Source organism: Pyrgilauda ruficollis, unplaced genomic scaffold, assembly GCF_017590135.1.
Source record: "Pyrgilauda ruficollis isolate IOZ18807 unplaced genomic scaffold, ASM1759013v1 scaffold45, whole genome shotgun sequence".
In the NCBI taxonomy this organism is placed as follows: Eukaryota; Metazoa; Chordata; class Aves; order Passeriformes; family Passeridae; genus Pyrgilauda; species Pyrgilauda ruficollis.
Genome location: NW_024526044.1, coordinates 3,958,653 through 4,090,529, shown reverse-complemented (window position 1 = coordinate 4,090,529; position 131,877 = coordinate 3,958,653). Strand labels below are relative to the sequence as shown.

General features: G+C 46.8%; 7 protein-coding genes and 1 long non-coding RNA gene across 12 annotated transcripts; 5 read left to right on the top strand and 3 right to left on the bottom strand.

Moving 5' to 3' along the window:
* Positions 1-29,869: 29,869 nt before the first annotated feature.
* FAM210B (family with sequence similarity 210 member B) lies at positions 29,870-35,166 on the top strand. Its single transcript, XM_041478599.1, has 3 exons — positions 29,870-30,106; positions 31,923-32,095; positions 33,073-35,166. The coding sequence occupies exons 1-3, from the start codon at positions 29,990-29,992 to the stop codon at positions 33,287-33,289; spliced, it is 507 nt and encodes a 168-aa protein (XP_041334533.1). The 5' UTR covers positions 29,870-29,989; the 3' UTR covers positions 33,290-35,166.
* AURKA (aurora kinase A) lies at positions 33,578-40,728 on the bottom strand. Of its 2 annotated transcripts, none has more exons than XM_041478597.1 (8): positions 40,387-40,728; positions 39,459-39,744; positions 38,874-38,949; positions 38,070-38,261; positions 37,702-37,840; positions 37,215-37,363; positions 36,550-36,724; positions 33,578-36,251 (listed from the first exon to the last, which is right to left on the bottom strand). In XM_041478597.1, exons 1-8 carry the CDS (start codon positions 40,438-40,440, stop codon positions 36,066-36,068), a joined length of 1,257 nt encoding a protein of 418 aa, XP_041334531.1. In that variant the 5' UTR covers positions 40,441-40,728; the 3' UTR covers positions 33,578-36,065. The 2 variants fall into 2 exon arrangements, with proteins under 2 accessions (XP_041334531.1, XP_041334532.1); XM_041478598.1 differs by having other exon boundaries at positions 39,465-39,744.
* Positions 40,729-40,961: 233 nt separating this feature from the next.
* CSTF1 (cleavage stimulation factor subunit 1) lies at positions 40,962-50,487 on the top strand. Its single transcript, XM_041478596.1, has 7 exons — positions 40,962-41,706; positions 42,483-42,644; positions 43,362-43,557; positions 44,960-45,237; positions 46,385-46,582; positions 47,077-47,467; positions 49,012-50,487. The coding sequence occupies exons 1-7, from the start codon at positions 41,587-41,589 to the stop codon at positions 49,269-49,271; spliced, it is 1,605 nt and encodes a 534-aa protein (XP_041334530.1). The 5' UTR covers positions 40,962-41,586; the 3' UTR covers positions 49,272-50,487.
* A 121-nt stretch (positions 50,488-50,608) lies between these two features.
* On the top strand, positions 50,609-71,635 carry CASS4 (Cas scaffold protein family member 4). 3 transcript variants are annotated; one of them, XM_041478592.1, is made up of 8 exons: positions 50,609-51,152; positions 51,826-51,986; positions 62,780-63,154; positions 66,260-66,361; positions 67,368-67,514; positions 68,021-69,352; positions 70,115-70,174; positions 70,802-71,635. In XM_041478592.1, the coding sequence occupies exons 2-8, from the start codon at positions 51,942-51,944 to the stop codon at positions 71,198-71,200; spliced, it is 2,460 nt and encodes an 819-aa protein (XP_041334526.1). In that variant the 5' UTR covers positions 50,609-51,152; positions 51,826-51,941; the 3' UTR covers positions 71,201-71,635. The 3 variants fall into 3 exon arrangements, with proteins under 3 accessions (XP_041334526.1, XP_041334529.1, XP_041334528.1); XM_041478594.1 differs by lacking the exons at positions 50,609-51,152; positions 51,826-51,986 and adding an exon at positions 54,949-55,059; XM_041478595.1 differs by lacking the exons at positions 50,609-51,152; positions 70,115-70,174 and having other exon boundaries at positions 51,454-51,986.
* Positions 71,636-73,802: 2,167 nt separating this feature from the next.
* On the top strand, positions 73,803-98,430 carry RTF2 (replication termination factor 2). 2 transcript variants are annotated; one of them, XM_041478385.1, is made up of 9 exons: positions 73,803-73,923; positions 74,354-74,448; positions 75,106-75,199; positions 75,929-76,068; positions 77,194-77,272; positions 92,050-92,163; positions 94,974-95,031; positions 95,122-95,214; positions 96,742-98,430. In XM_041478385.1, the coding sequence occupies exons 1-9, from the start codon at positions 73,855-73,857 to the stop codon at positions 96,921-96,923; spliced, it is 924 nt and encodes a 307-aa protein (XP_041334319.1). In that variant the 5' UTR covers positions 73,803-73,854; the 3' UTR covers positions 96,924-98,430. The 2 variants fall into 2 exon arrangements, with proteins under 2 accessions (XP_041334319.1, XP_041334321.1); XM_041478387.1 differs by lacking the exons at positions 92,050-92,163; positions 94,974-95,031; positions 95,122-95,214; positions 96,742-98,430 and adding an exon at positions 80,789-81,275.
* LOC121359442 (beta-1,3-galactosyl-O-glycosyl-glycoprotein beta-1,6-N-acetylglucosaminyltransferase 7-like) lies at positions 81,427-83,276 on the bottom strand. Its single transcript, XM_041478384.1, has 2 exons — positions 82,276-83,276; positions 81,427-81,873 (listed from the first exon to the last, which is right to left on the bottom strand). The coding sequence occupies exons 1-2, from the start codon at positions 83,246-83,248 to the stop codon at positions 81,719-81,721; spliced, it is 1,128 nt and encodes a 375-aa protein (XP_041334318.1). The 5' UTR covers positions 83,249-83,276; the 3' UTR covers positions 81,427-81,718.
* On the bottom strand, positions 84,010-88,738 carry LOC121359444. Its single transcript, XR_005956044.1, has 3 exons — positions 88,261-88,738; positions 84,596-84,899; positions 84,010-84,100 (listed from the first exon to the last, which is right to left on the bottom strand). It is a non-coding gene; the product is annotated as an uncharacterized LOC121359444 (long non-coding RNA).
* Positions 98,431-120,700: 22,270 nt separating the features above from the next.
* On the top strand, positions 120,701-128,863 carry TFAP2C (transcription factor AP-2 gamma). The gene is made up of 7 exons (XM_041478489.1): positions 120,701-120,748; positions 121,961-122,437; positions 122,627-122,678; positions 124,111-124,333; positions 125,270-125,388; positions 126,689-126,830; positions 128,578-128,863. The coding sequence occupies exons 1-7, from the start codon at positions 120,701-120,703 to the stop codon at positions 128,861-128,863; spliced, it is 1,347 nt and encodes a 448-aa protein (XP_041334423.1).
* Positions 128,864-131,877: the final 3,014 nt, after the last annotated feature.

Here is a 131,877-nt window from a genome sequence, read left to right as displayed (position 1 = left end):
TGCAGCCAGGAATGTTAACACACCAGGAGCTCCTTCTGGCAGTGCAATGCAGATTTTCCTCAGCCAGGGTGAACACCTCTAAGGAAAGATCAGGTAAAAAAGAGAGTCAGGAGAAGGCAGGGTGGGGACAGAGCATCAGCAGGTGTGCAAACAGCCCTGGGTGCCGTGGTGATGTTTGAGACGTGGGAGAGGGCCAGCCCTGAGGGGGAATATCTTTGGTGCCAGGCAGGAGACAAGAAGTGTGAAATCAAGAGTCTGCAGCTAATTGGGACAGAGATCATCCTTGTTCCTGCCTGATCTCACAAAGCCTGCACGTTACTCCTGTCTTCAGCCTTCAAGACCAAAGAGCCTCTTCACAAAGCCCTTGTCTCTCAAAGTGAGTCTGAGCTTATTCTTCACTTGGGCAAAACACCAGACCTTGCACTTGCAGCCTTTTATTGCCTCTACTTACAGTCAATTATGTGCTGCTTGTGAAGAAGTTTGCCTTTAGTAATCTTAAAATTGTACAGCATGTACTTGGAAAGGTCTAAATCTAAATCAAGGACTCGTAATTTCAGGGTTTGAAATGGTACAGGGAGAGTAAATAAATGTCATCTTTCATTTTCAAATTTCTCTGCATGAAAGGAACTGACTTGGCGAATCCAAAACTTTTGGCAAAACAAAACAGAAAGGAGGCAGGACCAAATACGAGGCATGCAGTAAATTTCTCTTTAAGAAAGTAATTAATGTGTTTGAACGTCCAGCTTGATGTACAAAACTTAAACCAAACACTTCAGTGCTGCCATCACAGGGGGAACTGCATTGTCTTTGATGTTTATGTAACAGAACATCTATTTCTCCTGAAGGACAGCTGTGTGTCTCACTGAAAGCAGGGGCTATTTAAAACCACAGATCAAGGCACAATACCAACTCCTGCATTGTGCTGTGACCTGAACATTCAGCTCCAGGGGAAGGCCACAGCAAAAATGGACACAATGCCCACCAGTGAACACCACAGCAGTGCTAAAACAGATCTTTTTTTTAAAGCAGAATCAGCTACAATTCTCTAAAAGCAGTTTTCCTCTCAGGTTTGTTTAAGCTGACAGGGACACCAACAAATCAGGGCTGGAAGAAGCTGCCTTGGGTCTGTGGCTGCCACTCTGTGCCCCCTGCCAGCCACACCCCAGGGCTCTGGGCAGTCTCTCAGCTCTCTCCCTCCTCTGCACTCCTCTGTTGTTCCTCAAATGAAACTCAACAGATAAATAATTCCCCCCATTCCCTCTGTAATATTTGACAGTGCTTCCCTGTTTAATGCTGGAAGAAGTCTAAAAAAAGCCCCCAATAATCCACATGTAACGTGGCACAAAGCTGCCATGCCATAATAAACCTACAACTGTGTGGCTCCAGTTGCTGGGATGTCATTCCTATCCCCCAAAAAAAGCAAATGTGTGCCCAGGAGCAGCTCTGAGCAACTTCCTCTTGGCAAATCCACTTTGGAGAGGCCAGAAGTAAACATTTCAAATCAACCCAGGTAAATTCAATCAGCCAGCATCACCCACAGGAGATTGTTCATGAAATCAAAGAATCCTTTGATTAAAAACAGAAGCAGCAGGAAAATCTGCACCGAGACACAATTTAACAGTTCCTGTTGGATCAGGAATTGTGTGTGTTTGTAGACAAAGGGACAGTTGCATATTTCAGTGGTAAAAAGCTTTTACTAATGAGACATTGTTCTCTTTGGCTACCTGCATTTAGACAAAAAAAAAAAACACAGGGGTTTTGCTTTTAACTAAGCAAGAGAAGTTGAAACTGAAATTATTTCCAATTGAGAACAAGTACAAGTGGACTTGTGGGTGTAATAACAGTGCAAGCATTGTTTCCATCACTGATTCATGGAATTTAGACTTATTGTGGATGATCTGATATGCAATTTGATAAGTGTATCCTTTTGTTATTGCCCAAAATCCATAGATTCTCTTGTTCTTAACACAAGTCTCTTTCAAATACGAACCAGACATTTCATAAATTCTGTTACAAAGATAATAACTACTAAATACTAAGTTTTAAATGCTGGAAAAATGGGAATGACACTGAAAACAAGCAAATTATCATAGAACAGTACGTTTTTATCAAGAGATAAAAGAGTGCAGTTCTTTCTTTTTCAGAATTTCTACGAGTGGGTAATAAACAAGTACAAAATCTATTGAAATTTAACCAGATATACATGGAATCAGACAGAGCACACATAAGTGACCAAATATTCTTCTTAAAAACCAATTCACCAAGCAGAAAAACCATGATATTCTCCAAGTTTCAATTCATTGCTTTCTTTTCTCATATCACATTATCTAACTTGGTTTGGGTTTGATTTCTACCTTCTCTGGCTGTTTATTTGGCAGCTTCACCAGGAGCTGACACACCACTGTGACTTCTTCTTGTAAAGGGTTTTTTCTCTTGTAGTAAAATATCTCCTTTGCTGGCTGACAGAAAAAGCTGCAGCAGCTGCACTTCCCATGCTCAGCTATTTCCAGAGGCAAACACAGAAATGAGGCAAGGAAACATTTGCCTCCACCCTGCTCCCTGAGCAAGAAGGTTTTATATTATTTTATCAACCTTTCAGTTGGTTTGATGGGAATTAGTCCCAAACACTGCTCATTCCCAAAAGGAAAACCTCCAAAAGATTCCAGAAAATTTTGCCCTGTGGCTTTGGCCTTTCTATTTCAGTATTGTTAATTTCCATTAGCTAAAAACATATTGTACTTGTAAGGGTTAAATGACAAATAAGCCAATAATCCTTTAAAACTTAAAATACGGACATTTAAAGCACCCAAGACCAAATAACAAATTTCAATAAGGAATAACAATTTTTTTTTTTGGTTCAAATAACAAAAAATATTCTAACAGGTATCTCAGTTCTGTGCGATAGCACAAGCACAGTGAAAATCAATACTCTCCTTCCAAATGGAACTCATTATTTCTCAGGCAGGGTGGATTTTAAATATCATCTTTTGACCTACGTGCAGCTCCTTACCAGAACCTAAGTGCTGTTAAATTACTGACAGGCTGAACAGAGGAGAAATATTCAAGCCCAGCTCAATTATTATGTGCAAAGCAATATGTGGAGAGGTGTTGGATTTCCCACTGGGCACCTCAGGTTTGCTTTTCTTTAGGAAAGCTGCAGAAAGGGCTTTGCTCTGCTCTGGTTGATGCCTTGCAGACCAAAATGGGACTTAAGTGGTACCGTGGACAGAAGCATCTCTTGCATCCCTCCCTGCTGGGGCTCCCGCCTGAAGGAACAGGATTTCTTATTTAGCCACCAAAACCTGCTGCTCAGGAGATCTCACCCTGGAAGGGGAGATATCAGAGAATATGTAGGGGACCCCACATCTTCATCAAAGTCAAATAATGAAACTAGAAAAGTTGGCAGCGAGGATGTTTAGCCCAGGGAGCAGCATTTTCAGGAGACAGCTCAGGGAGCAGAATTCCCTGGGAGAGCTGGAGCTATGTGACAGTTTTGTGCTTTGTTTTCTTAAATGCTGTCCCTTTGGAAGTTCTCCTTAATGAAAAATTATTCAGCTATCCCGAAGTAATGCTTTCCTTTCAATGTGATAATTACTACCAATTTGTTGCCTAACTGCTGAGAAGAAAAGGCAAATAACTTCTGAGACATATGCACAAATATTGCTATTTGGAAAATTAAATCACTGCTGGACTGCCCCCTTCCTTGCTCTGCTGGGGGCTGGAATGAGCAGGACATGCAACACAAGGTTTAATATTACTTTTTCTGAAGAGATAAGTACATCTGGACAGCTCTGTAAATGGTGAGCAAGAGCTCTCCACGATCAAAACCACCACATCAAAGAACTTGGAGCAATCTGAGACTCCAAATAAAGGCAAAGATGGAATTAACTAAGAATGCAGCTCCCACATTGAAGCAGCAGTGAATACAAGGTCATTAAGCCATCTGCATAATCAGTGAACATGTGTTAAAAGCAAAAAGTAATTTCTGTAAGGGAGAAAAGTCTGGAAAAAGGCCTTTTCTGATTGAAAAGTTGTAATTGTTGCCCAAAAAAAATTGCTTGGCACGGTCATGTTAATGCTGTAATGAATGGATTTCAAACATCATTTTGTTTTCTTTGTGAATCCAACAGCGCCTGGTCCAGTGTGCTGGAAGCTGGGTAATCACACCCACTTTGGCTGGACATTTATGGGGTCTAAGTAGCCAAGATGGGCATCTCACATCCTGCAGTTGGTAACTCACAGTAAAAAATAGCAGCTTGTTAAGAACCTTCCAGTCACCATGAGTTAGAGATGCATTTATGCATATTTATATATATATATATGCATTTATAGCTGTGCATGTACAAGCCATGTTTCACTTTCCTGATGAAGCCACACTTGGAATCAGTGGCTGACAATTCATAGAAAATGGAATTATCTGGGTTTTGCAGTCACATTTGTTCCTTGCACATATGAAAGTTGTTTTTGTTCATGTTGTTTTAATGAGAATTTAAGCACCCTGAGTTCTGCTGCCTTACACCCAGCTAGTTTCAATTAAAATGTGGAAAACAAACAAGATCCACATGTTTATAAGGGTCATTTGAAGACAAACTGGCACAAAGCCATTTATAATTTACTTATAAAGATGAACAAATGGTTCTCTTCTAGACATTCTATCAACTTAATCCAAGCTTATGATTTTTATCTTATTTTGTGGAACTACTAAACACAGATGGAGAAATTGGATGGAGAACTTAGAAAATGAAGGTGACTTTTTTAAAAAATTCTTTTTCTCCCCTTTTAATTTCTCTGTGTGGTTAAAGACATGCTGGGGCCAAATTTCAGGCTAAGAAAAGTGGGATAAGGCCAAAAGAATTGGGATTGTTCAGCCTGGGGAAGAAAAGCTTTGGGGTGAGCCCAGTGTGGCCTTCAGGGCCTGAAGGAGCTGCAGCAAAGATGGAGAGAGGGTTTACAGGGGATGGAGGGACAGCACACAGGGAATGGCTCCAAACTGACAGAGAGGAGGGTAAAATGGGATATTGGGCAGGAATTTTTCTCTGTGAGGGTGGGGAGGCCCTGGGTTGGAATTCCCAGAGCAGCTGTGGCTGCCCCTGGATCCCTGGCAGTGCCCAAGGCCAGGCTGGAGCTCCCTGGGACAGTGGAAGGTGTTCCTGCAAACGGAATGAGAGGAGTTTTAAATTCCTTCCAACCCAAAGAACTCTGTGATTTTATGAAATTTATTCAGAGAATGGGAGCATTGAGTTCTGGAAGAGAACAACATCTTGACCACAAGAACGACAAACTGTGAAGTGCTGAGCACTCCTCATGCAAATCCATCCAAAGTTTGACTCCAAATCTAACTCAGCAGGGCAGCACTCCTGAACGTTTCAAATCCATCCAAAGCTTGACTCCAAATCTATCTCAGCAAGGCAGCACTCCTGAACATTTCCCAACCATATCATGTTTTGGAATAACAAATGAGTGAGAAGCCCTCTGAGGAGCCCAGCACAGCTCCCCAGCAGAGCCCCAAACCCGCAGCTCAAATGAAATAAAGCAAATTTAGGCAGCCAGGGGATGCTGTGGCTTGGAGAGCTCGCCCACCTGCAGAGGGTTTGCACATCTTGGCCCAAATAACCACAATGAGGCTGTCTGCAGGTGGGCAAAGTGGGCAGGTGGGCACTGCTCTGCCACCCCGGGCCAGGTGCAGGAACAGAATGAGAACCAGGACCATGACCAGAACCAGGACCAGGAGCAAGACCAGAAGCAGAAACAGAAGCAGAAGCAGAAGCAGAAGCAGAAGCAGAATCAGGACCAGGACCACGACCAGGATCAGAACCAGAACCAGAACCAGAACCAAGACCAGAACCAGGACCACGACCATGACCAGGAGCAGAAGCAGAAGCAGAAGCAGAACCAGAACCAGGACCATGACCAGGATCAGAACCAGAACCAGGACCATGACCACGACCATGACCAGGACCAGAACCAGGAGCAGGAGGAGGAGCAGACACTCCACAAAAGCCCTGTCCTGCAGGAGGGCCTGGATTCAAGCAGCTCCCATCAGCAGTTCTGCCTTCTCCACCTGGCCACAAGTGTTTATGGACACAAGCAATGTGCCAGTGCTTCCCTGAGATTCATGCTGATCAGCTCTGGAAGGAAATCAGCATTAGGAAGCAGAACAACAAATAATTGCCACGGACCAGTACTGCAAAACAGCCAATTTGGCTGAGATTCAAATGAAAAATTACTATTACTCGGCCTTCATTTGCTATCTGCTGTATCAGAAGCTGTTATTAATCATATTCCCAGTTCAGACTCCAGAAATAATACAGTTTAATACCCAGCAGGAAGTGATACATCGACATAATCACCAGAGTGTACATATTTTGGCTGAATAATTGCTTTCTTTCGAGGGAGGAAGATTATGGCCCGTAACAATTCTTGCTTTGACAAAAAACTTCCTTTTAAACAGACACCACTATGGGAAGAGTCACTCAAGTGGAAAAATATAAGTACTGGATGGAACAGTGCACATTAAATGGCAATTAGTGCAGTTCCTTATTAAAAGCCAAACCCAAACCAAACCACAAACCCCAGACAAATTACAAATCAATTACCTCTTACTGTCAAGCACATGATAATTAAAGCTTTCTTGATGCCACACTGTGAGGGACTGGCAGGGGTTTTCTAGTCTGAAAAATGCTGCAAGCTCTGACTTGTTACACTGGCCCACTTCAGTCACAAAAATGCTTGAGAATGTCCAAAAACTGCTCCCAAAATCTGGCAGAGGGCTTCCCAGAGGGCTCAGGTGCTGCTGGAAGCCTCACTGGGAGAAGAACCCCTGAGCAGTGGGACAGGGAGCAGCTACAAGCCACAGCAGCAACACAAGTGGCCCTCTGGTCACTATGTGGTGTGGCTGCTGAAATGCAAATATTTACAACTCCAAATTCTCCATTTACATTCTCCAAATAAAACAAAACTGCCAGCAGCTGCTGGCCACAGACACTGAAGGAAGTGTCCACAGGGAATGAAGGGGAGGAAAGACATTTCCAGTGCTTCAGCACTCCTTATATCATCAGTGATTCTTTTCATGCTGCTTTTATTGTCTTGGATGGTGACAATAGGTGGCACCTTCCCTGTGCTCCCTCAGGAAGCAGATTTGTGCATTGCTTGTCTCCTGGCTGCTCTCGTTTGTGACACGCTGCCACAATTCCACATCCGTGCCTCTCATTCTCCTGGTCCTGTTAGAAAATGGGGGCTTTTGGACAATAGATGATTCTTCTCTCTCTGGGGGGTTCCTGCAAAGCCAAAAAAACCAGCTGTGAGGCTCACAGTGGTGTTTCTGAAGAGTGGGAAGAGATCATCCCGAAATCTCACTCTGATTTACCCTGGCTGTGCCAACCTGATCACATTTTCACTTCAGCCATGCTGCCACTTAAAAGTTTGCCATAATGCACTGGAAAGGGATTTTTTTTTTTTTTTACTCCTCCACATAATAAAAGGAAGGAAGACTGGAAAGACCCTGCTACATCTGTAATCAAAGGCAGACTTCATACAGCTTTTAACAAATTTCATTACATGTTTCGAAATGACCAACATGGGATTTTGTGATTACTGCTGCAAGCACTAGGTCTGAGAAGAATGTTAAATAGTTTAAAAAGGAGGAAGGCTTGTGCCACACATGGTAAATATTTCATGCTGAATTTATCTAAGAGACCTCTTTTCCTCAATACCTTGTTCCAGCTGCCAGTTTTCCACCCAGGTTTGAGGTAACTCACCTCAAGAGGGGCTGCAGGAGAATTCCTGTTGGCAGAGCAAGTGGAGAGGCCCAAAGCAGGAGGCGTCTCCAGCCCCTTCAAAAACTGAAGAATCAACCATTTTCCTGCTCCTTCCCAAGGCTTTTGATTGTTTTTGATGTTTAGAGGTGGACTTTGATTGTCTTTGGTGTTCAGAGGCAGTGTTGGGGTCACAAGGAGACTCGATGAGCTTAAAGCAGCCTCGCCATTATTGATCCAACCTCAGTAATTCCATGGCTCTACAAACTCCCCCCTGAGAGCTGTTCCAAAGGGTTTCATCCTCTTTGGAAAGCACAGCTGTTCCCCATCCACCCTGATGGTGCAGCTCATGTCAAAGCTGCTGTCATGCCATGGTGCTGCTCATGCCAAAGACCAGCAGCTCCATGTCAGGACTGGGAAGAGCTGTAATACAAATACTGATTTAATTTAGACACTTAATGCTTCCTTCTCCTCTCACTCAGTTCCCTTCTCCTCCAGGAGATGAATTCATGTTTTATGGAGGTATTTTTATGCTACAGGGATAAGGGTGTAACTACAGAGTAAAACAGCCAGGACACACCAAAAGTTCAAAGAACCAGGAACACTCAGTTCTTTTCTTTCCTAGGACCTATTGGCACAAAATGATGGTGTGGGTTTTTTTCCATCTTCTCACCTCTACTATCAACAGCAAAGATCTTCCTCACAGCAGTTTCAGCAGGAGGAGGTAACTGGAGGACATAACACAGCACTGTTTTCAAGGAAAATTGTTTTCAGGTACCTGCCAAGCACCATCAATACATTAATCATGGTTGTGCTGACACAGCCAGGCAGGCACAGCCCTCCAGCAGTGCTCTGCTCACTGGCAGGTGCTGGGGCTGCTTTTATCATCCTTGAATATATAAATTACTAACAAATATTTCTGGTTTTTCAGAGAAAAACTTCTCAGTGTCCACCTGGTGTTGGTTACACAGTCCAAGACCAGCGTGTAGGAAACAGAAGCAAAGATTAAACAGTTCCTGCAGATTGCTTTTCATGATGGTGAAAATGGGATTCTTGATGGAAGCTTCAAACCAAGCACTACTTGGATAATCACAGAAAAATTAAAGCTGAGGAAATCTTTGCAGCCATTCAGGTCTGCAGCCCAGCACGAGAAATTCACCTCCACAAGAAGAAAACCAGGGGGTCCTTGCCGTGCCAAGCATGGGTAAAATGTGTTCCAGCTGAGCAGCTGGGCAGCAGCTCGGCTTTGGGGGAGCTCTGGGATGTCCCCAGGCCTTTGTGCAGGCTGGGTGGTGGCAGCCTGTGAGTCACCATTCCAGGGAAAGCAGAGCTGGATCCCTGTCCCTGCCTGAAACTCCTCCAGCTCCTCTCACATCAGCACCAGCCTCAAGAGAGGAGCAGCCTGGTGGCCTTGCCACTGAGGAGGTCCCTCCTTGGAGAGGGAACAGAGTCCTTGTCCTTGTTTGCTTACAGGGACAGGCACCCCAGAATGTAGGGACAGTGTGCTGTGACAATGTGCAGGAACACTGTGCAGTGACAATGTGCAATGACAATGTGCAGTGACCATGTGCAGTGACAGTGTGCAGTGACAATGTGCTGTGACAATGAGCAGGGACAGTGTGCTGTGACAATGTGTAGGGACACTGTGCAGTGACAATGTGCAATGACAATGCGCAGGGACAGTGTGCTGTGACAGTGTGCTGTGACAATGTGCAGTGACAGTGTGCTGTGACAATGTGCAGTGACAATTTGCTGTGACAATGTGCAGTGACAATGTGCAGTGACAATGTGCAGTGACAATGTGCAGGGACAATGCACAGTGACAATGCACAGTGACAATGTGCAGGGACAATGCACAGTGACAATGTGCTGTGACAATGTGCAGTGACAATGTGCAGTGACAATGTGCAGGGACAGTGTGCAGGGACAGTGCACAGTGACAATGTGGACAATGCACAGTGACAATGTGCTGTGACAACGCACAGTGACAATGCACAGTGACAATGTGCAGTGACAAACAATGTGCAATGACAATGCGCAGGGACAGTGTGCTGTGACAGTGTGCTGTGACAATGTGCAGTGACAACGTGGACAATGTGCAGGGACAGTGTGCAGTGACAATGTGCTGTGACAATGAGCAGGGACAGTGTGCTGTGACAATTTGCTGTGACAATGTGCAGTGACAATGTGGACAATGTGCAGGGACAGTGTGCTGTGACAGTGTACAGTGACAATGTGCTGTGACAACGCACAGTGACAATGCACAGTGACAATGTGCAGTGACAATGTACAGTGACAATGTGCTGTGACAGTGTGCAGGGACAATGTGCAGTGACAATGTACAGTGACAATGTGCAGTGACAATGTGCTGTGACAATGTGCAGGGACAATGTGCAGTGACAGTGTGCTGTGACAATGTGCAGTGACAATGTGCAGTGACAGTGTGCTGTGACAATGTGGACAATGTGCAGGGACAGTGTACAGTGACAATGTGCAGTGACAATTTGCTGTGACAGTGAGCTGTGACAATGTGGACAATGTGCAGGGACAGTGTACAGTGACAATGTGCAGTGACAATTTGCTGTGACAGTGTGCTGTGACAATGTGGACAATGTGCAGTGACAATTGACAATGTGGACAATGCACAGTGACAATGTGCTGTGACAACGCACAGTGACAATGTGCAGTGACAGTGTGCAGGGACAGTGCACAGTGACAATGTGCAGTGACAGTGTGCTGTGACAATGTGCAGTGACAATGTGCTGTATCCCCTTGCTCTGTGGAGACACGGTGCTTCAATATGAGCCACCAAAACTGAGGAATTTCTGTTACCTTGCTCAGGCTTTTTACTGTCGAATATACAATCCTTAACTGCAAATTCACAGCTTCCAGAAACCTTCCAAAATCACAAATACATGCTAAGAAAACCTTTTTTGTTTTGTTTTGTGGTATCTAAAGATAAAAGAATTTTTCATGCAGAACTCGAGTGTTAATCCTTCCCCATGTCTTGTAGATGAACCTCATTCTCTTTTGCAGTATCTAAAGGGGCTTCAAGAGAGCTGGAGAGGGACTTTTACAGGGACAAGGAGTGACAGGGGCACGGCTTCAAGATGACAGAGGGAAGACTGGGATTAATTACAAGGAAACAATTCTTTATTTACCCAGAGGGTGGGCAGGCCCTGGCACAGGTGCCCAGAGCAGCTGGGGCTGCCCCTGGATCCCTGGCAGTGCCCAAGGCCAGGCTGGACAGGGCTGGGAGCACCTGGGACAGTGGGAGGTGTCCCTGCCATGGCAGGGGGTGGAGATTCCTTTAAGCTCCCTCTCCAAGCAAATCATTCTGTGAATGGAAATGTTCCAGACGAGAACATTTTCTGTTTCCTGTGCTGGTGACGTGGATGCTATGGCACACTGCACTCCAAGCACTTGCAGCAACCATTTAATGCTTTCATTTTTTTCATTATATGTAATTTGGGACTCCTGGACAAGGGAGTGAGGAGTGCATGGACAACCAAAACAGCTAAAAGCTTTCAATTAGCTCAGTACATCGTTCAGTGCAATTAACATCAAAATGAGTTTGGATTTGTAATTTTTTAAGCCGGCTTCTGAAACAGCTGCAGTGCTTAACTTTTAAAATCATTTCAGCATCACAACAATCTCAAAACTCTTGCTGCACTCCGGGAACTGAAATAGTTTCCTTTCTACTAAAATTAGTGCAATTATAGCTGCCTTAATGATGCCCCAAGCAGAGTGGAGAGCATGTGGACATTTTATTTTCTGTCCAAGAACAAGTTAGAGGCCATTTCTCCCTCTAAAAGCCTCAGGGAATCAGGAAGGTTTGTAAGAAAAGTAAAGCAACAGAATGGAGACTTGTTCAATCTCTCACCCACCCTCCTGTGCCACACACAGAGATAAAAGTCCTAAAAAGAAAAGAAGTTAATCCGTGCCAAGGTGGAAGATGTGTCCACATCTCTGGGCACTCCCTGCTGAGCTGTGCTTGAGGATGGCTGCACACTCAGGGTGCTGGACACTGCTGGCAGGGTAGCAGAGCTATTTGTCCAACCTGGGGGAAATTAGATCCTGAAAACAGAGCTGGAGATTCTCCTGCAGGAGCCCTGCAGCTCCTGAACTGCATGACATGACCAGACCAAGCTTTTCCTCTCACTGAGAGTGACCAGTCCTGCTTCGAGCAACACAAGTTATCAGCAAAGCCTCTAAAAGCACTGCTACATGCTGTTTAAATATTTTGCATTATTAATGAGGAAAAGGATCACAGTTTCATTAAATGTCACTGCCCAATTAGAAAGACCAAGCAACACAAAGGCACAACACTTGTACTGCTTTTTTATAATGAGCTGGGTCCTAATTCTGAGCATAATGTGAGATCCCTGGGCTTATCCAAAGTGCCTTTTTTCCAGCTGGATCTGTTATTCCTATTTCTGTTATATTCCTCTGCAATATAACTGATCATTTAGCTGCAGAGGATGCTCTGCTTTTTTGTGCTCCCATCTGGCTGCTGCAAACTCCTTTTCCCCCCAGAGCAACTTAATTAAGTTACTCTGCACTGTATCCAGCCTGCCAAGGGACACAGGGATAGTGCACAGCTTGCATTCGAGCTGAGAGAGGCAGAAACAGAGACAGGAATGGGAATAGGAATGGGAATAGAAACGGAAATGGGAATAGGAATGGGAATGAGAATAGGAATGGGAATAGAAATAGGAATGGGAATAGGAATGGGAATGAGAATAGGAATGGGAATAGAAATAGGAATAGGAATAGGAATGGGAATAGGAATAGGAACAGGAACGGGAATGGGAATAGGAATAGGAGTGGGAATAGGAGTGGGAATAGGAGCTGGTGTTCCTGTGGGAGGAGACAGCCTGCAACCACAGAATGCCTGGCTACAACTACTCAGGCAGCAGGACTGGGCTCCAGGTATCCCAAACCCAAAAAGTTCTTTGGTAATCTGAAGCATTTCTTTTTTTTTTTCATATAAAGAAGTGCAGTGTATAATCCATTTATTGGTTTAATTAGCAAGTTTTGGTGGCTGGTGGTTTGTCCTTATGGCTCACTGAGAATGGAGAAGTCGATGGCACAAATGCCAAGGTCAGACACAGGGTGTGGGGGCACAGCTGTGGTGGCTGTGTCACTTTTCTGTAGCTCAAGGCTGCTCTGGATGTCACAGCCAGGAAGAAGAGAACTCTGGCAAAGCTCAGCAATAGCTAAAGAATTTTATTGCTACAGAATCACGGAGTCACTGAGCATGGAAAAGATCTCCAAGAGTCCAAGCTGTGCCTGATCCCACAGGCTGTGCCTGATGACACCTGCAGGGGTGGGAAAGCAGAGTGGCACCGAGCCCAAACATGCAAAGCCACAACCCTCAAGTGACCAAATGAGCTCCAGTGCTCTGACACAATTCTGTCATTCCCAATTGGCTCCTTAACTGCTCTGCTTCCATTTTCCTTTATTTTTATATGGCACACATGCCAATGAGCCAAGGAACCAATAAGCCTTGTGAATGGATGAGGAAAGGCAAAGCTGTGTCAGCTCTTTGGTGTGTGTTGGATTGGAGACTCTCCTGGCACTCAGCATCATTCTTTGCTCCCTCCTGATTCCCTGGAGCTCCACTGACACGGCAGGGAGAGAATAGGAACAGGCAGGAGTGCCTTGTCAGCCTCACCACTGAGAGCTCTTGTTGATCACCAAAGGACTTGTACAATCTTTGCCATTATATAGGAAATGGCCCCGTGAATGTGTCAGGTGCCTCCTTCAGGAGAGACAGCGTTTTACAGACTGGCAGAGCTCGGGAAATGGCACAGCAATGGAAAACAAAGATCCTTGGGAAAGGATTTTTCACATGGAATGGAAAACAAAGATCCTTGGGAAAGGACTTTTCATATGAGATGGAAAACAAAGATTCTTGGGAAAGGATTTTTTCACATGAGATGGAAAACAAAGATCTTCGGAAAAGGATTTTTCCAGACCTGGTAAGGGCCTGCTGGAAAAAGGAGCTGATCAGGGTGACTGTTAGCACAAGCGAGTTCCAATCTGCTGCTTCAATCCATTTATTGGGCTGCTTGGATGCAAAGCTGAACTGACTTGCATTGATTTGTAATAACTTGCCCAAACTCACTCAGAAAATCCATATGATGACCTAATATACCCTTATGGATGGAGAATGTCCCATTCTCTTCCTCCTCCCAGTTTCCAAGAACTCTGTCCTGGGAAGAACAGAACTGTATTGCTTGAATTTCAATGGGAGGCTTTTCAGACTGCAGCATCTGTGCAGATTTCAAATGTTTCTGAATGAAAAGAATCAGGAGATAAATGAGAATGAACTAACTCATCAGCATAATCAAAATAATAATTTAGTCACATTACAACTCAGACAGAAACAACACCCCAAATGGGAAGCAGGATATAATTAGCCTCACTTTCAAGCAGTATTAATGAGCCTAACAATCTGGTTAATAGATCTGCTGAGTAATTGATGTATGCAAATTTAATGTTTCTATTGCCATTAATGGCAAGGAGAAGTTTGAGAGGAAATGACAGAATATGTTTGAATTAATGCTCTGCAAGGGGAAAGGCAGAGCACTGACTGCTGTTTTAGCAGCCTGAATCCCAGACACTGATTCATCCACTCCCACATCTCAGGAACAGCTGGAGGACCTGGCCTGACCTGGGGAGTGGAGGGGGTTTGGCTCTCATTTCCACGGGGTGGAGTCTGAACTACCTGGGAATGGTTAAAGGTTCTGCTGAATCCTCAGCAGGGTCAGGATTTCACATCCAACACCCATTGCTGATTTTTGGGAGAGATGGAATTAGATGTACAGAATCTGATGTTGACAAAGGATGCTCTGAAAAAGCAACAAAAGCAATCCTGTGTATTTTTAAAGAGCAGGGTTGAATAGGGGGGAAATAAATTCATCAGACCACAAATGAATTTGTCACACAGATAAAATAAACTTCACTATCTGATCATCACATAGGATTCATCACAATGGGGAAAAAAAAAAGCCAAACCCCAAGAATAATTAAGCCAATGTGCATAGCAGATTCTGAATCGAGCAAATTTGCTGCACTGAGCCTAGAATTTAAATGATCTTGTCTGTGGATGACTAAAGGTTACTGCTCTCACAGTTCAAATGGAAAAATGTGTTCATCAAAAACATATCTATTAGCCTCACAATAGTAAGCACTCTGTGAATACAAAGAAGTTTCTTAGGAATAGGTAATGCTGAAGGCTTACCCAGAAACGAGGGAGCTGCCAATTTTCAGAAACAATTACTCAATTTGCCAGCAAACATATTTTCCTTCCTAGCTCTGGAAGGAGAGGCCTGGTTGTACTCAGACACTAATGCCCATGTTTGCAGCTCTATATACTTCGGTATTTTTAATTTTCTGGTAACTTGTCTTGATATAATTTTAGAGATTCTATTAAATATTTTATAGAGCAGCCCATTGTAAATCAATCTCTGACATAATGTACCATTATTTCCCATAGATCTTTTTCTGCAGCTCAAAAGCATTTCAATAAAGCTCTAAAAGCCCTGGCAATGACAACATTGTGTGTTGTGCATCACCATGGCAATGCTTCAGAAAATAGCTTTGATTTGGGGTCGGAAAGATCAAACATTAGATTAGATTGAAAGTACAGAGTTCATCTCGATACAACCTGAAACTATCATGGCCTAACTGTCTGTTCTCAGCTGCTGAGATTGGAGGCAAGACTGAGGCAGGAGGAATCCTGCTGGAATGCTGAGGGGATTCAGACCTTCAACAGGACACAGTCAGAAAGTCTCAGAGCAGCGTTGAGGTCCAGTTTCCCAGAGCCAGGAATTCAAATTTTGAGCCAGCCTATGTCAAAAGGCAAGATTTCAAAAGAATTAATAAGAATTCAAAAGAAGAAATTGTTCTGGATGGTCTGTGGCTTTCTGTATCACTTAACCTTTCACTTAATCCTTCAGTTATGCAGCTGGACTGCTCTAAGGTGTGAAATGGTGCTTTTGCCTTGGGTGTGAAAGAGAAAATGGTATATTTGAAAGCTTTCCTGCTCAGTTGTCACCCCCCGGAGCCCTCTCTGGATAACCCCTGGCTGTGACAAGCAGCCCTGCTGTGGCCTGGGACAGCTGGATGTGGTTTGGGTCCCCTGAGTGCAGATTCCAGTCCCAGCTCTTCTGCAATTCATCCCTCCACACTCCCAAACCCACCCAGAGCTGCCCCAAGCTGGCAGCTCCATGGTTAATCTCGGCCCTAGAAAAGCCTAACAGCAGGAAAGGAACTTTTTTACTAGAGGGGGTTGGTTGAGATTTTTCATGTTGTTTTGTTGTTTGGGCTGTTTGGTTGGTTGGGTTTTGTTTTTTTTAACCACAGATACTTTTTCAAAGGACAAAAAAAACCCCCTGTTTGTGGGGTCAAGGTGGGTGGAAGAAACCCACAGATTATTTCTTCCTTCTTTCCTCCTCCTCCCCTCTTAGGGTAACTTCACAACTTGATTCAGAGAAACAGCCATTGTTTCAAGTCGAGTGAAATTCCTTCCTGTCCCCTAGCACGGAATATTCTCTCTCCATGGAAGAATCCCTCTTCAAAACCCCCTCTCACTCTGCCTGCAGAGCCAGGCCACTCAAGCTCAGAGTGTCCCAGCACTCAGAGGCTGCTGCTCTGTGCAGACAGAAAAGCAATCAAGGGCTCAGTGGCAGGAATTTCTCTTTAGTCACACAAAGGATTTTTAAGGACTCTTCCAGAACTGGTAACTTGCAGAGGTCAGTTCTGTCAGCCCAGGGCACAAAACCACAGGAGCACAGAAAATGGAAGAAGGGAACAAAGAATGGACGTGGAGGAGGCAGGGAGTTATCACTGGGCAGTTCAATCCCAGCTCTGTGTGTGATACATCTGCTTAAATTCAAAAATGGCAAAAATATGTGAAGGGAGAAAAATCTTGTGTTAGTTTGGAGGCTGGGGTAGCCACCCTGGAGAGCTCGTGCAAGGTTTCATCACTGCAAGATGAAAATCAAACACAAGAGACAAAGAAACAAATGACCTATGAGTGATACAGGGGAGAATTCATCAGCAATACTTAACTGCAGACTGAGGGTGACTCAGAGCCAGGATATATGAAAGAGAGATGTCAAGGCATGGAAAAAACAAAACAAAATTTAAAATATTCACTGGTTCTTCCAAAAGCTTGTGTCATCCATGTACTCTTTTATAAGTACAAAAGTAACTAAAATTGAAAGTATTCCATTGGAAGTAAAGCTGTGTTTAAGAGCATTTTCCAGGCTCCGTTCTCATCCAGGGACATAAAATAAGACATGGAACTGCTCAGGCAGTAATGTCAGCTTTGTAAAACCAAGAGATTACTTATTTACTGGTTAATACTCTGCCAGACTATGACTTCTTCATGGCAAAGCCAGGATTTAATATGAGCTTTGCTGTCAGCAGAGTTGCAGGATGGGGCACTCAGCCTGTTCTCTCCCTGGGGACATTTCAGATGCACACAATATCCATGTGTGAGCCTCTTCTCTGCCTTACTCAGAACCCCAGAATCCCAGAAAGCCCATCTAAAGCCACGGGAAATCAGATTTCCTTCAGCTTTGCTTCCACTGAGCAGTCCAAAGCAGGCAGAGCTTTTCAGTTTTGGAAGTGTTCTGTTAACTTCAAATTCTTTGCTCATTTCTATGGGCAGCTCTCTGTTAAAGGATGAGGTTTTTATCTTCAGCTCCGTGAATTTAAATCACTTCAGCCAAATTGAGATTACCTGATAATGGATGAATCACCTCTAGGTCATTAGAACTGCACCTTCTGAAGCTGGCACTGAACTCCGAGGGGAATTTAAAGGAATTGGATGTTCTTCTGCTTCACCTTCTGGGCCAAGAGAGCTGAGCCAGGAGCTCAGGAGATAAACCCAGTGTGACAGTGGCAGCCTGAAGGGGCAGCCAGGCTGCTGAGGCTCTGCCAGATCATTAATTAGTCCTTCATTAAGGTTCAGGATCTGCATATTGGATTAATGCTGGGAAGCAGCTGGCCAGCAAGGAGCTGTCCCACACCCCCACGTGCAGCCAGCAGGAGACACAAGTCAGTGCCACAACAGCCCACAGAGCTCGTTAAAAAGCACATTACAAAAGGATTTATTCTTCAATAAAATAAAATTTCATGTGAATGAGGAAGCAGCTACATTCAAACTTTTCTGCAACAGAGGACAAGAGCTGTTTGGGCTTTTTATGGAGTCCCAAATACAGCTTTAAAGTACTTGCTCAGCACCAGAATTCTTTTTATCTTATGTGCTTCAAGAAATGTTCAAAAAGTCACTAAATTCTTCTGAGGTACAGTTAAACCTGAGCCTGAGAGCTCACAGTAGTCTTACACTGTGGTCTAAGAAAGAAAGTGAAGAAGAAATCGGAATTGTTTGCAAATCAGAGACAAATCTGTTAATCAGATTTTTTTCCTGTGCTCATACACCCCCAGAAACCCCAAAAAACCCAAGGTAGAACCAGCATTCATTACAGGCTGTTCATCTGGGTTTGTTTGCTAGCTGCCAACCTCTGAGCATTCAAATGTGCAACCTTCATGTCCTTTCATATTAACAAAGATATGAGAACGGGAATGTCACAAACTCTGTGACCTTTATGAAATGCACAACTGCATGTTTAGAAGAAAATTGTATATTTAGAAGAGAAAAACAGTTGGTAATGTTCCGTGATCTTCAAAAAATGTCCAGAAAGTTGAATATTGGACATTCTTGACCTTTCTAATACACAGATGCTCCAGCTACAGAGGAAAATGTAAAGTTGGCCCCTGGTATTCTACAGCAGGAAATAAAAAGCTGGATGAGGTGAGGTTTTTAAGTTAACATTAGGAATTTTTTTTCCTAAAAATAATGGTCCCTCCATTCATTTGGAGCATTTGTGACAACGAAAATAAAAGCATGTAATAGACCCTAATTTGTGAGCACCTATGGCTGCTGCCTTAGAAAGTCAATTCAGATGTTGACACCAACCAGTTAAATATAATGTAGGTCCCCATGGAAATTATTCCAAATTTTATCTTCAGTCCACTCTATTTAAAGTTTGCAAGAAATTATTGTTAAGCATTTTTTGAAAGCTCCAGTGGCTTATGCAAGAACCCCTATTGTTAACCTAGATGGAAAACACTTTTCTAGCTGGCATTTTACATCATTTAAAAAAATAGAAATCTACTGCTGAGCATGAATATACAGCTTAAAATTTCAATTGGATTGGCATTGTCCACTGAAGTATTTCCTGTGAACTAATTATCTCCTCATTTCTTCAACTAAAAATCTGAACAGTCCCAAGGTTTTTTCAGCATTTCTTGCTTACACCATGCTTTGCTACAAGGCCAGGCTGTGTTTGGCAATGTGGGCAGAGGCAAATGTTGCCATGTGCTTCCAGGGTCACATTTTCTATCCCTAAAAGGGAAACTTTCTGAAAGGAGGGAAATTCCAGTTCCTGGTGCTGCTCAGTGCAGAACAGCTCAGAGGAGCAGGCAGGAATGGCACAGGGGAGCCAGGGCTGCCCCTCTGCATCTGGGGAGAACATCTGGTTCTGGAGAAACAGCTGTGCAGACACCTGGGGAGAAATCCTGCTCCAAGAGAAACTGTGGGAGACGCTGGGGGACAACATCTGGTACAAGGAGAAACACCTGGGGAGAAATCCTGTTCCAAGATAAACAGCTGTGGGAAACACCTGGGGACATCTGGTTCCAGGAGAAACAGCTGTGCAGACTCCTGGGCAGAAATCCTGCTCCAAGAGAAACTGTGGGAGACTGGAGAAAGGAGCTGCCAGAGGAGCCACTGTGGGCCCTCTCAACCTCCCCACTCTGTGATCCCAGAGCAGCACAAGCTCAAGACTATTTCTTCCCAATATCACCTGTGTGCACTTGCTGGAGGTGACTCAGGAGCTGCTTTATGTAAGTTATTGATCTGGGGTCTATCAGCTGCTAAAAATTCCTGTCTGCCACCGGTGGGTGAGAAAATCTACTCAGCTATCACAGCTGGATGACACTGTCATAAGAGTAGAGGACAGCTGACCTGGCTCTTAATTAACATGCCCATTTTCTATTAATTTCATCATCTCCAGCCCTGGTGGTGATGTCACAGTGGAGCAGCAGTGACCCAGCTCACAACGACACTGCCCAGGCAGATCCAGTCCTGTTGCATTAATAATGGACATTTTCTGTAGTCACCATCCCCTGGCAGCTGCTTCTCAAATCACCTCTGTCCCCACTCCCACCCTCTGCTGCTTCTCAAATCACTTCTGCCCCCATTCCCAGCCTGGTCTTTCCCTTCCCTGACCCTGCAGTTACCAGGAGAGGCAGAGGTGCTCAGCAGAGGATTTTTCCAGGCGGGTTTTCTCCTTTTTTCACTGCCCGTTTTCATGGCAGGTTATTATCCCAGGGTCTCTGTGGGTGCTGAATGCTCTGTTTGTCACCTCAGTGCTATCTCCTCAACTTCAAAATGGACCAAAGAGTTCATCATTTCCTCCTAAAGTCTTGATTTTGTTCTGAAAACTAAAAAGAAAGAATCTGAACTAAGCCCGAGCCCTTTCTGCTCACTGAGAATTAAATACTGATGTTAAATACTGGCTTACAAAAGACTGCCATGTTCATCAGAAGAGTAAAGTGAAGATAAAACAGAATTATAAATGCTCATGTAACTTCTGTCTGCACAGGATTTCCTGTCACAAGTGTTTAGAAACACTTCATCCCTTACAAAACCAGAATTCAACAGCTCTGGGCCTCACTGCATCAGAGTGAACTGCTTCACTCTGGCTTTTAGAATCAATTTTTTTGGTGTAAAAATCCATAAAATAGGTGTACATTTTTCTTCCATTCTTTAAATAGCATTTAATGTTATTTCCATGGAAACCACTTAGAAACACATGCCTGATGTTTGTGGGTTCAAGCATCATCCAGGAACTCCAAACCCCAAAGGCTGCATCAATAAGCTGAATTCCTAAGGTCCATTCCCAGCAATTGATACACACTGATGTTTATTTGCTTCACAAACCAGCAGAAAACAGAGCTGCTTAACCCAGAGAAGTTTAAAGCAGACAATGTGTATTTTAGGCCTTTTTCTCCAGTACAATTACTTTTCCTGCAGTACTGTCAGAGGCAGCTGAAGTAACAGTTTTAATAACAGGCAAAACTGGGTTTTGTAACACCAAAAATGAGGAGTTCTTTCTTTTCAGGCCAGAAAAATTCGTTGCCACATTGGCAGCAGCAGAACTTCTCCCAACTCTCCTAACTTCTTGGTTAGCTGTGGTGAATGTCACATCCATTAAAACCTGATTATTCCAAAAACAACTCAGAACAAAGCAGGCAGCACCAGAGGAAGCTGAGGGTTTCTGGTTATTAGCAAACTCTTCAGCTTCTCAAGGGTTTAATACATCTGACACCCAATTAGAAGCAAAATATTCTCCCAATTTATTATTTTTCTTAATTATCTTGAAAGCATTTCTAGAAGGCAAGTGACCAATTAGTCTGTGGGGTGAGACACCACAGAAACCACTTGGGGTTTCCACAGAACTGGGTCTGCTGTTCTGTCAGACTGGTAATTAAGGCACAGATCGCTCTGATTTATATCCATTTTATAATTGCAACACTACTCATGTCACTGAGCTGCACCCAGCTAAACCAAGACTGTTTTCAGGTTGTTTCTTTAGGATCTTTTGGAATTGGGTTATTTTTTAGGGCTTATTCAGGCTTCTGGAAAAAGAAGATCTGTTCACGGATGGCTTTTCTTCTTCTTAACCTTCCCTTCCACTTCTTCTGTTCTTCTTTGCTTTGAATGCTTAAGAACCTTTGTACAACATTCCAGGTTCTTATAGCTTTCCATTTTTCAGTTCTCCTTTCTGACTCCCCTTTTAAATTCACATTACTCTATCTCCTTGCTCTTCTTTCCCATTTTACCAGCTCTGGGATCACAACAGTGTAATTAAGAATTTGCCTCAGCAAGCTCAAGCAAGCAGTCTGTGACAAACCAATAAATTTGCTAAATCCATGAATAATAAGAGAATTCTCATGCACTATCCCACAGGATAACAAATAATGAAGAATATGTTACTCATTATTAATAAGAAATAATGAATAATGGGATATTGGGAAGAAATTCCTCCCTGTGAGGGAGGTGAGGCCCTGGCACAGGTGCCCAGAGCAGCTGTGGCTGCCCCATCCCTGGCAGTGCCCAAGGCCAGGCTGGGCAGGGTTGGAGCAGCCTGGGACACTGGGAGGTGTCCCTGCCATGGCTGGGGTGACACTGGGTGATCTTTAACATCCCCTCCAACTCAAACTATTCCATGATTCTCTGATGGGATTGCATGATATTCCCAGCAGATCTGCTCATACTTGGCAGTGGCTCTGGGCTGAGCCCAAGCAGGCTGAGCTCCCAAAATGTGCTTGAAGCCTTCTCAGCATGAAGAGCCCCCTTTTGTCTGTGCACAGCCAGCTGAGGCACAGCAAGCCTGGCTCCCCACAAGAACTGGGGGGTGAGGGCTGCCTGGGGCCACTTTCACCCCTGGCAGAGCCCCAAGGCCTGTGCCCATCCCTGCTCCAGGAGCTGCCTGCACCGGGCTGCTGAAGGAGCCCCTTCCCAGCAGCTGGTTTCAAAGTGAGCAGTGAGTCATAAATGCACTTCAGAATTCAGCCCAGCTGTGAAAAGCCAGCAGTGCCATCCATTGACTGAAGGATGTAAGGCATGTGCCTGGCAGGGCAGAAATGCCATCAGCAGGATGGCAACACCCCTCCACTCATCAGAGTTTGGCAAAGTCTTCCTGACTGGAGCCTGGTCTCCAGCAAGTTCCTGCAGCGCCTGGTCAGATATGTGAAAGGATATGTCAGCTGTCAGGTATGTTAAAGGATATGTCAGCTGTCAGGTATGTTAAAGGACTTCACTGATACACACAGAGCATCTCTGCTCACACCCAGTGTGAGGGATGGGCGCCTGTGCCAGTGTCACAGAGAACACAGCGAGTCACAGGGTGGGCACACTCCCAGAGGCACAGGACAGGCTCTCTCCTCCTCCTGAGGTCACACAATCAACACCACCATAAAGCAAGATCAGAACCAGGCACTCCTGGCACTACAGCGCAGCTGGGAACGGGGCACCACATGCCCAGAGCCCCAGAAAAGGTTCCTTACTTTGTAAAATCTCAAAGCCGACAACCTCAGATACAATGATTCTATTTATAGTGGTGCTACTTCACCAATTCACACTTGAAAACATGGCATAAATCTTTTACAAATGATAGGTTAGATGCTTTAACAGAATGTTCCCCATTGTTAAATGTTAGGAAGATCAGCAGATTAAAAAGATGCTTGTATCTGTGGCTGTAATTGACATTGTTCCCTAGCCATGGGCTCATTATAAGCTACTCACATCTGTGAAGTGCCTGTTTATATGCAACATTATCACTATTTAAAGTTTGGTCACTCAAGTAGTTTCAGTTTTTGGTGTATCTCAAATTCTGGCTGAAAAGGAGAGCAGAAGACACCAAAAGAAGGCACCTCTCCTGCTGGTGTCAGGACACTTAGAATCAGAGAAACATGGAGTGGTTTGGGTTGGAATTTGCCATGGCAGGGACACCTCCCACTGTCCCAGGCTGTTCCAAGCCCTGCCCAGCCTGGCCTTGGGCACTGCCAGGGATGCAGGGGCAGCCCCAGCTGCTCTGGGCACCTGTGCCAGGGCCTCACCTCCCTCACAGGGAGGAATTTTTTTCTAATATCCCATCTAACCCTCTGCCAGATGCAAGAACAGAGATAAGGTGTAAGCATGGGGACCTCCCCTCGTGCAGAACTTGCTGTTTGCTCTTCTGCTGAGCCGGCAGGATTTGAGGACCCCTTGGTCCCTTTCTCCTGCTCTGGGGCTGTTCACAGGTGGGTTTTTCCTTCTGGCCAGCCCCAGCAGGACCTGCAGTGCAAAGCAAAGCTGTCTGTTCCAGACTCCAGGCGCTGTCCCTTCAGCACAGAGTGCGTCACTCCTCCCCAAGGCCGTGTCCCAGCACAGCCGCACAGCACCTGCAAGATGTGGTGACAATTTCCAGTAACCTCGGACAAACAGGGGCTAATCACCGTGCCCAGCAATTCACAGCAGCTTTTTCTGAGTACAGATTGAATATTGCATTGCACTGAACAGTCTGAGCAGAATCTCATTATGGCATTATGCAGTGAGAGGTGGAAAAGAGGGAATGTGGCCTTGGCTGTTACTTGTTCCATCTAAATGGACTGACAATTGGCTTCACAGCAATATTGGTGAGGAGCAAAGGGCAGCAAAATCTGCCCTTGGGAATGCGAGTTATGAGCTGCTACAAGAGGATGTTATCAACTATTTACACAGCTTTCAACCTGAAGGGGAAGAGGACAACAGGCTCTTGTACTGGGAAAACAATTTGAAATTGCTGAACATTTAGAAAAACAAATACAAACCACATAGAATGGTTTGGGTTGGAGGGGAGTTTCAAGATTATCCAGTCCTACCACGGGCAGGGACACCTCCCACTGTCCCAGGCTGCCCCAAGCCCCGTCCAACCTGGCCTTGGACAATCTCTTCCCTAATTGCCTGGCACATCTCTTGCTTGTTTTTTCTTAAGTTCTCATGAAGCTAAATTGTCATCAGTAGTGAGAGGAATCAAAAATTAAATCTAAATAAGAAGCTTTTAAATTTAAAGAAGAATCTCAGTGCGAATTTGAAAGTCCGTGGGAATCAGATGAGGCGTGACACACCTCGAGGAGGCAAAGCAGTTTAAACACTCAGCTTCCAAATTTGGCCCCATCATTTTTCACTTCACAAAATACCACTTTGCCCGTGTTAGTGGCAGCAGATGTTAGACAGAACTCAGCACACTGCACCATTTGCAGCCTCTCTGTGTTTAGTAATCAGCACAACACACAGCACTTTTGCTGGGCTACTCCAAGTTTGAAAGCTCTTTTCTAGAGGTGCAGGTCTGGAGCAGACACCTCACCTCAGAGTGGGCTGCACTGAATGACAAATAAATAACCACCAAAAATCTTCTCCAAATGCCAAACCCCAGGTACAGGAGTGACTGTTTGCACTTCAGTGCAACATAAATATCAGTCTAAGGGTAGAAGATGATAAATTCTTCACAGACATGAGTTATGCAAACTTTCCTGGGTACCAAAAAAGATGAGTTTGTGTTAAAGCCTGTGTTCCCGTGGGGAATGGCTCCATGACAAACACATCTCAAGGAACCAGCAATGGGTGCAGCAGTTATTGCTCCTCACACGTAGCCCAGGTTTCAGCAAGGTGAGAGCTGCAGTGCTTCTGTGAAGGGAGTTTTGTGTGGCCCAGAGCTCCCAGAGCCAGGGCAGAGGAGCTGTTTGGGCATGGAGCTGAGCCACCCCGTTAGGGTGACATGGTGGGTGCCAAGGAAGAGGCTTCTGCTGTCACTCCTGGAGTTCAGCTGCTCCGTGAGGAAACAACCTCCCTGCTCTGCCGGGCTATCAATCCCACACCCCCAGGATGCGATTCGCACTCACTCACATCCAAAAGGCTGCACATCACACCAGCCAAATGGAAAAACACCTCATCAGAGGATCACTGGAGAGGATCTTGTGGAGAGGAGAATTAATGCTGCTGCCTTGTGTCAACCAAGGTGTTGGAAAATATACCAAGTTTAATTTTTTTTTTTTTTTTTATGACTTTAGCCAGTTTTCACAGAATCACAGAATGAACTAGGTTGGAAAAGACTTTTGATATCATCAAATCCAAACTCTGTTCTCTTTTGCCCCGGGGGAAGGAAATTAGAGTTTCTTTCCATGGGTATTGTCTCAACAGACTGAGAGTAGCACAGAAGATACTCAAAGGATAACATCCATCAATGGCTATTAATGAACCATCAACTCCAAACAACAGCCCTGGGGTGCTCTGAGACACCTGGTCTGGGGAAAAAGAAATAAGAATGAGGACCAAATTAGCATCAGAAGCGATCTGTAACCAATAGGAAACCAAATACTAAGAACTACATGACTTGCAACCAATGAACATTGAACCAGTGAATCTCTGTGGGTTTTGACTGCACAAAATTAGTGGAAAATCCAGTAAAATTCGTGTGTCATGGAATGATTTTCTCTGCATACCCGGGCTGTGTGTGGATGAAATTATTTCTGCAATACATCCTGGCCAGAAATAAAGTAATGCCTTGATTCTTTAACACTAAAAATATCATTGGAGGGTTTTTATATTTCCCGCAGGTGACAAAGGGACAAAGATGCTGAAAGAATTCTTCCTCCCCAGAAAAGGAGCGAGCCTCATTGCTCAGCAGCACCAGTCTGCTCACCCCCACACGAATCAGCAGCAAAACCCACTGACATGAGCAATGTGGATATTCTCACTTCTGTTTTCCTCTGATTTGACTTTACACCTCTTTTTGCCCAGCCAGACTAAGGGGTTAAAGAGCAAGACCTGCTGGGTAGGGGAAATTCCCCCTTGTGCAGAGGATCCACATAAATTGCCCGATTAAGGAGGATTTGAGTTGAGCCCACAGTTCCCCTTGCTTGGACAATCACAGATTCCCACACATCTCCAGGACAGGTCCACACAGCCCCATTCTTCAAGGATTTCTGGGTAAAATAAACAAGTAATTCCTTCTTTGCTGTCCTGTTGAAAAATTTTTCTTACCTTGAAGTCCTCTCAAAGATGAAAATGCCTGGGCTGGATTTCACTGGATTTAGAAATCCTAGTACTGCAGTCTTCTCCCATTTGAATAGATTTAATGACTTTCTACTGGTTTTGCTTGAGCAGAAAGATGTCCCTGAAAGCTGATTGTATTTACTTGAGGATCCGTGACCCAGAACTTCACTAATAAATATGTTTATCAACTGCATATGGATATTCCTTTCCTGGTATCATTTTTATTCTTATTTAACTTATCAACTAGCCCCATTATCTCACCTTCATGATTCAAACACTCTCGGAACATGATGTGAAAAAGCCAATGTACTAAAGAACAGGGCTACTTAAAACTAGTTCACATGCCATGCCCTTAATTTACTATAATATGAAAAAATTTACCTTAGCTTCTGTTTTAAATGAGGTTCATGATCAGTTCACAGCTCATCTCATTACATTTATATGCATGGCATTACTACATCTGTAATAATGCTAAATGACACAGCTTCCAGCACGAAGAAGAAATTGCCTCCCACTCTCACACAGGAACCACTTCCTACGTGTCCATTAGAAGGCATTAAATTCTGGTGCCAGCTCATTCACAATCCCTGAATTATTTGTAGATTAAATAATTCTAAAAACATATAATGAATCTGCTCTCATGCAATTTAGAAAACTTAGCAGACTTCTAAGATTTCTTCACCATCAAAACATCCTTGTAGTCTGGCTAAGGCACTCTCTCAAGCTGTTACTGAATTCCTGATCACATTTATCCCTGCAAATGGATTTCACTCCTAAAGCAGCTCACTGCAGAGTCCCACAGGCAGCAGTGTTTGTATTTAGCTTGGACTCTCAGCAAAGCACAGACTGAACAACTCTGCATCCTGGATTTCTGGTTACAGAAACTGCACATTAGAGCACACTTCAGTTCTGTCACTGTTCCTACAGCACTGTCAAACCAAGAGAGATTTTGACTTCAGAAAGTCAAATTATGGAAGGGAAATTGTTATCTAAGAGGTTTATAATAGATACCTTGATAAAGAGTACCCCCAATGTTACTACATTATACACATTCTGATAAAAGCATGACAAACCTTTCTGACAAATTATAGAGAATGGTCATTATGGAAAAGTCCTTGCCTCACAGGAATTCAAATGCATCTCCTGGTGACATTATACCTACTGCCTCTTCAATAGCTCTCAGCTCAACTCCCAGCTTTCCTTTTACTGATGATAAACAGTGACTGCAATAACACAAATAACACAAAACCAGAGCAGCACTCTCTGGCTGTAGGAAAATTGCAAATGGAAAATAAGAGTTTATCTACATAGAGACAGCTGAGAGATGGAACAGGGGTTCAGACAGAACATGAATATGGTAGAGAAAGTGTGTCAGTAATTTAGGTTTGGTTTTAAATAACACATCCCTGAGCCAGCTGGAATTGGGGCTCACATCTGCACACCCCACACTCGTGTTTCAGGACTGCAGAACACACTGTTGAGATCTGTGCATTTTTTAGTATTTTGCAGCATGCCTCTTTTCAGTTTATCTTATATTTAGTGTAGACACCAAAACATTTTGAGATGTGTTTTTGTAAATATGTGTGTCTGTGCAGAAGCCTTTCCTTGAGCTGTTTCTGAAAGCTGTACCTTCTCCCCTTTGTTTTAGTTACAATGAGCAGGACAGAGCTAATGTCTTTTTCTTATAAACCATCTTCACATTAAGGTGTCTCCAGCCTGGCTGCTGGCTCCTTTTTCACTGAGCATATATCACTGGGTGTTTATCATATTGCTCCTTCCTGCTTCCCAACAAAACCTCCCACTGAGCTTTGGAGGCAGCAGACAGCCAGGCTGTGCATATACAACTGCCAGCCCTAATGCTTTCATGCCTCATTAAGTGACCTCCTGCTCTTTTCTGCACTTGCCCAGGATTTTTGGATGTCCAGCAGCAGCCACACATCTGTCACAGGAGAGCAGCTCCGTGGTCTCTGTCCCACAGCGGCTCTGATGGATCTCCCAGACAGACACAGTGTCCCTGTGCAGAGCCCAGAGCTGCCACTGACATCTCCTGTGCTGAAACCAGAATTAACTCCTGGGATTTTTTTATTATTCAGAAAGAAAATGGACAAAGTTGTAGTCAGAGCACTGCCATGCCAATATCACCTGTCTGCTCCAGTGGTGTTGGTGTGTAAAAGTCACAGAAAACACAGAGCAAACTGCTTTGGAGCAGTAATAGACATTGAAATTGTGTTCTGAGAAACTATTCTTCTCCAAAGCATTCAGAGAGGGGCTGGATTTATGAAGCAAGAGTTACAGGCAGTGTAAAGCCCTGGAACTGGCAGTGCTGTTGAGACAGAACAGATCGTTTCAATACAAGCAAAGCTCTCAGCCTCTCTTCTCCTGAGATCCTCCCTGGAACCCATCTGTTCTGTGGAGCCCTGCACTCGGCAGCACTGCACCACGCCGTGCTGTCCTGTGCAGCTCCACTCCAGGCTCCTGAAAGGAAAATTCTTCTTATTTATCGACACAGCTCTCCCATTGTCCTCAGGCCTGTGTGCTCACATGGAAACACGGCGTGCCTGAAGAGGAAAGGCTTTGCAGCCGGGAGAGAGCAGGATTTTATTGCTGGGGCTTGACCTGGAGCTGCAGTTTCAGGGATATTCACCCTTCACCCTGCCATGAGCAGCTTGGTGGCACAGAAAAATGCTTTTTTTTTTCTGCATTTCAGAAAAATGCAGGGATGAAACCCTTGTGGCCACAGTTATGAGGGCACCCTCTGCAAGGTGCTGGCAGCTCCCAGCTGTGTCGGTGGTCATGCACTGGAGGAACGGGATGGCATCCAGAGGGACCTGGACAAGCTTCAGAGGTGGGACTGCACAAACCTGGTGAAGTTCATTCAGCAGGGCCATGTGCAAGGCGCTGCTCTTGTGGCAGGAGCCAGGGAACAGCTGGAGCTGTGCCACGAAGGGTTAGGTTGGATATTGGGAAAGGTTCTTCCCCCAGAGGTGCTGGGCACTGCCCAGGCTCCCCACGGAATGGGCACGGCCCCGAGGCTGCGCATTCGGACACCGGGATGCCAGGGTGGGATCGTTGGGGTGCGAATTTCCCCCCTCTACATTTGAAGCCATTCCCCCGTGCCCTGTCACTCCAGTTCCTGAGGGAGAATCCCTCTCATTTGTTGGGATTGTTGGGATGTCCTGTGCAGAGCTCAGAGCTGGACTGGATCATCCGTGTGGGTCCAGCCCAACTCGGGATATTCTCTAGCTCGGTGACCACTTATAAACACCTGGAGCGACATGAAAAGGGAAAATAACTTCAAAATGAAAGAGGGAAGGATTAGACTGACTATTAGGGTGAAATTCTTGTGAGGATGTGAGGAGCCCTGGCACAGCTCTGCCGAGAGGAGCCGTGGCTGCCACACCCCTGAGGCGTCCAAGGCCAGGCTGGACACGGCTGGGACGAACCCGCTGCGCCACAAGATATCCGCGCCTCACGAACGCGAACGCTGCGGCTTTAAGGAGGCGGTCGGGGCGTGTGCCCGGCCCGTCATGCCGCTCGGGGGGCCGGGCCGCTGCCGTGTGCCGGCGGTGCCGCCATGTACCGCCTGTGCCGGCTGTCCCCGCGGCTGTCGCCGCTCCGCCTGCCCCGCTGCCCCTGCCCCGCCTGGGCCGCGCTCCCGCCGGGGCCGGGCCCGCGCCGCGCCAGCGCCAAGGTACGTGAGGGCTGAGGGGCCCAGCTGCACTAATGCCCCGATCTCACAGCGCTCCTCAGCTTTTTGGGGGTGTCTTTCAGGTTTTTTTTCACCTCCGTCCCTTCTCTCAGCCCCCATGGGGTCAATAAATCGTGTTTGTCGCGGGTTTCTGGGGGAGCTGGTTCGCACCTGCCGGTGGGCACGTTGGCAGTGTGAGCTTTCTGCGGTTTAATGTCTACGGCGTAATTTGCACTGTGGTTTCTGCTGCCTCGTTGCGAAGCATCACGGGGTGTTTTAGATGTGTTTTCATGCTTTAAATCGCCTGAATGATGCGAATGAAATCGGCTTTTTAGCTGAAATATTGTCGCAGAGTGACATGGAAATAGGCAGCAGCTTTACTTGCTAAGCTGGATATTATTCCCCATGTGACTGCCTTGGGTACTCCAAATAATATCAGTTGAAATATATTGTTTTGTTTCAATACCATTCCTGGTGTGTGAGCTTGTGAATACAGGGGAATTGGAATGGACTTGAAAGATCAGAACAAGCAATTTTTCAGTCCTTATAATCCATCCTTAAGACCCAGAGCTCATAAGCCACAAAAGAAAAATCTAAAGTTTTAAAACTACAAGGATCAGGATAAGCTGAGCCACACAATTTCCTGTTTCTATATTTGTATGACTTCCTGTAACAGCAACGTAACAGAAATAATTACAAAAGAGAAAAACAAACAAATGTGGGGTTAGGGTTTGGGCGGGTGGTGTGCTTACCTTGGTGGTTGTAAGACTGTCTTGTCTGCTAATTTACAATCTTAGCAAGTCCAATAATTAATCAAGAATATTTTTCTTCGAATTTGTATGCCTTGAAACCACAGTGAGACAGTGGTGGCAGGCACTTGGTGGCTCTACCTGTCCTGTGGTGGCTGTCACATTGTCACAACTGCTGCTGAGCTCAGCTGGAAGGAGAGGACTCCTCTAATGTTTCCTGACAATTGCTGACTAATTAGAGACAAATCCTGAGGCTTTTGTGGAAATGTTTTCTTCCTGTCAGTATTTCTTCTCTGGCGAGCATGGGGAGTTTCCAAGAGCTGCCAGCACAGCTGCTCTCCTTCGATTTTTTTTCAGATTGCTTTGGGGTATGGTTTAGTATGAACTTATGCACTTGAAATGTACCCAAATAAAAATCTATCAATGACTTCTGCTGTGACAAAGATTTTCAGTGCAGTTGGGCTTTTGACACCAGCCCTGGCGTGTCCCTGCAGTTGTTGTCTGCACTGTAGCAACAGACTTGCTTGTTGCTGTCAACACTTGCAATTCTTGCTTTGATCAGCTCAGCATAAAGGGTGATTTATAGGAACTTAAACTTTGGTTCTCTTTCCATCAGGGAGCTGTTCTTAAATGGTACCAGGTGGGCTTCCAGTGCTTCTGGCTGCTTAGCCCTGGAGCAAAAAGCTGTGTTCCAGCAGTCACTGGGTAAAGATGAGCAGTGGCTGGAAGCAAATAGCTCTCACACCTCAGCCTCACGGCTCCAGCAGCTGTGTGGGTGTGCCTTGGCACACACTGCCATCAAATAATCTGGTTTTAATTATGAAACCTGAATTGTGTAAGAATTTACACCAAGATCAGTGCATTCCTTTGACAGGAATAGGTGGGAGAAGGGAGCTTGTGGGAAGAAATGCTCTGCCACAGCATCTGCTGTGCTGATGTGGAAGAGCAGAAGTGAGTTTCTGTCTTCCCAAATCACTCTGTGTGCAAGACACTTCTGTCATCATTTCAGCTAACTGTAATATGATCTTGTGCTTAATGCTAACAAATACTTCTAATTGTTTCCTTTTCAGGATGCAGCTGAACCCCTCAAAAACACAGCCACTGGTCCCAGTGCTGAAAACAAGAAACTCAACAAATCCCAGCAGCTGAAACAAGTTTTTAAAGAATATGGTGCTGTAGGGGTTTCCTTCCATGTTGGAATTTCCTTAGTATCTCTGGGAATCTTCTACCTGGCTGTGTCAAGGTGAGGTTTGTACAGCTGTCTGTCACCTCCAGGTAGTGGTAAAAGTAAAATACATTTACCATTGTGCTTATCTCTGACAGGAGACAGGCACTTTGTGCCTATTGAACCTATAGTTACCTCATGAGTTTTGAGTATGGATGGGTCCATAAATGGACATTTATGGTCCATCATGGACACATGGTCATTTTGCAGGTTCATCAGCAGGGAAAACAGCAGGCACAGCACCACCATAACTGACCAGGCAGAAAATGTATTTGTTCTGCAGATATCTTTTGTTCTTGCTTGGTCTGGAGAGATAGAGCCATGCAAAAGTGCTCTGGGGCTTAGAGATAAAGGTATTTTTCTGGGTGTTGAACACAGTTTGTGCAGTTGAACTGCAGAAAATAACAGCCACTAGAAGAGGATTAGAGTGAAAATACAGGAGTCAGGTGGGGAGTTATGTGTGTGGCTTTGTTGGAACACGTTACACAAGGTATTCCAGCTGAGGAGACAAGGGAACGTGTTATTACCCCAAACATTCCCTGCTGCTTATTCCTGACTCCAGTGGGAATATGTGAATGCCTGATTTCTCCTGGTTACTACATTGTGGCACAGGGTGACAACATTTTTTTCCTGATGAAATCTGCTATGTCTATATTAATGAATTTGGTGGATAATGCCCATTTAAGCTCCTCAACACTTCCTTCACTTGCTAGCTTTTAGATAATTTGCCATTTTGTAACACCAAACCTAACAGCAGGTACCTCATTTGGTTTGTGCTTAGGTGATAAATTTCCCCAAGACACAGAATAAAGCTTAATATAAATTTGGGAAGCCGAAACTCCGACACAAATTCACGGTAACTTTAAGAATCCCTTTGCAGACAAACTTCATCTCTAAAGGCTGAGTAGAACCGTGACACGTGAAACTTTGCGAACAGAACCGCAGCAGTCGGTATTTCTAACCCTAACCTAAAGCGGCGTCTCCTCTCTGCGCAGCGGCGTGGACATGAGCGCGGTGCTGCTCAAGCTGGGTTTCAGCGAGGCCTCTCTGCAGTCCCGGATGGCAGCAGGCACCGGCACCTTCGTGCTGGCCTACGCCGTGCACAAGCTCTTCGCCCCCGTGCGCATCAGCATCACCGTGGTGTCCGTGCCCTTCCTGGTGCGCTACTGCCGCAAGGCCGGCTTCTTCAAACCGCCTGCCTCCAGCGCCTGAGCCTGCCTGCCTCTGCTCTCCAGTGCAGCTCTTCAGGTGAAAGGTTTCTTTCAAAGACTTGTCTGGGTTCAGGTCCATCTCATCTTGTGTTTCTTAATTGTTCTTTCAGGTGAATGTCACTGTGAAAAGTGCTGTCCTTGTCTCCTTTCACTTTTGCCGCTTATTCTTAGGACAAACCTGTTCAAATGGGATCTGGTTTGCGTTTCAATTGGGAATATAAATGCTTGACAATGACCACAGTTCTGGGTCTTTATAAGCCAGCTTTTGAGCCTTTTTTTTCTTCTTTTCAAAACAGAGTCATAGCTTTCATTTATTGCTGCATAGCTGAGAAACTGTGAGATTCTCCTTCCAGCAGAATAAACATCTCACTACATGGGTAGTTCTCTTGACAAGGGTATGTATTGGAATCTAAAGTGGCAGGTGGGTGTTTCTTTTGTTAGAAGAGGCTTTTATTATAGCCCTTCTTGCAGCACAACACAGGCATTGAACTCACTTCAGTAGGAGTACCCATATGATTAATTATTGCAGTCATAATTGGTTTAGTCACAATAGGTGAAGCACTGTTCTGAAACTATGTGTATTGCTTCCATAGTCCAAGATTGCATTGTTTGAACATGTACTGGCTAGGAGCCAGCCTTACTAAAGTCCCTTTGTTTTTAAATGTTTGTAGACTCAGAAAAAACCCTGAGCCTACTGAAATCAGTGTAACCACAATTACCTGTGTGAACATACTCCAAACAGCATCAAGGCAGAGAGGAGCTGGGGGGTTTTCAATAGTTTGAGATCTGGCTTTGTACTGGAAACACTTCTTTTAAAATCTTAAAAGTAACCCCAGCTGCTTTCTGCTCCTGTGTGTGAAACTCAAATCATCTGCACCAGAAGTGCAAACATTCCAATTCCCAGCTTCCCAGGAAGAATTCCTGTGCTTTGGGCTGAGACTGGTGAATGTAGCAATGAAGGAGCTTTGCCTTCCTTATGGGGACACTGGTGTTAGAATGCAGTTACAGGTGTGGATATCCACATTCCACTCAACCTGCAGACTGATCCTAAAATAGATAAATTACTGTCACACTGGGGTAAGCCTGGCTTTTGGGCTCAGCCTGTGCTGCTGTGAGAGCCTGAGCAAGAGCTGGGGCTGTTTGGGACCTGCTGCCCGCTCTTTTTTCTTTGTGCTTGCACTTACCCCAGGGTGGCTCTGACAGATCTGTTCAGACAGAGCTCTCATTTGAGTAAAATAGCAGGAAGATACCCTAGAATAGCTTTCTAGTTTTGCTAAAATTTAGTGAATAGAGAGGAAGAAAGGGTGGAGTTATGAGAAGAGCTGGCTGAGGGAAGAAAGGAGGAGCAAATAACTTCTTGTTATGAGCAGCCTCTTGCCTCCCCCTCAGCCAGAACATTAAATTGCACCTTAACTCCTTCCCCCCCAACAGAAAGGCCCAGGTTTCATGTGGACCAAGGATAAGACTTCAAAATAACTTTGAGGCAGCTTTGTTTACTTAAGTTAGAATAATTTCTGAGGAGGAGGTTTTGTCTTAACTGTAATAAAGAAGGAATATTCAAAATTTTTTTTCAAAATCATATGAAACCATTTAAAATCATTTAGAAGTCAGTAGGAGGCACCAGCACTAAACTAGAGTTTTCTTGCTGTAAAGAAACAGCTTCATATAAATTGTGGCCAGAATTCTAATTACTTATGTGGTTGTATAAACTACTGGCAGTTTGTTTAGATGAAGATTTTTGCAAAGTATATTTTAAATTAATTTGAGAATATATTTTGAATTCTGGAGTCCTTGCTTGTAGAAGGATCATTTTTTAAAACTGTTTGTAAAATAGCAAAAGGTCTTATTCTGAAAAGACAATAAAATTGCTTTCTCTTAGTTTGCTTTAAGTGTTTTCCTGGAAAAGAGTTGGCCTTGATTTTGGTGGCAAGGGGCCTGACCCTTGGTCCATTTTAAGGAATGTCTTATAAACATCTGGTGTTGTTACTTGCTGAACATAATCTGAAAGTACTTCTGAGAGAAAGGGCTAGAAAATGTTTGAATAAATTCATTGGAAAAAGGACAGAGCAGGCCAAGCTCTCAATAAACCCAGCAGTTTAAGTAGCAACACATTTGGTACTTACCTTGCAATCCTAAATTGGGATTGTGGGATGGTGAATGACTGGGTGGTACCAGCACTTTGAGCTTCCTTTTTGACAGAGGTGGGAATTATACTTTAGGAATTCACCTCTGAAAGCAGGAGTTCTGCTGAGCCAAGCAGCCACAAGGAACCTCACCGTGCTGGGTGCAGTATAACAAGTCTTTATTTTACAAATTGAGTGCTCACATTTAAAACTAGAGACAAAATCAATTGCCACATCATTTTTAGAACACTTGAAAAAGGCATTCACCTCGCTCAGTTTCAGGTTACACCACAGGTAAGACACCCTGAGCAGCCCAGGGAGGGAGGAGCAGGCATCTCCAGGATATTGCACTGTTCCATAAGCCAGAACAACTTCCTTGTGGTGGAACAACAAACCATTTTCAGCCCAAGAGCTTCACACTTACACCAGCAAACCTGGCCCACATGGAGCTGATTCAAGTACATTAAATATTCCACAAGCTCCAGCTAGAAGTCAAATAAATTTATGCTGCAATTCGAGTTTAAGACACCAGCCAACCCAAGGACTTGCATCCCAATTGCCACTAGATTCCAAGACCTGCTTTCCCTATTGTAAGCATTACAGTAGTCACAGTACAAGGCTCCTGCGTGCATCCCATGAGTCACCCTCCTGCAGCTATGTTTTGGATGGGGCAGCACCATCACTCTTCCTGCTGGTGGGAACCTTGGTAGAGTTTGCTGTGATCCAGGGATGGAGAAGTACATCCTTCAGGGGCAGGCGGTGGAAGGGGTTGTGCTTCAGGAGCTTGGAAATTAAATCCCTCGCACCTTCTGTTACAAATGGAGGAAACTTGAATTCCACCTAAGGGAAAAAGGACATTAAGAATCATGCAAAAGTTCTTTAGCAATAACCAAATCATTGAACCAAAGGGCTCTACTCAAGTTACCCCTTGGAAGCTGTGCTAGCCTTGCAGGCTTGTGCAACTTCTTCCTACTGAGATGAGACCAAATCACTACATTACAACCCTGAACAAGCTTCTCACTGCTCGTGAAAGTATTTGTATATTCTTGTGATTGTTTTCATTATGCTTCAAACTTGCTGAAACCTTTCTAGAACTAAAAGCATGACCCAGCTAATCCAGATAAGCACTGGCACTTACCCTGGAAATAGCTCTGTAGGTTTCTTGATAGGTTTTTGTTTCAAAAGGTGGTTTCCCTACAAGGAACTCGTAGCACAGAACTCCCAGGCTCCAAATATCCACCTTTTCATCATGTGTCCTTCCCTCAATCATTTCAGGAGGCAGGTAGTCAAGTGTCCCACAGAGAGTTGTTCTCCTGAAGAAAAGTCCAAGTTAATCAATGATTAAGATAATTAGAGGATCTATTTCAAGAGCCAGATAAGATGCTGGCAATCATCTGTACCTCAGCACCACCAGAACAGCTGGGAAAGCCAGCAGGACATTTCTACTTCTCCTGAAGGTCTCAGTCCCTCCAATGTCAGTCTTAGGAACAAACCTGTTCCTCCCTCCGCAGGTGCAATTTCCCACCCTCTCAGAAATCACCAAATTGCCAGAACGTTTGAGTCCAAGTGCAGGTTTGTCATCTCAGGGACCCTACACCAACCGTCCTTTGAGGGTCAGCGAGGTTTGAAGTAAAATCCAGGACAACAGCCCTCCTCTGTCACACCAGTGTCCTGTTAGGCCCTTGGTTACAGCAGCACTTTCCCCAGCATTTCAAGAAGCTCCCACGTACCTCCCTTCCACAACTGTGTGACAAAAACTGACACTGCAGAAGGATTTCAGTGCACAAGAGACTGAAGTCTCACCTAGAGGATGGAGCATGCACAGACCACCCAAAGTCAGCAATTTTTAACTCTCCATTTGATCCCAGCAGCAAGTTCTCTGGCTTGATGTCTCTGTGGATCACACGCTTGGAGTGACAGTACGAGAGGGCATCTGCAAGTTCTGTGATGTACTGGGTGCAGAAAGAACAACCTTTAAGCCACAATCTTTAAGATACTGTCACCTGAGTTTATCTGGCTGCAGCACAGCCTTTCTGAGCCATAATTATAATTGTAAGTTAAAGCAATTATCCCTTAACCCTTGAAGCCTGGCAATACAGGCTGTGCCTTGCAATATTAAGCAATTCTGAACGTAAATTCCTCCACAGCACTAAATCTTCCCAATGATTCCCTGCCCAGATGCCAACTAGCAGCTCAGGAATCTGTTTCCCCCAGCAGAATACAGAAGTTGATCTGAAGGGCTGGCTCTATCCTGCAGATTTCCCAGAGACAGAGGAATGGAACCACCTACAGTAGCAGTTCTTTGCTCATCAAACTTGGTGAGCCTCTGAAGCTCCCTGTAGACCTCCCCACGAGGTGCATGCTCCAGGATCAGGTAGACTCTTGTCACATCATGGAAGTAGCCATATAATCTGAGAATGTTGGGGTGCCTGCAAAGAGATTTCAATGTTCTTCTGAACCAGGTGTTTCTCCACAACCTTTGACTTCCCCATCCTGCTCCCCCCACCTTTCAAGGCAAGCACGAGAATTTCAGCTCATCCACGTTCCTTCAGCTCACAATAAAGAGATCTTATCGTAAAGAAGAAGCCTCATCATAATCCAGGTAACTTGGTTTATTTGCATGCAAACAAAGCAGAGTAAATAGTCACTAAACTTTACCTAAGATGAGATTGTATTTCCACTTCTCTTCGTAGTTGATGTTCTACACCAGCCTCCTCAAGCTGTGTTTTAAAGAGCACTTTCAGTGCAAGAATAAATTTGCTCTGTTTTTCACGTGCCAGGTACACATTCCCAAATTTTCCTTTCCCCAGAGGACGACCAATTTCAAAATCATCAAGAGACCATTGCCTTCTGCAAGAGGAAAGTTAAAAGCTGGAGGTTTGTGTTGGCTTTGACTCAAATTTACAGTTTACAGCATTACTGTTCAAGAGATGTTTAGTGCTCTAAACTAGATTTTAGTCTTTAAGAAAAGACCAAGAGAATAAAGGCATTGAGATTTTTCAAAAGGAAGTTCTGAAAGCTATTTTTTCCCCTCATTAAGCTTCTGCAGACACTACACCAACCACACTACTACAAAATGAAGACTGTTTACCAAGCTGGTCTCCTGTAGATACTCCTAACCCAGACACATCCAGGGCATGGCAAAACAACTTAAAGCTGCCATAAACAATTCCAACTTCATCCCAAACTAGACTCCAGCCTCCTGCCCAGATGAAGGAGGCTTTGTTTTCAGGAGTACATCTCGTGACTGGGGCAGCAGCTATCAGTGCTCTCCCATGGGAAGAGCTACTCTGCATTTAGCTCAATTTTCTTTAGATTACAGCAAGTCCTTGCCACTGACAATTACCAGGTCAAAGGCTGCTTTCCTGGTGTTGTGTCTGCACAGTGTGGGAGTCACCAGGCTCCACAGCCAAAGGAGCTCCAGCAGGGCTCAGATGTCTAGAATTCAGGCATAAAACTTACTTTTTAGTCTCTTCACTTTTCTTCTTGGTCTCTTCAGCTTTTTGTTTCGAGGTGCTTTCTGCTTCAGGGTTTTGTGCTGTGTACAGAGAAGGAAATCAATTTATGAACCAGACTCATGGGAACACACACACAGGAACAAATCTAACCCCTCTGCATCATCTGAAACAGCTTTTAGAATCCATTCAGTGACATTTTAAGCAACATAGCATAGCTGACTGCTGGGAAAGAAACAGCACTGGCAAAATGCAATTTTAAAAGCTTTCTGAGCATAAAAACTCATGAGTTCTTTCCCCCTCCCCAAAGAAAAGTATCCTTGTGCATGAATCTTGGAAAATGTGAGGTCTGAATGCCATTTACATTAACTCCCAGCTGGCTGCTGAGCACCTGGAAGTTTTTAACACCATACTGGCTCTAATTGGTTCATTTAGAGATAAATTCACAAGGATGGTGCAGCAACACCCGAGGTGAACCATGTGCTGCTCTTCTGGTTGGGGACACAACCAAGAACTTCCCTCCAGGACTGTCCCTGGACCAGCAGCAGCTTTGGGAGTGTCACAGCTGTGACCACACAGAAGCCATCCTCACAATTACCAGGTGCTGCAGCCTGGGGAGGCTTTTCAGTGCTCTTGCTCGCAGCCTGAGGTCTCACAGCAGCCTGCTGGGGCAGCTTGGGTCGGAGCTGCTGCGCTGTTTGGCTGTTGGGCAGTTTTTGGGTTGACAGCGCAGGTTTTTGGGGCTGCACGGGGACTCGCTGGGCGAAGTTTGCAGGACACAGAACTCGGGCTGGAGCTCCGCTGGTGAGGGAGCGGCTCTGGGCTGAGTGCTGCGACACAGGGACACGCTTGGGGGCATCCCCGATGGGATTGGTGCCCTGCAAAGAGAGAGGAGAACGCGTTAATTGTGCGACAGCACAGCAGAACCTTCACAGCCCCACTCAGGGTGGCAAAACCTCTTTAACAGAAACACTAAAAATCATGTATTTAGTTGATTAAAAGGAAATGTTGCTTGTGCTGGTCCAAAAACTTACCAGACCTATTTGGTTTTATATAAAATAGTGAGAAAGTGCCTGTATTTCTAAATGGAGAAAATACAATAAGGAGGACTTTGAGCACTGCTGCACATATGTATCAATAGTAACAATCAATTTGCACAGTGCTTACTTCTAAAAACTGTATCTAAAATCATTTGATTATACACACTTGCTTTGTCTTTAAGGGCTCTTAAATACTTTTAAAGAAGATTTCCCCACTTAATAGGATATGCTAGTATTAACGATAATTTAAAAAGTCAGCTCTGGGCTGTTTTCTCTAGGAGAAAGCTACTTAAAGATAAATTACTAGTTTGAAACCTGTAGTTAATATGCGGTGGGGAGAAAAAAAACCCAAAAGTAAAAACTGCAACTCCCTAAACCGACCAGAATTTTAATGGCAAACCCCCAAGCATCGAGACCAACGATGCAGCAGAGATAACTGCTCAGGAAGAGGAGCACAAACTGCCTATTTCACACCTTTACCTTGGCAGCGCGGCCTGGGAACACGGCGTGGTTCTCCTTCATGTTCCTGTCCATAGCGCCAGAGCGGCCCGTACGGCTCTGGCTGAGGGCGAGAGAGAGCCAGCGGGGCCCAGTGAGCGGAGCACAGGAACTCTGAGCTCCCTTATCAATTATTGCTCTCTATCGATAGCGGGCCCGTACCGATACCCCCACACGCTCCCAGGCCCGGCGCGCACCCCGAACCCGCCGCCTCAGGGCCGCCGGAGCTGTTTGAATTCAAACCGCCGCGCCTTAAATACCCCTTTAAACCCCCGCCGCCCGCCATTGGCCGCCCTCCCGCGGCCCGCGGACGCTGATTGGCTTCTTCCGCGGGCGGCCCTCCCGCCCATTGGCTGCCGGGTGCACTCCGCCGCGCCGCGAGGGGCGCACGCGCCGCGCCCGCCCCTCCGCCGGCGTTGTCGCCGCGCGGCGCGTTACGCACTTTGCGTAGCGCCGCGCCCCCCGGCGCGCGCCGCCCGCGCACTTCCCGCCGGCCGAGCCGCCGCTTCCGCTACGCAAATCGCGTAACGCGCCGCGCTCCCACCTGTGGCCGCCGCCGCCTCCGCTCCGGTCCGCGCCCGGGAGCGCCGCCAGGTCAGTCCCGCTCCCGCCAGACTCCCCCCGAGACACCCCCATCCACCCCCGGGCGAGGCCGGGGAGCGGCGCTGCTGCCACCGCGCGCGGGGCCGAGCGCGAGCGGGGCCATTGTGTGGGTGCCCCCCCGGACGGGCCGAGCAGGGCCGGAGCCTCCCGGTGCGTCCCGGCCGAGCGGCCCCGGGCAGCGCCACGTGCCGCCAGCGCTTCAGAGCGAGCGCCAAGTGCGAAGGCACCGCCCGGCCCGGCCTGAGCCACGCGCGGACCCCTCGCAGCCCCCGGCAGCGCCCAGACCCGCGCGGCTCCCGAGGAGACGCCGGGACAGCGGGAGCGCGGCCGCTCAGCGAACGCGGCCCGCGAGTAGCGCAGCGAGCGCGGCGTGAGGCGCTGCTGCCCCGCAGCCGCGGAGCCCGCGGGTCCCTGCGAGGCGCCGCGGAGCGAGGAAACTCCAGTCGGCGCTTGGGGCTTGTGAAGAACTGCGATCCAAGGCAACTTTTCACTGTCTCCGCGGTGCTGAAAACAAGAGCGAAGGAGAGCCTGGTTGTGTGTGTTGGTGTTTACAAGCGGTTCAGGATAGGTAAAAAGAAGATGTCGGGTCGCCGTGTCGCTGCAGCGTGTGACAGACGACAGCTGCCCCGGGGCATGGGGAGCATGGCAGCGCCGCTGCTCGACCCGCGCCCGCTCCGGCTGCCCTTTCTCGAGGCTGACGTGAGTAGCACTCGGGGACGGGACGGTTTGCGCTGGGGACGGGGCCGGGCCCGCCCGCAGCGCCGGGCAGCAGCGCCAGCCGCTTCATTCCCAGCCCGTTCACGTCGCCGTGTTTGGGATCCGGGGTCTGGCGGAAGCGGCGCTCCGGAGCTTTGCGGCTGCGACACAAAAGAACCCCCGGGCTCCCCCCGCGCCCGCCGGGGGCCGGGCCAGCGCCGCTCCCCCGCCCGCGATCCCGCCCCGAGCGCGGCTCTGCGGCCTCCGCCAAGGCCCCGCTGCCCCCGGAAGGGGAGCGGGGATGGACCCTCGGGATCCCCGGAAGGGGAGGAATGGGGAGAGCGACCCCCGGGATCCCTGGAAGGGAGAATGGGGAGCGGGACCCCCGGAAGGGGCGGAATGGAGAGAAGGACCCCCGGGATCCCTGGACAGGAAAATGGGGAGCGGGACCCCCGGAATGGAGAGAAGGACCCCCGGGATCCCCAGAATTGAGAGAAGGGACTCCCGGAAGGGGAGGAATGGCGAGAGGGACCCCCGGAAGGGGGAACGGGGAGAAGGACCCCGGGATCCCCGGCGTGGGGGGTGAGGGATAGGGATCGGGACCCCCAGAGCGGGGTCGGGGATCGGGACCCCCGCGATCTCCCCCCACCGTGGGGGGGGGGGGGGGGGCCCCCCCCCCCCCCCCGGGGGGGGGGGGGGGGCTCCCGCCTCCCCGCCGCGTGACGCGGGGGGCGTGGCGCCCGCGTGACGCCGCCCCGTTGTGTCGCCCCCCCCCCAAGAGCCGCCTCCCATCGATGTGCGGGCGCTCGATGCAGCAGCCTTCGCGGAGGAGCGTCCTGCGGGCCCGGCCGCCCCCGCCGCTGCCGCCGCCGCCGCTCGATGCGCTCCGCGCTCCCGCCGCCATCTTAGGGGCAGAGCGCGGGCGGCAGAAGGAAGGCTCGGTACGTACCGGCACCGCCGGGGCCGCCCGCCCGCGGGGCTCCGGCACCGCCCCGAGCGGCGCTCCGCCACAGCCGCGGCCGGCGGGAGGGCGGGGAGGGCGCGGGGCGGGCGGCGGGGCCGGCGCGGTGCTGTCCTGCGCGCCCCGTGCATCCATCCATCCATGCAGCGCAGCCCGGGCCGCCGGCAGCACCGGCGGCTCCTTTGGCACATGCCGCCGGCCCTGCTGCCGCTCGGCGCGGGCCGCCTGGGTCTGTGGGCCACATTTTCATTTACACAGAAAACAAGCGCAACAGGTTTTTCCTCTCCTTTTCCTTCCCTTTCCGCCCCCCTTTTCCTCCCTCTTGCCTCTCCCTTTTCCTCTCATTTTTCTCCTCTCTCCTCTTCTTCCTTTTTCCCCTTTCTTCCCCGTTCTCCCGTCTTCCTACCCTTTTTCCCTTCTTTTCCTGTCCTTTTCCTCCTCTTTATCCTGCCTCTTCGTCCCCCTCCTCCCTTTTCCTTCCCTTTCTCCCGTCTTTCCTTCTCTTTCTCCCACCTTTTCTTCACTCTTTCCTCTTCTTTCTCTCCCTTTTTCCTCCTCTTCCCCCCTCCCACCTTCCTCCCCCCACCTCTGCTTTCCACCAAAACCACAGCAATATTTGGTGCCTGCCCTGAGATTTGTTCCAAGGTTCTGGTGGTTTCGTGCAACTCTTGTATGTGATTTTTGTTCTTCATTCCAGGCCCCCCCAAGGCAGTCCCTGCTCACAATGTATAGGACAAAAGTCAGTTTGAAAGACCGTCAGCAACTTTACAAACTGATAATTAGCCAGCTGCTCTATGATGGATACATCAACATTGCCAATGGCTTGATAAATGAGATCAAACCACAGTCTGTCTGTGCACCCTCTGAACAACTGCTGCACCTAATTAAGTTAGGTAAGCTGGAATCCAAAGCTGACATAAAAGTCTAGTTTCTAATTCCCCAGTGAATTAAGAGGTTGGTGTCACTGCAAAGACACCTTTGATGCAAAGGTGGTGTCTGGTAATGGCACAGCACTTGTACATCTGGCTACAGCCTTGGCCTCTGTGGGGTTTGGAAGGGCATTCCTGTTTCATCACCAACAAACCAGATCCCTGAGTGTTGCCCAAATCTGTTTGAACTCCCCTAAGGACACTCAGGGTGTCTTCTCAAAACATCCCAGTGAACAGGATCACTGAGCCCCCAGATCTGAGGGAAAATCTCACCCTCACAGTTCTGCTGACTTCAGAAAGAAATCGTTCCAATCCGGTTGTTCTGACAGTGTTGGAGAGGGAGCGAGTCCTTCCATTGGCAGTCTTTGCTGGCTTGTGTAGATCAGTCCCCAGCAAACAGCTGCACCCTCTGGGCTCTCAGCAGGGCTGTCACCTGTTCTGTCCCTGTGCTTCCCTCTGGGAATGCCACAGTGTGGGGAGAACAGGGAAACCCCTGAGCTGCTGTTGGAACGAGCTGACCGAGTCCTGGAAGAGCTCTGCTCGTGGCACCATGTGGAACTCAACTGGTTCTGCTGCCTGAACTAGCTGAGTTCTGAGGGTATAAATCTGTGAAGCTTTGTGTCTGCTTGAAATGCAAATTCTGGACTTGAAATGAGCAGATGAAAGCAGCAGAAAGATCAGCACTGGGCTGAAAACTCTTGTGTCTGCCCTGCTGCCACTTGCAGTGCTGAACTCTGGTCTGTAGCTGCATCTTGGAAATAAAAGTCTGTGAAGTGGGCTTGAAGCCCAGCAAGTTTTTTCCCTTGCAGTGCAGGGATAATTTAGCTTCAGTGCCATAAAATAGGAAAAGAATCAGTAAATGCTTTGGGTTTTATACTTTAAAACTCATGTAATAGTGTTGGGGTTTGTTGCTCCTCTGTGAAAAGCTGACCAGAGGCCTGTGGATGGTCAGTGGCTGATTGTCAGTGAATTTATCAGCATTCCCAGTCCTCACTGGGGTACTCCCAGAGCATTGATCAGCATTCCCAGTCCTCACTGGGGCATTCCCAGAGCATTGATCAGCATTCCCAGTCCTCACTGGGGCATTCCCAGAGCATTGATCAGCATTCCCAGTCCTCACTGGGGTACTCCCTGAGCATTGATCAGCATTCCCAGTCCTCACTGGGGTGCTCCCAGAGCTCCTGAGGATCTGTGCCTGCTCCAGCACAGCCCAGCTCTCCCTCACTCCTCCCCAGCGCTGTGGGACCGAACCTGCCGTGCCAGCTCAGCTGTGCCCCCAGGCTGCCTTTGCCCAGCCTTCCCTGGAGCCGTGGCATGCCCTGGGGAGGGGGCTGCCAGCGCTGAGTGTCCCCCTGCGTGTCCCCAGGCATGGAGAACGACGACAGCGCCGTGCAGTACGCCATCGGCCGCTCGGACACCGTGGCGCCGGGCACCGGCATCGACCTGGAGTTCGACGCCGACGTGCAGACCATGTCCCCCGAGGCGTCCGAGTACGAGACCTGCTACGTGACATCCCACAAGGGGCCCTGCCGCGTGGCCACCTACAGCAGGGACGGGCAGCTGATAGCCACGGGCTCGGCCGACGCCTCCATCAAAATCCTGGACACCGAGAGGATGCTGGCCAAGAGTGCCATGCCCATCGAGGTGAGGGATTGGGAATTGTGTCTGTGCCATGCCCATCGAGGTAAGGGATTGGGAATTGTGTCTGTGCCATGCCCATCGAGGTGAGGGATTGGGAATTGTGTCTGTGCCATGCCCATCGAGATAAGGGATTGGGAATTGTGTCTGTGCCATGCCCATCGAGGTGAGGGATTGGGAATTGTGTCTGTGCCATCCCATCGAGGTGAGGGATTGTAATCAATTGGAGTCCTGTCCATGCCATGCCTATTGAGATAAGGGATTGTAACCACTCTGGGAATTGTGTCCATGCCATGTCCATTAAAATAATGAATTGTAATCAATTGGAATCCTGTCCATGCCACGCCCATTGGGATAATGAATTGTAATCACTTTTGGGATCCTGTCCATGCCATGCCCATTGGGATAATGGATTGTAACCCCTCTGGAGTTCTCTCCTTGTCATATCTGTACCTTGTGGCCACCTCAGTGGGTTGGACTAAATACCTGTCTCAACATAGTGCTTACCCCAGCAGCTGCTCATAAAATCCCTTTGAAGGAAGAAGAGCCAGGGCAAGGACACAGGTGTCACCCCTGGCAGCAGGGAGAGAACTGAGCCAGGAGTGGCTCCTGCTGGCTGCTGATTGTGGCTGTAATGTCTGAGCACAGTTCATGTTAAACCCACTTGTGGCCGTGCAGCCCCCATGGCCATCTCTGTTTTCACTGGGTATTTCAGAACTGTTTCACACATTGATTTGCTTTATCTTTCTCCAAGACCGTTATCAGGTGGCAATGAAAAGTGGGATTTTTTTGCCCAGAGCACCCACCACATTCTCAGCAGAGAGCTGCAGTTTCAGTGCAGCTTCTCTCGATTCTTCCCAGCAGTCAGTGTTTTGCTTTGGGCTGTTTATGAAGGTGATGTTTTCTTGCACCAGCTCTCTGCTACTGAAGTAGTTTGTCCTTGAGCCAAGTTGTTTTGACCTTCATAAAGACACAGGGATCTTACTTGTTGACCTATAAAGGGCCTTCAAATAACCAAGGGAACAGATTGTGTTCCTGGTCGTGTCAGAGAGGAGCTGCTGTTCAGCCACTCTGGCAAGCCAAAAACCTACTTTTCTTGTCAAAAACTTGCTTTATTTTCCAAGAGAGGCAACATGTTGAATGTTCTTTGTAGGTCATGATGAATGAGACAGCACAGCAGAACATGGAGAACCACCCTGTGATCCGGACTCTGTACGATCACGTGGATGAAGTGACGTGTTTGGCTTTCCACCCAACAGAACAGATCCTGGCTTCTGGCTCAAGGGACTACACACTTAAATTGTTTGATTATTCAAAACCTTCTGCCAAAAGAGCCTTCAAATACATCCAGGTGAGATACTGCTCAGAGCAGGCAAAGCTCAGATGTCTGAGTGCTGAGGTGGTGTGAGCTGGGCTGTGCCTCAGGTGATCAGAGGGTGCAGGAGCACACAGGTGCAGCATTTGCTGACCTTACAGAGATTGTGTCTTAATTCTGTGCATCATGGACACTTGTATTTAAGTCTAGAAGCTGTCAGCTTTTTATTCATTAGACCAACTCTAATCTGAATTAACTTGGAAGTCAGTTCTGTTATCTTTGAACATTTGGGAGTAGGTGGTGGTGGGCTTGAGGGATGATATCCTAAAATAAGGGGGCACTGCAGGCTGCTCTAGGACAAAAACTACAATGCAGCCAGGGGCAGCCTGTCGTTTCAGTCCCACAGGAAACATTTTCCACTTTGTGCTGATAATTCCAGTAGGTTTTTATCACTTTACCACCACCAGCACCGACCCTTCCAGTTGAGCTTTTTTCCTTCCTCACCCCGCCGTGTGTTTTTAATCCAACAGGAAGCAGAGATGTTACGCTCCATTTCTTTCCACCCTTCTGGGGATTTCATCCTGGTGGGGACCCAGCACCCAACCCTTCGTCTGTACGACATCAACACCTTCCAGTGCTTCGTGTCCTGCAACCCCCAGGACCAGCACACCGACGCCATCTGCTCCGTCAACTACAACGCCAGCGCCAACATGTACGTGACAGGCAGCAAGGATGGCTGCATCAAACTCTGGGATGGGGTCTCCAACCGCTGCATCACCACCTTCGAGAAGGCACACGATGGAGCTGAAGTCTGTTCTGCTATTTTTTCCAAAAATTCCAAGTATATTTTGTCCAGTGGGAAAGACTCTGTGGCTAAACTCTGGGAGATATCCACTGGCCGGACGCTGGTGAAATACACAGGTATGTGGCAGGTGACCTTCCAGACTCCTTCTTTTTCAGGTGCTGAGACATGGCAGGGCTGGAAATACTGTCAGAAAATAAGAATTCCTAAAGGCAGTGGAGAAACTGCTGCTTTGTTGATAAATTGCCCAAGATTTTTGAAAACATTTCCATTAGAGCAATTCCAGAAGAGAAGCTGTGGTACAGTGTGTCCATGTTAACATATTTTAGTCTGAGTAGATTTTGGAGAATTTTCTGACATCATTACTCACTCTATTGTTTTGGAGGGAAGTGATCACTGAATTGGGGAAAAGTAAGAAGAAACACTTCAGGGCAGTTGATTTAACCATTAACTCTGTGGCTCTGTAGCCATGGCAATACTCTGAAATGTACCTGCAGCTGGTTTGTTCCCTGTTTTGTGTATTTTTTCCCAAGGATGCAGTTGAGTGCAAGGTACTCATCCTTGGAGCAAGGTGACAGTGCCATGCTTGGATCTCAGCAGGATTTAGGGAATAACAAAGGCTGTGGAAGCTTTGCATGTGACAACAGCTGTGTGTGAGGCTTTGGGGTCAAGCACTGATGTGCTTAAGCAGTAGGAGCACAAAAGATGCTGGAAATGGTGTGTGGCAGCTTTTGGGGTTTGTAGGTCCCTGTTTGCAGTCCAGCTCTGCTGCTCGCGGCCAGCAGGGAGCAGCACCTTCCCGGGAAACCGTGCAGATCCCAGGGAGGATCTGTGCCCTGCCCTGCCTCTGGGAGACACGTTTTACCTGAGGGTATGGCCAAGGGAGCTCATACAGCATGAGCAAGGCCTCAAGGATCATCATATCTGTGGGTTCTTTCTCCTTGGTCACAGCTGAAAGCCTCATGCAAAAATACCAGGCAGAAATACTCTTAGGTGAAGGATTGGACATGGCATTCCTTCTGTCTCCTAAGGAATTTTAGCATACATACATGGACAGCAGGAGGAATTTCCTCGTGGAAAAGGTGGTCAGGCCTTGGCAGGGGCTGCCCAGGGAGGTGTTCAAGGAGCACCTGGACATGGCACTCAGTGCTCTGGGCTGGTGACAAGGTGGGGAGGGGGCACAGGCTGGACTCAAACCTTTCTGGTCCTGTTATCCAAGTTCAAAAGAATATTTGTTACTGCACCACCTGTTGCTTGTGGAAGTGGTTGAATGTCACTAGAGGACACGAAACAACACGATGTGGACTCTGCTGCTCTTTCCAAGGTAAAAAGGGCAGTTTATTTTCTGACTCCTACATTTATAGATTTCTAAGAGTGACAGTGGTTTGGAGGGTGACAGTGCCACCTGTCCAATGACACTGGACAATCCAAAAGTCCATCAAATTTCTCCCCCATAAAAGAATGCAAAACAGTAAGTTATTTACAGAAAGTGTGCGAGAAAGTTCGTTACAAGAATGTAAATATCAGAAGGCTTAGAAAATCTTAAAAAATCAGGGTGACAGTTGAACAGCAGAGAAAATTGATAGAAAATTATAGACAATTGATTCATTAGAGGAAATGATTCATAGGTATGAAGACTTCTAATTGTGCTGGCTGTGTTTAGGTGCTGGTTTGAGCGGGCGCCAGGTGCACAGGACTCAGGCTGTGTTCAACCACACAGAGGATTACGTGCTGCTGCCGGACGAGAGGACCATCAGCCTGTGCTGCTGGGACTCCAGGACTGCAGAGCGCAGGAACCTCCTGTCCCTGGGCCACAACAGCATCGTGCGCTGCATCGTGCACTCCCCCACCAACCCCGGCTTCATGACCTGCAGCGACGACTACAGGGCCAGGTTCTGGTACAGGAGATCCACCACAGACTGAGGAGAGCTCCCCAAGCAGGGATTTCCCAGCTCCTGCCCCCCTGGGGGATGGTGCTGCCAGCAGCCGCCTCTGGGGAAGCCGTGCTGGGCTGGTTTGGATTCTGTCAGATGTGACAGGAAAATAGCAAATATTGAGACTCTTTACCCCACGCTAATTTTTTTATTAGTGTGCGTGGTTTAATTTTTGTAAGTCATCTCTAATTGTACTGAAGGGAGAGGGTGGAGAATAAAATGATCCTGGCAGGAAGGGCTAAGCTTGTTCCCCTGCCTGTGAATCACACACGAGATAAAGGGACTGTGTCCTGCTCAGAAGGAGCCAGTTCTGCTCTGTGTTGTGCCTGTGCAATCCCACTGAACTCTGGCAGAGAGTAGATCACACAAAGAGCAGCAAAACTTGGTGTAGAAACTTTAACGAAGCCTTAAGCTGCCTTCAGCCACAATTCATTATTTGTAAAGCTCTGGTTTGTATCTTTCAGTCTGGGGTTTTGATGAATTCTTTCTGGTGTTTTTTGTTTATTGGCCAGGTAGGCCGTCAGTTCTGAGTTGTGCCACAAGAATTCAAACAGGATTTTAAATTGTTTAGATGAATTCAAGAAATGGTCTTCTAGTTCTTGTGTTAAAGTCAGACTTCATCTCATCCTCTTTTGAATTTATCTTAATAAGTGGGACCTCAAAACGTTTCCTAATAGTTTTAAGGAATATCCACATTGCAGTTAAAATGTGGCAGTTCTGCTGCAGGTGAAAATGAGAATAATTTTGCCTTAGAGACCTTTAATATCCTCTCAAAAAAAGAAACTTGTGCATCTGAATTTTGGTATGTGTACCTCAGAAATGTCACTGTTTCATTTGAGAAATCTTCATCTATGTCTTACACAGCACTTCAATTGCATTATCTTTTAATTAGTCACAAACCCGGTGCCCATCGTTGAGAAACTGTGCTTAAAATTTCTCTAAGTTGGAAAATTCACTACTTATTCTCACAGAGATCTGCCTGAGCAGAGTCTTAAACTTGTTTTTTGAGGCCTCCTCGTGCAGAGCTCTTGGGCATCACAGCTGGGAGGCTCCTTTGGTCAGAGCTCAGCACTTGCCTTTGTGAGGGTTTTTAAATGTGAGGTGGTTCTTGCTGCTGGATTAACTTCCATTACACTGAGGAATTGTCAAGGGCTGGTGAGGGTACAGGTTTTGTCTGTATTTAAATAAAGATTGCCTTTTAAAAAGCTCTTTGATACATAAAGAAGGAATTGTATTTGTTTTCTGTAACAAAGGAGAAATTGTCAGATATGGGAGGCTTGGGGCTTGGGGACTTGGGAATGATGAATTTGTTGTGTTCCACCTGAATCAGGTACAACTACAGACTCAAAATGTAGAACGTGGGATATTTTTATTTAAATAATGAAATTTCATTTTCTGTTGAAAAGCTTCTGAGGCTGAATCCTCTTTGCTGCTCCTCTGCCTCTGCGTTGGTGACCCTCAGCAGCAGTGGTGCTGGTGGCCTTTTTGGTGGAGAAACAAGGAGCAGCAGAGCTGGGGGCAGGGAAAAGGGAAGTCCTGACACAGTCACTGGGGCATGATTGGGATGGGTGACAGCAGTGACTTTTTTGTTTTTGGAGTGCCACCTTTTTTTAAATTCTGCTAAAGCACCTGTCTGTAATTCATCTTGTTACCGGTGTTTGGAATCTGCTTTTAAACGCTCTTTTTGTGGTTTCTGTGTTAAAGCACCGCTGTGGATGTGAACAGTGGGAGCTCTCACCTCAAGCTTCCGTGGTTCTGGGGGCTTGAACTCACAGTGCAAGAGCAAAAAGTTACTTTTTGAACACAAAACCATCCTGTCCTTGGCACCCTGCTGCCTTTCATATCCTGGACATCCTCCTGAGGCCACAAGGTTGGTGGATTTCTGTTGGAGAAAGAAGGGCTGGGAAAAACTGAACTCGTCCTATTGAGGGAGAAAATGCAACCTGGGGTGAAATTCAGTGTGCAGGGCCAGGCTGGATGGGCTTGGAAGAACCTGCTCTGCTGGAAGTGTCCCTGCCCGTGGAATGAGGTGGTCCCTAAGCCCCTTCCAACCCAAACCATTCCCTGACTCTGGGAACACCTTTCCCTCTGGGAGTCTGCAGGTGCCTTAAATTCCTGACGGGCTCCTGCTTCCTGCTGCTGTGAGAGCGGCTGGGAACACCTTTCCCTTTGGGAGTCTGCAGGTGCCTTAAATTCCTGACAGTCCTGCTGCTGTGAGAGCCGAGACTGCCTGGAAAGAGGGAGAAGCTGGCAGTGAAACCCTGCTGGGACTGTGGCAGGGCTGTCTTATCAAGGCTGTGCAGCTCCTCGTTGTGCCACAGCCCCGCTCTCACTGCTGCAAAAGAGGAAACGGGAGCACAGGCAGAGGGCTCAGACTTCCCACTGCTTAACTGCGACAAGCTGGTGCAGGAAGACCAAGGAAAATCCCACTTGACGCGGCATTTTCTCACTTCCAGTGGCCAAAAGGGCTTTTTTTTTTGGGTTTTAATCTGCCCTCCTTTCATCTTCTGTTGTCTGAGTTATTATCTTACCTTGTCTCCGAGTTGCAAGGGCTGCTCGGGGCAGAGCTGTCAGATGGACTCGGCTGAGGGGAGTTCCCCGCCCGGGCACGGCTGAAGGGTCCCCAGCCCTGCTGGCTCTGCACTGCTCCGGGTGCACAATGACAACGATGGACGCCAGCCCCAGGAGCAGCACAGCTGCAAAGGTGGGTCTGGATTTTGGGCAGGGAAGGGTTTGGTGTTTGAATTCACTGGGATTCTTGGTGATGTTGGAAGTAGCAGCAATGAGACCGCTGTGGTTGTGGCCTTCATGGCCAGAGGGACACTGAGGGGCTGGAGCGTGGCCAGGGAAGGGAATGGAGCTGAAAAGGGCTGGAGAATTCCTGAGAGAGGCACTCAGGGCTCTGGGCTGGGGACAAGGTGGGATCAGGCACAGCTGGGACTCGAGGTCTCAGAGGTCTGTGCCAGCCTCAGGTCTGTGGTTCTGTGAAGTGTTTGGGTTCCTCATCTCGGGGCACAGAAAGCTCCTGTACCTGATGTCCCCCTGTGCTTTTCATGGTGACAAAACCACTGACGGGGAGAAATGGCTTCTTGGTGAGGATCCTGGATAAAGCAGAATTGAAAACCAACAAGTACCTGGAAATAAACACATTTGTGAAATTATAAAGATATAATGTCAAGGTCCCACATTACTGCTGTGCTGCAGTGACATTAGACACAGATCCTTGCTTTGCCAGCCCTGCTGCCCTCTTGCATGACATAATTTCTTTATGTTACATGTAAACCAGAAAACATTTTGAAACACTCTGTGTTCCTATTTTGAAAGACTGGTCGCAGTGTACAAGGTTTGTTACACTTATTTCTGTTTCCATATTCCATCTAGATTAATTTTCTATAGATCAGAGGCTCTGCTGCTGTAAGGGCTGGAGAATGCTGAAATCTCAATTCAAAGTCAATGCCTTGCTGTCCTGCTGTCTGCAAGTTTAAGTGTACTGGAATTGGGATTTTCATTGTGGATTATGATCTCAGTGTTTACTGTAAATAAACTGCCTCCTGGAAATTTAATACAAAATGTTATTGGGGGGGAAAAGCTTAGTAGGAGCTCAATGAGTCATTTTTTTACACTCCAAATTTTCCATCAAGGCTTGTAAAGAACAGGGGGCTACTTTTCACATTGAGTCATCAGGAACTGAGGCAGGGTATTTTTCATCTCTAGAAGAATTTTCTATTTCTACACATATTTCCAGTTCTCTTGAGTGGATTGTCAATAAATCAATGTAATTGAATTTTACCAGAATTACCAGAACAGGTAATCAGGTAGCAAACTGATTACCTGTTCTGCTGTGAGCATTTTAGACATGGCCAGAGCCCACCCAGTCAACTTCAGCTGAGTAATAAAACACCAAAATCCTTTCTGCAACATCATTTATGAGCTCTTTATAAATCCCCTACCAACCTGGCAGTACTGTTTATTGCAATACTTAAATTATATTAAAACACAAAGGTTTGGTTTTGTTTTTTTTTAATTTCTCTCTGCACTCCTTGAAGCACCAACCCTGAGCAGCATTGCTGTGACAGGAAACGCTCTGCAATGATCCCTGTGCCCCAACTATTGCACCTGCAGGGGAAAACCCCTGTGAGAGGAGCTCAGGGTGAGTTCAGCCAGGGCTGGGGTTTGGGTGAGCTCAGCCAGGGCTGGGGTTTGGTTGTTGTGGTTGTTTTTGGTGGTGTTGTCGTTGCCAGGGGCAGCACAGGAAGCCTTGCAGCCCTTGCTGCAACTTCAAACCCCCGTGGGCTCCAGGGACTCCTGCAGTGGCACAGCTTTGGCTGAGGGAGAATGGGAGAGTGTTTGGATGTGCTTGAAGTGGGTCTGGAGTTTCTCTCTCCTGAAATGCCCCATTCACATCTCCCCACCTCGCCCACAAATGCAGGTGTGGGGCTGACAGAGAGCTCACCTGCAGGGCTGCCCCAGCCCTGGGTCTGCCCAAGGCCAGGCTGGACAGGGCTGGAGGTCCCTGGCACAGTGGGAGATGTCCCTGCCATGGAAATCCCTCTGGGGTTCATTCATGGCAACATTTAAATTTATTTGAAAGTAGTCCTGTGGCCACAACTGTGGGTTTGTAACTGATACTTCTCCATCATTTCAAATGCTGGAGCACCTGAAAAACTCCAGGGTAGCAAGTGGATGGCTCATGATCACAGCATGAAGTGTCTGAAGGGGTCAAACTTCTGCTCCTGATGTTTGAAAAATAAAAAAGAAAGAAGAGAAAAACCAAAAAGGCGCTGAAATGGGCTGGTTTGTGCCAGCAATTCTTTCTCCTCTGGACAGCAGCTGGTTTGCTCCCAGCCCAGAGGTGTAGATTTGGTTGATGAAGCTTTTCAATTCAGCATTTTCTGTTCAAGATGTTAAAGTCTTTTCTAGATACAGGATTGTGGCTTTGGGAGCCAGTGTCTAATTTAATCTTGAAGCTACTGTGGAAAGAGGAAGGAAGAGGCTTTTACCAGAGAAAAGCCAGCATGTACAAAGGCAAAACCAGTAAAAATTTGCTAACTCCCAAGATATCCTGAGTCCAAAGTGGTAAAACGTGTGCACCAGCATGACCAGGACTCAGCTGTGGCCAAGCAAATAGCAACCATTAATAATTTTAAATAACATTCTACCTTAATATTTAAGTCCAAGAAACAAAACCCTTCAGCTGCAATCATGTTTAGCTTTCCTCCTTGGGTTTTCTGCCTCTGCAGGGTGAGGTGGTTTTGCAGGGGATTTATAACCACAAAGGGAATCTGTTCAGTTTTCTAAAGACAGATTAAAAGTGTATCAAAACTCACACCACTTTGAAGTAAAACAAAACAAAACAAAAAAAAAAAAAAAAAAACTAAAAAAACAAACAAAAACCCCAAACATAACAAACCAGGAGTAAAAAATGCTGCAGCAAAAAAGCTTCCAAATCCAGCCCTTTTGCTGGTGCAGCCCTGCTGCCCTGGGTTTTGTGCTCAGAGCAGGGCAGGCACTCCCTGCAGGGGAGTCTGTGTGTCCTGCACATCACCAGCTGCAGCCAGGGGCTCCCTGGAGAGAATTCTGCCACGTAATGAGCTCCCCCCACTGCCAGAGCTGCTTTCCTGGGGCTCCCAGCGAGCAGGAGGGGGCAGAGGCTGAGCTTTCCCTCTGCAGGCTTCCAGCCAGAGCCTGCAGAGCTGCCTGAGCCGCTCACAGGGCTGGGGACATCCTCCTCCTCCTCCTCAGGTGATGGACTAACAGGGAAACGCAGCAAAATGAAGGTCAGTGGAAGCTCTGGGTTCTTTTCTTTCTGCTGCAGTTGATTTTGTGACTTTCTGATTTTATTTGTAGTGGACAGAGGGTAAAATCTGCATCTGGCAGGGTCTCTTTGCAATGTGTGCGTTCAGCTGATTTGCACATCATTAACGGAGCACGTGGTCTTAGTTTTTAAAATATAATCCAAATTAACTGTTTCTCAAGAGCATCAGCGTGGCAGAGGAGGGTGAGAGTTTGTTCTGTGTACGTTGAGTAATGACAAGTTTATTAAAAATGATCATGAGTGACTCAGACTGGTCACTTCCACATTCTCTTGGAAAAAACGAGGTTAAGAGTTGAGCAGTGTATTACCTCAAAAGAGATTATGTTTTTGCATTGACCCCTAGAAAATGGGTAATGGAAATGTCTCAAGAATTGAGGTCACTGTGTGATGAGGAAAATGCCAAGTAATTTCAGTCTGTGAGCCTGGGAAAGCCTTTGCACTCGAGGCTAAGGACTGGCCACATCCTGCAGAGCTGTCTGCAAGGGGACCTGGGGCTCACAAGAGGAAAGCAGTGCTCATTTTTAGCAAATACTCTTTTCTCCTGGTGCGGGGGGGGATGAGTGATGGACCAAACCCATTTTGCAGCGGTTTGTTGCAGTTTTCCCCAGCCCAGGCTGGGCTTTGTGCTGAGCAGGGCTCGGGCTGTGACAAGGAGTGGCTCAGCTGGGCAGGGCAGGGCTGTGCTGTCACCATGTGTCCCCTGCTAATGACAGCCAAGAGTCCAGCTGCTGCCTGGACCTGGGGACTCACAGCAGGGATCAGCCCAGCTGGAATCCCCGCTCTGCCCGGAGAAATGTGACAATGCCAGTGCCAGTCAGCCAGAAACCATCCACGCCTCGATTTATTCAGTGCACCTCATTCGTCTGCTCAGAAACACGAGCCTTGCAGGGCTGCGCAGAGGGCAGGGCGAGCACAAGGTTTTGGGGGTGGGCACAAGATTTGGGGGGTGAGGACAGATTTTGGGGGCTGAGCACAAGATTTGGGGGGTGAGGACAAGATTTTGGGGGCTGAGCACAAGATTTGGGTGGTGAGCACAAGATTTGTGGGATGAGGACAAGATTTGGGGTGTGAACACAAGCTTTGTGGGGTGAGGACAAGATTTGGGGGTGGGCACAAGATTTTGGAGGGATAAGCACAAGATTTTGGGGGGTGAGGATAAGATTTTGGGTGGTGAGGACAAGATTTTGGGGAGTGAGGACAAGATTTTAGGGGGTGAGGACAAGATTTGGAGGAGCGAGGACAAGACTTTAGGTGGTGAGGACAAGATTTGGGGGGTGAGGACAAGATTTGGGAGGTGGGGACAAGATTTTGGGGAGTGAGAACAAGATTTTGGGGGTGATCAGTGCAGCCAGAGAGCCCCAGGAAGCTGCAGCTGTGGGATTTGTGCTGCTGCTGGCTCTGGGGGAATCAGAGCCCCCCACCCTGCCCTCGGCCTCTCCACTGCTGCCACACCAGGGACAAAGGGCACAGCACGCAGGGACAGCACCCTGGCACCTCCAGCAGCAGCAATTCCTGAAAATTTCCAGTTTTTCAATGAAAAATGTTTTGCCTGATTCACAGGAGGGTGAGGACCCTGCTCTGAGGAGGACACTTGTATCCAGCAGAACTTTCTCTGTAAAGCCACATTTAGGAATAAGTGTAGTCAGGTGTCATCAAGATACTAAAAGGTTTAAAAAAGTCAAAAAACCCTAAAGTGATTGGGTGCATATGGGAAAAAGAAAGGTCTGAGGACCCAAAGGCCAGGAATGCTCCCACAGGGAGTGCAGGGAGCAGCAGGAAGTTTTTGTTTTCCCTTGAACTTGGGCATGAGAGCACTCCTGTAAAAATGCTCTGAAATCCTGGCTGCACTTGCCCCTTCTGGTGATTTTAACACAGCCAGGATTTGATTGACTTTATTTGTGGAGAAAAGAGAGTTTGGGGGAAATTAGCAGAACTCCAGCTTGTAATTCCCCCCCCCTGCAGCAGTGCCCTGTGTGAAGCTGCAGGATCTGTAAGCTTGATTTTTTTTAAGTGTATTTTTTTCTGTATTTGATCAAATTTAGAATTCAAAACCTGCTGATCAGCACCTGCTTCCACCCCCACAAAATCAGTTAAAGCAATAAAAGCAAGTCCTGATGTTCATTCCTCCTTGAAGCCCACACAAAACTTCTGTATGAGCTGAACATTTATTTTCCAAAACACAAACACACAAAAGAAATGCAGAAGGACCTTCTGCAGGTCACAGGAAATGCTGCACACGCAGGTGGAGAATGATGTGAGCTTTTAAGGTAAATTCTCCTTTTTTCCTGTGGATGTTGATGTGAACCCTCTACAATTAACTGAGCAAAATTTAAGTGACTCAACGTGGTCTGGGGTTTAAAAGGGAATTCTCAGGGAAGGCTGTTCCCAGCTAAGGGATGATGGAGAATGTTTATTTCTGCAGCTTTGCTGGGAGGTGAAGAGATTAACTGGAAGCTGCTCTGTAAACATGTCAGAGGTGTCTCTGATGCATGAGCAGAACTGTTTAGCAAACACAACCCTCTATCTCTTCCTCCTCAAATATTTTAGTCCCACTTTCCTGCAGTAAAAGAGCTCACTCATACATTGATGTGCTACATAAGAAATATTTCTCTTGATCCACAAAAACTCACAGGATTAAACTGTCCACAAAAACTCCCAGGATTAAACTCTTTATTTGCATGATCTCAATAGGGGTTTTTAGGAAGCAAATTGAAGATAATAAATGAATTTTTTTTTAATCTGAAATGCTGTGAAATAGTGCAGTACCCGTTCACATGAAATAATACAGGGTAGCAAACTGAGATTTCCAAATACAAACTGAGTGGGATGGGGGCAGAGAGAAATTATTTTGTGAGGCTTGTGGGCAAGATGCTGAAATTATCACGTGCTGTACATCACTGTGTTCACTTGGATTTTTCCAGCAATGTTTGTATCTATTTAATAATGATATTTCTTTCTGTTGCATGAAGATCAGGCTTGGGATAGGAGAGGCATCAGGAGATTTTGGTAACAGTGGGATGTTTCATCCTTAGCATAAATATCTATTGTGTACACAGAGCACAGATGTCACTGCGAGGGTATAAAATTTTACATTATAGAACTGGGCACTGATCAGCTTTACTGCCCTTAATTACAACTTCTCCATTAATAAACATGAGGCAGCAGCTTTCATCCCTATGACTCCCAAGGGCTGCCAAGGCTTTGTAGAGGGACCAGGGCTGGAAAAGGATCTGCCAGCAACAAAGATGTGAGAAGTGCAGTTTGGGAGGGGAATTACTCTCTCCAATAAAGGAGATGCTCTTGCAGCTAGATGAGAACTTTTGGAGTGAAGCTGTTCCACAGACCCTGCACTGTCAGTCCCTCCAGTGTGGGGCCCTGCTTTGCCCTGGGCTGCCTGTGGGCTCTGGGGGTCCCAGTGCCTCGGGAGGGGCTGCAGGGAACACTTTTTTCTTCTTTTCCAGGTCTGTGCTTTGTCAGCAGCTTGTTTAAACCCAGTCAGTGAGAGCCGAGCCCCAGCACTGCCTCTCAAGGTGCTCTTTGTGGGGCTTTTAGGATGTTCTTTGTCTTAGGAGAGGTTTTACAGGGCTGCTGATGGGGATGAGGCAGCAAGGAAAGAAGGGAAACCACCTGGACCTCACCTGAGTTGCTTTAGTGCTTTTTTTAAGGACACAACACACAAAGCACCAGAGAACACTGCCCAGCCAGAGCTCTGCTGGCTAACAGGGGAAAATGCAGATCCCAGTGCCCCCCAGCACAGCCCCTCCTCTCTGAGCATCCCGGAGGGCTCGGGATCCCGGGAATGCCGCGTTTGTTTAGTCAGGGCAGGGCAGGGATGCCTGTGCTCCCAGGAGAGGAGGGGGTGCCACAGTGATGCCTCACACACCTCCGGGGGGCTGGGGGAGCAGGCAGGGCTGGGCTCTGGCACAGCCTGCCCTGCAGATAACCCAGCCATGGCCCTGCAGACAGAGAGAGCGAGCACCCACCTCCTGCAGCTCCTGCTGCGGTGCTGAGACACTCTGCACCTCCCTGAAGTACTCTGCACCCTCCTGGAATACTCTGCACCTCCCTGAAATACTCTGCACCCTCCTGAAATGCTCTGCATCCTCCTGAAACACTCTGCACCTCCCTGAAATACTCTGCACCCTCCTGAAATACTCTGCACCTTCCTGAAATGCTCTGCACCTTGCTGAAATTCTCTGCACCTCCCTGAAATACTCTGCACCCTCCTGAAATGCTCTGCATCCTCCTGAAACACTCTGCACCTTCCTGAAATACTCTGCATCCTCCTGGAATACTCTGCACCTTGCTGAAATTCTCTGCACCTTGCTGAAATTCTCTGCACCTCCCTGAAATACTGTGTACCTCCCTGAAACAATCTGTACCTTCCTGAAATGCTCTGCACCTTCCTGAAATACTCTGCACCACCCTGGAATACTCTGCACCACCCTGAAATGCTCTGTACCACCCTGAAATGCTCTGCACCTCCCTGAAACACTCTGCACCTTCCTGAAACACTCTGCATTTTGCTGAAATACTCTGCACATTGCTGAAATATTGAAACACCGACAGGGGATGGCAAAGATGTGCTCTCCAACTCCACAGTATTGAGGGTTTGTCCTGAAACTTGGAATTTAATTAAGCCCTGCCTTAGCTGGAAAACCTTTAGGGTTTGTTGTTTGGTTTTTTTCCTTCTCTTTTAATGTCTTTTTTTTTTTTTTACAGCTCCACTGACCCTGCTTGTGTGAGGTCTGACAATCTCTCAGTTCAGTCATGTTCTGCAGACTGGAGTTTAGGGCTTCTCTCCATCACTTCTCTGGTCAAAGTCTTCATTTTTCCATCCCAGTTCTCTGGATGGGAGATGATCCATGAACAGATCTGTTTTCCAGCTAGGTCAGGTTCCCCATAGTGCCCTATGATTTAATTGATTCATTAATTAATCTCCTTCTTGGCTTGATTTGGGATGATTCTGGAGGTTCCTGGGTTTGTGTTGATGACAGATGTGAGCCCACATGCCCCAGTGTGAGCTCCAGAAATGCAAAATCTGAGCCACCGTGTTCTGCTCAGCCTGGCCTCGGGCTGGGGGCTGCTGGCCTGGGATATTTGCACTTCTTCATTGGCCAAAGCAAGGGAATGTGTGCTGAGCCTCGAGCAGGGACCCCTCTGATGGAAAGGTTTGTGTCTCTCGTTATAAAATTAGGCTCAGCAGCATCTTGAGTGTGCTGTTTCCACAGGAAAAGGGAAATGTCAATATTTAGATGCCTTTTAAAACCACAGTGTGAACCAAAGGTTCCTCTCAGCTGTGTGGGTGCAAATAGGAAGGGCAGCCTTGCTGTGTGTGCCAGGCTCAGATCCTGAGCCCAGCCTTCCTGCCCTTCACCCATTTCCTGCGTGTGCCTGGATAAGGCTCTTCCCGTTGGAAAAGGGGCAGAGTTTTCCTCTGCCCACCCTCCTCGGGGCTGAAGAAGAGGATTTGTCCTCCAGAAGTGCAGCATCCAGCCCAAGGAGCCAGCAGTGTTGATGAATAACAGGAAAAGCTGGCTGTTCTCCTTTTTTTGTAGTGTAGAGCCCAGGCCCAGCCCAGGGGGGATTCCTGGGGGCCTGACTCCAACATTTGGCTTTGTCCCAATCCAAAGTGGACTCCCATACTCAAGGCAAAAGCCAGGCTGGACCATGAGGCCAAGGGGGCTGCTGTCCAGCCCTGGCAGCTGCCCTGGTGCCACAAAAAGCCATTGTTCATGAAATGCCTGCAGCCAACAGCGGGCCCTGGTTGCCAGCTGAGCTGACAAATTTGAGTTCTTGAGCTGCAGCTTCAGGCCAGCTGCTGCCTCACAGCAAATGCTCTGCACAAAAATACAAGGCATCACGTTTCCTATTTGGGTGCTATCTCTCTGGACATTACTTGCACTTTCTGATAAGAAATTCATGCTGAGGCACAGCCAGTGTCCCACTGACTGGGGAGCAGACAGTCCATTTTAAAGCTAAAAGCAAAATCTATCTTGTACTGAAAAAAAACTAAAAAATTACATCCACCGATTTCTCTTTGCAAAAATGCCTCAGGTGACTAAAGCTACCTGCTGGCTCTGGCTGCTCCATCCCTGGAAGTGTCCAAGGCCAGGCTAGACAGGGCTTGGAGCAATCTGGGGCAGTGGAAGGTGTCCCTGCCCATGGCAGGGGGTGGGATGAGATGAGATTTAAGGTCCTTTCCCACCCAAAGCATTCCATGATTCTGTGATCTTGTAATGAGTAAGTATGAGATGAAGAATTCACAGAATGACAATGAGAAAAACCCTATCTTTTATATAGGGATCACAGACTAGATCCCTATTTTTCATATTTCAGAATCATTAGGGTTGAAAAGGACCTCTGGAGATCACTGAATCCAACTCCCAGCCAAGGCAGGGTCACCTGGAGCAGGTGGCAGGAATGCATCCAGGTGGGTCTGGGGTGACTCCCCAGAGGGAGATCCAAACCTCCCTGGGCAGCTGTTCCAGGGCTCTCATGGAAAGAGGTTCTTCCTCATTTTGAGGTGGAATTTCTTGTGTTTTACTTACAAGTCCAATATATGTAAGTCTAATATAATAAATCTAAATAATGAAGATTAGCGGTGCTCTTCAAAAGCCTCAGGCAGGAAAAGGTGATGATGAAATATATCACAGTAATCTTACTATTATCTATTTCTTTATTGCACTGACCACAGCACACACAAGGTATGGGAATAAATCACATGGACTCAGTTTTCTTCATGGTGGAACAAGCCCATTCTTTATTCACATAACTGGTTTTTATACAGTTTTACAGACCTTGTGGGTTAGTAGCTTTCTTGCCAATCACTTTATTGGTCAGTAACAAGTTGTTATCCTGTATTGATTGGTCACTCAAACCCTGAAGTGGATGTGCAGGGAAAGTTGTTTGTGAGAGATAGTTTTCATTTTTCTAACAGTGTAAAACCAGTTTACACAGGTGCTAGTTGTTTTTCACCCAGGAGCAGATTGTTATGTTAACAACTGCTCACACCAGGATTGCTTCACATGGGAATTGCAAAGTGCCAGCTTGCCTTAGAAGAAATGACAGGCTAGCCAGAGCAGGCTGATTTTATGAAGCCTTTCTTGATGATTTTCCTACTTCACTGCAACCATAAAGTGCCACATTTAACTCTGGCACCAGTGCTCCAGAGAGGCTGCTCAGTGTGAAAAGGGGTGGGTGAATCAAAGTGAGATCCAGGTGGGAAGGGGATCCCAGCAGGATGGGAACCAGGTGGGAAGGGGATCCCAGCAGGGTGAGATCCAGGTGGAAGGGGATCCCAGCAGGGTGAGATCGAGGTGGGAAGTGGATCCTAGGAGGGTGAGATCCAGGTGGGAAGGGGATCCCCGCAGGGTGGAAACCAGATGGGAAGGGGATCCCAGCATGGTGAGATCCAAGTGGGAAGGGATACCAGCAGGGTGAGATCCAGGTGGAAAGTGGATCCTAGGAGGGTGAGATCCAGGTGGGAAGGGGATCCCCGCAGGGTGGAAACCAGATGGGAAGGGGATCCCAGCAGGGTGGGAACCAGGTGGAAAGCAGATTCCATCAGGTTGGGAACCAGGTGGAAGGGTTCCCAGCAGGGTGGGAACACCGAGCTGGAAGCGAGGAGCCTGGCGGTGGGTGTGACACTGTGACAATGTGGGTGTGCTCCCTGTCCCCAGCACAGCCTGGCCAAGGCTCTCTACGACAACAAGGCGGAGTGCTCGGACGAGCTGGCGTTCCGCAGAGGGGACATCGTGACGGTGCTGGAGCAGCACGTGGCGGGCAGCGAGGGCTGGTGGCGGTGCTCCCTGCACGGCCACCACGGGCTGGCCCCCGCCAACCGCCTGCAGCTCCTGCCGCCCTCCACAGCCCACGGCCCCGCCGAGCCGCCAGCCACGCTCAGCATCTACCAGGTGCCCTCCGTGCCCAAGGCCACGGTGGCTTCGGCCACCTACGAGAAGATGGAGGGCTGGGTGCAGCCCCAGGCCGTGTACCAGGTGCCGGCCCTGGCGGCGCAGCTGCTCAGCGAGAGGACCAAGCGCTCCACGCAGCAGGTGAGCTCTGAAAAACCAGATGTTGTTGTTAAAACGATGGCTGGGAGGGGGGAAAAAAGGAAGCCTGAGATTTTCGGTGGTGTTTGCAGCAGAAGAATGATGGTGTTTAGGAAACTCCCATCAATTTATAGAATAGTGTGAGAAATGCTGCTCTGGGCGACAGATGAGAGTCTCTGCATTCCGTGCTCCCTCACCTTTCTGACAGTTTAAAACAGCTGTAAAACAGGGCAGGAAGTAAAGAATATACCATTTGTCTGGGAGAATCTATATATGATTTACAAAGTTAAAATAACAAGAGACAGAACTTTCTCCAGCAGCCATCCAGAGCCCTCTGGGCACATGTGGAGTCTCTGCATCCATCTGCACAGGAACATGATTCATCATTTTTTAAAAATCACCCTTTGGTGTGTGATTGCTGGGTTTGGTCTGGTTTTTACTGTCTGCAGCAGCTCAGCAAGTTCAGAATGCTGCTGCCTCTCTCTTGTGCTGTCACTGGGCTTGCACCAAGCTGCAGCCCCTGCCAGATGCAGAAAAACACAAAGTTTTGTTGTGTGCCCTCAACCAGTTTCTCTCCCAGCCTATTTCTGCTGCTGAGATGTTGACCAAGGTGTACAGGAGGGGAGCTGCCACCAGTTCCTTCAGTTACTGAGGAGAACAAACTGGTTTTCTAAGGTTTCATTGCAGCTCCCTGGCCTGGCTCTTCTTTCTCCCAGCTCCTCAAATGTACATGGAACATGCAACTTGATTACATCTCACTGGTTTTTAACATCAAAACCTTGTGCTTTCTTCAGGAAAAAATGAGTGGGGAGTGTTTCATAATGAAAGGGAAATGGAGCAGGTGGGGACAGAGTTCAAGTGCGAGGTTTTGTTCAGTTCTGTGAGCTCTCCAGCCCTGGGTGGCTCTTTATTCTGTGTATGGAAATCACATTTGAAATTCTAATTGAAAAAGAAAAGGAAGAAAATTCAGCTATATAGTGTTTTAGGCTGATTTAATGATCGTTTGATTTATGGGGCTCATTCAGCCACCTTGCCTCCTGCTGTGTGGAAGGCCAGTCATGGAAATCATGCTGCTTCCTGCTGGGTGGCAGGTGGGTGCTGGAAAACAACAAACTCAGGGCATCCCTGCTGACCAAAACCTCATTTTCAGCTCTGCAGCTGCACTGCACAACCATAACTCAAAGTCAAACCGAGTACAGCTACAAGAGACTCTTCTGCACTTGCTGTCATTGATTTCTCCACAATTCCTGACCCTAAAGGAGCCATTTGCAAACTGAATCAGAAATTGGCATCAATTTTCCATGTTGTGCCAGCAAATCAGGTGGAAAATGTCATCTATTCATTATGTGGATGAATGGCCTGGCAGAGCAAGGCTTGGCTCTCCCTGCCTCATCTCATGAATTTATCCACCTAAGCTGTGCCTAGTCTAAGAATGAAAAAGAGTGAAGGAGGAAAAAGAAATGTCCCAGCCTCTGATGATTATCCAGAAGCTGAGAGTGGGGCTGCCTGTGGCACAGTGTCCCAGCTGTCCCCACACCAGCTGCACCCTGGTGGTCACAAGCTGTCCCCAAGGCAGGGGAGCTCAGGGAGCACAGAACAATCCAGGCCATCCCACAGAGATCCTGTGGCACAGCTGGCAAAGCTCCTGCCATACTCAGCTGTCCTCTGAGCAGCTGGGAAAAGCCACTGTGAGTCTTTGAGGGAGCTGGTTGAAAGCAGTGAAACAAGAATAAATCCCTCAGAGCCTGGGTGTTTTCACCCCACAGAGAAACCTCCTTGCTTCTGCCTCACACCCAGGGCACCTTCTGGTTCTGCTGCCACTGACAGGACTTGCAAAAGTACCAAGATGTGATATCCAGTGAGTTTCCTTTCTGCTGGATTCTCAGATTTGTCCACCTGGAAGCAGACCTGCCTAAGGAGGGCTTTTATCTTTTACCCTTTCCCTCGGGGAAGCTGTGCCTCTTTTGCAAGGAAGATGCTCATACTCAGGCACAGGTTGCCCAGGATTCCCCATCCCTGGAGCAGTTCCAGGCCACATTGGAGGGGGTTTGGAGCAGCCTGGGATAGTGGAAGGTGTTCCTGCCCTCTGCAGGGGGTGGAAGAGATGCTCTTGTAGATCCCTCCCAACCCAGAGCATTTTGTGACTCTGTGATTCTCCATCACAGCACTAAGAGGATTTGTGTTCACTCCTCATTCCCTGTTTCCAGGTGAGAGCTGAACCAGGCAGAGTGAAGCTGCACTCTCTTCCTCCATCATATTTCCCCTACATTTAGCTGCTGAAGGACTTGCACAATGGCAATCACTCCCTCCAGTTAAAAACCAGTTTAAAGTTTAAAATTTCCTGTAATATCTCACCCCAGCAGTGTTTCTGGAGGTTTGCAAGGGCCCATTTATAAATTAGCTGAGGGTAGCCAGGCTAAAGGCAGGCTGCATGAACAAAATTCCATCTTTTCGTGGTTGATTCTAAAAAAGAAAAATCCTAACCCAGCATTCATATTTTGTGACATTAATTGTCCCACAGATCTGGTCATGGCTGCTCAAATTATGATTTAATCAAAAAGGAGAATCTGACTGCAAAGATATAATTCCCTGTTTCTGGAGCTGGACAGGACATCAAGGTTTAATCCTTCCAAATGAGTCATTAGTACATAACTACAGAATAATGCTCAGCCTCACTTTTCTGCTGCTCTGACATTAAATTGGCTTGACCCAATGACTGTGGGCTTGGAGAAGTCGAAATTTCCCCACTTCCTTTTTTAAGTGGTTCTGCTTTTGGGCAGTTTAAAGGTTTAAGTGATAACTGCAGCAGAAAAGATTTGGATTTTCTCCAAATCTTTTCTGCCCTGTGGTTTGTAAGGCAGATTGTCTTTGTGCCAGTTCAGATCTTATCTAAAATGTACCAAACATGCTGGTAAACGAGAATTATTTGAGAATAAACATGCTATTGCTCCTAAGGTCAGTTCCTGTCTCTCACCTTCAGTGAAGAGCTGAAGTTTTTTATCACTTAAGAGTGATTACTCCAGCAGTGGCTTTTTCAGCTAAATGACTTTTCAAAGCTTCCTGCTGATGCAGTTTTATTATTATTATTTATTTTTTCTCCCCTCCAAGCACCTGTTTACCCTCCCCAGAGCCTGCAGGGCCTCAGCCCCAAACATCAGGGGTGAGGTGTACGATGTCCCCTCCTCGCAGCACCGCTCCCTGCTCCCACAGGTGAGTCCTGCCCCCTCCCTCCCTGCAGCTGCCACCTCAGAGCAGATCTGCAGTCAATTCCACTGTCACCCTGCTTGCTTTTTGCCAATTTGGGAAGAAAGTAATCTATTTTTAGCTCAAAACCTCAGTTCTCCTGAGTTTCTTAGACATTTAGAGCAATGTGTCTTAAATCTGGTGTGTTTCTAATAAACACTTCCATTTTTTCTGTCAGTAATACTGATAGAAAAACACTGATAGATATCAGTGACACTGATACAGAAAATTCAAAAAGACATCTATAGTGTCACCCTCTCTGCCTTGGAATCCATGGGAAAATGCCTTACTGACAGAAAAAATGGAAGTGTTTATTAGAAATGCACCAGATTTAAAACACATTGCTCTGAATTTCTAAGAAAGTCTGGAGAACTGAGACTTTTGAGCTAAAAATGGATGATCTTCTTCCCAATTTTACAAAAAGCAAACGGGGTGACAGTAGAATTGACCTGTCACCCTCTCTGCCTCGGAATCCCTGAGGAAAGCTGGGGGTGTCATTTGGTGGGGGTGCCTTGGGGATGTTTAGAGAAGAGTCACAAGCGCATGCCCAGCAAGAAATTAAATGTCACCTCCCCACCCTCCTCCTAGAAATAACACACCCTGGCTTTGGTCACATCCCCATGATGTGTCCTGTTACACAATCCTGTCCCTGGTGCTGTCCCACTCCCCTGGGCTCAGTGAATGTCACATTTCCTCCACCTCTGAGGAGGGGACAGGCACCAGTCCCCAGCCTGTCCTGTCACCTCCCACACCAAGGAGTGAGTGGCACTGCAGCACATCCAGGGCTCCCCAGCCCCTGCTGCCCCTGGCAGTGCAGGCTGGAGCCCAGTCCATCATTATCCACAGATGTCCTGGGTGACCCCTGCTCAGACCCAGACCAACTCATGCGTGGCCCAAAGCCTTTGATCCCACTCAAGGCCCCAGTGGGCTCTAAAGAGGATCAAAATAAACCAATTTTCTTCCCTTTGAGCAGAGTGGTGCCACTCCCCCCAGCACACGGAAGGGCTCCATGCTGGGCAGATCCCCTGAGAGCTTCCAGGCAGAGCAGAAGCAGCTGTACAACATCCCATCCAAGCCAGAAAAAGGAGGAGCTGGCAGCCAGGACTCACCAGCAGGCAATGTAAGTAAGGCTTGGTGGGCACAGAAGAATCTGTCACTCCTAGCATGCCTGCCTTGGAGCAGGGACAGGTTTCCCATCTCCTCCCCACTGTTTCTTACACAACAAATGGTCCTGAATGCCCCTTTTCCAGCTTAGACTCCAGCTGTACGCACAAATATCTGTATCAAGCAAAATTTAAAGTCATTGAAGATGTTTGAGCAGAGTCAGTGGTGTCTGTTGGTGAGTTATTGCTTGAAAGGGTGTGCATGTGAGTGGGGAACAAGTGTCTACAGATTTCACTGGCTGGGGACTCTGCTGTAGGATCTAATCACCTGTACTCCAGATATTTTACCTTTGATACATGCAGCTTGTGCATGTTGGAAAATAAAAAATACAGGCAGCCTTTCTGTGGTGCTGTTCCATTGACATCAGTGGAGTTGCACACATTTGTGTGCTCTGAGAATTCAGTTCTGCTTCTCATTCTTGTTCAAAAAGATGGTTTATGAACCCTCTGTGCTCTGTTGCAGTTATATGATGTCCCTCCCAAAAGAGAGCTCGATGACTCAGAAAATAAATCTCAGAAGAAGTGCTGGGGCCATTACAACACCTTGCCAAACCCTCGGAAATCCGAATGGATTTACGATATTCCAGTATCCCCCGAAAATTCCATGTTCAAAGCCAACCCTCCTGGGCAGCCTGTGGAGAAGCAGGTGCTGTATGACATTCCCCCAGCCAGGTACAAGGCTGCAGCCACAGCCACTGAAGGCAGGGCTGGGAATCCACAGCTGTACGACTTTCCACCGGCCCAGCGGAAATTAACGCTTCCAGCAATCCCCCTGTACGACGTTCCACCCTCACGGGACGTGCTCCTCCTGCCACAGAACAGCAGCTCTGAGCTGCCCCCGAGGCTCCTGGCTGCCAAGGCTGAGAATCAGATCTCTGAGGAGAACGTTTATGATATTCCCAAAGGTTTGCCCAGTGCTGGACACTCCAAAGAGATGGAAAACAGTGATGGCTCCAGAGACCAAGCACACGGTGCTTCTCCACAGCTCTCCTTGGATGCCAAGTCAGAAAATGACAGTTTGTGTGTCTCTAGTGTGGACAGCAGAAGCAGCACTCTCTCCTCATCCTCCAGCTCTGCTGCTGAGTCATTTTCTACACTGTCGCCATCCCCAGAGCCTGTCCAAGAAATCAAACTGGAGCTGGAAGCAGCCATCGAGACCCTGACTCGGCTGCAGCACGGCGTGTCCAGCTCCATCGCCAGTTTAATGATCTTTGTGAGCAGCAAGTGGAGATTGCAGGAGCACCTGGAGAAAAGCCTGGAGGAGATCCACAGAGCAGTGGATCACATAAAGGTGTCACTGGGCGAGTTCCTGGCCTTTGCTCAAGCCCTGAAGGGAAACGCCTCCAACCTCACGGATAACAACCTGCAGGCCAGAATTAAAAAGCAGCTGGAAATCCTCATGAATTCCTACAAAATATTGACAGAAACGAGGGAAGCTCTCAACAGCTGTAGCTGGTCCCTGGAGGCTTTGGTGCTCAGGAAGCCCCAGAACAACCCTGATGACCTGGATCGCTTCGTTATGGTGGCCAGGACAATTCCAGACGATATCAAGAGGTTTGTGTCCATCATCATCGCCAACGGGAAGCTGCTCTTCAGGAAGAACGAGAAGGAGCAAGAAAAGAAGCAACCAGAAGTGAACCTGGAATGCAAAATGGCAAAACAAATCCCAGTGCCAAGAAGAGTAGAAATTGAGTCACTCCAGAGAAATGCTCCTCAGAAATCCAGCCAAAGCCAGGTCCCTGTGGAGAAACCAGAAGAAAATTGCAGCGAGGATTGTGATTATGTCCAGTTACAGGTCAGTGACACTGGGGTTTATTCTCTGTACTCCTCACCCTTTGCAGGTGTTGGGCTGTTAATATCAGCACTATTCCACCTTTGCAGTGCCACATTCAGTTTGCTCTATGTCCCACTTTCCAGGCTTTACAAAGATCCAGGACTTTGTGACAGTGCTGGATGGCACGTGCACAATGAGCAGTAGAGAGAATGAGAGAAAATCAAACATTTTTATCATTCTTGCCAGCTTAAATTCATTTGGGAAGTAGGTTTCATTGGAAGTTAGCAATACCTTACTTCTCTTTTCTCTCACAGTTCTCTTCCTGCCACTACATTGTGTTTAGCACGACAAGAGATGTTCCTTCCTAACTTGATGTGTCATGGAAATCCTGTTTGCATAGAAATTAAACTCTGTGAATTATCACATTTATTTGTTGGAATCATTCTGGATGATTGTAAGAATCTCCTTAGAATCACTAAAGTATCTACTAAGAATATCTCCCTTAGTTTCCCAAAGAAATGCTGATTGTCCTTAAAATTTAGGGAACGTTACATTGAAATGTTTTGTTGATGTTGGTTTCAGTCTCAGATTTTGCAGGATCAGGCACTGCACTTTTAGGAGGGAAAAACCTACAGCTCCTTCTAATAAATCCCCCACTTCTATTTGCAACATGAAGGCTGCAGAACAAATAATTGTTTCCCCGTGAAATAAGAGAAAACCACATTTATATTTAAATACTTTATGTAGTTGTTTCAACTTTGCTTTCATTTCAATTTGTAACAGGCACAGAAAGTCATTTCAGGTAAAGAAGTAGCAAAGAAGAGTACAGAGTCAAACCCAAAGGTATTTCTGACTTTGAAAATATTATTTATGAGGGCTTTTAGTCCCTGATTTCTGTGCTTGCTAAACTCAGAATAATCTGCATTCAGACACACATCTCTACACATAGAGACCTATTTGCTTCTCAGAGATCATTTTCCCAGAATTACTGCTGAAAACCTGTGAAGAACACTTACTTACCTCAATCAAACAACTCCAGTTTGATGTCATACCATTTCTTTTATTGCCTTTCAGCATCATTTGAGATAAGGCTGTGAGGATCAGTATTTCAAAGTATCTTGTCATGCACTAGCACAAAATTGCCTTGTTTTGTGCATTTTAATCATTCATAACCGTGATTAGATCCATTACAGATCAATGTTTTGTATTATTTGAAAGCTTCAAGGCCAGGCTGTGTAAAGGATTGATGTTCAGCTGCAGCACTTTGCGTGCTATCCAATATTAAAATTGTATTTAGGGGAAAAAAAGCAATCAGGAGAATTTCCAACACTTTATGGAAAGAGAAATTACTGTAAAGGCTCCGGGGTGTGGCGATTTGGAGACCACAAAAAATTCAGGGTAGAGCAACCACAGAAACAACCAGCGTGTGACGCCAGGCTGAATCTATTTCTATTTTAACCCTTTCTCCAGGTTTTGCCATGTGCAAAAAAGACTGAAAACGCCAGCAGGAAAATCCCCCTCCCCGAGCACTGCAGGCTGTGCTTCGCTGCCCTGCACAAGGCCATCGGCGTGTTCACCGCCAGCCTCAGCAGCCAGCAGCCCCCCGAAATCTTCATCTCCCACAGCAAACTCATCATCATGGTGGGCCAGAGGCTGGTGGATTCCCTGTGCCAGGAGACCCAGGAGAGGGAGGCCCGGAGCGACGTCCTGCACGGCAGCAGCCGCTTCTGCAGCCTCCTGAAGAAGCTGGCCCTGGCCACCAAGAGCGCGGCCCTCACGTACCCCAACGCCGAGGCCAGCCGGGAGCTGCAGGAGCACACCGAGGAGCTGGCCCAGTACGCGCAGCAGTTCCGAGCCATGCTGGACTGAGGGACCGCTGCTCCGCGGGGCACCGCTCGCACACAGCTCCTGAGGGACCCGCTGCCGGCAGGTGAAGATCCCCACGCTCAGAATTCCCTCCAGGAATTCCCTGGCTGCAGGTGAAGATGCCCACGCTCAGAATTCCCTCCAGGAATTCCCTGGTAGCAGGTGAAGATCCCCACGCTTAGAATTCCCTCCAGGGACTCACTGGGTGCCAGTGCAGGTGAAGATCCCCACACTCAGAATTCCCTCCAGGGACTCACTGGCTGCAGGTGAATATTCCCACTCAGAACTCCCACCAGGAATTCCCTGGGTGCCAGTGCAAGTGAAGATCCCCACACTCAGAATTCCCCCCAGGAACTCCCTGGATGTCAGTGCAGGTGAAGATCCCCATGCTCAGAATTCCCTCCAGGAATTCCCTGGTAACAGAGAAGATCCCCACACTCAGAATTCCCTCCCTGCAGGTGAAGATCCCCATGCTCATATTCCCACTCAGAACTCCCACCAGGAATTCCCTGGGTGCCAGTGCAAGTGAAGATCCCCACACTCAGAATTCCCACTAGGTGTTTCCTGGGTGCCACTACAGGTGAAGATCCCTACACTCAAAATTCTCACCAGGAATTCCCTGGGTGTACTGTTGGCAGGTGAAGATCCCCATTCAGAGTTCCCACCAGGAATTCCCTGGGTGCTGGTTCTGGTGAAGATCCCCACACTCAGAATTCCCACCAGGAATTCCCTGGGTGCTCTGGTAGCAGGGGAAGATCCCCACAGCAGCTGATGCAGAAGAATTAAATCTGCACTTTCCTCTCCACTCTTCACATCCTGCCTGGAAATGTCATTGTCACAGCAGCTGGGTGGGAATGTTTGCTGTGTATTGGAGCAAAAGTTGTTGATTATGGGACTGATTTCTTATTTTTTATTCTCTATGTATGTCTGATAAATGTATTTTCCTTTTTGTTTTTTTTTTTTTCTATTCCTGTAAAGTCTGTCTTTAAATGTAGCTGCACAATGTTCTGTAACTTATGATATTCCAATATCAATTGTTTCCTGAGGAGTTTACTCAAAATTTGTAATCTCAGGCTTGGTTTGGGTTTTTTTCAACAGCTGCAAAGCTAATTTTTGGTTTTAACAAATGCAACACAGTGCAAAATCTGGTGAGTAGGAAATGCACCAGGCTGGTACTTGAGCACAGAAAAAAACTTTGGGAGAAGTCCTGACTCCTGATAAATCCCCAGGGAGCACATCATCCTCTGTCACAGCCCGGAGCTCCCAGAGCACTTCTCCAGCTGGGGAAAAAAACATTTATTTCAGTCACTAGAGGTGCAGAGCTTTGGGCAGCCGGACAGGTGATGTTATTCCCTGCTGGAATTCCATTTATTTTGGTCACTAGAGGTGCAGAGCTTTGGGCAGCTGGACAGGTGATGTTATTCCCTGCTGGAATCCCATTTATTTCAGTCCCTAGAGATGCAGAGCTTTGGGCAGCTGGACAGGTGATGTTATTCCCTGCTGGAATCCCATTTATTTCAGTCCCTAAAGGTGCAGCGCTTTGGGCAGCCGGACAGGTGATGTTATTCCCTGCTGGAATCCCATTTATTTCAGTCCCTAAAGGGGCTGTGGGCAGCCGGACAGGTGATGTTATTCCCTGCTGGAATTCCATTTATTTCAGTCCCTAAAGGTACAGAGCTTTGGGCAGCTGGACAGGTGATGTTATTCCCTGCTGGAATTCCATTTATTTTGGTCACTAGAGGTGCAGAGCTTTGGGCAGCTGGACAGGTGATGTTATTCCCTGCTGGAATCCCATTTATTTCGGTCCCTAAAGGTGCACAGCTTTGGGCAGCCGGACAGGTGATGTTATTCCCTGCTGGAATTCCTGCTCTGGGCTCCAGCCCAGCCCTCAGAGCCTTGGCCTGTGCAGGTTTTTAACTTTATCCCCCAATTTTCTGGACATAAAAATTTCTGGGTGTGACAAAGACACTGCGGCCTCGCGCGGCTACACCCGCGCTAATTGTAATTAGTTCTGCGAATTAATTTATTTTACGGCTGCAAGGCCCGGCCTTTGCTGGGTGTCCGCCCTCACAAGGGACAATCACGGCGTGAGCAGCCCGGGGACCCGCTGCCCCCTCAGCATCGTTCTCCTTGTCACCCCCGTGTTTTCGGGGTGATTTATCGCCGATATGGGTCACTATCACCGCCACATCACACTCGGGGCAGCGCTCGCATCCCACCGGGAATTCTGTGGAGCAAACTCGCTCCTGTGCTGTCCGTGACAGAGCTGAGGGCGGGACGCGCCTCCTCAGCGCCCCCACCAGCCCGCACCGCCTCGGGAGAGCCTCGTTTGGCCGGAAATCCTCCCAAAATGGATATCCCGGGGGATTTCCTCATAAAAACCAGGGATAGACCTGCGGGAAAGGGGCGGGAAGGCCGCTGGGAACGCCCTCCTCCCCCCCCGCTGAGTTGGTACGTTCCTTGCGCCCCCGGTCCCGGCGCGATGGGCTCGCCCGCCGCGCCCCGCCCGAGAGCCATGACCACGCCCCCAGCCAACCGTTGCTAAGCAACAGTAATCGCTGCTAAGTGATCGTTGCTAGGCAATAGCGTCATTGTAGTGCGCCGGAAGTGGCTCGGCGTACCCGGAAGTGCGCAGAGAAGGAGAACCCGGAAGCGCCATGGGATGCGATGGCGGCACCATCCCCAAGCGGCACGAGCTGGTCAAGGGGCCCCGCAAAGTCGAGAAGGTCCGGGGGGGGAGGATCTGTGATGGATATAGGGCTGCGGGGAGGGGGAGCCCCGGCCCGGGGGCCCTGTGTTAGGGTGGCGCTGGTGGCGGCTCAGGGCGGGGCCTGTGTCCTGTGCGGGGGCTTGGACGGGAAGTTCAGCGAGGCCAAGGGCCGGGGCCTGCCCTGGGCTCACTGCAGCCCCGAGAGCGCTGCGGGCTGGGAGAGAGGGGCTGGGAACGGGGCCGGGCTGGGAACAATTGGAACTGCCCAGGGAGGGTTGGAGAATGCATCAGGAATTTTACCAAAGTCTTTGGCTGGAGCTGTTTTGTGAATTATCCGAGTGCACGAAGCAGGTTTGGTAAGAAACCCCAGTGCTTCAAGTGTGAGCTGATTTTTTGCTTAAATAATTTACAGATTTTGTAACTAATGAGGGTTTTTTCCCCTCCAGGTTGACAAAGTGGCTGAGCTGGTGGCCAGGTGGTTCTACTGTGCCCTGAGCCAGGAGAAGCTGCGTCCACCCATCGTGGCCTGTGAGCTGGGCAGGTGGGAGTGCTGCCATGGCCACCTCAGGAGCTAAAACAGAAATAGAAATATAAATTCTAAATACAAAATTTAATAGGATAAAATTATTTGTTATCTATATATAAAATATATTCTATTAATCCCATATCAAAATATGAAATCAATTTAAATTATACATTAAAATTCTAAATATAAAATTAAATAATACAAAATTAATTTGAATATATTGAAATAATTCAATATGAAAATATTAAATAAATTGAAATTATAGATCTAGAATTATATATACAACATTAAATATTAAAAATTTAAAATATATTAATAAAATTTAATGAGATGTATTAGCTATCAATAATATGATGTAATATATTATAACATTATATTAGTATATTAAAATTAATTAGATAAATATATGCTCAATTAAACGTATAAAATTATAAATACAGAATTAAATAATATAAATACAAAATATATTTAAATTCAATTTAATATATTAATTATATCAATAATTTAATAATTAATAAAGTTAATATATTAATTCTATTGCAATACATTAATATATTAAATTTATTAAATATAAGCTATAAAAGCAAATTATTATTAAAATGATAAATATAAAATTACAAATACAAAACGCTATGGCAAGCCAATATAACCACTGGTGTTTTTCTGTTCCAGGCTGTACAACAAAGATGCCATCATTGAATATTTGTTGGACAAATCCCCTGATAAAACCCCCATGGAATCTGCATCCCACATCAAGAGCATTAAGGTAAACAGGTTGTGTTTGATGTGAGAGGTTAAAATCAGATGTTCAATCCCTGAGTCATGCTGTAAAATCTCTATTTGCTCATGCTCCCACTATGGATTGAAGTGTTTAAACAACAAAACACAGTGGCAGCAATGTTAAGGATTGTTTTCATGGCTCAAAAATCTCGGGGAAAAAGCTTAAGGTTTCACAGAATCACAGAATCCCTGGCTTGGGAGAGACCTTCCAGATCTCTGAGTCCAGCTCAGCCAGAGCCTGGCCCCCAGTGCCACATCCAGGCTTTGTTAATCACCCCCAGGGATGGTGACTGCACCACCTCCCCGGGCAGCCATTCCAGAACTTTATCACCCTTTCCCTAAAAACCTTTTCCTGCTATCCAGCCTGTATTCCCTTGGTGCAGCTGGAGGCTGTGTGCTCTGGTTGTGTCAGTGCCTGGAGACAGAGCCCAGCCCAGCTGAGCACAGGCACCTCTCAGGAGCTGTGCAGAGTGATGAGGGCACCCCTGAGTCTCCTTTTCTCCAGGTGAGCACCCCCAGCTCCCTCAGTGCTTCCTCACAGGGTTTGTGTTCTGGACACTTTCCAGCCTTTCCATGTCCTTCCTAAATTGGGGGACCCAGAGCTGGACACAGCACTCGAGGTGTGCCCTCAGCAGTGCCCAGCAAGGGGAGCACTGACCTCCCTGTCCTGCTGGCCACTCTGTTCCTGATGCAGGTTTGTGTTTTTCCTTTGTAGAACGTGACAGAGCTGCAGCTGGTGGACAACCCAGCCTGGTGTGGGGACAAGGAGAGCATCAAGGGGGACAAGTACGATGACCTGCAGGCTGCACGCTTCATCTGCCCCGTGGTGGGGCTGGAGATGAACGGCAGGCACAGGTCAGGGCTGGGGCTGCAAACTGCACACAGGGCAGGGAAACTGCCTGGGAAGTGGAAATGATGTGCTGACCCAGGGCTTGGGGGGAATATCTGTCTGGCTGTCAGCTTTCAGGCTTGAACTTTCATAGTTCAAGAGGCTTCTGGGTGTTCTTTCGTGGTATATTTAAGAGGAAAGATAAGAGTTAGCCTGTTCTTGAATAAATTAAGATGTGTAATGAAGGAGTAGGGGGAAATGTTGGCAGAGAAAAAGTATCTAAAGGTTGTTTGGGGGGTGGAGCACAGGAGATGAGATGTGACCTCCCTTGGATTCACATCAAGCAGTTGGAATCATGGATTGATTTGGGTTGGGAGGGACCTTAAAGCTCCTCCAGTGCCACCCCTGCCATGGGCAAGGACACCTTCCACTGTCCCAGGGGGCTCCAAGCTTCATCCCACCTGGCCTTGGGCACTGCCAGGGATCCAGGGGCAGCCACAGCTGCTCTGGGCAAGAATATTCCTCCCCAATATCCCATCCATGCCTGCCCTCTGGCAGTTTGGAGCCATTCCCTGTGTGCTGTCCCTCCATCCCTTGGAAATCCTCTCTCCATCTTTCCTGCAGCTCCTTCAGGCCCTGCAAGGCCACACTGAGCTCACCCCAGAGCTTCTCCAGCCCAGGTGAACAATCCCAGCTCTGCCAGCCTTTCCTCACGTTCTGTCTCTCCCTGTGTTAGGATCAGACTGGAGATGGATTCTCTGTCCCAACCCTGCAGTAAATCTGTATTTTACTGCTCTGGGGCAGGGGATTTCCTCACAGCCTGGTTTGGGCAGAGCAGCAGCTCCTTTGTCACCTGAGAGATGAGGAGTTCACAGCTTAATGGTTGCAAAGAATTTCTTCCTCCAGAGAGGGATTAGCCAGGAGATACTCAACATAAAAAACCAAAATACCTGTTGTGGTTTAATGTAGCCAATACTTTTCATTCATTTTTTGCATTGTGCAAATTAATAATAAATGAATTACACACTTAACTATGCTGATAGTTTGATTAGATGCAAGAACTTGTAAAGCAGGTGGGCTGTGACCTGCCAGCAGTGCACAGATCTCTCCTAGATTTCTTAAAATTATTGTGTGTTGTCTTTTCTTGGAAGGTTTTGCTTCCTGAGAAACTGTGGCTGTGTGTTCTCTGAGCGTGCTCTCAAGGAAATTAAAGCAGAAGTTTGTCACAAGGTGAGTTTTGCCAGCTGTGGAAGCAGCTGGGCCACGTGCATGTTTATATAATTGCATTCACTGCTATAAAAAGGGAGTTTTTATCTCAGCATGCAAATTGAAACTGAACTTGTGAAAGTTCTGTTCCATGATGGCCTCAAGTGTTTCTTCATGGTTTTTTAATTAAAAAAAATTATTCTAAATAACTATAAAAATGAGTAGTTTTGTTCTCAGAGTGTGATTTGGCAGTAACTGCTTTTTTCCCAATATTTGGTACTAATTTCAGTTTTTTAAAGGGTGATTGGTTTGGGTTGGGGGTTTTGTTTGATTGGTAATTTTTTCTTCCTGAATGCACATGGCTTGTGTTTTATCAGTACCTGTTCTATGGTTAAACTGGTTGTAAGTTCAGGTTATGGTTTGTATTTTTGAAGGACATTGGGTGTTGCTTTTTTCTTTATTTTTGGTTGGGGCCAACTTTGTAGAATTCTCAGCAGTTCTATAAATTATTGTAGAAAATACTGACAATTTCACATAGCTGATCTCATTGTAAAGGTTTTTCTGTAGCTAAGAACAATGATAAAATGAGCAAATACCCTTTTTTCCTATCACTACTTTCATTATCAGCAAGATTTGTGGTGAGAGTTGCCCCACTAGGGCAGTTATTTAATTTCTCTGAACACCCTGATATTGGATAAAACATGGAGTATATTTATATTAAACAAGACCTGGGAAGAAACACTTTTGTCTTGGTAAATTGTTGAATATTGTAAGGTTTAATCTCATATTGCTGCTTTCAGTGCTCATTTTGTTCTGTCCTAATGGCTTTGTTTCCTCTTGGCAGATAATCATTTATTTTTAATGAGGTTTTTTTATTTGCATCTAAATTTTTGTTGATGGATGGATGTAACCAGAGCAGAAAGTGCAGGAATGAGATGTTTTGTCCATGGTTTGGCCAGTGTGATAATTTGATAAAAACAAAATGAATCTCACATATTTTTCCCTGGCTTTTTTTCAGTAATGAGTATTTAACATGCAGCTGGAAATTCTTCACAATATTCAGAAAGATTCTTCTAGAAATAATTAAATGGATATAATATTTAGTCTCTCATGGCTGGGTTTTGATGCACAAAGACAATGGTGACCAGCTGAGAAAACACACAGAGTAAGGTCAGAGAGTGATTTGGCAGATTTTGGGTCTGTTCTGGTGCTGTTCTCCTTCAGAACCAAAAAGGGGAGTAAAACTCTTCTGAACAGGAGCAGAGAGAAGAGGTTGCTTTGTGGTATCTCACAGTTTATGTCCAAAGCACTAATTAGCAGCATTAAAATCATGCTTTAATTTGGAAGCTGTCTCTCTGAGAAGTTCCTGTGGATGTAAAATATGCTGGGAGTGGTGTGGGGACAGGACAGAGGTTATGGGATTGGTGCTGGAAGTCCTTCTGGGGGTCACTTTGAAAGTTAAGGACAAGATTACATTTAAAATGTACTTTCTTGGATCACTTCAGAGTTTATTTTGGACCTGTTTTCAGAGTCAAGTAAACACAGACTTGAACTAGTGCCCAAACTCTGAAGCTCTGTGCCATATCAAACACTTAACCCCAGGTTTAATTTAGATATGAAGCTTTCTGAAACAGATTTTATGCCTGTGGCTGTCAGATCCAGAGCTGGGTGTGCAGCAGTGGTTCCAGGGTCACTTTGGCACTTTCTGCTCTTAGGGCACCAAATTAACAAATATTTGCTGAGGTCTGAAAGTTGTGATTGATCAACTCTTTAACATAATAACACAGAATTCATAAAGGCTTTTCATGTGTGTTTCAAGGTGATGTGGTCATGGTAATCACAGTAATGAGTTGAATACTATTTATTACTTGAGAATGGTTTAATGATGATTTTCCTAAAATTTTGTTTCAAATCCAAAATCCTTTAAGCAAAGAAGGTCATGCTGCAAAGAAATTCTTAAGCTGACATGGCTTAAGTCATATAAGAATTGTATTTTCAGAGGCTTTTTTGTGCAGGTTTTTTGCCTGGTTCAATTTCTGCAAAAGGAGCCCATGATATACAGTGCCTGGCTATTGAACTTTTCATTTTAATTCAATTTGGAAATGATGTACAACAATTGTTCTGTGTGGTGGTGCCAGGGCTGAAAGCTGGAGACTGGATTTGCTGCAATGATGGCAATAAGGAACCTTCCATTCCCCTTTTAAAAGACATCATGGAGTGGATAAATGCTGGCAGTGCCCCACAGTGGACTGGAGAGAAATTAATTATGAATATTGCTGTGATTAGTACCTGCCAGACACCCATTAGCTTCAGTAATGGTTTGGAGAGAGGCTCTCAACAAGCTCAGCATGAACATGTGCCTGGCTTTTATTTTCCTTTCTTTTTTAGCTTTATTTCCCTCCATAAAAAAAGCATCTCCAGCAATATTTAGCCACAGGATAAGTCCTGGATTATCCATGAAACCAAGCACAGGCCTTTGGGTTGAGTTTGTAAATAAATAGGGACCAGATGGCCTTTCTTTAGGTTAAAGTTCATGTGCAAGAAATGATGTTTCCAATAAACATTTGTGGGAAAATGAGGAGGAAAGTTCCAGCAACCAGGGAATAAGTTTGGAATAAGAAACTTTCATGTCCTGTTGTTGGGTGATTTGATTTCTTTGGGAATAGGCTCAATCTGTAGCCAGTTTTCTTGCAAAAACTCAGGGATGTTTTGGGTGCATATTGAAGATTGCATTGAAATTGCTCCTTTTTAAATTTATATTTTATTTATATTTATTTTTTTTAATTTATATATATTTTTTATATTTATTTATTTAATTTCTATTTATAATTTGCAGTTTTTAATCAAGTGAGTTCTCCAGGTGTTACTGCACTTGCTGCAGGCTCTTTGCTTCTCTCAGTCAGGGATGGAAAAACGTTTGAAAAATGGCTTTTTGCTCAGTTTTCCTGCAATCCCTGGCCTCAAATCTTCCCTGTCTCCTTGCCCTAAACTCCTGCAGAGACTCAGAACAGAGACTTGGAGATAAACATGTGTTCCAGGATCCTTCTGTTATTAGGAGCAAAGCCTGGGAAGGGCTGCAGTGATGTTGCCATGCTACAAAATGAAATTAGGGATGTGGCTGGCCATGGGAAACAAAAACAACCAGTGGCATGGGCTGTGTCATAAACTGGTTGTCACTTATGTACAAGCTCTGAAATTTTACTATCAACTTCATTATTCAAAACATTTCACGGGACATTCAGTGGCCATGACTTTAATTTGTTGTTTCTCCATATTTTATCTTTGTTCAGTCACTGCTTCCATTTTATTATTTTCATGCTTTGGCTGTGGACATGAGGAATATTGACTTTCCAGCTAATAAGTCACTTAATGGATGATGAACTTTCCCCCTTGAATTCAGACATTCTTTGGGAATGACCCCATTGCCACCAGAATAAATCAAACCCGTTTATTTAGGGGGTGCGGGACTGTGCTTTACCCTCGGCGCCCAGAGCGAAGCTGTGCCTGTAAATACCCACATTTTCTGCTGTTTCCTGCCAGGACGCTGCACATCTGCAGGGCAGAGGGCTGAGCTCACACGTCCAGCTGCATGTTGAAGTGGCTGTGCTCCTGCAGGCGCCAGTGCTGCTCCACGGGCACCTGAGCCTGGCGCAGCACCTTGAGCCGCAGCCGCCGCTCCAGGCACTCCAGCGCCAGCGGGTTCCTGGCAGCCTCAAACTTGTTGGCAAACAGATGAGGGGATTCAATGATCCACTGCAGATCCCCCAGGCCATAAATGCAGATGTCTCTGACGTAATGACCTGCAGAGATAAATTGGAGAGGCGTGGCAGCAGCGGGAAGATGAACGGAAGCGTTTTTTAAAAAGAGTTTTGCACCTTTGGATTTCTGCATAGAAATCAAGCTGGAGGATAATGGCACAATATTATAAAGACATTTAAAATGTTTTACATAAATAGATGTTTGTTACTTCCAGCTGCTTCCCTGCCATGTTGCTCTGCTTAATAAAATCTTGTAGTTGGGCATCAGATGTTCTGAGCTCCTACTGGGATTCCTTGCTCAATCACACCCGGGCTCAGCCTGCACACTTAGGGATTTTAATTATTTCTGTATGCTTGCCATGTGGTCAGCACTATTCTTTCTTATTGTTGTTCAAATTGAAGGGATTTAAGCCAATGTTGATGAAAGTTCCTGACAAACATCCTTGTCAGGTAAAGCCCCTCCACCGAGAAGTGATCAAATTAGTGCATTGGTAATTAGGGACTGAAAGAAGGGTTGTCAGTGTGTGGATACTCTGCTCATCTCAAAATACATCAAATATGTAACTAATAAATTAATATAACACATATCTCAAAATCTCTTCAATTGGATATAGTGCAGTAATTTATAGGGTGCCTTGTTTTATTTAATGCTTCCAAAATATTATATATGACCACCGAAGCTCATTTAATAGCTGGTTTAAATAATACATAATCACCAATTAATGCTTACCAGTGAATCAAATTTAAGTTCATGATCAAAATTCACGTTACCTTTGCAGCCTTTGTGTGAAAGCCCTTCTTGATCTTTCCATTTAATGGCTCTTAGGTCTCCTTGCCAGCCTGCATTGGGTGTAGCCCCTGGAGCATCTTTAAAAACAAAAGGCTCTGATAAGATTCTGTACTACTTATTACAGGGAAAATTTTCACTGCTGGACACTTCTTAACTGCAGTCACATTAAGTATTTATTTGCAGATATTTATGTCATAAGAACAGATATCATTCTCAGTATTACCACTTTTTAAAATTTCTTCAGAGCAAAAGCTTTCATGCAGCAAAAACTTCTTTTTAACTAGAATTTTTCCAATTCCTGCTCTGCACTGAAGTAGTAATTTCCTGCTATCAAGCTTTGTTTCTCAGCCACCAGATGTGGCTTCAGCAAAGCTGAAGAAATTACTTTTATTTCTGCAATTCAGAGCCATTCATCTCCGAGCTCGCAGCCTCTCCCTGCCCTGCTGGGGTTATTTGTGGCAGAAATGCCAAACACTTACCAGGTAAACGATTGAGGGTGACCCAGTAGTGCTCATCAGGGCTGTAGGTGTCCCTGGACCACTCCAGCAGAGCTTTAGCCCGGGCATCACTCAGTGTGAACTCCACAAAGCCCTTGGTGAGGATGTAATAGGCACTGCCAAAATAGATGGTCAGGTTGTGTGGGGGCTGAGCTTTCCTGACCTTTGCTGGGTACACGTATGGCACTCCAGAATGCACGTACTCCCTGTAGCTGACCTCTGTCCTGTGCTTCACATGCAGGGGCTGCACTATCCCAGGAGTGATATTTTTACCATTCCATTTACTTTTTATGTATTCTATGATTTCTTTGTTTGTTTTCAAGGGGTAATCTTGACCACACAGATTAATAACATAATTCCACTGAACTCTGGAGTTAACGAGGTCTCTCATGCAATTAATATCAGCTTGTAATCTTGAAAACCCTCCATAAACAACGTGCTCTCTTTTGGAGGAAATAAAAATATTTTCAAAGCAGTTAACGATGTTCTGTACAGCAGTTTTATAATCTCTGGATGACTTTTCATCAATGTGGATGCAGTAAATATTCTGAGGCATATAAATAGCTCTTAGCAGCCTCACAAACATTTCCAGTTCCTTGTGAATTGTAATAATGTATGCCAAGGAGAAATTTCCTTCTTCCTCTGACAGTGGTCTGGTGATAAAATGCAAAGTCTTCAGGACTGTGGAGCAGCTGCAGGAAGTCTGAATGCAGCTGAGGGCTTTGGGCTGGAAGGACTTCTGACAAAAGTTTCCAATTCTAAATGCTGCAGGTTTCCCCACAAAAAGAGCAGAGCAAAGTTCATCTGGGTAAAAACCACACTCTGCTCTTTTGACACGGAATTTTTGCTCATCTGACTCATAAAGTGGAACCTTTAGGTAAATGAAGGTGTAGATGAACATACAGACAGCAACACACACTAAAAATCTTGATTTCTTTGCATGAAGTGGGTTCATCTTTTACTTCCAGATCCTGTCTTCTTATCATAGTCCAGTTAAACATTCAGATCATCTGAAAGGAAAAGTGAAACAGAGGGAAAGAACCTTTCTGTTTATTTTTTTTAAGTGATGTCCTGTTAGTGCTGCATTTATAAATGTTGGGATTACTACCAGGAGGAACTGTGTGTGCCCACACTGAGTGCACTCAGCCCTGGGAATGCAGAGCTGCAAGGCAGGAATTTTGTCTTTCCAGCACAAAATGATCTCAGAATGATACAAAAGGACCCAAAATGGCTTTGAATTCTTTACTGCTTGACCAAGGGGTCTCAGCCCCTCAGGTGGGAGATTCCTGTGCTCAGAGGTGAGCCCAGGGAAGAAGTGAGTGCTCAGGAGCAGCTGCTGCTGAGATTTCCTCAAGGCCTGGAAAACTTGAAGTTCTGCCAGAGGATCAGAATTCAGTAAATTAAATCAACAGAAAATTTATTAAATAAACAGAAGGAAGAGGCTAAAACGTAATCCACGAAATACACTGGGTTTTATCCTTATAAAGTCAGCTAATGTTTCTGACTCTGATTTTTTTTTTCTTCCATTTTCTCCCGACATCTTTGTATTTGAGCTTTGGAAAACCGAACAAGGGGACAAAACTCATTTCTTATTTTTGGTATTTGTGCATACCCTGAGATAAGCACACAACTGCCAGTACTGGCATTCTGAGATAACCAATTTACAGCAGTATTAGCACAGGAGTTTTTCCATTGTGGTCTTTTCCTTACCTTTGCCTTGTTGAACAGTCAGAAGATTGAGGCAGCAGTGTGAATCCCACAGCAATTACATGAAGTCTTTATCCTTGAAGCACTTGGTATTAAAATTCTAGAGAAAAATATCAAGGAGAAGGTGCATCAACTGCCATTAAGCTTAATAGTTAATTTTTAAAATATTTTAATTTAAAGGTAGTTAAATTTCTCTTCTTTCATTCAATGATTTTTTTAAACAGAGTTTGCAATTCACTTTGAAATATTTTACATTTAGCAGCTGTCAAAATCATGAAGTATTTAGCTTTACACAGGAACAGAGAAAAATAGACTTTTATAAAGACAGTTTCATTAGAGGAATGCTGCTGTGGTTAGAAAGCTCGAGTTTTTCATTACAAAGTGGAAAATACTTCTTTTTAATAAAAAAAAATCAGTATCTCCCTTAAAAGCTTGAAAATAAAGAGAGCATTGTAGTTAAAGCACCAACGAGACATAAAATTCAAAAAGCATTAAGAAAACAAATTGAACCGAGGGAAGGGATCCTCCATATTCCCACATTTTTAAGATCTTATTAGTCTGTTGGGAAAGAATGTATTTATCTTCTGGTCCTTACTGGTATGCACTGGATTTCATGCTGGAATGGTGCCTCCTTCCCACTGAGCATTCCAGAAAGCAGAGCTGGCTGTTAGGTGCAGGGCTCCTCCATTTTCCTGGGATGTTCTTCAGGCAGCTCAAAGAAAAACAGGAGGGAATCAGCTCCCAGGAGAATCTTTTTGCCTTGGAGCTCCTCAGGGATCCATTTAGTGGGTAAACAACCTTGATGGGAGCCTTCCATCCATCTGAGCAAAAAACTGCAGCAAATCAAGTCCGTGTCAACCTTTGGATGCTGTGCAGAAAGCAGGAGAGCAGGGGTGCCACTGCAAGGTGAAAAGCAGGATTTTTGCATTAAAAATGAAATTCAATCCCTCCTGTGCCAGAGCCCAGAGGGGTTTCTGTGAGGACCATGATGTACATACCCAAGGGCTGGAATTGGGGAAACACTGATTTCTGTGGAGCCCTAATTACACAATACTACTTAAACTTGTGAAGAAGAAGGTGAAGGACTAGCTTCTGCTCTAAAACTTCTATTTTGCTTTATATATATATTACTATATTCTAAAACTTTACATTTTAAGTTTTCTACTATGTGAGATTACACACTTCTATTCCAACTACACACTTAGAATCTATTATTTAATTTTGGAAGCTTTCCTTATGGCTTCAGGTTAAATGTAGTGTTCTCTCGGGGGTTAGTGTCTGATAGTACAGAAAGTTTAAAATTCTTAGCAACTAGGGTTCTAACAGAGCTGGACTTGGACAAACTCTTTATTCTGAGGGAATTAGTGGCAAGAGGAACATTGAGATTCCTCTGAATTATTGAACATCACAAGATCTCTGCTGTGTCACGGGGAAGTTTCATTCTGAATATAAGAATTACACTAAAAACAGCAGGCAGCTGTAAAAATATTTAGGATTTTATACCTGATTAAATATAAAACATCTTAACACCAAGATTGTGGGTTCAGTCCCTGTACAGATCACTTACCTGGGGGCTGAACTCAGTGATCCTTGTGGGTCCATTCCAACTTGGAATATTCTCTGAACCTGTCCAGAATGAGGGTGCTTGGCAGGTTTTTTTCTTTAAATACATTTTGGACAGGTTGCAAAGTGTAATTCTAGGGAGTCAAGCTGTAAGCTGCATGTTTCATACACCTGAATTTTTATTACCCTTCAAGTAATAGCTTCTGGGGCTGTTTCAGGCTGTTAAGTGCTTACCATGGATTTTTTCCTACTGGACTGTGTGACATCTAGAAATTGTATTTTTATGGCAGCATAAAAGTACACAAACACCCCATAATCAGGTAAGAGGCAGCAATTCCTCTCCAGTGTTAACATGTTTATGGGCAACTGCAAGAACAGAATTTGACATCTTTCAGCCTCGTGAGGACATTATGGAATGAAAGCTTTTTGGTACCAGATTTAGAGCTGGAATTGCAGCTGTCAGTGCCACTGGATATGAAATTTGTTGTTTAACAGGATCCTCTCAGCCCTATCTGTTGGAAAGATTATTATCCCAAATTTCCTGCTGCCCTTGAGGAGCAAGAGATCCCGTTGGGAATGTCCACTGTCCATAATGATCCTGCTGGGACTGTCTTGCCCTTGAGTCTTATTATGTAAGAGTGCTATGACAAGTACTTTCTATTAGCACAATGTCTCTGAAACTCAGCATTTCTTACGTTATGCACAGGTTTTCTAAATCTGGAGGATGAAGCTGTATGAATTTTTAAATCTCCTGCGAGTAGCGTGTGGCATTCTTGGAAAAAAAAGAAAAAAAAGCAGGGATTTTCAAGCACCTCTGTGGATGCTTTTAAGGACATTGCTTAACAGAAAATTGTTGTAAGCCTAAGATGCTCCATCTCAATTAACAAAGTAAACTCTAGAGGAAAGGGGAATTATGATGATGCCTGGAAAAAGCCTGTGAAAGTCAGCTCAGCTCATGGAGACCCCATTAGCACACACTGTTTTGCAGTAACAACTCCTTTTGCTTTTTGCTGTTTCTCCTGCCATTGCATTTAGGACTGCACCTTGAAACATTCTGGTTTCTCTGTGCTCTTTGCTTTTGCTTAATATTAAAGTTTAGATCAAGTTTGCTTTGAATGACCTCGTAATTTAGTGAGACAAATGACTTGGGATTGCTTCATCTTCTAATGAAATGCTGAAAAAGCATTAAATACTTATTTCAACTTTTTTATAGCTAATTTTTTTCTGTTTGAAAGGTATTTATGCAGGCATTCATGTAGACATTTTATAAACAAGGGAAGACTTAATTCAATCATTAAAAAATGTTAAAATCAGTTATTTTAAATGCTTTTTCCATTGCTTTGTTTTTTGTTTAAAAGGGGGTCAGGACATGGAGTCTGCTTCTGGACTTTGAGATGCATTGAGTAAAAACATTTCACCATCAAACCCAGTTATTTAAATAATTATTTAAAAACACTGCATAATTTGCATATACAGCAAATTTATTAAGTTTTAACGTTCGTCTTTGCTCATAGTAACTTAAAACAAAAACAATGAAAGCTATTTAAAATAAAAACATTGAAAGCTATTTAAACCCTTAGTTCTAGAGCTGTAAAAAAATAAGTTGTGGTTTTTACAATACAATTAGTACTAATGACCTCCATCCTTCTGTGCATCCATCACAACGTAGGTGATGTAGGTGATGCAGCCTTACCTGGTCCAGGCTCAGCCCCGGGATGGCAACTGTGATTTTTATAAGATAATTAGTATTAATGACCTCCATCCTCCCTCTGTGCATCCATCAAAACGTCAAGAAGGAGGAAAAAAAATTAACCTGACTGCAGATTTGCGTGTTTCCTCAGTAAAATGACCAGTTGGCATAAGGAAAAAGGAGGAACCTGCGTGCTCCGATGAAAGTGCTGCAGCCTTACCTGGTGCAGGCTCAGCCAGGGGATGGCAACTGTGATTTCTGTAAGACAATTAGTACTAATGACCTCCATCCAGAGAAGGGGGGAAAAAAATTAACCTGACTGCAGATTTGCGTGTTTCCTCAGTAAAATGACCAGTTGGCATAAGGAAAAAGGAGGAACCTGCGTGCTGCGATGTAGGCAATGCAGCCTTACCTGGTCCAGGCTCAGCCAGGGCACGGCAGCTGTGATTTTTATCACACAATTACTACTAATGACCTCCATCCTCCTTCTGTGCATCCATCACAACGTAAAGAAGGGGAAAAAATTAATCTGACTGTAGATTTGCATGTTTCCTCAATAAAATGACCAGTTGGTATAAGGAAAAAGCAAGACTTGCGTGCTGCAATGTAGGTGATGCAGCCTTACCTGGTGCAGGCTCAGCCAGGGGATGGCAACTGTGATTTTTGTAAGACAATTAGTACTAATGACCTCCATCCAGAGAAGGGGGGGAAAAAAATTAACCTGACTGCAGATTTGCGTGTTTCCTCAGTAAAATGACCAGTTGGCATAAGGAAAAAGGAGGAACCTGCGTGCTGCGATGTAGGCAATGCAGCCTTACCTGGTGCAGGCTCAGCCAGGGGATGGCAACTGTGATTTCTGTAAGACAATTAGTACTAATGACCTCCATCCAGAGGAGGGGGGAAAAAAAATTAACCTGACTGCAGATTTGCGTGTTTCCTCAGTAAAATGACCAGTTGGCATAAGGAAAAAGCACGGACGTGCTGCGCTGTAGGCGACGCAGCCTTACCTGGAGCAGAGGCAGCCGGGGCTCGGCGGCGCAGCCGAGGCGAGCGGAGCTGGACGCGGGGCTCATTGTCCTTCACGGGGCCGGTGGCGCCGCCGTTAACCATTAACGGGAGCCCCGCATCCCGCCCGCATTGCTGTCCCGGGAATGCCGCTCCTGCCTTCCCTGCCAAGGCTTCGGCTGCCGGGGATGTCAGGGAATATTGCCGAGGAGAGGGAGCAACGCTGTGCCCCCCTCACACCTCAGCTGAGCCCCTGAGCTGCGATGGAGAAGTGGGAGCACTGGGACCTGCCTCCTCCTCTTCCTCCTCCTCCTCCTCCTCCCCCTGCCCTTAACTGTTCGCCTGCCGAAACTTTCCAGTTCCAGCAGGGAATTGCTGCTGCCGGGCATTTCCAGTGGCTAGGAGCTGAAAAGAAAATAAATGAGAGATCTGCTTGAGGCACAGACCTCACTTGGGAGAAGCAGCTTAGCGGAAGTTAGGAAGAATTAAGGCGTAAGTTAACAAAGTAATTAAATGTGAGTGCCTCTTATAAATGTATCCACCTCTGCAAAATGGGGATCAAGCTCCGAGCAGGCCGAGGAGATAAGAAAAAAGGGTTTGAATGGAACTGCTGGCACTTCTGCAAAACAGGGTCTGGCCCTGGTGGGTGAGGAGATAAGGAAGAGGTTTAAGTGTGGCTGCTGTGTCTGAAGGCTTCTGTAAGCAAAGGAGGAAAATAAGAAGAGCTGATACAAAAAAGCTAGAAAAACATGTTGGTAATGGATAGGAAACAGAAGGACATAATAATAATAAATTACAGCTGTAAACAGAATGTAGGTCTTGTAGCAGTAAAGTGATGAATGCGTGTGGTAGAACCGTGTGCCGTGGTTGGAGCCCTGAGATAAAGAAACCACAAGTTCTGTAAGACCCCAGCCCTTCAAACTCTAACTTTTAGATAAGCAAACATACAAGGGCAGACGCCAGAATTTAAAATTATAAAAGTCTGTGTGAAATGAACCCCCGGCAGAAATGCACACGGAGGTGTTAACCCTATGTGTTCTCTGGTGCCAGAAAAGCGCTGTACTGTACAGTACCTGCTGTGGAGCAGATTGCTTTGAACCATCCTTCACACACACAGTCTTTGCTGTTACAGCCTGTTAAAGGTTCTTTAATAAATGGAAAGTTCAGCTTAAATGTGCTGGGATTGGGAGGAAACATCCTGATAAAAATACCATGTTGGTGAGAAATAAACAGAGAGAAAACCTCAAAGTTAAGGCACAGCTGCAGGTATGACAGGTACAAAATTATCTCTGATTTTTAAGAGAAACTCTGTAAATTGAGGCTTTTTCTTGGTTTGGAAGTAGATGCTGTAGCTCCTGAGTGGAAGTTCACATTCTGTGAATCACTAGGTGGGGAATTTCCACTGCTCCCAAGTTGTCCTTTACTCCCTGACCCATTGCATGTCTGGGTTGGCTGACAATGTGAAAAAACATGTTCAGCAAATCTTACACTCCTGAACTTTTAATGGCTAAACCTCTGGAAAATTCTCTCTTAAAACAAGTTTTACTTAACTGTGGCAAGCAAGAATAATCTTTAATACATGAGCTTGTGTGGCTGGGAGGTGAACAGTGAGATGGTCCATGGGTGTTTAATCCTCCTCCTAAATGTTTGAAGAGGGACACTCTTGGCCATCCATGTCCCATATCCTGGTGGCAATTGTGCATTTCCTGGTAATGGTCATGTTCAGGAGGACTGCAGGAATTCACTGTTAAAATGAGAGAAAGAGCCTTTAGGTTTCTCTGAAGACGTCAGACTGTAACACTGGTGTAAATATTTAGATATGAAAACATATTTGCCTGTTGTTTATTTGTATTGCATTAAGACTGGAGTCTTAATGTAATACAAATAAACTGGACAGGACTACATTTTAGATGCCATAAAAAGAAATAAATGTGTCCTTGTAGTTTACAGCAAGAAATAATGTACAACTCTTGTCTTAGGCAGCTGAAACTGTAAACTCTAGAATTCAGGAAGTCAAATTAAGAGTTCATTACTAGTTTTAAAATCCTGTATTTTATACTTTAAGAAGGACAAAAAATATGTCATTTAGGAATGTCCTCTACTCAAGGTGCTAAGAACTACAGGAGGTACCTTCATCTGTATTTAAAGGCCCAAGATAAACAAGGTACAGCAGAGGAGATTCTGTGATATAATAAAACAAACATTTTCCCCAAGACCTTAATTAATCTGAAGGAAGAAACATCTGAATTTGCAGAACTGAAACTTCTTTCTGCTTTTTATCTCATTAAGATGTTTGGAAGGGTATAGTCTCTGACATAATCCAATGTTGTCATGGCAAAAATTTTTTTTTCAGGGAATGGAAAGAGCACTGTCTTCATTTCCTTGGTTCTTGTAAATACTTCTCAGTTTTGAACAATTCTGTCTGTGTTTTCCAGATGGGAGCCTTGGATTTGCTTGCTCTTTTAAAATGCAACATTTAATGAAATTAGAGTCTGCTGACAAAGTATGTTTGAAAAAATGCTGTGTTAGGAACCACCCTAGAAATTGTGGGGCTTCTGTAAAGGAATTTGTGGGGCTGCTTTAGAACCAAGTCAGCTGCCAGCTCCTGCCTCAGCATGGAGACTGAAATTCTTGATTTTGGAGCCTTCTCACTCCCAAGTGTGAGGTCACACCAGGCTGGGATTTCTGATTGAGTAGAAATGGAAAAATATGGGCTACTCCCCCATTTTTTGGGTGTGATTTATGCTCCTCCTGCCTGCTGTGCCTCTCTCCAGCCCCTGTTTCTCCTCTCAATCTCAGGTTCATTTCTGAAGCTGTGCTCAGTACTCGGGCAAAGTCCTGCCCATATGTCCTTTCATTTATTTAATTTCCACTGCAAATACATGAGTAACCTTTCTAAACCTTTGTTTAAAAAAAAGAAGAGTAATGGCAGAGGCAGGATTATAAATTAATCTTGCAGATTAATAGAAAGCTGCTGCATTTAACAAAATAACACAAAAAAAAAAAAAAAAACAAAACAAAAACAAGCAAACAAAAAAACCCAAAAAATAACAACAACAACAAAACGCCAAAACAAATAAAGCAAAAAAAAGCAAGTTGAGATCTTAGACAAGAAAACATCATGGTCAATGGGCTGGTACATCAAATGATTGCAAATGTGCACAGGAAAACATCTGTGCCTTCAACCATGAAACAAATGTGGAGGTACACAGAGCACATTACAGCCATTATCCAGATTAATTTATGAAAGTAGTTGGAAACTTGGGAGTGTTTGATAAATCAGATAAGGGTATGGTCTCTGTGATACAATCCAGTGAGGCAGCAAGGCAAGGGTAATGAATTATTCTGCTTTTATGACTCCTTTTTATTCCCACAGTAAAATCAAAACAAACAAACAAACCCAAACAAAAAAGCCCCTTCATGTTTTCCTGTCTACCAGTTGAAGAGAAAAATTTGCTGTCTGTTCCACATGTGGAGGAATAACACCTTTGCTCCCATCAGTTGTTGTTTCTTATCTCACTGAGGTGAAAGACAAATTCAAGAGCAGAATGGCATCCAGGTCTTAATCAAATGCATTCATGACTAAAAATCAGAAATACTTCTGGGTTTTAGCCGTGGGGTTCAGTAAATTGAGTAGATTCTAATTAGGAATACTTTCAGGTACATTTGTGCCAGTAGAACAAGGAAACCATGAACAGAAAATACACAAGTAAAAGAATTAGTTCAGAGTGTTGTTTATAGGAGACAGAAAAAGAAATATGCAATTTTGTCCTTTCTTTTCTTTCATGAAGTGTGGAGTTCCCTTTCAAGAGGAAGATGTGATTGTCCTTAATGGTAATAAAGAGGATGTGGAAATTCTGAAGAAAAGGATGGAGGAAAGAAGACTTAAAAGTAAATTAGAAAAGGTAAGATTTTTATACATTATTTATTATAAAATTGGAAGAATTCTTGTCTGCAAGGAATCTGCTCTTAGATTTGCTGATCTTTATAAAGATGGAGGAATTTACTCCATGAGCTGTGCTGTATTTAAACACTACTTTGAAAAGCAATGGAGTTTTTTGTGTGTATTTGACCAATAACGTCTTGAAGTTGTAGATCCTGAACTTTCTCCTGACCTTGTGCACTCAAAATGGGTAAAATCGACTCTTGCAGCAATATTTCAGGGTTTTCTTGAAATTAATTCATTCTAGTAATGAGCTACATCATCCCTCTATTTCTTGTGGCAGTTCCTGATGGTGGCATCAGTTTTTTGATCTTATAAAATAAAATGTCTTTTATTGGCCTCTGTCAGAAACAGGATGTTGGGTTCTGTGCATTCCTGGGCTGTGAGAGTGTGGAAATTGATCATGTTTTGTGGTTCTCCCCGTCCTCAGCAATCACTGCTCCCCTAATTCCCACCATGCTGTTGAGGCTTTTGCATTTTTCTGTGTGCCCAGGTAAAATGCAGTGGAAATGAAATCCTTGCAGCTCTGCCCTGTGAGCTGGGAGCTGTTCTGTGCTGCTGAGCTGTCAAATGACACTTCTGCATTTGGGGATTTTGTCAGCACTGCTGTTTTGCCCTGAGCTCCCTGGAGGATGCCAAAGCAAGCAAATCTTTAGTGCTGACTCAGTTCAGGGTGCTCAGGCTTAGCTGGATCTCAGGAGCATAAATCATAAATCATAAATCTGATGCTTTCAGCCTCTGAGACTTGAGATGGAGGTTTCATCCCTTGATTTTGCCATGCAAATATCTCCCTGGTTTGTTTTCAAACTAATGCTTGTTTACTTGCTGGGGAGCATATGATTCCTTCTCATCACAGGGGCTTTATTCTTCTGTGCCAGTGCAGCATCACTGGGCCTGGGCAATACATCAAAAGGATGCTTTTCCATAAAAATCCTGCTGCTCTGTTTCCTGTTTTTCATAGTCTCTGCATCTCATGTCTGATGGCTTCTGGCATAAGAGTGATAATCTCATGGTGTCTATTCAGAGGGGTTTTTTCTTTTTTTTCCCCTCAGTACTTGGTAGTTAAAAGTTGGGGTGAAAAAAAAAAAATTATAATTTGTTGCTAGACTGTTGCAGATCTCAGCAGATGAGTGAGTGGTTGGTTGCATTGGTTTTCTTTAGAAAAGGGCCCTAACAAAGCACCTGTAACTTTGGAGCAAATAATTTTGAATACTCTGGAAGGTAATGCTGCCCACAATTTCAGCAAAGTGCCTGAATGTGCAGGGCAGTTAGGTGACAGTGGCTTCAGGCGACAGCACAAAAGGACACCGGGGCTCTGTGCCCTGGGGGAAGATGCAAATGGGATTTGTTTGGTTAGTGGAGAATTACAGGATAGGATTTGCAAATCTCTCAGCCTCAGGTGGTGACCTTGGTGCCCCAGCTGGTCCCTGCAGCTGGAAGCAGCTCTGCTGTCCCTGCACATCTGAGCCTGGGAGCCCCAGTCCCAGTGACAGCACAATTCCCACTTCTGGCACTGCTTCCCTTCCCTTCCCTTCCCTTCCCTTCCCTTCCCTTCCCTTCCCTTCCCGTTTGGGGCAGGAAGCACAAACCCCTTTTATTTATCCCCATGAAATAAAGCATCAGGAAGATGCACCTGGGGCCAGGATAAAAAATGATTCAGGCTCAGCTGTCACTGTGCCCTTACTGAAATCTCTCCAGTCTGTATTCTGCTGGGTGAATTTATGCATGAAGTTACTCTATATTCCATGAAGTTACAAACATCTGGGAAATAGCTTTGCTTTGGAAATCCACCTGTAGCTAAAGATGGGAATCCCCTGCACTGGGGTTTTCCAGAGGACAGAAGGACAGGGCCCGGGCTGTGGAAGGTTGGATGGGCTGAGCTTTAAGGTCCTGCCCACCCAAACCTTTCCATGGTTTGACTCCAGCAGAGCCAGGTTTGCAGGCAGAGCCCTGATCCTCTGCCACCCCCTCCTGGGTCAGCTTTGCAGCAACATTTGCTGTGACATTTTTAACTCTACATCACAGCAGGGGCTCTCCTGAGCTTTAGAACGGAGTTAAATGTATTTATTTTCTTGGAGTTTGTGCAGCTGTCTTAGAACGTGTTCACAATTCAGAATGTATCCAGTGAGAATAATGCTAATGACTGTTCTAATGCATCTTTCTTTTTATGTAATCAAAGCCAGTAATGGGACTCTTCTTGTTTTTTCTGTTTCTTAATCTGTACAAACATAAATTAATTTGGAAAATCAGCTGCACAGATGCTTTTTAAAAAGTTAGATTAACTGTTTGCATCTTTTCTTCCCAAGCAATCCTGCAGCTAAGGGTCCAGTTACTGGCAGGTACCCAGGAGGGATTTTTTAATGGACTAAACAAAATTGAGTGGATACAAGATTCCAGATTCTTCTGACATTTTTATTGAAAAACATCTTTATTTATTACAACTAATTGTGTGTTATTAATGTTGTGCAATTTACTGTCCTGCTGGGTGGGTTCAGATGATCAGTTAATGAGAATAACACACCCCCCTTTGAAAGTATACAAACCAAAATATTAAATCCAGACAAATCCAATTTTGTCCTGCATAGTTTTCTTTAATGTAACTGCGGGGTTCTCAAGATTATTCTTTATTCCATGTAAAAATAATACAAAAAATGTGGAAGTAAGAGTTCTGATGGGTAAGAAATAAAAATGTTCTGAATTCAACTATCAAATATGAGTTGGGAGTTTTATCTCCTTTCAGTCTGTTACAGATTTCTGCTTGTGTTGTTTCAGAAATCAAAGAAAGGCAAGACTGCAGCAGCAGCAGCTTCTCAGCAAGAGCCTTCTGCAGGTAATATTCTCCAAATTCTGTGTCACCTTCTGAGTCTTGAAGCTGTCAGGATTCCATTTTTCTGGGTGTTTTTTTTTTTTTATTTTTTAGATTCTCCTGGTCCTTCGAAAGCTAAGAGTGGAAAGGATTGTGTCAATTCCAGCTCTGGGGAGAACAGGCAGATAATCTTCACCAAAAGTTCAGGTTGGTGGTTAATCCTGATGTGAAAAGGGAACCAGATTTGCTTTTTTATGTCATTGTAATATTGCTTTAAGTTGGGAACCTGGCTTAATGAGATTAGAGATTCTTATTTGCACACTCATGGGTTTGCTGTGTCTGTTTTCCTGGCTGTGATGTAGTGGAAGAGAATTTGCAGTTTCTTGATGTACAGTTGATCAAAAACTATGTTATGGCACTTTATTTGGATGAATTTTGTTTAAAAACCCTGATTATTTAACTTTAATCCTGTTTTACCTGCTGATTTGCTGTGTGTCCTTGGGAACACTGGAATAGAACTTTAGGATGAACTGATGAACCTACAGCAGCCCTTAAACCCAAAGAATGGTGCCTTCTCTTTAGTTTATATTTAATCTGCTATTTAATGTCCCCAGACTGATATTTTCAAACAGCATGGGTACATTTTTAAAGTCATTCTGAGGTTTCTGTGGGAAGAATTAAACCCTGTGCCTTAAAAAATCAGAATAATTTGAAGAATCTGAGAATGATGATCTGTAGATAAACTGGGAGAAGCTGAAATTCCATCAGCAATGCCTGACCTGCCCTCTACTGTCTGCTTTTATACAGGAGAAACTTCTAAATTAAAATACTTCATCCCAGATGATGGGAATTGCTCCTGGATGTTGAGCAACCTCATAATTCTAATAATATTAATGATTTTTTTTTATTTTTCTGAGGATGTAAAAAAAAAAAAGTACCTTTTGAAACTGTTTCTGTTGGGGTTGCACACACAATTCTGTGAGGATTTGGGGTTGCACACACAGTTCTGTGAGGATTTAGGGTTGCACTCACAATTCTGTGAGGATTTGGGGTTGCACTCACAATTCTGTGAGGATTTGGGGTTGCACACACAATTCTTGGGAACCCCTGTGCCTGAGTTTGACTCAGGATGTTGAATTTCTGCATTCATTTCTCTGCACCAGAGACTTGGCTTTTTCAGACACCATTCTGCAACTTAGGAGATGAAATAGTAAAAAAAAAAAAGGGATTTTTATGCAGCAGTAGATAAAATACCCTGAGAAAAATGGTATGAGGAACAGAGGATGGGCATTTCCCCACTACAGACACCAAATGATGCAGAGCATTGTTTTTGGTCGTAACTTTGCAAAGAACGAAGGGAGCAGAGGGATTCCCTGGGGAAAGGTGTGGCACAAGTTCAGTTTTTGGCATTTGAGAGCTGATTTCCAAACAATACTGCAGGCTGCTGGGGGCTTTCATGCTGCTAAAGAGAGCTCAGCCATTTTTCACTTGGAGGAATAAATATTATCAGTACTGAATTGCAGTGCAAGAGATATGCAAAATTCCTCTCTCAAGATTTCTAAATGTATTTTGAGTGTGAATTCTAAAAGCTGTTGCATCTAGTTATGGGAGATATTTATGAGAGAGCTGAAAAATGTGTATATTTTCATTTTCAAACACTGTTTTTCGTCTTTATTTAAATACCTATATCCACTGTAAGCTGTCGTGCTTCATTCTGTTCCTTTTTCCCCTCAGAGAATGGAAACCCATCAGTCCCAGGAAAAGTCAATAAAGCTCCTTCCACCACCAAGAGATCCATTGCAGACAGCGAGGACAAGTCTGAGGCTTACAAATCTATTTTTACAACTCACAGCTCAGCAAAACGCTCCAAGGAGGAGTGTTCCAACTGGGTTACTCACACAGCTTACTATTTCTGAAACAATGAGGAGCACCCATGGCTCCTCTCCTCCCCTTGGCTCTCTCTGTCCAGCTCTGCTGCAGAACTCTGGTCCTGGCTGCAGTTGCTGTTTGTAAGCTGGTTGCAAAGCTGTTCCTAGCTGGTGAGCCTGTGTCAGCTGCAGCTTCTGGTAAATCAGAAGCAGATCAGCAGAATCCATGTTGTAGCAGCAGATTTTGTTCTGAAATGTTGGAATTTTTGCACAAAAATTCTCCTTTTCTCCTCCCAGTTGGGTGTTGTCCTCAGTCACAGTGTCCTCAGGAGGAGAGGAGAAGTTCCTGCTCTCCTCCTCTGTTGATTTGTGCCACAAAATAATTGTGTAATTACAGTTTTCATTGTATTACTACAGAATTCAAACCCTCTGACAGCAAAAATAGAAATAATGCCTTTTTTTTTGTCAAGCTAACTGGGCCCTCAATAGAACTCTATATTTCTAAAAGGTTCTGCAGGTATTTTCAAATAATTTACCTTTTGACAGAGTAGATGATAGCACAGTCAAGAAAATGTTTGTGCAACATCCTTGTCCATATTGTTGTAGCCTGTTTCTGCCAGCAGAATATTCCCTTGTTAATGTTTCAATCCCGTGATACCCACATGGAATGACCAGAGGGAAGGCTGGAAGTTTTTCACTTTCCTCCCTCCCTCTTTTAAAATTGAAATCTGCTTTTCTAATCTTGGCACAAACCGACCAGAATAGAAATGCAGAAAGTAGGAGGCTTTAAAAACCACTGCATGATATTACCTTGTTACCTTTGTGTGTGAAAATGATTAATTATCCTTGTAATATAATTTTAAAAGTGTCTCCATTTATAATTGGCAGTAGTTACCTGGAGATTCAAATGCTGTGTTCATATTTGCATAGGTGGTCTCCATGATTCAAACAGCTTGAATGAAACTGCTGGGATTTTATTATTATTTTGATAGGTATAATTAAAAATTGGTTTGCTGTAGAATTTATATGGTGGTAAGAATTTTTTGTTTCCCAGAGATGTGAGCACATCAAACAGTTTGAGGTTTGCTGCAGCTTCCAGGAAGCACTCAGGCACATTTGGTATGCATGGCTGGGGATCAGCTTTGTTCTCCTTCTTCTGTATTCTTTTCATTTTGATCCTTTATTATTTGTTGCTTACAGATAATGACATTTCTGCACTAAAGGTGTCCCATAGTAGAGCTTTTATTTGCAGTTTAATTCTGTTTGACTATACATGTTAAAATCCTGTTGGTGTTCTACAGGACTGCATTTTTCTTTTTTCTTTTACTTTCAGCAGTTATAAATCCTAAAGGCAATTAATTTAATGCTTTTGATTTAGCTAATACTTTGCTAAAAATACACAGAGAAACACAAATATTCAGTTTACTTCTCTTTGTTAGTGATAAATCAGGCAGACTCCAAGCTGTTGTGCCCAGGTTTTCCTGCCCACTGGGCCATAATAGTGACTCCTTTTTTCTTCTGCTCTGCTCATCTATTAAAACAAATTCCTGCCTAATTCTTCCTGTACCCCTGAGTTCATCAGCTCATGCTCTGCCTCGCTGCCAGGGTTGTGCCCAATATTCCACCATCCCCACCTTAAAACATTTATAGTTTGTGGAAGTGTTTGCAGTGGGGGCTTTTCCTTCCCTTTGCAGAGCTCCAGCTGGGAAGGAAGGTGAGATATTGCCAGCATGTGGAATATGAAATGTGGTTGGAATATGAAATATTTCTGGCCTGTTCTAGCCACAGCTGGTGGCAAGGAGGAGCCCAAAGTGCCACTTGTGCTGTTGGCAGCCCGGGATGGGCAGCGGGCACTGCAATGTTGACTTGGCACTTTTTAATGGATTCAAGGGAATATTTTGCTGCAGGATGTTTGCTTTGTTGTGGTTTGCTTTTTGTTGGAGAGGGCAATTTAATTTTCTTTTAATGTAGGTGAATTTGAATGCTGGTGAAAGTTGAAAACTGCAGAAGCCTTAGAATCTGAAATCTGTGTTTTTGGAGATGCCACGTGAGTCTCTGGCAGCACTGCATCCAGGGGAATGCTCTTCTGGGGAATTCATGGGACAGTTTTGTTTCCATGCTGTTCAAGCCTTGGCCTCTCTTCTGAAAAGCTCAAAAAAGAATCCAATTAGTGCCAATTGTATAATTGGGGGCTGTTTTTTGGTGTGGAATTTGGGGATTGGATTGAAATGCAGCAAATTCCTTCTCACAGTGGTGGTGAAACTGGCCCAGGTGTGCACAAGGGAAGGTTCTGTGTCCTGAACCCCCATCCTGGAGCTGCCTGGCTGGCATGGGACAGCCTCAGTCCTTTCCACACTGGTGCCTCTGGATCCCAAAACCTGAGGGAGTTCCCACACCCAGCCCATCCTCCGTGCTCAGAGCTGCAGCTTCATTTGTTCTCCAGCTGCCACACCATGAGATCATCACATGCCACTCAAATTGGCCAAAAAAGCTGAAAATTCCCTTCAAAACATGATGCCTGATAGATTAAAATATTTCTTACTAATGTCCTATTCTTAGCTGAACTGAACAAACAGAGTTGTCTGTGAGTGTCCTGCCTTGCTGTGAGCCCAGACCCCAGTGCAGTTGGGAGATTTTCCTTCAGATTCAGACCCTGCCAAATAGTTTCTTGGTTGCATTTAAAAATAAAAAGGCTGTTTAGACATTACAATCCACAGAGGGTCTGAAATCAGCGTGTCCTAAGCTGAATACAAATCACAGACAAAAAGGGTTTTGTTGGGAGGGTCACAAATGGAACTGATTACTGCTAGACAGTGTGGGTTTCCTTCTGGAGGATGGAGCTGATAGAATTCCTTCCTGACAGCTAGAAATTATAATTGAGTTGGGTTTTTTTCTGTGCTTCAAACTTAACCAAGCTTCAAAATGAGTAAGAGGGATGGAATCCAAATCCATCTGCAGCTCTGCCTGTAAACCAGGGTTTTAATTTAAATCCCCATCCAAGGGCCCAGATCCTGGGGAGGTGCTGCTGCCAACGTCAGAGCTGTGGCTTTATCAGGCACTGAGCTTCGTGTGGATTCAAGGATCTCTTCCAGGTCAGTGACAGAATTCAATTTACAGACTGACCACAGATCTCATTGGGGAGAGAACCGGTTTCATTATGGCTTTGAGTAAAATGAAATTCTCTTTTGAAAATGTTTCCCTGCCAGCTCTTTGTGACACATCCAGCAGAACCCAGCCTTTGTGTGGGATCTCTGAGAGGTTTTCTCAAAAGTCGGGGGCTCACTGGTGGAGAAACCCCTTCCTCTTGCAGAAGTGTTCAGCTCTGACTGCTTTGCTGCTTTTTCCACCCAGTTTTTCCTTTTTTTTCCTCTCATTTTCCTCTTTCTTTCTGCTGCCTTCAGAAATTTCCTCACTGATGGAGGAGAGCAGGGAGCAGGGAATGAGGAGGGTGATGATGCTCTGGTTTTTCAGCCCCTTTTGCTCTCTTGGAGCTGATCTGCATTTGTCCTGCAGCCAAAACTGGGTAAATTTTCTCCTTCTTCCAAGTCATGTCCTAAATGAGACAGCAGCTGGAGTCAGGATACACGTGGAGTTTGTCACTCCTCCATCAGCAGGAATTTGGAATTTCCCCATGGAAAGGGTGCCTAGGCCTTGGAGCTGCCCAGGGAGGGTTGGAGTGCCCATCCCTGGAGGTGCCCAAGGAATTCCTGGAGGTGGCACTCGGGGCTCTGGGCTGGGGACAAGGTGGGATCAGGCACAGCCTGGACTGGATGATCCTGGAGCTCTTTTCCAGCCATAATAATTCCATAATTCTATGAAAGGCTGACCTGACTCTAAATTCTATGCTGTTAGCCTAAAATAGAAACAATTTGACAGTGTAAGTTTTCCCAGCAGTCATGAATATCACATTTTTGTGGGCTGAGTTTCCTCTTTTGTTTTTTTTTTTGTTTTTGGTTTGTTTTTTTTTTTTTTTTTTCTTTTTAATTAAGAGCAATTTCTTTTAATTAAAGCTAATTCCAAGGAATGCCTTGGTCTCAGTGATAAGTGAGGTTTGCCCTGCCTTGGAAGGGCTGCTGTGCTGGCCGGGATGGGTGCAGCTTTCTCAACTTGCCTACAAAGCTAAAGAAATGCAAAGCAGCTTATTGCTCAATTCTGCTGACTTTAGCAACTGGGGAGGACAAATTAAAAAAAGAAAAAGAAGAATATCTAGTCTCAACCTGGGCATTTAATGGGTCCCAAAATGTGCTGAACTCTTTAGTCTAAATGGGCTCTTTAGTGTGGTGTCAAATAAGTTAAAAAGCGAGGGAGCTTTACAAAGCTGCCTTCATTGTTTAAACTTGTTTCACTCATGTTAAGGCTAATGTACATTTATTCAGACTGACAAAGTGCTGAATTTACACAACAGGGATAGTAATAATTAGGTCAGATACTTTTCAAATGGCAGCGGGGGGGTGGGAATACTTGACTCTTTCATGCTGATGAATGGCAATGATTATTAGCGCTGGCCAGGCCAACCACAATACCTGCAAATACTCCTCTCATTGCCCTGCACGGCCGGTGCCACCTCCCAGCTGCTCCCTGTCTGCTCCAGCTGCTGGGAGCAGGCATTCCCGATGGCAGCACGTGGAGTTTTAGCGAGCCCGGAGCCCAGCTGTGAATCTGAGCTCCTCTTCACCGCTGCCGTCTGCCCGGGACCAATAAATTATATGAACAAAATTGAAAAGTCGGCCATTAAAACGGCATTTTCTGCTCGATTGGATGGAGTTGAGCTCTGATCTTTAAATTGCCCAGTTCTTACACATTTATCGAGTTGCCCGTAACCATCCCCAGCCCCGTGTCCGCACCTCGCACCTTCCCCAGGTATTTGGTGCTGCTGACTCCTGGGACAGAGCCCGGATTAGTCAGCCCGTGGAGCTCATCCAGCACAGCAGGGTTTGTTTCTCCAAGAGCTTTTTTTTCCCCCTTGTCTTTCCTAATATTTGAACAAGCGCTGTTGTTGAATTCAGTGCCGCCCGACCTGCTCGCATTTGAATTGCTGTCAGCAGGGCCGGCCGGGGCTCCTTGGATCTCTACAGCTGCAGATTTCAGCTACTCATCTGGTTTGCATGTTCCCATTCCTTTAGGAATCATTAAACCTTCCCAGCGCTCCGCTCCCAGTGGGTGCAGAGGGGAGGCTCCATGGACACCGCTAGCCGGGGCTCCAGTGGGCAAAATCCGCAAAAAAAGCTGGAATTTCACTGAATAATCCAAGTTTCGGTGCCCCACACACCTTTTCCCCCAGCTCCCTGCGAACGAGCGCCTGTAAATGAGTGAGGCTCCTGGGGATGCACCTGGGGATGCAGCCCGGGGAATGCGGGATCCGCAGCCCGGGAGTGCGGGATCCGCAGCCCGGGGAATGAGGGACCCGCAGCCCGGGGAATGCGGGATCCGCAGCCCGGGAATGAGGGATCCGCAGCCCGGGGAATGAGGGACCCGCAGCCCGGGGAATGCGGGATCCGCAGCCCGGGAGTGCGGGATCCGCAGCCCGGGGAGCGGGCGCCTGGAGCATCCCGAAATGCTGGGGAATGCATCGATCCCGAAGGGAAGGGCTGGGCCGGAGCCGCCGCGGCACGGGGCTGGACTGAGCCTCTTGAAGAGTTTTTGGGTTTATTTTGTTTTATTTGAGGAATTTGGAGCCAAAATCAGCCCGCGGGCTGAGGCCGGGCTGCGCTTCCGGGCCGCGGCCACGAGGGGGCGGCAGCGGCTCGGGCACGGCGGCGGCGGGAGCGCCCCGCGCTGGGACAGAGGGACAGAGAGAGGGACAGAGAGGGATAGGGTTTGTTTCTCCAAGAGCTGGGACAGAGAGACAGAGGGGACAGAGGGACAGAGAGAGGGGATTGAGGGAACAGAAGGGGACAGAGACACAGAGGGATAGAGGGGAGAGAGGGGATAGAGGGGGACAGAGGGGATAGTGGGGACAGAGAGGGACAGAAAAGGACAGAGAGGTGATAGAGGGGACAGAGGGGAGACAGAGAGGAGACACAGAGGGGACAGGAGAGGATAGAGGGGACAGAAGGGGACAGAGAGGGAAGAGGAGGGGACGAGGTGGCACAGAAGGGGACGGGAGACACAGAGGGACAGAGCGGGACAGAGATGACAGGAGGGGGACAGAGTGGAACGGGGGGAGCAGGGAGGGGACAGAGCGGTCCCTCCGCAAGCCCCGAGCCTTCCAGAGCAGCCTTTGCTGCCCGCAGTGCCCGGGCTGGCCGGGCCGTGCCATCCCGAGCCGTGCCAAGGCTGCCCTGTGCCACCCCCGGCCGTGCCCTGCGGCTCCGCGGGACAAGTGGCGCTGGTGTCCCCTGGCACAGCTCTGCTGGGACAATCTGGGATTTCGGGATCAATCCATCGCCTCTGCCGTCCTCTGCTGCTCTCCCGGCTGGTTCATACCCGCGGTGTTTGAGGACATTTAATATCGAGGAGCTCGTTAATGGTGACAAGAGGTGGCTGCGCACAGGGAGAGGCAGAGCCCGGCTTTCCAGGGCACGGCTCCCGAGAGACAACAGCAGGATTGATTTCGCTGCTTCTTGCACTGATTTTTCAAAGCGAGTCGGTCAGAAAATAAAGTTTGTGACACAGAAAATTCCAGTCTTTCAGAGCTTGTTTCCATCCCAGATCAGAATGAAAAGCACAAACTGCTCCCCCAAGAAATGTTCTGTAAGATGATGATTTGGGAGAGTTGTTCCAGCCATGTTCAAATATTTTCTTAATAAAAACAAGCTACTCAGAGAATTAACATTGTATATATTTTAATTTGAAATGAAATCAAACATTTTGCTCTGTCACCTCCTAAAAACAGTGTAAATAGCTGCATGCTTACGATTTAAATCCTATTTTCTGCCATCTGTATTAATTTGAAACATTTTCTCCTTGCAGTGTTTAGTGCTTCACGTTTGATTTGGAGAGATCCTGGAGTCAAGTTGGAATTTCAGAAACAAAAGAGGGAAAGAAAAACTTGTCTTCTATTTTAGGGTCCTGCAGTACTGGAAATGCAAAGGCTGCAGAGTGAATATTTAATGAGTGCATGAGAATCCAAAAAAGTGTAAAGCAAATGCCATGCAGCAGTCGCCTTGCCTCGTTCAACTAGAGCAGCATTAAGACATTAAAAATAGATTTACAGATTTCATAATGCGATTGCAACATTCACACAGGTTGGGATTTTTAATTTAACTTTGAACTGGATCATGCAGATTGCAGGGAGACCAGAATGGACTTTATTCTAATGGGAGAATTTGCCTTATGCAGGATTAACATATCAAAGGCAGGGCAGGATTTTGGGAGAAGATGGCACAACATCTGATCTGGCTGCTGTGGGGTTGGCACCCAGGGAGGCTGTTGGCACTGGAGGAGAGTTTCAGACCATGAATTTGGGTGGCACTTGCTCTGCTCTTGTCACGTTCCTTGTGTTGCCCACTGGGCTTGGTACAGGCTGCTGAGTTGTGCTTCAACCTTCCCTTGGTGTTTGAGGTCTGGGCAAACAGAGGTGGCACCATCCTGGTTTAAAACAGTGACTAAACAGACAAGACATGGGTTGGCACTGTGGCTGGGTGAGTTAGTGCCATCCCCTCCTGACCCTCCCTCACAGGTGCCATCACAGCCTCACTCAGGGGTGGTTGGTGATGTTGGCTTCGACATCAGTTGAAAAATTCTTGATGGGAAAGGAGCTCAGGGCAGGCAGGGACTCCCAGAGTTTGTGTTCCTAGCAGGGCTGGGGAGCTGCAGCGTTTGGAGGTGGGAAAGGTGATGAGCAGGAAGGACAGGGGCAGTCCTGGCTCCAGGATGGGGCAGGGCATCCTTGCAGCTCTGTTTTCCCTTGCTCTGGATGCTCCCCTTGGGAAGCACTGGGACAACTGCTGCCCTTCAAACAGCCCCAGCAACGGAATCCTCTGCTGTTCCACCCCAGCAGGACCAAACCCACCCTGCCCACGCACACACAGAGAGGCAGGACACCCCTCTGAGCCCCCTGCCCCTGCCAAGGGGTCGTTTTGTGTCTGTCAGGCTTCACTGTGCACCCCAACACGAGGACATCAGGTGGCACCACGCCACCTGGGATATCCATCAGCCCAGGAGCAGTCTGGTGTGAAAATGTGAAAATGTGAAAATCCACCTCTTTGAGCAGAGGCTTTCCTCAACAGCTGAATTCCCAGTGTCACATTAGTGAGCTTTTCCTGGCAGGGTGGAAGGAAACACTCTGCTTCCACTCAGCCCTCAGCTGTGGAGAATTCTGCGTGCTCTGCAGGGCTGGTGTCTTGTATTTGCAGGGTTTCCAGATGAAGGAAGGAAATGATGAACCTGACTCCATGTCCTCAGAAGGCTAATTTATTATTTTATGATCTATATTATATTAAAGAATACTAAACTAAACTATGCTAAAGAATACAGGAAGGATACTTACAGAAGACTAAAAAGATAATAATAAAAACTTGTGATTCTCTCCAGAACCCAAACACAGCTTGGCACTGATTGGTCATAAAGTTAAAACAATTCACATGAAACCAATGAAACAATCACCTGTGGGTAAACAATCCCCAAACACATTCCAAAGCAGCAAAACACAGGAGAAGCAAATGAGATAACATTGTTTTCCTTTTTCTCTGAGGCTTCTCAGCCTCCCAGGAGAGAAATCCTGGGCAAGGGGATTTTTCCAGAAAATATGACTGCCACGCTGGTGGCATGTCACCATCACAGGGATTCTCCCTGTTTCCCAGTCAGAAAATGGTTCATATGAAAACAACCCAGCCATGGCATGAACAAAAGGAATGATCAAAACTCTCTAATTTTGTCTGAGAGCTCTGGAGCCTTCTGGGAAGCATCACAAAACCCCCAGCACGGAGCAGCCACGGACAGCACAGACACGGAGCAGCGTTGAGCAAGAGCCTTGACCAGAGCAACCATTATTGATTTCAAAACATCCCAGAGCTGCGTGGCCACAACAATCCAGGGCAAAACTGGAGCAGTCAGAGCAAAGCAGAGCAGGCTTGCTGCTCACACGCTGCTGGAGATCCCTTCGTGCAGATATGCAACAGCTGCAGGGTTTCGTGCAGGGACTTGCCCTTGTGTTGAGTTGGAGTGTGGGCACGGGCTCCGGGAGGGGAAGGAATGCTGGCTGGAAGGAGCAGGGAGCTTCTGCATCTGCAGTGAGAATTCCTGCTGAATTGGAGCTCCTGAGGGAGAGGTGACCAGCTCTGTGCAGCAGCTTGGGCTGGGCATTGGCTGGGAGCTGGGCTATTTCTGTATATCTTCAGAAATGGAAAATGAGGTGCTTTGTGAGCTCGTGGTGCTGCTGGGTGAGAGCTGTCCTGAGGATGAGGATGCTGTGTTTTGCCAGAGCACAAATTAAGCTCTTGCTGTAACACTTGGCCTTTTTTGAAATCTCCACTTTCCAGCCAGCTACAGCAGCTCAGAGCTTCGTGGGCCTTTTCCAAACAGCCTGTGCATGATAGCAAAGAAAAATAAACTCATATTCACTGTGTGCTGATCCCTCACACGCACTGGGACGAGGCTGAGGAATCACAAAGTGGAGCAGGCTGAGAGCTGGCCTCTATTAGCAGCTGGTCAGAAACAGCAAACCCAGCAAATCCCTGCCTTTGGAGGGCACAGACACTGCCCAGAGTGGCCGTTTTTTACACCAAAATGTTGGATTTTGACGGTGCAGCAAAACTGCCAAGAAGGAGATTACACCACACAAGACACCCAAAGTGTCACAGTGGTTTTATGTGATCTTTTCAAGTGATCTCTTTGCCTTGTTTCTTCTAAAGCAGAATCACCTGCCTGAGGAACCTGGGCTGGCTCAGAGGTTGAGATCCATCCACAGTGCTGGGTAAAATTCATGGTAGCATTTGCAACTGTATTTGCTGATTTTATCTGTTCTCCTTTTCAGGTCATCCTGTGTTTAATGAGAGGGGGAGTTTTTTCCTGAGATAAAATTTCAGATTTATCTGAAGCAAAGAAGCAAGTGCTTGTGGAATGGGTTCATTCCTCCCCATCAGAGCTGGGTTCAAGACTTAGAGATTATTGAAACTGTTTTCACTCATTCAGCTTGGAGCATTCCCACAGGATTTTTAACCTCTGAGCATGTTTCCTTTCATCAGCAGGGATTGCAGAAGCCTGCAATGACTTTTTCTCCTTTGGTACAAAAGTGAAATATGAATTTATAGCGTGATTGCATTGAGATTTCAGAACTGTGCTGCAAAAATCGAAGTTGCTGTGATCCTACCTGCCTGGAGATTACAGGCAAATAACACTTGCTAAACACCCCATACCTCAGATGATATATTGAGCTCCAGAGTATTTTTATTAAGCTGCTCTGAAATTATTCCCAAAGGATGCAAACCTCGGCTTAGCTAAAACTGCTACCCACAGTCTTTAAAGAACATTCTGAAACCTTTTTGCTAAACAATCTGCTCAGCTGTTACCAGGTTTTACCCAATATTCAAATGACACTTCTTCCTTTTCAAGCCTTGCCAAGCTGAGGTTATTAAGAAAGAGATACAAATTAAAAGGATTAAAAATGCAACTCTAATTAAACACATATGAGCAGTTAAAAGTCAGCTCTGCCTTGGTTATCTGTGCACACAGAAATATCACACACAACTTAAAACAGCCAAAGTCTCCACTAGGAGCTTGCTGAAGGCACCACCAGTGTAATAACACACTGTGCCTTCTCTGCAGCTTCTTCTGGGTAAGTTTTGAAGTATTTTTTAGAATGAGATGAGCCATTGCTCTCCCCACTTGCAAAGAAGAAGGAGCTGAGGGTGAGAGGAAGGAGAGGAGAGGAGAGGAGCATTCTCCCCTTGCATCTCCATGAGCTTGAACTCTGTGTCCTCATCTCTTGTTTTGTTGGAAGGAAATGATGAATCTGACTCCATGTCCTCAGAAGGCTAATTTATTATTTTGTGATCTATATAATATTAAAGAATACTAAACTAAAGAAAACAGAAAGGATACAGGCAGAAGGCTAAAAGCTACTAGAGAAAACTCATGACTCCTTCCAGAGTCCCAACACAGCTTGGCACTGACTGGTCATAAAGTTAAAACAATTCACATGAACCCAATGAAACAATCACCTGTGGGTAAACAATCCCCAAACACATTCCAAATCAGCAAAACAGTAAAAAGGAGAAGCAAATGAGATAATTATTGTTTTCCTTTTCCTCTGAGGCTTCTCAGCTTCCCAGGAGAAGAATCCTGGGCAAGGGGATTTTTCAGGAAATGTGACAGTGACACTCATCCACGGAGCAGAGCTCTGCTTGTCCCCAAAATCTGTGGCAGTGGCACGGGGTGGGGGTGGCTGGCCTTTCCCAGCAGACCTGGGGTTTCTTTTCAGAAGAATGTGCAACAAAAACATATCAAGCCACGTTGAATCTCTATGACGAAAGCGAGTTGGTATCTCTTAAATAAGTATCCAAACAAGCCCTTGAAGACACATAATCACCAAACAGCCTCTGTGATCACAGCTCGGTGTTTTAAAGGATTAGGGGGGGATTAGGACGTTTGTAAATTCCTCACCAACCTTTTGTACAGGCAGGATGGAATATTTTTTAAAGAATTCACAGACTGTCTGTTAAAAGCCTTTATTCCCCTGATTTGTGCTGGGTGTGGACTGCTTTGGGATTTTTTAAAAGGTAGCATAACGTGGCTCATCAATCCAGGCTGCATATAAATCCTGCTTTGTGTGATTCCTAATAGGTTTCTGCTCCTCATGAAGAATGGGAAAACCTCCTTGCACTGGAGAATAACAGGTCCTTTCATTCTGCCACTGCTGCTGCTGGTTTAACACCCCACCCAAGGGAAGGATAGCACCTGGGGGGAAAAGTGAGCAGGGTTTGATCCCCAAAAAGTGTTCCAGAAAAGCCTCTGGTGCTCTGGTTCTTGTGGGCCTGTCATGATTGGCTTGAACATTCACAGGAAATAATCAGGGTTCACCAGACAGGATAACAGGACTTTCCTGCTTTTGCTGGGAATGGGAGAAGCTGGACAGGGAAGGAGAGGAGTGCCCTGTATCCAGGTGAGGTGAGCTGACATCGTTTGGATGCAGTGAGGATTAGACAGGGATGTTCAGAGCATCCCTTGGGCCAAAGGAATAGGAAATACTACATTTAAAAAAAATCTGTTTGCTTGAATGGTTCATTTTTCCATATTCCTTTTGGCTGCTGAGGATGGAATTCCTGTGCTGCCCAGCTCTGCCAGCTCCCAGCAAGGTGCAGCAATCCTTGCCTCTCTGCAGGTATCCTAAGGACAGGCAACAAAAACAGCCTGCAAACTGTGAGCTTTTAGCTAATTATTGTTCTCCAAAAAAATAAGTCTGAATGTTCAAAGCTTCAAAAAAAAAAAAAAAAAAAAAGTCTGAATGTTTAAAGCTCTGCAACTGACATTTCCTCTATAATTTTATCACTTTTTCTTTAGCCAAAAGCTAATCTTGACCATGAAATCTGCTTCTTTTGTATGATCTCCTGCTTGTCTGGAGACATCTCAGAGCTGTGATCCTGGAGGCCTTCAGGGACTGGAGAACATTTCTGGACACCTCCTTAGGTGAGCAAAATCTGCCTCTGACAGTTCTGCCCCTTCTCATCTGCATTTTCTGATTTCTCTTATTTTTCCTGTTTTTACCAAGGTACAGCCATAAGGAATTGAAAAGTTAGATGAAAGATTAGAATAGATAGATAGATAGATTAGATAAATTAGATAGATAGATAATGGATTTCCCTGGGAAGTGTCCAAGCCTGGATGGGCTTGGAGCAGCCTGGTGTGGTGGAAGGTGTCCCTGCCCACGGCAGGGGTGGAATGAGATCAGCTTTAAGGTCCCTTCCAACCAAACCTTCTGTGATTCCATGATTTAGGGGGGTGAGGGAGGGTCCCCTCAATGTCAGCCTTCTGACCCTTTGCTGTTGTCTGAGCTGGGGACTTGGGTGAAAATTGGGTTTTTGGTAAAAATCCAAGCACCAGCATCCTCCCTTCCAGGGAAACTGGGGGGATCCCACCCCAGGTCTGTTTGACAGGTCCTTTGCTCCCTGCTGGCTCTCCTTTGCATGTATTTAGAGCAGGGTGCATTTGCCAGGTTCTGAGTGGGGATTCAGGGCACAGGGATGTGAATTTTTGTCGCTGCTTGTCCCTCAGAGGTGGCCCGTGAGTTTTGGCCCCGGGGCCAGGCTGAAGAGCTCCAGGAGCTCTAAGCAGAGGTGCTCCCCTGCAGAAACACAGCCAGGGGCTTTGGCAGGGTCAGCCCTGAGTAACCCACAGCAGTTTAATGAACCCGTGAGCCGCTGAAATGCGGTCACCTGTCAGGGAGAGCAGAGCCAGCCCCGCTGTGAAATGGGAGAAATGTCCCGGTCTGAAAGCAGAGGAGTGGGTGGAAACCTTCCCCTTAGAAGTGGGGAGGGATCGGTACACACAGGCCCGGCAGCAGCCCATTATTGCTAATTGCAGCTTCACCTTTTAGCTAGATATTAAAAAATGAGCTAATCCTTGAATATTTAATGTCCTGTTTCTTCATGAGCACGGAGATTAATTGGGAAATGGGAGTAACTGGGAGAGAGGGGCAGGAAGCAGAGCAGCCCTGGGGTGCCTGCCCTCCCTCCTTGCTGGGCAGGGCAATGGAAGAACACTTTAAAAAATGAGGGTTTTGCTCTGTTTGCTCTCCTTCTCTCCTCCTCCGTCCTTTAGTAATTCCTGGGTGACTGATAGCGACCTTCCAGGTCAGGAGTCTCCAGTTAACAGCCGGGAAATGCCCTTCCCATTGGTCATTACTGCCTAATTAGCAACTTGCAATATTTCACAAGCGATGACAATGACACCAGGTGCCCTTTGCAGGGGTGGGGGCTGCAGAGCACTTGGCAGCATTTTCCTGGGAAATTGGGCAGGGAAATGCAGAGCTGAGGATGTGGCCAGGCCCAGGAGAGGTGCCTCCAATCCCAGGAGGAAATTTGTATTTTCCCAAATACAGAGCCTAGGAATGGCCTCTCTCTCTACCTGGCAGGGAGAGTGGTGGGAGAGGGAAGTGAATTTTAATGTCCTGGGTGCTGACCTGGAAAATCAAAGCAGAAACTGCCAAGGAGGCTTTGGAGGCTCAGCTCCCTGCTGGGCATCTGGTCCCCATGGGAGTCCTCTGGAGCCACGTTAATTCACTGATCCAGCAGAAAATGCACACAGCAGAGGCAATGCATGGAGTGACCCATGGGTCCTGCTGCTGAGAGAGCTCAAAAAAAGAAGGAAGATATGTCCCCCACTCCCTTTTTGGCCCTGCTGAGCAGTTGGTGCTCCAGAAAAGGGCAGCCTGAGGCCATGTGCAGTGCCAGTGAGTCCAGGCACTGCTGCCCCATCCAGCAGCCCAGGAGAGCAGGGATCATCCCTGGCTCATCCCTGCTGAGATGGGGACACGCTGTGACACACTCTGCACACCCTCAGCACCACCCCAGCCAGCTGACCCTTTAAAAACCATCATAACACTGAACCAGATTGCTTCAGTGTGGGCATGGAATTGCTCATCTGGCCCCTGGATGCCTCCAGACAGGATTTGGCATCTCCTGGCAGCTCAGGGAGTTACTGTGGGGCAGCCAAATCCATGTCACTAATTAAAGTGAGCTTCTTCTGCAGGCTCTGAGTGTTTGGTGGGGCACAGGGCTGTCCCAGAGCCTGTGGAATGAATGCAGAGTGCACAGCTGCTCCTGGGGAGGGCCTGAGAGCTCCTTACCTGTCAGGATCCTTGCAGGGAAGGATCACGAGGTGTGGAAATGTTCTCCTGGGTTAAATCACCAAATGAAAGGTGTCGAGCCAAACAGGAGTACACCTGAAATAGTATTTACTGCTATAAATGGTGCAGAAAATGAATGTGGGTGGAATTTTGCTGAGCCATTTTAAATGCACTTTGCAGGTTGCAGTTGTTCACTGGAGATCCCTGGGCTGCAGCCAACGTCTCTGTTTGCTTTTTTTTTTTTTTTATTTCTGCTAATAGTCCACCTGTGATAAGAGAGAAAAATAATAGAGATAAAACCAGCCTGTCACTGCAGCATTGCCGAGGGTGGGAAGGACATGGCAAAGCAACTGAAGGTTCTCTGTTGAGAATGAACTTTTAGAGGGTCACAGGTGAAGATCAGTGTGGAGCACAGCTCCTGCTCCATTCATCACCAGGTACCCAAACCCTGGATAAATCCCAGGCTAGTCCTAGGCCGTGTTTGCTTTTTCTCAGACCAGTTTCCCAGCTAATGCTTTTCAGAGACAGGTCTGAAATTAAGATTTCCATATTTATGTGCCTATTAACATAGATACATGAAAAAAACTTAATGAGCTTATGTAACAAATTGCTGTGTGACATTGTAAACGAGTGGGGAGAGGATCTGTACTTAGGGAGATAAGGATGGCATTTGCAATGGCACCAGCTGGGGAAAATTACAAGGAGCAGCAATTGCATGGTGCAGGGAGAGACTGCCCTGAGACTGCAGCCTCCAGGGGCTGTCCCCAGCCAGGTTGTGCGTGGGGAGCCTGCCCAGAGCCTCCTGCTCAGCTCACAGCCTCCACCCAGGGGTTTTCCATGTCCCAGGGATGGGATGAGGCCGTGCTCGGGGTCAGCATCCCCTCGGTGCCGTCGCAGCCTCCCCGCGTTGGGCAAGGTGCTCAGGGCAGGTCTGCAGGGAGCAGGGCTGTCCCCTAGAGCTGGCTGGATGTGTCAGGGGTTGGGAGGCCTCCAGCCACTGCTCGGTGCCTGCTCCAGAGGGAATTGGTGTCCCAGGCATGGTGAGGGCTCCCAGAGCTCCTGGGTCACCTCTGGGCAGCTTGGGGCAGGGGCAGGGTGAGCTGGAGGTTTGTAGCTTGTAGATATGCTTTAGATGTGCCTGCTTCCTGCTTCCCCCTCTAAACAAGGAAATACCTCAGCCCAAAACTGCCGGGGCAGGAGGACAGGGTGCTGCCTGCGTGTGTGGGTAGTGCAGGGCTGCTGAAGACAAGAAGAGCGTGGCAGATTTTCAGTCTGGGGCTGCTGGAGATGTAAATTCTCCTCCCCTGCTTGTGTGCAAAAGGATCCTCAGCACAGACCATGGGCACAGCACAGTCTCCTGAGATCCTGAGGGAGGTTTTTAGGGAGGGAGAGCTCAGGATTTAAAAAGGAGAGTGCCCAAACTCTTCCCCTCCCAGCTGGTGCAGTTTTATACAGACAGTCAACAGCGTGGGGCTCTTCCACTCATCATCCCAGGAAACCAGCACTGGGCAGAAGCTGTGGCAGCAGAAGAGTGAGCTCATCCCTCCCTCCATGCACTGGGAAGCCTCCCTGTGACCATCCACACCCCTCTGTTATTAATCAGGGCCAGCTTTGGGCTCCAGAAGGCGCTGAGGGCTCGGAGAGGTTTGGCTGGAACGAGCCACGGGCACGGGGGGCAGAGGCTGGTGCCCTGGGCATGGACAAGGAGCCTGGGCATTGCTGGGGCTCTGGAGGACCCTCACACATGGCCCTGTTTCCCTGGCCACCGGGGTGGATTACTGGTGTGTGGGACAGAGCAGAGGATCCCTGTCCCCACCAGGGAACAATACAGTGATTTGGGAGCAGGGAATAACCTCAACTCCCTGTCCCCAGCAGGGAGCACCGCAGGGATTTGGGAGCACCGCGGGGATTGAGGAGCAGGGATTTGGGAGCCCCGCAGGGATTTGGGAGCACCACAGGGACTGGGGAGCAGGGATTTGGGAGCACCGCGGGGATTTGGAAGCAGGGAGCACTGCAGAGATTTGGGAGAAGGGAGCACCGCAGGGATTCAGGAGCACCGCAGGAATTCGAGAGCACCGCGGGGATTCGGGAGCAGGGAGCACCGCGGGGATTCGGGAGCAGGAGCAGCCCTGGCGCACGCTCGGCGCCGTGTCCCGGTGCTGTGTGAGCAGCCCCCAGGCGCAGCAGATTCCCGGCGCGGGGAAAGGAGCGAGGATGCTCCGGCAGAGCAGCGGGCTGACCCCGCTGGCACGAGAGCGCTTTAGCGGGGTGCTCTGTCTGCAGGAGCAGCGCTCCATCCTCCGCTGGCACAGCTCCCCTCGGGCTGCAGGGAAAAGCATCCATCCCGGGGGGCTCGGAGCCCTCGGGGCACCGTGCCAGCCTCCCCCGGGCCAGCCGTGCCCCAGAGCCGGGCTGGGCTCGGGTCACTGGGCACCGTGACCCTCCCGGGCACCCTGCTCTGGGCTCCCCCGGCATTTGCATGGGCGCAGCCTGACCTGCTTCCAGCCCTGTCTGCCGCTGGATTTGCATCTGTTGAGCTGAGCTGGTTTTGTTTCGCTGTTGTGATTGTTTTCAATTCTAATGCAGCCCGGCACAAGGAAGTGGTGACCTCGTTCCTCGCTCAGCATCGGGGCTGCCTCTCAAAGGCACCATCCATCTTGCACCAGTGTGGCTCCCACTGTAAAAACCGCCTTCCCTGCTCTCCGAATTCCCTCTCATTCCAAAGCAGAGCCCCCCGTGTCCCCCCTCCAGCTCACATCCCCCAAGGCTTCCTTCCCTCAGCTGCTGTCCAAGGCTCCCAGCGTTGTTAATCCCAGCTCTCTGGACATCCAGCTCACCCAACAATCCCAATTTGGATCAGGGGTGCAGCAGGGCTGCCTTCCTGCTGAGCCAGCCAAAGCACAGGGTTGGGGTCAGCTTTGGAGCTTCTGTGAATTGGTTTTGGGGACAGGATGACAGACCAGGTCAGGCTGCAATGGCGTGGGCAAAAGACATCTTACGCAGCAGAAAACTGCTGCAAGTTAATGCCAGCTTCATTTTCAATACATTTGCATTGGTAGAGTGAATTTATACAGGCTTAGTGCTTTCTAGTGCTGGATTTTTGTAGGAGGAGGAGGAAGAAATTTAAAGCTGCTTGTACTGTGTTGCCTGGTGGTGTCTGGACTGTGGCTCCCAGGGAACCCAGAAATGCAGATGCCTGAAATGCTGCCCCATTTGAACTAAGCACCCTGAGTCATCTTGCCTCTGTTTTGTGGGTTTTAATAGAAGAAAAATCACCTGGACATCCCAAACCTGTGTCCCTCTGCAACCCCACCTGCATGAAATCACCTGAAAGAGGCTTCAAACCAGGGTGAATTCTTTCACCTCGGAGTATCTCCTCTGTGCCTCTGCAGCACTAGTGCTACAGGAATTTTCACAGATAATTTTACATGGAAAAAATAAATCTGTTTAAAAAGCCACACAGCCCCTGCATGTGTTGGCTAGAGTAACCAAAATCAAGTCCTTGAGAGAGCTTTTCCCCCATGCGTGATGCAGTTCAGATTTTGACCAGCTGAGTTTGATGGAGAACTACAGGAAAAAATGGCTATTTAGAGGGATTAGGAGTTTTCAAGAAACTGGACCATGGAAGTAAGAGAGTAACTGAATATTTACTTAAATTGCCTACAGGGAAAATCCTCAGCTTCAACTCACATGACCCATTGTCCTGACATCAAGGTCAGTTTACTTATTTCATCACCCCTGAGGAGTGAAAGGTAACTAGAAATAAGGGAACTGACTGCTGCTTTGGGAATTCCTTCCCTCCTGCCCAGGGCCTGTCTGCATCTCTGCTTTATATTGTGCCCAAAATCACCTTGGAAGGTGTTCAGACGATTTTCCTCTCATGGCTGTGTGTACCTACGGATGTACATGGAGAATGAGTGTTTTAAAAAAGACATTTTACACATTTGATTGATACCCTGACTGCAGGATTTGGAGGGCTGCAGGACCCCTCAAAGTCAGTGGTGGAGAAGACCCTTTGTACCTGGTGCCCATCTCTGCCCACAGAGGAACCTTCCCCAACCATCAGCACTGTGCCCCAGCCGTTGTTTGCATGGAACATCATCACCAGCCTTTATTTTTTACAATAAGAATTGTGTCTATTGAGCCAAGAGCCTGTTTATCTTTTTACTTACAGGAAATAACCTAAGTAAATATATGACTCCTGATTTCACTTTTAGCATTGTGGTGTTTTGGTTGTTTGGGGGTTTGATCTTTTATTTTGAGCCAGTTTCTTGCAAGGGGGAGCTGGATTTGATTACACACAGCCCAGGAATGACAGTCTTTGCAGCAACACTGGCTAACAGCTCCTGATGGACATAAAAAGGAGGGAATTTTAAAAAATCAGAACATCTCTCCAGAATGGAAGGATCATTCCACTGAAGGCAAAATGTCAAAGCCCTGAGGAGGTACCTCGGGGTCATGGGGCAGAGATGGGATCAGGGACCACAGCTCCCACTCCTCTCCTGCTTCCACCAGAATTGAATCCAGCTCTGGCCACTGCTGGGATCATTATCCTTGTTTTATGAATGAGCAGCCCAGGGTAAATGCAGCTGCTGTCACATTTGTGATGATCCCCTGCCTCAAGGACAGGGACGGGCTGGGAATCTGGGTGTTCCTGTGCCCTGTCCCATGCTGTGGCTGCAGGCAGGCTCCTGTGAACTCTCTCTCTCCCAGGTATCCATCTCCTGCCTCAAACCATCCAGCCTGACAGAACTTCTCATGCACAAAAGCCAGAGAAACTCCTCTGCAGGAGCCCCAGGCAGCTGCACTTCGCTGCTGAACCTCTGCCACATGCCATGGAGCATCTCACCCAGGGCCCAAAAGTGCCTGGTGCCAAAGCCTGTCACTTCTGCCCAGGAATTGCCAAACATCCTCTGTGCTGCAGGCTCATGGCACACCATGGCCAGGGGACTCTGCTCCTCCAGCTCCAGAGGGAAGGAGCAGGAAGAAAACATAGCTGGGATGGTGTTTATTAAGCAAATTAATAGGCTGGGGGAAAATAAGCAAGTGTGGGCACTTCTTGCTTCCTGCAGAGGTGAGGACTGGAAGCTGAGGCAGGGATTCAGTCCTGTCAGTGCAGCCCCTCTCCACTCCCCATCACCTTCACTTTTGGGGGGCCCAGCACTCTCACATCCCTGATGGGTGCAGACTGCACCTCCCACCCTGGTGTAGAATCACGGAATCACAGAATGGCTTGGGCTGGGAGGCACCTTAAAGATGATCCAGTTCCAACCCCCTGCCCTGGACAGGGACACCTCCCGCTAGCCCAGGTGGCTCCAAGCCCCGTCCAGCCTGGCCTTGGGCACCCCTGTCAGCGGGGCAGGTGCGCAGCCCCGGGCTGCGGGAGCCTCGGGGGAGCTGCCCGGGGCTCTGCGGCTCAGCCAGCGGCTCCCGAGCGGCCGCTGCCCTGCCGGGGGGAGCACGAGGAGGGCGAGGAAAGGCTCCCGTCAGGCAGGGATTCCAGGGATGCTCCCGGTGCCGGCAGCCGCGGGGAAACGCGCACAGATACGCACCGCCCCCCGCATCCCCCGGGGCGCCGTGAAGGGAGGAGAAACGGCGGAACAGCGGGAAAAAAACCAAACAACTAAACACTTAAAATGTGCCGGCCGTGCCGCGGCGGTGCGATCCGTGCGGCAGCGGGGAGCGGCCGGGCTGGGCTGTGTCTCGCTGCCTTCCCGGGGCGGGGGCGGCCGGGCTTGGGGAGGGGGCGGACAGCGGGAGGGGATGCCGTGGGGATGCTCCGCGCCTCTCCGCGCCCCTCCGCGGGGGCGGCTGCCCACGGCCGTGCTGCGGAGCATCGCCTGGCACGTACGTACCGCGGCACCGGGACCCCCTGAGCCCCCCGGGAGCCCTCCCGGCCCCGTGGCTCGGCCCCCCGGCTGCGGGCGGGGGTCCTGCCCCTCGGGCGGGACGGGATGGGGGGGACAGCCCGCTCTCCGCCCCTCCCCGCTGGGGAAGTTCCGCGGAGTCTCCCGGGGCCGCGGGGCAGCAGCTGCCTTTGTGGAGCTCTGCAGGAGCCGAGGCGACAATCCGGACAGGTTGCTGCAGCCTCATTAACAATACAGATATGTGCGTGTTTAAATAATTTTTAGAGGAAGAAGGATGTAACTAATTAGCATCCCCACGCTCTCTTTTAATTGCTGCCAAATAGGAAAACTACTGCGTGTGACAGAGGCGCAGCAGTGGGCTCTGGCTCCCCTCCCGAAGCGTGTTCACGCCTGGGGGTGCTTCGTGCTCCCCACGGGAAACTGCAGCCTCGTCAAAAAGGGAACTAATCCCCCTCGAAGCAAGGCGCCTCTTCTGCTTGGAATCAGGGGATATCCCCGGAGTAAGAGCACTAATTTTAAAATATTTATTTATTATTATTTTTTAATAAGTAAATAAAAGCCGCCACCTGTCAGGAGCCACCTCCCTGCCCGGCTGCTGATCGGACCCTGCTCTGCGCCGTGTCCGGGGAGGTTCGGTGTTCCTGCAGCAGGGACACCCTGGCTGCCTGCGCATCCCCTGCCCCGCAGCGTGCTGGAAGCGGGGCGTTTGTTTGAGCTCCGCGGGGACCCGCGGCCCGCCCGGTCTGAGCGGAGCGCGGAGCGCTGCGGAACGCCACGCTGCCGGGAGGGAGCGGCTCAAGGAGCGTTATCCCCTCGCCGAGCCTCGGAGAACACCGGAGCAGCTGAGCCGCCCGTGTGCCCGGCCGCACCACAGCATCCCTCGGCAGCAGCACCCGGGCAGGGCCCGCATCCATCACCTGCCGGGCACCCGGTGGAGGGCACGGGCAGTGCCCACCCTGCCCTGCCTTCCCTTCGCTCCCTGCCTTCCCTTCCCTTCCCTTCCCTTCCCTTCCCTTCCCTTCCCTTCCCTCGCCTTGTGCTCCCCGCGGGTCCCGGCCCCTGGCAGCGGCTGCGAGCACAGAGCGAGGAGCAAGTGGATGTACGGGAAAGTTTCTCTCAAACTTGGTGGTGTTCAGCCTCCTCTCTGCTCTCTTGGCTTGCTGCTTAGGAAGCCAAGCGTTTATTTCTGTCGCCTTGTTTAGGTGATTTTTTTATACATCACTCGTTCTCTTCCACGCTTCTATTTATGAATATTATTCCTAGATATACAATAAATAACGCGAATTCATCTTCGTGATTTTGGCCACCAAAACGAAGGTGTTCAAGGCACTGACAATCCCAAAGAATGATAAAATCGTGTTCGTTTCTCAGTGTGACATTTCTGAGAAGAAACAAAATCTGGCTTCTGAGGTCATAATAAAAATAACCAACGTTTTTACAATTCTCCTTTGGAAGGAACAAGAGCTGATCCCAAACCAGGGAGGCTCGAGGGTTCCCTTCCTCGTTTCTTTCTAAATCCATCTTGTCCCTTTAATACAAATGAACTTCAAGCTCCCCCTGTATTTTATTATTTAGATTCCTAGTCTTAATGACGCCAGGAGCAGCGCAAGCACACTCGCTAATAATCGTCGCGAACTGCATTTCAAAGAAACATCCCTGGAAGAAAAACACCGTCGTTAAAAAAAATAAAAATAAATAGAGACTCCACCAAAAATTATAATGTGGAGTCGCTGATGATGACGGGCTTAATGCAACTGCTGCAAATCAGCACCTGCGTGGTAGATAAGGCAGATAACACCTCCAACAGTTACTTCCAGCACCCCCGTCCTCCTCGGGTTTATTTTTAGATCATTCATTTAGTCTGATGGAGGGGGTTATAGTGTTTAGATTTTTTTAAGTTTTAATTAGCGTTCTTGTTATTTTTCTTCCCTGATCTTTAGAGGAGGGGAGGGGGGGAAAGTGAGTGAAGTGCGAGCTGGTTAAATCTGGAGACGTGGGTCTATCTCGGGCCTTTAATAGCAGCTCTCAGGCGGCTCGTCCCCGGGCACTGATAGCCGAGATCTCCGCAGCCAGCACTGTCCAGGGTCAGCTTTTGTCTCTGCCACAATAAACAAACACTTGCTCCTCTCATGTAAATGAGCAGCGATCCGGATGCACCTTGAAACACTGGGAGAAGTCGTTGCTTTTGAAAACGATGTTCATTTTGTCTGACACACATAACTGCATAGATCAAATGCCTGAAGAAAGGTAGCAATTTGGCAGGGAAGTATTTTCTAAGCTTAGATGAAAGTGTGCTCACGGCGTCCGAAAAAGCCTGTCTCACCTCCCACCTGCTTCCCCAGCCCCGAGTTTGCGCGAAAAGATTAGACAGACGGGATTTTCGTTAAAAAAAAAAAAAAAAAAAAAGTTTAAAAAAATTAAAATAAAAAGAAACCGATGCGAAGAACCAGTCGCACAATTCACAGAGCCCCGGATCGGGGACGCTGAATCAGGGCTGCTTTACCTACCGGGGCTTCGACACCACTGCAATAATCTTGTCGGATCATTAAGTAAATTATACCTTAAACATTGGTAGCTTACAAGTTGTAATCAGTAATTCAAACTCTTGACAATTATGCAAATGAAACCCCGGCTGCGCTCGGACTTTCTCGCTTTCGCTACGAGGACTTTTCCCGAGTTTATTTCGCCCCAAAAAACTGCCGGGCGTGGGGGGGCGGCTCACTGTGGGGGTTTCGCAGAACCTTTCCACGCGTGGAGGAGCGGGGAACACGCGGCACGGCTCCCAAAACCCGCGCAGCACGGGGGGACCTGCGGCGGGGGGTACCCACGCGTGGCCCCTTCCTCGCGGGGCGGCACCCACGGCCCCCGCACCCCGAGGGGGCGGCGGAGGGGGGGTCCGGCTCCGCGCTGCCCGCCCGCCCTCCGCGGCCGCGGAAGGAGTGGCTTGGGGCTGCGCGCTCCCTCCTGAGTGGCTGGCGGCCGCGGCGCCCGAGCCATCCCTGGGGAGGAGTTAGGATAATCCTATTGCCATTAAGGGCGTCTGGGCAGGGAAAAAAACCCCGAGTGACCACAAGAGCGGAGGGTTAGTCCGTCAGCTGCCTTCATGCCTGCCAACTGAGCTCCGTCCGGGGGGCCGCTGCTCTTCCCCAGCGCCGGCGTGGATTTACCGCCCGTGGCGGGGGCCGAGCCGTTCTGTTCGCCGCGCCGCGCACCTGGTCCGGACGCTGGACGCCATGTTGTGGAAACTAGCAGATAATGTCAAATACGAAGAGGACTGCGAGGTGAGGGGCTGCGGGGAGGGGTCGCCGCTGGGGGACGGGGGTGCTGCGCGGGGCAGCGCGGGGCTCCGCCGCCCCCGGGCCGCGCTGCGCGCCCCGCTCGCTGCCAGCCCAGCCGCCTCCCCGCCGGGAGAGCAGCGGTCCCTGCCCCAAGAGCCAAGAGCCCGCTTGGCTTTTTTTTTTTTTTTTTCCTTTGGAGGTGCGAATTTTTATTTTCGTATTTTTTATATTTTTGTATTTTTCTTTACCGAGTTTTTTGAGCTCTCGAATTAAATGGGCTCCAACTGGGAGAACCGAGCTCGCATCCCGCATGGGGCAGCGCCGTGCGGGAGCGGGGGGACCGCGGGGCGGTCGGAGCGCACCGCACCGCAGCGGGCGGGATGCGGAGGGGCCGGCAGGTAGCAGCTGCTGAGCCGGGCAGGGCGAACCCTTCCTTCCCAAGTTTTTCCTCCCCGGGAGCTGCTCCCAGCCGCCGCGAGGTGCTCCCGGGTTTTGATCTCTCCGAACTCTCGTCTGTGTCCCCCGTGCCCCCCCGGCTCCGCTGGTCCGCCTGCTCGGCTCCTACAGATTAGTGCAGTCCCCGCTTCACGCTCCATTGGGACCCCATTCACCTCTTATTAACTAGCCCTGTTATTTTAATGACCGTGAAGCCAGAAGCTGCTAAATCCCTGGATCAGCTCAATGTAGACATTTCAGCTTTGTGCGCTGGGATTGGAAATCGGGGCAGCAGCAGCGATGCCACGGCTGGAGGCAGCACCGCGCTCCCTCCCCGTCGGGCAGAGCCGGCAGCCCCGGCCCGGGCGCCCCTCGGGGGTGGGAAGGATGGCAGTGCCGGGGGTCCCCATCGCTCCCAGAGCGGCTCCGCAGCCCCCCCGGCCCCTCCGCCTCCTCCCCAGCCGAGGCAGCGCGGCGGAAACGCGACTGCGTCTCTGATTCGAATTTTTCTGATTTTAATGCTTCTTCTGCTGACTTGCACAAGCGGGAGAAGGGTTGGTCTGGTGTAGTTGCGATGAGGAGGGCAGCGAGAACTGGTTTGTAACCTCTTCCCTGGGAGCGGGGCTGATTTCTTCCGCGAAGTGCCTCAAACACCAAACTCCCTGGGCAGGAGCGGGGCGGCTCTCGCTCTCCTCTCTCCTTCCCACCATCCGCGGCCACCGTGTCCCCCGAGCCCTCTGACGGCCACCCCGTTGTTCCCCACCCCTGTGTGCTTTCCAGGACCGGCACGATGGCAGCAGCAACGGGAACCCGCGGCTGCCGCACCTCTCCGCCGTCAGCCAGCACCTGTACAGCCCGGCCCCGCCGCTCTCGCACTCGGGCGCCTCCGACTTCCAGCCCCCCTACTTCCCCCCTCCGTACCAGCCGCTGCCTTACTCCCAGTCCAGCGACCCCTACTCGCACCTCGGGGACCCCTTCTCCATCAACCCTCTGCACCAGCCGCCGCCGCCGCCGCCCAGCCAGCAGCAGAGCGCTTGGCCGAACCGGCAGAGCCAGGAGCCGGCGGGGCTGGCCCCGCACGGCCGCCCCGGGCTGGTGCCGCACCTCTCGGCGCTGGAGAGCGGCTCTGCCGGCAGCCGCCGGGAGACTTTCCGGCGCTCCGAGCTGCTGCTGCCCCACGGGCACGGGCTGGACGCCTCGGCGCTGGCCGATAACCTGGGCCTGCACGACATGGCCCACCAGATGGAGGAGGTGCAGGTAAGGAGCGCCCGGACCCCCCTCCTTCCGCACATCCCATCCCCGTCCATGCTGAGAATTCTTCATTTTCTCCCCTTCGCCCCTCAGGGTGCGGGTGTGCGGGGAGGGGGTGGGTTTCCCAAAAGCCGCCGGCTTTTTCCCCTCTCGGCTCTTCCAGGTGCGAAACTTTCTCCCCCTTTCTCTTTCCAGAATGTGGAGGATCAACACTTACTAATGCATGACCAGACAGTCATTAGAAAAGGTCAGTAAGGTGGCACCGCAGTTTTACTTTCCCTTGTCAATAGTTAAAAGTTTCGTGACGCACCGGTGAAGTGACGCCCTATTATTTTTATAAAGACCGATCCTTTGGGATCGGGAGGGCGGAGGAGTTTTTATTTCACTCTTTGTCGCTGGATTTTGCTAATGCGGTCCGAGGGAAGGTGGCGGCGGGGACAAACTGCCCTGGGGTGTTTGTCCGGGGACACGACTGTCCCCCCCTCCTGTGCTCTGGTGTTATGGCTTTAATCGGAACCAGGACCTTGAACCGATTTTAATCTTTCCTGAAGTACGTGTGTGTAAAGTGACACGGGGCTTTTCTTTTGTTTGTTTGGTTTTTTTTGTTTTTGTTTTGTTTTATTTTTGTTGCTGATAGCACTCGAAGATAGTTTTCTTTCCCTTTTTTCCCATTTTTAAACCTCTTTTGAGAAAAGACTGAGTTCGCTGGCAGAAGACTGTTTGGCTTTATCTTAATCGAAATTGGTTTGTAGCTGAGGTTTTGAGGAAGGAGGAAGACGTATTGACTCAATTTACAGTAATTTAGGTTTTTTTCCTTGCTTTTGTTTTTAAACAAATTTGTGCTTAAAAAAAAATCAGAAGTTTCCTCTGAAGACTTCAAACAAATACCTAACTGAGGAAAAGCAGAAGTGTGTGTCAGAGCGCTGATTGCTGCCTTTAGCTCATGGGAGAATAATTTTGCTGTCAGATGCACCACTGACAAATCTTCCCCCTCCGGGAGTGGGGCCGACCTCGGCTCTTTAACCCTTTCAGCAGCAGCACTGGGTGGATTCGCGAGGGGATGGAAAAGCCGGATCTGTGGTTTGCTCCTTCCAAAGCCTTTGTTGTCCCTCCTCACCTAAAGGCTGAAGCTCTTAACGAGGAGCAGCTCCTTACTTTCGGTTCTCCCCTGGGCTGCGTCCCTCTCTGCTGTGCTGCTGTCTGGTAGGAATTTGTTGGGATTAAATTCCAAAGGCGGTTTCTTAAATCTGCGTGTGCGAGGTGGAAGATGAAGCCCAGCAGGAGCCGGGAGGTTTCTCCCTGCCCTGGTTTGGGAAGAGTTTTGGCAGTAGCTGGAGGACGCTAATTCGGAGTCTGTTGTAGTATGGAGTTTTTGTGAGCACGGCTTTGCAACCTTGCAGCCTGCTGCTCCCGAGCAGTGGGGTTTGTGTGCCTTGGGAAGCATTCTTGGTTGTGTTCGGCAGCTTCTTGCAATCCAGTGGCAAAATCCAGCTAGTTTTGGGGCCCTTTGGGTCCCTGTGTTGCAGATGGATGCTGGGGATTGGGGCCAGTGATGTGAGCATTTAACACCAAACAAAATCCTCTCTCCCGGCTTGTTTTTATAGAAAGAAAACTCACTTGCCACTTCCTATTTATTTTCCCCTTTTATAAAATCCCTGCTTTCCCTCCTCCACCCTCAGGTCCCATCTCCCTAACGAAAAACAGCGCTCTGAGCCTGCCCTGCCAGAAGGATGGCTTAATTGGGGTGGTGATCAACCCCAACGAGGTGTTCTGCTCCGTCCCGGGGAGGCTGTCCCTGCTCAGCTCCACGTCCAAGTACAAAGTGACAGTGGCAGAGGTGCAGAGGCGGCTCTCGCCCCCGGAGTGCCTCAATGCCTCCCTGCTAGGAGGAGTCCTGCGAAGGTAGGATGGAGCCTCCCTGCCCTGCCAGCCTCCCCATGTGCCCCTGTTTGTATTTTCCTTGTTGTGCTGTGTGTGGAAGGTAGGATGGAGCCCTCCTTTCCCTGCCAGCCTCCCCCCGTGTTTGTTTCCTCATTTTGCTGTGTGTGGAAGGTAGGATGGAGCCTCCCTTCCCTGCCGTCCTCCCCTGCTGCCTGTGTCTGTATTTTCCTCATTTTGCTGTGTGTGGAAGGCAGGATGGAGCCTTCCCTGCCCTGCCAGCCTCCCCCCGTGTTTGTTTCCCTTGCTTTGCTGTGTGTGGAAGGTAGGTTGGACCCTCCCTGCCCTGCCAGCCTCCCCGTGTCCCTGTTTGTGTTTGCCTTGTTTTGCTGTGTGTGAGCAGCCACATCAGCACAGCCACAGAGCCTCTCAGCCAGCTCCTGAGTTTTGAGCAGCCCAACGACGCTGAATCCTAATAGGCTTTGGAAATAAAACTTCTTTGCACTTGTGCTGCCTCTGGAGAAGTGCTATTAACAGCTCTGACAGCAATTCTCATTCCCTGTTTAGAGCTGAGGTTTTTGTCTTGAAACCAGCACGTGGAGCTGTCTCTGATTCCCAAGACCCTGTGGAATGATTTTTTTTATTTAATCTAATGGTCCTGATTAATCACTACAAGGACATTTTCCACATCCTTTTTTGCATATACTTAATTTGGCTTGTGATCATTCTACAACTTGGTTTCAGTGGTGCAGTTTGAAATATTTTTATTTTGACCTGCTGTGTTTCATCCTGGCTGGATTGAAGTAGAGCATTCAAAAAGTAGGTCACTTGAAAAGAGCCTGTTTTTTATCTTCTCCCCACCCCAGTAGAACCCTATTGAATGTCAGTAACTGGAATTTCTCATCTTAAAAAGAAGTGCTCCCTGAAGATAAATAAGGCCATTTTTTTCTCTAATTACAGAGCCAAATCTAAAAATGGTGGCAGATCATTAAGGGAAAAACTGGATAAAATTGGCTTGAATCTTCCTGCTGGCAGAAGGAAAGCTGCAAACGTGACACTATTGACATCTTTGGTGGAAGGTCAGTCCCGAGTGTGTCTTAAAAATAAACTTTCTCCCCTTGTGCACAGCTTTTATCCTCTAGGCAAAGCATGGAAAGGTTAGAAAGTCCCTGAAAGTAATATGGGTTTTTTGTTTGTTTTGGAGTGAGCATGGTGGGGATGTTGCAGCAGCTAAGGAAGGGCTGTGCTGCCTTTGAGGGGCTCTCCTCTGCCTTGTGAGCCCTGCTCACACAACCCCAGCCACTGCTCCTCTTTCTGGCAGGGATGCAGAATTCCTGCCTGCCAGGATGTGCCCAAGGCACCTTTGTCCACTCTGCCTCCTGAGGGTTGTTTTGGGTTTCAAAGGCAAGGCAAAAGGGGTCAAACTCCTGGAAAAGTGGCTTTGGTTTCTTGTTGGGAAACTTGGGGACACTGGGACAGCCGAGTGCAGTCCTGCCCTACCTCAGCGGTGTCCTCAGAAGCTTTGCTAATAAACAAGCTTATAAAGTGAGATTTATAGCTTCTGACTTCCTGCTAGGAAACTGGAGCCCCTTTAATGTGGGCCATGCTCTGTGGACCCTCTGCCAGTGAAGCTGACCTGAAGGGTGTGTGTTCATGTACGTGTGTGGTTTACATTTGGTGTTCCTGTTTCAAGCAGCTCCTGGTAGTGGCACAATTTAACAGGAATACAAGCAGCAGCTGAAATGGAAAGAGTGAAAAATGATCTAACAATACCTTCCTGCTGTTTATAATGCAGCAACTTGCATTTAAAAGCTTTGCTTGGAAGTTTTGGAGAGCTGATGTGTGTGCATATGTACACAGGCATATTGCACTGATCACACCAATCTCTTTTATTTTAAGCCTGATCAAATTGTTTTAATGAAAAAAAAGTGGCCTGGTTATACACCTTGCAGTTTGGTTTTCTGTCTGAAAATTCTTATGAAAAAATATTTCAAAAGCATACTAGACTGAAAACTTTTATTATAATGTGGGGTTTAGTTGGCAGATTTTTTAAATATCAGTGGACAATTTGATCTTGACTGAATTGTCTTCTTTGCTGTGCAGTTGTTCTGGATAGAGACAGGAATTTTTCTTTCTAGTGTAAAAGCAAGAGAATTCTTTTTTGTAGCAGTCACCCTGTAAATCTCTTTTTTCTTGATACAAACTTACAAAGAAACACTGATCCATCAATTAAAAAATGGTAGTAAGTGACAGAACGGTGTCACTTTCCAAAACAGGAATACACTTCAAAAACCCACAACGTTTTTTCCTTAATGTCCCTGATTTCCTTACAATAAATGATATTTTACAATTTAACAAGCCCTCCCTTTCACCACCCAGGTGAAGCTGTGCATCTTGCTCGTGACTTTGGCTACGTGTGTGAGACAGAATTTCCTTCCAAAGCAGTGGCTGAATATTTAACCAGACCACACATGGGCCGCAACGAGATGGCAAACAGGAAGAACATGCTGCTTGCTGCAAAGTAAGTTTTCAGCTTGGATTTTAATTCTTCTCCCCTTTTTGAACGTGTTTTTGTCTGACTGTGACTGTCTGCGACTGGGGGATAGTTTGGTGGATTTTTGCGTGTAATTTTAATTAGGAAGATGAAGCAATTCTTTTTATTTGGTTTTGGTTTGAATTCAGCTCTGGCAGCAGTTTTATTTCAGTCTGAACCAATAATAAGGGTAACAATCCTGTAGGTAACTAAAGCAGTTTGGACCAGTTCTGTTCAATTGCAGTAAAAACTTCATGAAAAGTCCTACACCAGGACAGCCCTAAGGAAAAGGTGTCCCTAGGTGTGACAGGGCCGGGGATGTGGAGCAGGTGTGGCCTGGGATGTGACCAGGAGTGGAGCAGGGGAAGCTCAGCCCTGTGTGCTCACAGCTGCCCTTGGCAGCAGCAGCTCCCGGCTTCCCGTGGGACTCAGGGAGCCAGGAGCTGCTGGAGAGTCCCTTTTTCCCTGTTATGGCTGGAGATTTTTATAGTTCACTGGAAGCATCCTTTGGTAGGTGTGGAAAGTCCCTGTGCTTCAACAAATCCCTGTTGCAGGCCTGGGTGAAGGGGAAGGAGGGGAGCTTTGTTCTGGCTGTTCTGCAGACCCTTGTGCCTGTGAATAAACCCATCCTGAGCGGGACCCTGGGCTGAGTTAAGCTTATCTCAAACTGGTGCTTGCAGTGCTCAACTTTCCCCTTTCCCCTGCTGAGTTCCTCTCCCAGGCTCAGGTTTAGCAGAGCTTCAGTTCATGGTTTGCTCTGCTCTGAGGTGTTTTCTGGTTTGGGGTCGATGGAATTCCCTGCTTTTGGCAGAACTCTCACTCTGCAAGAGGAGCTGAGAAAAACCTGCTTAAACTGCTGAGAAAGTTGCCCTGGCTTTGTGCTCACAACAGGAGTGTAAAACACACTCCTGGTGTTGAATCCATCCAGCCTTCTTTTAAAAGAGATCTTCTTTTACAAGAATAGATCTCTTAAAAATGTATAAATTTAGAAATCTAGTCTCCCTTGCCTATAGTTTGAACATTGTTCTAATTTTTCCTGAGCACTCCTCCTTGCTCCTGAGTATTTTCCTTGTTGGCATTGTTACTGGCACTAATAAAAATCCCCTGGAAGATGTTTGTGATTGAGAAATTGTGATAAAGTGATGATTCTGTTAAGATTGCTCAGCTCCTGTGAAATCCCTTCAAGGGGACAGATTTACAAGCAGCAAACAACATATGCTGGAGCATTATTAAGCACTCGTGTTTTGCCAGGCATATGTGTTAGTGTTTGCAGGATCAGGGCCTCGGCCTCCCTACATATACATGGAATATACACAACTAAATTAAATCTCCTCTTCAGCTGCTCCAGCCTTTCTGCACCACTCAGCTGCAGCTGGGAAAGTTCTCAGAGAAACCAGCACTGAATTCCCATTCCCCACTCCAAATCTGGAGCAAATGATGCGGAGCCAGGCAGGCACCAGAGGTGTAGAGTTGATTTTGTGGAGTGTTTTTGTGATGGGGATGCAACAGAAGGTTCATCAGGAAGTGGTGCTAATAAACAGAAACCTAGAAATCTAATCCAGTTTGAACGTGATGCTGTTTTTTTTTTTTTTTTGCTTTCATTTTAGCCATTGAATTTCTCATATTCCCGCCACAAATGCCAAATATTTGATGCAGATCTCTTTGTTATTTCAGTTTATTTGTTGATTTCAGTTTATTTGCGTGGTGTAAAGCGTGAGCCCTTTGTGTGTTGCAGGCAGATCTGTAAGGAATTCACAGACCTCCTCACTCAGGACAGAACCCCCCTTGGAAACACGAGGCCCAGCCCCATCTTGGACCCTGGCATCCAGGGCTGTTTGACTCATTTTAGCCTGATCACACATGGCTTTGGGAGCGCTGCCATCTGTGCTGCCATGACATCCGTGCAGAACTACCTAAATGAAGCGTTAAAAATAGCAGACAAATCCTACATGAACGCTGGCGACCAGAGCCCCGCAGAGACCAACAAAACCATTGACAAAATGGACAAGCACAGGAAGTGAAAGGAAAACCAGACTTTGCCCTTCCTCCTACACAGACTCTGATCTTCTTGCCAGGGGGAACATAGAGATTTGGGTGGTTTTATTTTTTCTCTTTTGTTTTGGTTTTTTTTTTTTTTTTTTTTTTTGGAGAAACTAGGGGAAAAAGGGGAGAAAAAAAAAAATCATTCAGGATCTTCACTCCTGCTGGATCCGTGAGACAAGTCTTGCTAAAAGCTGCAGTATCCCTGTTGTGTGGAAGCAATTACCTGAAGATAAGTACTTGGGACAAGTGTATTGAATCCTTTGCTGTTACAGTGGTGCTATAAAGGGGGGGTTGATGGAATTATCCACAGAGATTTATTTAGATTCCTTTTCCACATCTCAGTATCTCGTGGGTGACCAGCTTCATGTGTAGTTTTTAAGAGATTTTTAGATGGAAGCCTGTTTTGCTCTCTGATACAATTTCAGGGGTTCATTCTCTCGAAATGCAACAGTAACAATAAAACAGTATTAAGCAGTGGTATAGAGATTTATGTACATTAAAATTTTTTATAAACACCTGAAAATAGTAAGATGATTCTGTGGGATTGTTTTTTTAAAACTGTTCAGTTTCTTTTTTTTTTTTTTTTGTTCTCTTCTACTTTATTTTTTTTCTTTACTTTCAGATTAACATAGAGTACTAAAATCCTACTAGACTTAAGATGGCATTTGACATGCTAATTTTTTACAGAAATATTCAGGCTTTTAAACTGCAGCAATGTTGGCTGTAGTTTATATTATCTTGGTATTTTTTTAACGAGGACTAGTTCAAAATGAAAATACTTTTAGAAAAATCACTTTCTGTGTCTAAGGATATTGCAGCTTTATTCATATATTTATATTGTCTTGTTTTTAAATTTGGGGGGGAAACTTGAAAGAATAGGCACATAACTTTTTTTTTTTTTTTTTTCTTTTTTTTTTTTTTGCCTACTAAGGCCAAAAAATACTTCCAGGGAGGCTTTATGTGTATTAAGGGAAGCAGTGTGTTGAATGTAAATATTTATTTATGTGTAATTTAATCGGATTTGTAAATAATGGTGAACTTTTTAATACTTTTTTTTATAAATGGGTTTCAAATTTTAATTTTGGTAAGTATTTCAAAGGTAATGGGTAAGCTAAACATATCTTTAGGTTTATGCACAGGTATGTTATACAGGGTATTTAAGACTTTTTTTTTTTTTTAAATCTCGATTCTTGCCACTGAAGATTAGATTTAATCTGAGGTGTTTGTTCACAAAGCAATAATTTTGTGCATCATTCACCTGGTAACTGAGTAGACATGCAAAAAAAAAACCCGAGTGTGTGAGTTAGTGTGTATGTGAATAACGGAGGTTCTGAGCTATCTTCACATATTTGTAAATGTTCCCACTATAATTCTGATGTATATGATAACCATATAATAAAAGTATTCTGGCTAGAAGCATGGAATGTTTTGTTAACTGAGAGCAGCTCTGTTTTCTTTCTCTGCTGGGGGAATGTGGGGCGAGTAGCACTAGAGGACATTATGTATTGAGTCATAATTGCAGCACTTTGTTCGGATTAACAGAACAGAAAGATGAAGCTGTTTGCCAGTAAAACTAATGGTTTCAATTAAACACGTTATGTATCTCCAAGAATCTTTTCTTTTTTTTTTTTTTTTCCCTTCCTAAGATGTCATGGTCTTGCCTTCTGCCTGCTTAACTAGGCAGCTCAAACACAAACTCTGCGAGGCTGCTTCTCAATAAAAACCAATCCCACCAGCTTTGTCTCCTGCTCAATCTGCTTCTATTGCAATAATCTGTCTCCAAATATTCATAAAAACCCAGGGTGTAGAATTTGAGAGGTCTCCCATCTGGTTTTGGCCGAATTTTACTGATTTGGGAAGGTTTACGTTTTGCAGGAAGTCCTCAAAGCGCTTTGTGCCACAGGAGTGAGGCAGGAGCTGGAATTTTTACTGTCTCAGATGCAAAATAGTGGAACAAACCTTCCTGAAGCAAAATTTAGCTTGTTTTTCCAGTTCTTTCTGAAAAAGGACCCAAAACTGGGCTTTAATGTGTGTCCTTGGCCCTGCAAGAGCTGATCAGCCCTAGAGGAAGGTGGCACTGAGCTGTCAAGTGAGAATTCAGTTCACATCATGGCACTGTTTCTTCCAGAGACGTGTAAAAGAGGCAAAATGTACCATTTCTGAACCCCTTGCTTATAAACCATTTTTATGTTCTCATTTTCCCTTTAAAGGATAAAGGAAAACCACTGGAGGTGTGCAGGGAGAAGAAAGGAAAGGGAAGGACAAAGAAATGAATGCCTGTCAGTGGTGAGCTGGGTTTGAGTTGCAATCCAGTCCCCTTCTCTCCTAAAGAGGTGTGAAATTCCAGCCTTTGCATTTGTTAGACTCATTGTAGCATTTCAGAAATGAGCATTTTGGACCATCTGTAGGCACAGGCACAGCCAGGACACATGATGACTAACAGAACTTCTGAAAAACACAAACAAGCTGCCCTTCTGAAGGGTATTTTTATGGATTTTATATATTTATACACAGAAATCTGCTGGGTACGGTGAGAGCTTGTTTAGAGAATGCAATGCTCCAGTTCTGTTCCTTTTTTCCTCTTTCTGCTGCTGGGCTGCTTACCCAGCATATATAGGAAGATATTTGATCTACCAGACAATGGAATCTTGCTTTCTTTTTTTTTTTTTTTTATTAATGCACAAAACCAGGCAGTGAAATAATTGCCCCTTGGGATAGGAAATAAGGATGTTTCCATTTATTCCTGCATGCATTCAAGCAAAGCCAGTCAATTGTCTCATGTACTGACTCGGGTTCTATTCATATGTGTGGGACATTGCAAATGTGGAGTTTCCATTACCTTAGAGCTTTTCTTTATTCTATATTTCAACTGGGATATTCTTTTGAAGCTCAACCACCTTCTAAGCTGTGCCAGCACCATAAAACAACAACAATGTCTTCTGTTCCATCCCCTGAAAAGGACAGTTTGACTTGTCTCACCCAAAGTTCTGAA

Bases quoted from the DNA above. Each gene is read 5' to 3' on its own strand.
- FAM210B (XM_041478599.1), top strand. From the start codon at position 29,990: ATGTACCGCCTGTGCCGGCTGTCCCCGCGGCTGTCGCCGCTCCGCCTG. The intron at 30,107-31,922 runs GTACGTGAGGGC...TTTCCTTTTCAG, and splicing joins CGCGCCGCGCCAGCGCCAAG to GATGCAGCTGAACCCCTCAA. The intron at 32,096-33,072 runs GTGAGGTTTGTA...CTCTCTGCGCAG, and splicing joins TTCTACCTGGCTGTGTCAAG to CGGCGTGGACATGAGCGCGG.
- AURKA (XM_041478597.1), bottom strand. From the start codon at position 40,440: ATGGACAGGAACATGAAGGAGAACCACGCCGTGTTCCCAGGCCGCGCT. The intron at 37,841-38,069 runs GTAAAGTTTAGT...ATCTCTTTGCAG, and splicing joins GAAATACAATCTCATCTTAG to GCACCCCAACATTCTCAGAT. The intron at 36,252-36,549 runs GTAAGTGCCAGT...TTTTTCCCTTAG, and splicing joins CCTACAGAGCTATTTCCAGG to GTGGAATTCAAGTTTCCTCC.
- CSTF1 (XM_041478596.1), top strand. From the start codon at position 41,587: ATGTCGGGTCGCCGTGTCGCTGCAGCGTGTGACAGACGACAGCTGCCC. The intron at 43,558-44,959 runs GTAAGCTGGAAT...GCGTGTCCCCAG, and splicing joins GCTGCACCTAATTAAGTTAG to GCATGGAGAACGACGACAGC. The intron at 47,468-49,011 runs GTATGTGGCAGG...GGCTGTGTTTAG, and splicing joins GACGCTGGTGAAATACACAG to GTGCTGGTTTGAGCGGGCGC.
- CASS4 (XM_041478592.1), top strand. From the start codon at position 51,942: ATGACAACGATGGACGCCAGCCCCAGGAGCAGCACAGCTGCAAAG. The intron at 51,987-62,779 runs GTGGGTCTGGAT...CCCTGTCCCCAG, and splicing joins GGAGCAGCACAGCTGCAAAG to CACAGCCTGGCCAAGGCTCT. The intron at 66,362-67,367 runs GTGAGTCCTGCC...CCCTTTGAGCAG, and splicing joins ACCGCTCCCTGCTCCCACAG to AGTGGTGCCACTCCCCCCAG.
- RTF2 (XM_041478385.1), top strand. From the start codon at position 73,855: ATGGGATGCGATGGCGGCACCATCCCCAAGCGGCACGAGCTGGTCAAG. The intron at 75,200-75,928 runs GTAAACAGGTTG...TTTCCTTTGTAG, and splicing joins CCCACATCAAGAGCATTAAG to AACGTGACAGAGCTGCAGCT. The intron at 95,215-96,741 runs GTTGGTGGTTAA...TTTTCCCCTCAG, and splicing joins AATCTTCACCAAAAGTTCAG to AGAATGGAAACCCATCAGTC.
- LOC121359442 (XM_041478384.1), bottom strand. From the start codon at position 83,248: ATGAACCCACTTCATGCAAAGAAATCAAGATTTTTAGTGTGTGTTGCT. The intron at 81,874-82,275 runs GTAAGTGTTTGG...TTGTTTTTAAAG, and splicing joins CACCCTCAATCGTTTACCTG to ATGCTCCAGGGGCTACACCC.
- TFAP2C (XM_041478489.1), top strand. From the start codon at position 120,701: ATGTTGTGGAAACTAGCAGATAATGTCAAATACGAAGAGGACTGCGAG. The intron at 120,749-121,960 runs GTGAGGGGCTGC...TGTGCTTTCCAG, and splicing joins AATACGAAGAGGACTGCGAG to GACCGGCACGATGGCAGCAG. The intron at 122,679-124,110 runs GTCAGTAAGGTG...CTCCACCCTCAG, and splicing joins CCAGACAGTCATTAGAAAAG to GTCCCATCTCCCTAACGAAA.